Source organism: Pyrgilauda ruficollis, unplaced genomic scaffold (assembly GCF_017590135.1).
Source record: "Pyrgilauda ruficollis isolate IOZ18807 unplaced genomic scaffold, ASM1759013v1 scaffold29, whole genome shotgun sequence".
Taxonomy (NCBI): Eukaryota; Metazoa; Chordata; class Aves; order Passeriformes; family Passeridae; genus Pyrgilauda; species Pyrgilauda ruficollis.
In genome coordinates, this window is record NW_024524266.1 from 12,419,071 (window position 1) to 12,562,083 (window position 143,013).

The 143,013-nt window shown below is 41.2% G+C and overlaps 4 protein-coding genes and 1 long non-coding RNA gene across 7 annotated transcripts in view; 4 read left to right on the top strand and 1 right to left on the bottom strand.

Annotated features, from left to right (window-relative positions):
- LOC121356267 (organic solute transporter subunit alpha-like) overlaps positions 1-957 on the top strand; it is a 9,249-nt gene extending 8,292 nt beyond the window's left edge. The window contains exons 7-8 of the mRNA XM_041472497.1: positions 191-296; positions 770-957. Coding sequence (XP_041328431.1) covers positions 191-296; positions 770-957 — 294 coding nt within the window. The remainder of the gene's footprint in view (positions 1-190; positions 297-769) is intronic.
- A 26,706-nt stretch (positions 958-27,663) lies between these two features.
- On the top strand, positions 27,664-81,830 carry PDK3 (pyruvate dehydrogenase kinase 3). 2 transcript variants are annotated; one of them, XR_005955532.1, is made up of 12 exons: positions 27,664-27,843; positions 46,587-46,728; positions 53,388-53,459; positions 61,032-61,216; positions 63,320-63,409; positions 66,092-66,169; positions 68,296-68,372; positions 69,616-69,717; positions 70,324-70,434; positions 75,461-75,574; positions 76,626-76,951; positions 80,778-81,830. XR_005955532.1 is itself a non-coding variant. In XM_041472518.1 (11 exons), exons 1-11 carry the CDS (start codon positions 27,738-27,740, stop codon positions 76,767-76,769), a joined length of 1,221 nt encoding a protein of 406 aa, XP_041328452.1. In that variant the 5' UTR covers positions 27,664-27,737; the 3' UTR covers positions 76,770-78,351. The 2 variants fall into 2 exon arrangements, 1 of the variants encoding a protein (XP_041328452.1); XM_041472518.1 differs by lacking the exon at positions 80,778-81,830 and having other exon boundaries at positions 76,626-78,351.
- Positions 81,831-88,623: 6,793 nt separating this feature from the next.
- PCYT1B (phosphate cytidylyltransferase 1B, choline) lies at positions 88,624-118,683 on the bottom strand. 2 transcript variants are annotated; one of them, XM_041472472.1, is made up of 8 exons: positions 118,517-118,681; positions 106,164-106,263; positions 104,769-104,885; positions 101,435-101,586; positions 100,435-100,513; positions 97,225-97,367; positions 94,876-95,064; positions 88,624-89,771 (listed from the first exon to the last, which is right to left on the bottom strand). In XM_041472472.1, the coding sequence occupies exons 1-8, from the start codon at positions 118,616-118,618 to the stop codon at positions 89,565-89,567; spliced, it is 1,089 nt and encodes a 362-aa protein (XP_041328406.1). In that variant the 5' UTR covers positions 118,619-118,681; the 3' UTR covers positions 88,624-89,564. The 2 variants fall into 2 exon arrangements, with proteins under 2 accessions (XP_041328406.1, XP_041328407.1); XM_041472473.1 differs by lacking the exon at positions 88,624-89,771 and adding an exon at positions 90,337-90,648 and having other exon boundaries at positions 118,517-118,683.
- LOC121356247 lies at positions 97,340-108,416 on the top strand. The gene is made up of 3 exons (XR_005955529.1): positions 97,340-97,463; positions 105,395-105,662; positions 106,551-108,416. It is a non-coding gene; the product is annotated as an uncharacterized LOC121356247 (long non-coding RNA).
- Positions 118,684-130,507: 11,824 nt separating the features above from the next.
- POLA1 (DNA polymerase alpha 1, catalytic subunit) overlaps positions 130,508-143,013 on the top strand; it is a 184,476-nt gene continuing 171,970 nt past the window's right edge. Inside the window, 12 exon segments of the mRNA XM_041472471.1 lie at positions 130,508-130,564; positions 131,582-131,706; positions 132,678-132,774; positions 133,244-133,324; positions 134,086-134,201; positions 134,452-134,514; positions 135,918-136,016; positions 136,890-137,085; positions 137,293-137,470; positions 138,397-138,575; positions 141,960-142,072; positions 142,531-142,647. Coding sequence (XP_041328405.1) covers positions 130,534-130,564; positions 131,582-131,706; positions 132,678-132,774; positions 133,244-133,324; positions 134,086-134,201; positions 134,452-134,514; positions 135,918-136,016; positions 136,890-137,085; positions 137,293-137,470; positions 138,397-138,575; positions 141,960-142,072; positions 142,531-142,647 — 1,395 coding nt within the window. The 5' untranslated portion in view covers positions 130,508-130,533.

Below are 143,013 nucleotides of genomic sequence, written 5' to 3' on the forward strand. Positions count from 1 at the left end.
CTTAAGATGAATTCTGCAGAATGGCAGGCACCCTGCTGGTAGTGGGGGGGGGGAAAGGGAGGGCAAGCAAGGAGGAATGAGGCAAAAGAGGTTCTGTTATCAAAGCAGAATTGTGTGAACTATAAATTGTTGTGTGAACTGTAAACCCCTTTCTGGTAGCTAAGGCATTTGTTTTCCCTTTCTGGTGCAGTTTATTGTCATTCTGAACCACCTGCAGACCACTATTATCAACATATTCGCTACACAAAAAATCATTCCCTGTGCTCCACCACTCTCCTCTACAGCAAGAGGATCATGTAAGTTTTTTGAGGGAAGAATGTTCTTAATTTACTTATAAAAGTACCAGTTCATTGTTGGTAATGGCAATCTCTGGTATTTTCCCAAAATACAAATTTCATCTAGCTTTTGGAGAATCTCATTTTTTAGTTTAAAAAACAATAACAAAAGTTTCATAGCTCTCATGATTTTGGAGAGCAAATTGATAATGAGAAGAGCTGGAATCAGAAATGAGAGGAAAAGAAATCAACATGCATAATTACTGTTAAATCTCTTGTATTTTGGATGCAAAATTTATTGCATTCTTATTGATAGGCAATACTGGAATTCTGTAACTGATGTCATTGCTGAGTGTGAGAGATATAGGGACAGGATGATAGAGTTTGTTCCTTTTGCACAGGTGAAAATTAATAAGCCAATTATTCATTTTTTTGTCTGATAGTAATTTCCCCTTTGGGGGCTTTTCTTTGTCTCCCTTTTTCTTTTTTGGCAGACATAGCCCAGCAGCTGCTCATCATGGAAATGTTTCTGATAACTGTAATCTCCAGGGTGGTCTATCGGAGAAAATACCATGACCTGGAGCCTCCGGAGTGTGTGGCTGAAGAACCTGGGGACAAGAAGCAGGCTCCTAAGATTATCCTGAATGGTGCAGCTGTTGAAGATGCAGTGCCAAAGGTTTAGAAGCTTCCTGTGCTGCTGTTATGCAGGAGCTGTAAGATCACCTTCAGGAACTTGTATATTCTTGCACCAAAAATAGCCACTGTCCATGTCAGAACATGGCATGAGTGCCTGTGAGCTGCAGTACTGAAAGACCAGTAAAGATAATCCTGTTGATTCTCCAGCCATGTGTACATGGTGTGAGGGTTTTGACACCATGTAATTTACTAAGGTTTTATACCATTTTATACTGTTACTGAGCACTTGATGGTGCCAAACTGTCTTACATTATGATTTTTAAAAAATTATTTTTAGCTATTAGAATGGCTACAATTTAGAGTTAATTCAGAGTAATTATTTTTCATCTTTTTTGACTTTTAAAAAATCTTATTTCACCCTGGATTGCTGTCATATGTCCAACACAGCATTTTTCCATGCTTCCTCCATTACAATAGATTATCTCTCATCTAAACCATGAGATGTACTAATTCTGATCAGTAAATATAGTCTCATGTTTGTTCTGAAATCCCCAAACCCATGTGGATTCTCCACCTACAAAAAGAATGATCTCTCTAGGGCAAGATTTTTTACATTCCTGGTCAGTTCACCTCCTAAACTGGTAAATACACAAAGTTACTCTTTGTAAATATGTCCGGTGTTCTTCCTGTGGACAGCAGGTTCTCTGTCACTGGCCTGGAAAAGGAAAGTAGGAGATAGAGTCTGGGATATCTTCTGGTCTGTGATGTTACATGGTGCTTTGGTAAATGGGGATAATGACACTCAGGATCCCTGCACTAACAGTCTGTGAGCTTGGGAGTGATTTGAAGGACTGTTGGGGTGCTGGTCACCAGAGAGCTGAACATGAGCCAGGTGTGCCCAGGTGGCCAGGAAGGCCAGTGGCACCTGGCCTGGATCAGCAAGATGTGGCCAGCAGGACTGTCCCACTGGTGAGGCCACACCTCAAATCTTTTGTTCAGGTTTGGGCCCCTCGTGACAAAGAGGACACTGAGGTGCTGGAGTGTGTCCAGAGCAGGGCAAGAGAACAAAGCTAGGCAGATGGAGTCACAGGATACTTTGGGTTGGAAGAGACCTTTAAAGGACATCTAATCCAAGCCCCTGCAGTGAGCAGGACATTTTCACCTAGATCAGGTTGCTCAGAGCCCCATCCAATCTGACCTTGAATGTTTCTAGGGGCAGAGCACCTGCCACTTCTCTGGGCCACCCATTCCATTATTTTACACCTCTCACTGTAAAAAATATCTTCCCTATATCTAGTCTAAGTCTATGCTGTTGTAGTTTTTAACCTTTATCCCTTGTCCTGTTCAACAGGCCCTGCTAAAAAGGGTGTCCCCATCTTTCTTGTAGTCCCCTTTAGGTACTGGAAGGCCACAATAAGGTGCCCTCTTCCCAGAGCCTTCTGTTCTCTAGGCTGAACAGTCCCATCTCCCTCAGCCTGTCTTCATAGGCTGAAATGCTCCAGCCCTCTCATCATTTCTGTGGCCCTTCTCTGGACTCACAGACTCACAGGGTGGGGCTTTATTTATGGCTCACATTGAATTGAAACATTGCATTCAGTTTGGGAATTGGTGGGAAGTGAAATATACTGAAAATAACTAGTGAACCACCTGAAGTAGAAATTTGGGCTGACTTAAAATGTTTTTTTTTCTTTCTGATTGAGGTCAGAAACAATATTTTCTTTAACAACTGAAGGATTCCATTATAGTAGAAAACTTGAATTATTTTTGGTTTGAAGTGGTTGATGCAATTTTTATATTTAATTTTTTTTTTTTTTTTCTAAGTAGGCAGTCTTGGACTGCATTAATTTGAGAGAATCTGCACTTTTCCCTTGAAAAATAATTTATGTGAAAATTTTTACTCTGCATTAGAGTGAGTGCATTAGAATAAGTTAGCTGGGATCTGCTAACTTATTCTTAACGTGACAAATCTTCTTAATGTATTTTAACATTATGACTATTAGCATATTCCTAATGTTGCTTTCTATCAGTGCAGTCTAGGCCACAGGTACATACATAGGCTTGAAGAGCAATACTGAATTTCATAACAGCATTGGGGATGGTTGGCTGCGAGTACAATCAGCTTCAAAATTGGAAAATAAAATATTTTGAGTTGGTAAAGCATCTTTGTGTTTTCTGTAGTGGTTCAAGGGAATGTTTTGATGGGTGGGATCTGTGCCATGGAAAAGCAGATCCATGTGGCATGGAGAGTGCATTTGAAGACAGATGGAGTGAGTAAGAAGTGTGTCTGTAGGTCCAGAGGAGACTGCTGGGGCACAACAAAAGTCTTCACTCATTGCTGTTGGGCTGGTATCTGTCATGTCTGTTAAATGTATCTTGTAAATATCAGTGTGGGCCTGATTTAGCCACAGGTATTGCTAGCTATTATGCTTTTGGATAGTTATTTAATACTTGTTGTGACCTTCATCTGACATATTTCAGCAGTAAGATGTACTGTGGTGATTGTCAAGCAGACTTTGGATTTGGCAGCAAATCTGTTTACTGTGTACAGTCATGAAGATCTCATTCCAAACATCACCTACTTACAGAAGCCTTTTCAGAGCAAAATTAGACATACATTTTCTTAAATATATGCCTAAGAGCTTTCCTGAGTTACAGTTTATGTGACTGTAGCAGTATGTGTGGGTCTTATTGTTACAAATTTTGTTTTCCTTTTTTTGTTTTTAATTAAGACTCTCTTGCCCTCCTCTGGCTCAGACCAATAGCTGTGTCCTGCCTAATGGAGGAGCCTGGAAACAGGTGGACTCCACTGCAGGGCCTGCATTCAGGTACTCCTGAAATGAAAACATTTCAAGTCACCACCTCCAAGCTGGACCTTAATCAGTCTGGGGATGGAAAAACAAAACAGAGTGCCAGAAATTCCTTCAGTCTCAGTTCTGATAACCATCCCTTTCAGATCACTTTCAACTATGTGTTTGTGATTGAAGTATTTGAAAACAGTTGACAAGAGCTAGAAGATAAATTTCACAACTCGTTTTTATACAGCTGTAGTAAAGTAATAAATGTTAGGGTGAGTGCATAACCTTTATGCTTAGTTTGCCTGGGATTATTGTGTGAGGAAGGGTAAAGGTAATATTATCAGTGTTTTCTGTGATTAACGACATTAAACAGAGATAAGCATACACAGAGGTGTGTGGTTGAGGAGGCTTCAGAGGCTTCTCAGGCACGTGGAAGGAATTCATTAGAACATGGGAGAAGAAGAGTCATGTGCTTTGGGTGTCCATGTGCTGAAGATGCAGGCAGGAGGGTGAACACTGGCCATGAAATCTCCTGGAGTGTCATGCAGGGGAATGCAGCCCACACACAAGGGGGGGAATCTCTAACACCTTGCAATGCTGCAGCAGTGGGCTGGTAAACAGAAGCTGCTCCGTGCTCTTCTTTTCCGCCTGTCCTTCAAGCTATTAATATTAAAGCAACACTAGCTGAATCCCTCATGTTTCAGCAGACCATGGTGTGGGCTCCTGTTGGCTGCAGCATGGTCAGTGCTGGAACCTTGAAGATGTTCCCTCAGCAGACCTCCTTGAAAGGCAAGCTTTGCCATGCCTTTGTGTTTCTCATGTCTCAGGCCTCTCACCAACGGCCTCATGACTTAATACCCAAAGGATGTGGTTCAGGAGTTAAAAGGGTGCTCTGCTGGCTATAGATCTTTTTATCCCACCCTCCAATTGTCCTGTCTGCTCCTTCACCCTCACATTTGCCTCTGCCTTGTTCTCTTTTGCTTGAGAAAAAATCATGTGGGTACCCATCAGGGAGGATGTGCAAGGGGGTAGGCTCATGCCTGCACACCCAGAGCCTACTTTCTATGCAATGTCTGTTTCCCAAGAAAAGCCAAGAAAAAATACCCACAGCAACCATCGTGATCCCCGGGTTCCCAGAACGGGAGCAGGGGAAGGATTTGGGTAACAGTATTAAGCTCTTAGAGAGCATCCAAAGGAGGCCACGAGGATGGTGAAGGGCCTTGAGGGGAAGCCATGTGAGGAGCAGCTGAGGGCACTTGGCCTGTTCAGCCTGGAGGAGATGAGGGGAGAGCTCACTGCAGCTACAGCTTCCTTGTGAGGGGAAGAGGAAGGGCAGGCACTGATTTCTTTTTTGTTGTGACCAGTGACAGGGCCCAAGGGAATGGCCTGAAGCTGAGTCAGGGAAAGGTTCTTCACCCAGAGGGTGGTCGGGCACTGGAACAGGCTCCCCAGGGAAATGATCACAGCACCAAGCCTGACAGATTTGAAGACGTGTTTGGACAATGCCCTCAGGGACAGGGTGTGATTCTTGGGGATGTCCTGCCAGGGCCAGGAGCTGGACTTGATGATCCTGATGGGCCCCTTCCACCTCAGCATATTCTGTGATTCTGTTGGAATACAATCAGTGGTAAATTGGACAAGTTAGGGCATAGGTAGATTTAGTGTAAGCAGTAGAGAAGCCCTGAAGACTCAGGGATAGCAGAGAACACAGCAGTCATTTGCTACACACCTAATGCAAATGCTAGAATAGGTCTGTTGCAACAACTCTGTCTCCATCTATTCAATAATTGGAATAATTTGAGGCATTTGGCTTCCTTACCCTTTCAAAAACAGTCTGACTGGTGCTTTTGCTGACAGCCATTCACATGTTTCTTCAGGACAGCTCATGAATCTACTTGCACCTTCTTAGCTCCCAGGTAAAATGGATGACTATTTTTAAGACACAGTTTTTGGGGGAGGAGGGTTAGATAACACACTAACCTCTCGACTGCTTTAGATCCCTTACAGAGCATTAGCTAGGTGATTCTAACAGTTGTCTGAATCAGCACAATCATGTTTGCTTCAGCAAAAGGGAGCCAAAGCAGGGAAATCTAGAGGACTATGTCTCTACATTGCACTGGATTGCAAAATGAAGACAATCAAAGCAGTAGATTGAAAGAGCTCAAAACCTATTTTTGCAGAATATTCTTTTTCTTTCTCCCCACCCCATTTCTCTATTTGTTGCCATTTCTTTGCATGCAAAAGCAGTTTGTTACACCTATACTGATGCCTATTCCTGAGAAATAATTGAGCAGTTGGTGTTCTGCTTAAGTCTCAGAATAGCCTTTACTGTTCTTCAAACAAGGAAAAGGAATCCCTACTGTGGAAAGTGCACTGAAAAACATGAAGATTTTATTCAATAGCCTTTTCATTTTTGTGAGAGAAATCAGACAAATTTTGACAATATTTTGGACAAAGTTTTGGTCAATTCTGAGGAGAGAGGGTTGTCCAAAGGCAATTTCCTTTTCATTTGCAGGTGTCTTTTCCCTTCATAACCACTCCTAGACTCCATTCTCTAAGACCTAACTGCCCAACATCCCTGATGCAGGTAGGAACACAGCATATGTAGAGAATTAGTGGTAGGATAAAATTACTTTTGTTTCCTTTAATGTAATTTAGCAGCTGAAAAGTGTCAGTCTCCCCCTCTAGAGATTCAGGCATCAGATCACAGTTGTCATCTGGGAACTAGGGAACAGTTTCCACACAAGCTGAAACGGTGCAGACATTTTGGAGAACTGCTCAGCTCTGAGAAAGCGCTGCCAGGCATTCTGCAGAGCAGAGCTGCAGGGAGAAAGGGAATGTTGCTGCCAAGGGACAGAGTATTGACACAGAGACAATTAGCAGCTCAAGGGCTCTCAGTGAGGAAAAAAAAAAATCAACACAAAAGAAAAGCATTCAAAACTCTGTAGAAGCAACACCAAGTAGCCCAATAATAGCAGCTGAGCAGTGTCAAGGCTCAACCCTCTCCAAGAGCCACAGAAGCCAAGCCTCCCCCCTTGGCTGAAGCAGCCCAGGCTGCCCCGGTGCTTATCAAGGGTGGCGAGCACCTTCCCTTGTTAGCTCTGCCCACGGCTTGTGCATATTGACCGATAAATCAGAAGTTTAACTCTTTTAAGCTGTGAAATCCTTTTTGCTGAGGCTTGGTACCTAGCAAAAGGGAGAGCTGTTCAGTGTAGGCAGCACCTCCTCATCTATCACCCTTGGCAAATCCCTGGCTTAAAACCAAAGCAGGAACTAGAAGCAGCATGGCAACAATTTTTGAATTCATATTAATCCTCCATTGCCAATTGCTGAAAAAGGTGAGTTTTGAGTTTCAGTGCCTCCCTGTTGCCTTGTCATTCCCAGCCAGCAAAGGGTGTGAGCTAATAGTTAAATTCAGTTCAACAAGTTCCTCATTAGGGTGAAATTACCTGAGTTTGAAATCTGCTAATTTTCCAATCAAGGTGAGTGTTTGCACTTGTGATTTGGAAATAATTAACACATGGTATAACATCAAAACCTATGTAAAGGCTAATGGTAGAAGGACTAATTTCCTTGGAATGAAAGTGGTGTGTCTGGTTTCCCAAGAGTTCTATTACTCTTTTTCAGTATGGGTATCTGCTGTGTAAGGTGTTTTTTGTATTTATTTAGACTGCTTCTCCACAGAGTTATACTTTTTAATGATTATTTTGTAAAATTAAACTATTATCTTCCAGGATTGTGAGTATGTTTTTTAAATTTGAAATGTGCTGTATTTCTTTCTTCTTTTTCCTGTTAATGCAGACTTTCCTAGAATTACTTGTTTCTATTTTCCCTAAAGGGAGACAATAAACTGATTAGGGGTTTAGCCTGACTTCTGCAAACATTCAAATGCACCTTCTCAGGAAACCCACGTTCTGATTCTTCAGAACATTCCTGGAAATGTGAATGCCCTGTAGTACTTAGAAAGAAAGGATGTCCAGGCAGGACAATTAATTAGGAAAGCAGATGTGTACATGGGTGAAACACAAACAAATGTCTACCTTAGTTTCAGCAACCCTGAATTCTAACATCCTGACATAGCTCAGCTGGTCAGAGCATGGTGCTAATAATGCCAAGGTTGTGGCTTGGATCCCTGTATGGGCTGTCCACATAAGAGTTGGACTTGATCTTTGTGGGTCCCTTTCAACTCAATATATTCTGTGATTCTGTATTATTGGATAACAGTAGCTGGTATAAACCAGGTAGTTTTTCTGCTAAACGATGCTTGTAGCTTAGAGCATGGCACCAGGACAACTCAGTGCATTAGTGACCTGTCACCACAGGGCTCAAAAAGGAGAGACTTCAATCTCTGGTAGCCAACTCCACCCAAGTGTTAGTCCTGGTGTGAGTGTACTGTGGCTTTTGACAAGCAGGGTGTGACTTGACGGGTACTGACAAGGAGAAGAGCCCTCTCCATGTGAGCAGGCAGCCCAGCAGAGGTCCAGTTTCAGCCAGGGGGCAGAGGCACAGAGTGTGGTACCTAAGCTCTGCTTGCCTACGACTGGCACGTGGGGCTTTTCTTTGCTTTTTCTCACAGCATTGCCTTTAAACTCCTAAGACCTCCAAGCAGAGGCTTCCACAAAAAAGAAAACCATCAAAGGTAGGGAAGATTTAAAAGACATCTGATCTCCCAAAGCTTTGTGAAGCAGCATTCTTCAGCCAGAAAGACTGCCTCGAGAAGCCCAGGGATGGAAATGTGGTTCTTTCTGGGCAGCTCTGTCTTCTCACTGGTCCACAGATATCTATGGCAACTGTTTGCACTGAGATAGGAATTGTGTTCCAGGTAGTTGTGAGTCAGCTCTCAGGAATTCCCTTACTGGACTAGTATCTCTGGCATTTAGGTAACATGCTTTGATTGAACATTTCCAATACCACAATGGTTTGGAACTTTCTCTTCTCAATGAATTTCTGATGACTGTAAGTAGAGTTTGCTTTTCTTCTTTCACAGAGGAAGCATTTGTGATGTGTGTCCGTGCCCGTTCACACTGCTAGAACTGCTACACAGAGGTGGTAGGGATTTGCATTTTCATGCAAGCAGATGACTCCCTTTCTTGGTCAGTTTTGCTTTTTTATAACTCATTGCCTATGAACTACTATTGCTTGTAGGAAATTCTGGGCTGCAAGTCTCATATCCCTTCTTCTATTGCTCTGTTTCTGTTCACTGCCTACTTTTGTTCATGACATCAGCTGCTGTGGCTTCTGTACTTCACAAGAAATTGCTCACCTCTGATCTGGTTGCTTTGGTTATGGGCAATATCTCGTAAGTCAAACACCCAGAGCTGTGAGACCACCTTCTTTTCCTCCTCTTGTGTCGAGCATCCCCCACACTGCTCGTATTTAATGTGGTAAAGACAGCATGGCCAAGTGAGTGAGAAGGGCTAATACATTAACACTCATGATTTAGATTGGAGATGATTGTTTATTTTCCTGAAGCTATTTGTTCTCCCGAAGCTGTTTGTTTTCCCTATGTATACCTTACCTTCTACTTTTAAAAAAGATCAAATTTCAAGTTATCGCAAAGTAATGTTGCCTATTTCACTCTGGTTCTTACTGAGCAGATATTATGTTACAAAAGACACACCTGGCAACTTGGGTGCTGGCTTTTGGCTTCCTTTCCGCCTCTGTCAAGGTCAGGATTGAAGGGCTAGAGACAGTATTTTGTGTTCGGCTCAAATGTTTATTATTTCCTATCTATATTACAGTCTTACAAGTCATGAGTTCTACAGCATTCTACTAACAAGCTACAACATGGCTAACTATCCTTCTCTATGAGGTCTTTTAAGGCTAAACTATCCAATTAAGAAACGGTACCTAAATTATTTTCACTTTTAACCCAAAAACTGACCACTCATGTCCCGCAATGCAGACTTTTCTGTCCAATTACAAAATACCACCCAAATCCATGAAGAAGAAGGTGAAGGAAAACAAGCAGCCACTGTCCTAAAACCTCCATTTTGCTTTATATATACTGCTATATTCTAAAACCTTAAACTCCAAGTTTTCCACCCTGTGATATTACACACTCCTGTTCAAACTACACACCCGTAATCCCAGTGCCATCAATCAATTTTGGAAGCCTTCTCCACAGCCCCAGGTCAAATGCAGTGTTCTGTGGGTCTGTACACCCGTAATCCCAGTGCCATCAATCAATTTTGGAAGCCTTCTCCACAGCCCCATGTCAAATGCAGTGTTCTGTGGGTCTGTGCCTTTCAGCACATAAAGTTTAAAATTCTCAGCATCCAGGATTCCAGCACCTGGGGATCATTTTTCCTGCAGTGCCAGCTGCCTTGGGAGTTGCTGGAAAACCCACACTGTATAAGCAAAGGAAGATCAAAGCCTTTAGGTCATCTGGCAGACCAGTCCTGCCTGTTGTCTGCCTGGGAAATGATGTTAAGGAGATGAAGCTTAAGCAATAGTTTTCTTTGTCTCTTATCCTTTGAGTTATATGCTGCTTTCTACTAGGCAGACTTTTCTTTCATGCTCCTTGCTCCCTTTGAAATTCTCTTCTTGGAGGCCCAAAGATCGCAGTCACCTGCCCCAGACCACCCGGGGAAAATGGCCCTTAGTGAAATGGAGGATATCTGCCAAAATCCCCTTGTGAGATGCTAGCTTGATTGCTGCCTGCAGGGGGCCCAAGGCATCTCTGAGCCCCCAGGTAAGTAACTCAGTTTAAGGTGGTCTTTGCTGTCAGTATAATTGTGTCAGAAAACCAGATGGCTTCTGGAAGCTGATAGCTGTCTCAAGCCACCTTCTGCTTTTGATATAAATTGCCCTGTTGTTTAGTGCTGGCCCAGCAGACAGCATCCCTTGGAAGGCCACGGGGAGGTGTGTGTTTTGCTCAGATCCTGAACAGCCAAAGTGGCTCCTCACGTTGCGAGGCAGCAACCAGCAGCAGCCAGGTGCCACAGAACCAGCTCTCAGGTGAGCCTCGCTTCTGCCCTGCACTACAGCTTCTGCAGCAAAGCTGCATTCATGCATCCCTTACAAAGGAATGAATTAAAATTGTTCTTGTAATGATTTTAGTGGGATTTTGGATTGCTTTTGTAACACTAAAAAAGAGACAATGCTAGTCATTTGCCAGCAACCCATCATCAATTTTAGCCTGTCTCTCCCTGAAGGAAAAGAATGCTGATAAATGGAGAGAATTAAAAGGATTTCATTTGGATTTATCAGTCTTAATTTTCTAGACTTAAACCCTCTCTTTGGCTCTTTTTGAAGAAGTGATCTGAATCCTTTATTAGTTTAACAGAATTTGGCTAATATTACTGACCTTATCCCATCCTCAAGCAGGATTTCTGCCAACGGACTAAACAGATTTCCCTGACACTACAGCAAATCCTCTCTGTAAGCAGTTGTGGCTGAGATGAGATTTGCTATCAGTGCTCTTCTTCCACGTGAGTAAGGAATCCTGTTGAAACTCTCTCCTAAAGAGAGGTGAGACAAGTGTGACTAAGTGTTAGCTAGCTGTTTGCTTTTTCTTTAAAATCATGTGATTAATTATTTTGAAGTTATTTCTGTACTCTTCTGCTACTTGAAGGTGGATGAAGAAACCACTGCAATTGTGTTGCACTAGATAAATTTCAGTGAGAGATGTTTAGTATCATCAGCCTCTGAGGTTCCAGCACACTGTAACCAGGATAGCAAAAGAGGCTGAAGTTTGTTTGTGCCATGATGGAAAATACAGTTCGTCCCCATTTAATTTCTTTTTATTCCACAGTCTCTCCAGAGGTTTCAGTACCATACCATGACAAGAAACTTAATTCTGCTAATGAAGTCAAAATCACTGTATTTGAGATAATTCCTTGCCCCTGTTAGAAGAGAGAGAGAAAAAAAGAGGAAAATGATAAAATAATTGTGTCACACACACACACACACGCCTCCCTTGGTTTCCACATTTCTTCCCAGATGGGGAACTCACTGCAGCAGCCACAGGGTAAGTTATGTCACAGACTACAGAGCGAATCTCCCGGTGCAATGCTCAGGGACTCCACCTAAGGATAAGTGGTCTCTACAGGCTGAGCCCACTCCCTCCTACCTTCTCCAATAACCAGATTACCAGCAACCGCAGGCTGAAGCGTTCGGGCTAACATCTGGCTGGCCCAGATGTGCGAGCGGAGCGGCGAGGCTGCGGGGCCCGCAGTCACTAGGTGGCACACGGAGAACGCGCCCCGGCACCCAGCCAGCCCCACGGCACAGCGCGTCGGGCTTGTACTGCTGCTCCTGCCTTCTCTGGCAGGCTTGCTATTTATTATTAGCGCACAGATTGCTTTGCCTTCAGTTGTAGTTAAGTAATATTGCCGTCTTTGGTTTTGGAGGATGTGTTGTTTGGGCTGCTTTAGGGAATGTCGGCAAGCAGTGACAGGATCCTGGCTGCCACTCCAGCAGCAGTCACACATCTGGAAGGTTAGGGGGATCTGTGATTTATCAGAGGGAATAATGCATGGTGCAGCCCCTCCTGGGTACCGATTTGAAAGAACAATTTTTACAGAATATGTTTACCACTTCCATCTTTTCACTTGTAGTGCCCAATAGGATTTAAGATTGCTATCACCAATACTATAAACAGTAAGAATCAAGGTTTGTTTGCCTCTTAACCATCCCAGTAGACAAAAAATGGAAATCAAAGCAGATGATGGGTGCCATTCTTAGTTCTTGCTCAGATCCTACTCTATTAGTCCTGCCAGGTGAACACTCCATCTCCTTCAGCATACAGTGCTCCTGTGTGTTGCAATAATGACAATTTCAGTGAAATTACTGTTACTGTACCTTTTGCTTTGAATTTAATCCTTGTCAACACAAGTAAGTTAATGGCATGTGAGGCTATGTACACATGCAGCTCTTGAGCTCTGCCTTCCACGTGGAGACACTGTGCTGGGACCTTGGGCTGGTTCTCCAGCTTGTGTTGAAGTCCACTCCCCGCGTGGCACAAAGCAAACAGCTCCTCAGGGATGCAATTTTACAGCTCGTCAGTCTGATTGTGTCTAGAGTAACGGTTTAAATTGGATTACTGCGTGTGAAGCAAATCTCCTAATCGCGTTTCTAATGATGCCTTGAGCTGCCCAGGGGGGCTGACCTCCGAGCACTCCAGCAGGATGTCGACTGCGGGAAACTACAGGGGGAGATGTGGTTTAGGAGAACACCTGGAGCTCCCCCCAGCTGCCAGCAGGCTGCCCGTGCCCACGGGACTAGCCTAGAGCTAGCCCAAAACGTGAACAATTGGAAATACCAAAAAAACCCCTGCACTGCACAGACATAGTCCTGTGGTGCAACTCAAGTGGTCAAATGCATGTGGAGATACTGTTCCTGATAGTTAATGTGAAATTTCTCCCTGTCTTCATGTAGGAGCAGTTCTTGAATTTCTGTCAGTGATCTCTATACTGTATGTTGTTTCCTTTAAATTAAAACTTGTGGAGAATTTTCCCATCAAGCAGTAACAACATGCCTGCTGTGGGATACTTTTCTTCCCTCCTTTCTCCTTGGGTCTCTATGAAGTACCAGTCAGGAACGTCCCAGGATTCTGTTCTTCTGCAGTGTTGATGGACATGGTACCAGACACCAGAAAAATTCTATTTCATACAGAGAAGTAACATAACCCCCTGCCCTACCCCGTAGTCTGCGATGCCAAGAGGATGAAGCATTTTAAAGGCATGTTGCAATTTGGCTTTAGGAGAATTCAGTCACACAGGGTAGCTGTTTTTCAACCTTGCTGGTTTCTACCTTTCACCTTATCATTTTGATTTGAAACAGGATGTATAAAATCCAAGCTCAATGTGCCCTCTAGCGAGAGCCAATTCCTTCTTTCTTCTGACTAAAGAAGTCGTGTCAGAATTTAATGTCTTGGTTTAATCTCTCTTTAAATATGGAAAGAGGCCTGTTGATACCACTTAGTCATGGAAAACAGTCCTTCAAAGCAATCTTTTCTGTTAGACAGCAGCACTATCTCGAGATGCATGTTATCCAGCTCAGTTTTAGCTGGTGGTATCTGGTAACTTTAGGCCTTGCAGTGTGACTGTGTGGCAAGAAGTGGAGGAGGGGCAGAGTGAGAGGAGGGAGAGAGCCAGGACTAGAGCTCACACCTGCAACCTTTCCTCAATGGGTCATTTTCCATTGGGCATCTTCTCCTATGCTAAAAGATTGCAAGGTTTAGAAACACAGCAAGCCATACATACATTACTCAGGTACAATACATAAGACAGACATTAAACAGGTACAACTAAGAGGTTACTCAGCTAAGTAGTACTCAAGTATTAACTCTGACTTAAGTTCTTAAATACAGGCTACTTCAGCTAATTATTGCAAATATTACCAAGCAGGTAGGCAGCTGTTGGTTGGAGGGGAGTTTTCATTTCCATCACTCTTTGGAGAGGATCATGACCCCTTATCTGGCCAAGTTGCTGTTTGCTGAGTCTCTGTTTTCTTTCTGAGGATGTTGAAACTTTTGCCCCTCCTCAGTATTTCCCAGCTAACTGTTACTTCCTTTACAACTTCACTTCTGCCTGTGAACTTACTCTCACATGGTGTTAGCCCACACTCTTTCTTGCAGCTGGACAAGAATGTTCCAAGCAAGATGCAGCCAAGGCATCGCAGCTGTGCCACAGCAAAAGCAAGCCTTGGGTCACAGGCAGCTGAACATTCTGTGCTGGTGTTTAGCATCTGAAAGTTAGCTGCATGTTTGCACCAGAATCGAGGTAAAAGCATAATATTGCTCTTTGTTGTGACACCTAGACTGATGTTATATTGATCATTAACATTCGGGGGGTGGGGTGGGATGGACAAATTATCATTAGGGCAGATTAGAACACTGGCTCTGGATATTTTGGTACCATTATGAAGTTCAGGCTGGACAGCACATCATGACACAGCAGCAGAGTCCTTGAAGTAACTGCTGACTATATCACAGGTAGTCTATCAGATAAACACACTGGTTTTGATTGCTGAGAAAATCTAGTAATAGAAAATGTCCCACTGGCTCAGACATATTGTCCTGGGGTTGTGTTAATGCCTTAAGAAGGACCAGGTGCACCAGAATGCTTTCATCAGGATTGCTGGGTTTGAACAGATCTGAACAACAAATTTTGTTGTGGAGTCTTTTGAGGAGAACAAAGAGAATATTAGAATCTACCTTTTGAAAGTTCAGACAGAAAGGAAGAAGATCAAACTTTTTCAATAGCAGAGCAGAAAAGCCCTCAAATATCTGATAACTGAGAGGATCACTTACATACCAGAAGGTACACATGCAGACAATGAAGAGTGTGATCTGTGTGGAGTAGCTGGAAAAAAAAAAATCTTTGATTTGCTGGTTAATCAGAATGTACTGCAGAGAAATCAATTTAAGGATAATCTCATTTGCTATTTATTTCTGACTCATATTTCCACAGGCCTGGATATATGCATTTCATCAGCCATCTACTTTGGAGAGGAATGGCATAAATTTCAACATATCTGCTATTTTTGCCTGCAAAATATTCAAAATTGTTTCTGCAGAAGCTACAGGCAACAGTGGGGGACATTTATTTAAAGAAACTTGGAACAATGGATCACTAGTGATTAAAATAAAAATGGAAATTGCATTCTGGATGTAGGAGGCAAATGAGTATTGCATTTACAATACTCTGGCATTTAGCATGTATGAACCATAGTTGAATAGTTGCATTTTGGAAATTTTGAAACCTGGTTGTCTTTTGAAAAATGCAGATTCAGGCTTCTCATTTTATGCTAATGTGAAGAGGTAAAGAAGAATACCAGTTTGTTGAAACAAGTGAATTAGCATGTGAATGGGGTGTATTGGACTTCTCCCTCTTGAAATGGTGGCTTTCAAAGTACAGAGCAGGATTTAAATCTCACACTGTGATTTTTCTCTTCTCAGAGCCCCAAATCATGTTACTTGTAGTGCATTAATAGACTTTGAGCCTATACCCCATCAACTAGAGGTGCTGTCATTTTTACTAATAGCCATAATCTACAAATCTTGCAATCAATGAAACAACCTGTTTTCTCTCCCCCTTCCTAATTCTTTTGGATCTCACTTTCAGTTTTCAGGACTGATGGTTATGAAAACACTTGCAAAGTAAGAATGTGAATGGCAGACCAGCCAGCCTGGACTCTCTCCGTCCTCATCAAATATTTTTTTTTTTTTCTGAGGACTGCACTGTCAGCCTTGCCAGAGAGCTTTGCCTTCAGTGCTGATTTACTCCTTGCAAATAAGATGGGCTTGCAGCAGTATATTGCTGATGAAGCTAGACTGCAGTGACACAGGAGAATTAGTGCTGCTAAAGGGAAGAGACTTGGGGAAGTGATTTCAGGAATATTTCCAGCACCTGGGTGACTAAAATCTCACAGCTCATACAGTCTAATCCCATACTGCAAAAAGTCAAGCTACCTTCAGCAGAGACTATGACATCTTTTGCTCATGTGAAGTAAAAACTCAGGAATCTCTGCTGTGATTGAAATTCCCCAATGAAAGCAAATTTTTGCCTTCCAAGATCCTCTCCTTCCTCTTCCCCACCTCCATTCCCCCAAATTAGCCATGGTAACATGCCCTGCTTTTCAAATACCTGCTTGTATTTGTGTGATGGAGTGCATATTTAGTTTGCCTTCCTTCATTGCATTGTACTTGCCTCTGACTAATGATTAAAGCAAAGCAAAACCATTGTAGCTGGTTTTAACTGCCTCTGTTAGCAAAGAAGGGAGCTTGCAGTAAGTCAGGACACCAGAGCTGGACCACTCTGGGCTGCTCTCAAGCCAAGTCCTGCAAATATCACTTGGCAAGGTGTTCCCTACCTCACCCAGCCTGCTTTTACTTGCAATTATATTCACATTATTTTTAACATAACATTGTATTTGACAATAACATGGAGATGCTTTGGTTTTAGTTCTCTTATTTTTTGGGGGGTAATGGCTGTCTTCCTCTTATGAAGTAATACTAATCCAACCTCTGTAGCTACTGCATGTGCCTACTGAAATATCAGAGAGCATGTGCCTACTGCAATATCAGGTGGCTAGCATCCACTTGTGCTACACTGCCAGTTGGAAAGGTAGCAGGAGGTGCAGTTATATCATGCTGCTTTAAAGGCTGTAAGACTCTTCTTTTTCCTCCACAGAGGGAAGGTAAGTCACTCAGTAAAACAAGTGTTTACAGTCATAAGATTACAAAAGTTGTTTATTTTTGTTTGTTTCTAAAATGGATGTATACTTGTCTTCTTGTTCTACTGGGCAATAAAAGTTTCCTAAGCAGTTCAGTGAAAACCCTGATTCATAGAGGATTGGTGTTGGTGCTGCCTTGCATAGAGATGTAGTGTCTCCCAAAAGGAGTTATCATAAGACACTTGTAATCTTCTCAAGAGAAAGCAATTTAGGTGGTAGCTGGTGGAAAAGACCACGCCATTTTTCAGTTGAAGTCACCCTAACAGTCCTTTGATAGTAACAGGTGTCACATTCCTTAATCAGCTTTACTGTCTGCTGATTTCAATGAACTCAATGTCTGTAATGGAGAATCAGAGAGCTACTGCTGTATTTACAGTAGATGAGATCCTATAATATGGCTGAACAAGTCTCGTGCTGAAAGGAGTGGCTCTACAACCCCTCTGGTTCCTTTGCAGCTCTAGAGATGATCTATAACTTCTCTCCATTGTTTTGATAATGAGCAGGAAGTAGGACCACGTCTCTGTTTCTGCAGATTATCTCCCAAGCGTGGCACAGCCTGAGGCTGGGTTTGTGCCCTCAGCTGGGCAAGGAAACATACCTGGGAAAGGGATGGGGGGAGGCTGGGCTGCAGCTGAAGTGCTTGTGGCAAGGTGTGAGCCTGATACAGATATCAGCTGTACTTTCCACGTGCTAGACCTGAGGTTCAAAATTAGCTGGTACTGCAAAGCCCAGCTGTTGCAGGCAGCACACCATGACAACTCAGGACTGGCCTATCCAGAGCCATTAACTGCTGGGTGCCCTTAGATTCTTAAGCCTCAGCATTAGCAAGACAGCTGAGTGACTTTTGGCTGGGGTCAGCATGTAGAAACTTCCTCAGAGCTGTCTCAGCTTCTTAGCTTCCTTGAAATAGTTTCCCAAGAGATGTATTAATCCATTTTTACATATCATGAATGCTATTCTTAGGAGCTACCTTTGATTTGTTTAGTGTGGCAAGGCAGAATACAGAACTGTATTGAGCTGAATGTTTTAAGTGCACTATTCCCCCACACACTGCAAGCACACATCCTTACACAGACACGCCTCACCTTTGTCTCCATGTGAACCTACATCAAGTCATAAAGATTGAGTGGAATGTCTGTATTTTACTAAAAGAAAAAGAAGCCTCTGTGATATCATATATATGGCTAGTGAATTGGGTTTTCATGGTGGGGATTTTGTAGTGGGAGGGCTCCTGTGAGCTTCTGTGAAAGGCTAGAGAAGCTTCCCCCATGTCCAGCAGAGCCAAGGCCAGCTGGCTCCAGGATGGACTCGCCGCTGGCCAAGGCTGAGCCCATCAGCAGTGCTGATTGTGCCACTGAGGTAACATTTCTAACAACAGGGGGGAAAACCTGCTCTGGGAACAGCAGCAGTTGCAGATGGAGGAAGGAGAGAAACAGCCCTGCACACACACCAAGGTCAGTGAAGGAGGGAAAGGAAGTGCTCTAGGCAGAGATTCCCCGCAGACCATGGTAGGTCTGCTATCCCCCTTCAGCCCATGGAACACCATGGTGGAGCAGAGATCCACCTGCAGGATCCCTTGCTGGAGCAGGTGGATGCCCAAAGAAGTGGCACTGACCGTGTGAGAAGCTGGCCCTGGAGCAGCTCCTGGCAGGACCTGTGAAAAGCAAAACCTGCACTGGAGCAGGTTTGCTGGCAGGATTTGTGACCCCATGGGGGATCCACAATGGAGCAGCCTGTTCCTGATGCATGCTGTGGAAGGGACCCATGCTGGAGCAGTTGGTGAGGAACTGGAGCCCATGGGAAAGACTCACATTGGAGAAATTCATGGAGGATTGTTTCCTGTGGGAGTGACCCGAGATTGGAGAAGGTGAAAATTGTGAGGAGGAAGGCGTGACAGAGACAAGGTGTGATGAACTGACTGGAGCCCCCATTCCCTGACCCCCTGCACCTTGGGGAGGAGGGTAGAGAATTTGGGAATAAAGATGATATCAACAAGAGGGGAGTGTGTGTGAGGTGAAGGTGTTTCTGCAGAGGAGTGCAGCTCAAATTTGACAATTTATCTTATCTGGAAATGTGAGGCTCAACAGCTGTGCTCCAGCACAGGTAACAGCTGTAGCACACAAAAGATGGAGTCCCTTTGAGGTATAGATATCTGGGCTTGATTATGACACAGGTTCAGCTATGAGTGCACCTCAAGGGGAATCTCTGCACTCTTTTCCTTTCCTCTCACTTAGAAAAGTTACCTTGTATTTGATTGCCATTCATCATGCATGTGTGAGATCAAACTACCTTAAGTCAGTACTCATCAAATGGCTAACAGCTGGCAAACACCTGCTGAACACAACTGGAAATGGCTTCTAGAGGCAAGCATTCAGCAACCTTCAAAATAAGAATGCTCTGCGCTCTTCATTCTGCTTTTCAGTATGTCCATCACACGCCACTCCAAGCTGCAGCTGAGAAGAAAGGCACTGAACTACACAAATGTGGTAATGTTGTTGCTCATTCAAGTGTGACAACCTCTTATTTAGCATTCAGTTGCTTAATGAAGTGAAAAGATGACTTTGGATCATCAGTAGTTCCATTCTTATCCACATCCACGTCTATATCCTTATCTAATCTTTCAAAGCTAATCCATCCTACAACAAACTAGTGGGCCTCAGTGATGTTGCAACACGGAGAAAGTAAAACTTGCAGGTTGTCAGGAATCTGCATGGAATCCATTTTTCACCTAAGAAGGGCATTTTATTACTCCTGCTATCTCAAAGCACTCATCTGCAAGCAAACACCAGAGCAAAAGCTTTCTTCCCACCCGTGAAGCCGTTGTGCTATGCTTTCCCACAGATCATCAAAATAATTTGCATATGAATTTGCATAATAAGATGCATGTTATGTTTTGTAAGCAGAACAGTTGAAAAAACTATTTATTTGTTTATCTTGTTAATTACAGTTTTTTCCAATCATCACCTTTGAGAAGGCTGTGTACAGAGACACAGGATATTTTGCCACATGGTGCTCCTGGAGAAGTCACCGGCTGTTGGCAGCAGGCCTTCAAGGCTGCTTGAAGAAGCCTGAATGGAGGCTAACACATTTACCAGACTCAGGTGCATGGATATGCCACATGAACATGATGCATTTATTCTCCCTTGGACTGTGTATTTAAAGACAAATTAAAATAGATTCTTGTTTGGCATCAGCATTGAGCTCCACTATATGCATGGATTTGTGCAACTCCAATTGCAGACTGAGGAGACTCCACCTTGTTAAGAGGAACTGGAAATTAGGGTCATGATGCAAGAACTCCTGTACATTGTCTACCAAAAAAGCTTCTCTCTAACCCCAAACTAGTGCTATTATAACCCTGACAAGTTTTCTGTTTAGCTTAGGGCTCATTTGCTATGTCAGTGTACACAAACATAACACTGTGGTTGCCCTCATCTAGACCAGACCAGCCTACAAGCTACAGTGTGCACACCATTACAGAAAAACCAGCAAAATATGTATTGCTGTTTACAGGGAAGAGAAACCCCAGAATGCAGCAAAAAAGCAGTATCAGCAAGCAGTATTTGAAGTCCAGGATGTCACAAAAAAGGTTAAATATGATGTTAAACTTGCGCTATGTAAACTAGTTCAGTTTCCTTACTGTGCATTTTGAAATCAGTACCAAATAAAAGGAGTATATGAAAATGGGAATAAGAAAAGCTTATTGGTTGGACAAGTGCAGGAAAATGTTTTTAACAGAAAAATTGGAGAAACTACAGTAATTTGTTTAAACTTTACATGGTCTTAAATAAAGGCTATAATACTCACCAATTCATGTGTAAATCTATAGAGTCTATAGAAAAAGCCCAATGAACAGTAAGAACTGCAGGTTAATAAAACATATCAGGTCAGACAAACATGATACCCAAACTCACTGCAATTGCCTGTGTGTTATATAAAAGTATTCTAGTGCATGTAATGCTTATTGATTTCAGAAAAGCAAAGCACTTGATACGACACTGAATTATAAAACTAGCATTTGGTGCATGGGATACAAGGAAATATAATGGAGTGAAAAGTAGATCGATCAATGCAGAGGAGCAAAGTGATGCATCACTGTTCCCTAAGGGCAGAGCTTCTATTGGAACAGGGGCTCTTCTCAACCCATTTTCTACTGCCAAGATCTGGAAGAGGAGGCAATCAGAAAATGCACTTGTGCTTCCCTAATATTGTTTGGTTGGTTGGTTTTTGAGAGGAAAATGGCTGATGATTCATTACAAAATGGATATTTGGACGCAGATTTTTCTTTATTAACTTGTCTCTTGGCACACAGGTTCCTCTGGAAAGTGCAGCTCAGGAGCAGGAATTGCACTCTGAAAGATTTTTAACATTCAGAAAGCTCCACAATGACAACTATGACAGCTCTTCTTCCCAGCTGTCACAGGAGCTGAACTTTTGTGCTGTTTTATTTAAGGAATCCAATTAAATTGCTGGATTCTTAAAGGAGAATGTTTTGATGTTTCTATAAAAACTGTGGTGTTTCCTGGAAGCTTTAGTTCTCACCTCATGGGTTGCAGTGAAACCAAAAAAACCCAGGTTTCAGATCTGTATGGTAGAGCTGTGAAAGTCCTGGGAAACCTGCTCATCCAATCTTTCAGCCTGCTAGATAGGGTGTCAAGTACCAGCAGAGATGGGAACAACTTCCTGTGAGATCATGTGTTTTTCAAATAAGAAGAGCAGTTTCTTGTTGAAGATTTGAGTGCATGGAAAACAAATCTTTTATGCAAAATGAACAAAAAATGCATCTCTATCTCCTTGTGAAAATTTTCAGAGCCAAGATCTCTGAAACCTGCTCCCTTCAATGGCAGATCTTGTTCCATTTATCAAAGGATATGAGAACTTCTCGTGCTGCATAGTGAACTTCATGTAGCAAGGTCCACTCCTTTTCAGCTTTTTCCTTACAAGACCTCTGCAAATTTCAATTTTGCAAACAAAAAGGTGATCAGATTATATTCTCTGAAGATAAAGGTATGTCAGGGTGTAGTTATGGTTATTCAATCTAAAATAAAGTTTTGAATTTTGCCCTGAAAGGCTCCCTAGCAAGGGAAGAAAAAAAAATAAGAAGAGAAAAATAATTTCTTTCACAGATGCTCCTCTCCTACTAATGCCAAACTAGTTCTGTCCTTCTCCTCAAGGTATATTGTCAATCCCATTTTAAAGGACCTAGTACAAAACCCAAAGTTGTGTTTCTTATGTACCAGTGACTCTTCCTCAGCTGGTGTTCTTTCAAGCTCTTTCTGGAAAAAAAGATTTAATGTAAATCCTTGGTACAAGTGTACTGACTGCAGTACATTTTGCCCATTTCAGATGCAAGTTGGGACCTTGCTGTGGGTTTTTATGTATTTTTTAATAGTAAAGAAAGTACCAAGACAGTCTTATAGGGAAGGGGTTGTTCTAGTGTGGTTCTTTGCCACTCAGCCACAGCTCTGCCTCACTGGTTCCAGTGGTTCCCTTGTGGCAGAGGCAGGACAAAATATGGCAATAAGGACACTACTAAATTCTTTTGCTCTGCATTTACTCTCAGTTATCTCAGTGGCAAGAATTTTCTCTCCTGCATGCCTTAACAATTTTAAAAGAAAGTAATCTATTAGTTTTTCTTTAGACATGAAAAGTTTTTTGTCTATTGTGTCCATTAAAGCTGGACACGCAGATGGCATCTTCTGATAGAGAGCCAACATCAGCTCTATGGTGGCACCAGCTTTAATTTAAAGAAAACTACAGAGAACAACTCTGCAACTGAAGAAATTGTGGAGTGCATACTCTAATAAAAACTAAGACCTCTGAACCAGATAAACCATTTGACAAGTCATGGTACTTTTGGTTGCAAAGAGAGTAAAGACTTTCTTCAAATTGCCAGCTCTTAGATTTGCTGAGTGCAATCTTTGATAGTTTCAGATGGCTCCTTTAGAAAGCCTGCTGAACTCTGCTGGTCAACTAACTAGGATGAGAAATGCTAAATGCAGTGACTACAAGCTTTTGCTGGCAAAAAGCTTGGTAAAAAAACCTTTGTTTTCTTGGGTAATAGACAAGAATGGCTGGAAATGTAGACTATGGTAGCAACAAGAGATAATACTACATTGCACATTCCCAAATGCAAGAGCTATCAATCTTCTGAGCATTGTGGGTAACAGTCCTTCCAAAGTTACCCACCAGAGTGCACAAGTACTAGGAAGTGATAAATTATTAAAAATAAAACCAGATCCTTTTTGAAGTTCAGGAAAGCTTCAGTAAAGAACCCTTTCTCACTCCATGTGTTCCCAGTGTGGCTTTGATCCACTACTTGAATCTACCCTTGAGAGCATATAATGCCAGGTAGGAAAATACAGTGGGGTTATCTACAAATACTAGTACTGTGAAGAGCAGGAATTTGTATGAAACATCATCCTGTATTCTTTTTTTCCTGTTCTGTGCTGATTTTTCTGTCATCTTGTAAGAGGTACTTTGGGAGTATAATTTTCTGTGTAAATTTTCTCCAAATAACTGTTATTGGTTATTATTGTTCATGTTTCAATTGTATTATCCCCATTCTCAATGAGTGCTTCTGAACTTTAAGAGATAGGCATTATATTAACTTCAATATAGGTTTATATTTTTGGTAAAAAAAAAAAAAATTAAAAATACTATGAATTCCACAAAGTCAATGTGTCTAGAAAACACTAATAACCATGTTTTCTTGGTTTACAGTTTAGCATTACTTTTCCCCTCCTCTGACATCCATACAAAGAAGTTCATTATGCTGAATCCCCTGCAGCTAGTTTATAGACCTACTATGTATTCTGCAGTGAAATAAAACAAGCTTTGTTAAGAAGATTATGGCTCTGGTGTTTTAAAGGTCTGAAATTTTCACTGTGAATAAATGTTACTTGGGTGAAATACTACATACAAAAGCTTTGATCCCTGAAAACAAGCACATGTAATATAAATGTCCAGAAAGAACAAGATTTGAAAATGTAACAAAAATGCGTCTTTTAAAATCTCCATACCAAGTTTGGCTACAAATTTCTGTAGGAGTGAATTTCTAATTTCAACTCTTAAGCACTCTCTCTTTTAGCACTTTAAGGGCTAAGAAAACTCAAACTTAAGGAGCATTTTATTTTCTGGTAACTTAATTTTCTGGTTACTACTCATAGAAGTGTCTCTTATTTATCTCCCTGGCTCCACTGAATTAACATATAAAAACAAGTCACGTACAAGGAACAGCAAAGGCTCTGCCATGTACACTCTGTCATTAGGGTACACAGTCCACCCCTCCCATCATAGCTAAAACACAGACACAGGGGAGGCCAATTTTTAAGTACTGGCACTAAATCCAGTGGTCAACAGTCAGTGCTTGAAATTTCTGAGAGTAGGAAACACAAAAAAGCTTTGCTTTTGCAAATATTCTCTACATCAGTTCCTCTGTTTTAGGGAATCACTCTGCAGCAAAACCTGATATTGCTGCTTTTCTGTCTCAAAGTTTCTGTGGTTTGTGAGTTGTAAGTATTGATTTTATACCAACTCCAACACAGAAAACCAAGAAAAATTATTCAGGCAAGATTGTTTACTCAGGTTTAATTATCCATCTCCTTTGTCACAGTGATGGCCCAATAAAAACTGATTCCATGATGTGTCTGGAGCTCCCTGAGAGCAAGCCAGGGGCAGTGGGGCTGGGTGGTGCTCCCTAAGCCAGGACACCACAGGCATCCTGTCCTCGGTGCAGGGTTCTGGCAAGTGGCCATACCAAGACCCTAATTCCCTTACAGGTGCTGAGGTTTCCAGTTGCCTGTATGCTCACAGATTCTGACTGAACAAGTGACTAAGTTGTTCTGGCTACTAAATGGCCATGTAAATGTGAGTCATCTTTGACCCCTTGGTTAATTCTAGTTATTCCAGATTTGATCTAACTGGAAAATATGAAAATAATACTCTCAGTAAAAGAGAGATGATAAAAACACCAGAGAAATTCAGCAGTGTTAGGCGTTACCAACACTAAAATCAAATTTTCTTAAGGAGTAAATAAATTTTTCCTGTATGCTTGTAGAAGTTTTTTAACATTTAAACAAAGATGCAGGGGAGCTCTCACAGAATGAGTTCAGGAAGCTTTTCTGCACCAAATATGTTCTGAAATAAAGAAGGCAACTATGAGGTATGAGAAATCCAACTGGTCCAAAAAGCAAAACTCAGCTTATCATTTAATCCTATCGATCCCAGTGGCATTTTGTATTTTGCATGGTTTATGCCACTAACTTCTCTTCATTTAGGTAGATTGTTTAAGAACTAGGTTTATGTGTATGCTTGCTGCTGTCTTGCATTGGTAAAACCATAGCCCTTCCCATGTGCATTTTACGTTCTCTCAAGCAAGTCTTGCAGTCTTCTTAAGCACAAGGCCATGAAGAGCTGCTGGGTGGGTGTGGGATTTGATGTCTCTACAGCGTGTGCTTGAACAGTTTTTGAGAATTCCATCTGTTGGTTATGTCATCAACTTCTCCAGAGCTGAGAGAAGCTATTGGGAGTCTGTTTGATGAGAAGAGCACACCTCTGTTTTGCAGTGACTTTGTGCATGTCCTCATTGTGGTTTTAGTCTGCATCACCATTGACAAAAATAATTCAAATTTTTCACACGGGTTAGTTAATATAGGATTAAGAAATTTTAAAAAAGTGATGTCGTGATGCTTTATATTGTAAAAATGATTTTGTCTTTAGAAAGACAACTTAAAAGTTAACTGTTGTCTTGCTACTTTTGAAGCTTAAATCACATTAGAATTACTTTAAAATGTGAAAGACACATAAAATCAAGTGGCTTAAATGTTGATAATGAATCATCCTTTGAAGTTGCTAATTTCATCTTAATTTGGGAAATGTTGTTCAGTCTTTAACAAAAAAAGATATTGTTTTTTTGCCAGATAATTCCACAACTGATTTCAGAGTTATGCTCTAAATGAATCACAATCAAATCCAGATGAGTCTATAACAAAAGTTTTAAAACACTTTTTCGCACCTGCCAAAAAAGCTTCAGAATTACAGTAGATGATTCATCTTGTCAGTCTTGATTACATGATATGCCTCTTCAAGCCAGTCATTCCTATAAGCTGCAATTGAAGTGATTTTAAAATGCTTTCCAGTTATTTTGTACATTAGGTCAGGATTTCTCAGTCTCAAATTCTGTAAGAACAATCATGACAGAAAGGATGGAGAGAGACTTCCAGTAATTGAAGAGTACTGGTTTCTTTTGCAAATCAGCTATAAAATTAGAGCAATACTATCTTGTACCTTCTGAAGCTTACATTGAATTCACTGGAGAAAAATAAGGAATTGGTCACCAATTATTTTTCTTAAATGTACCTAAACCACATCATAGCAAAAACCAGTCAGTGACTGCATTCATTGATACATTTTGATTCTCCCAATACCTGTCTTAACTTTTGAGTCTAGTCATCAAAATTAATTCTAATTGTATTCATACTCTTTCTCAGATAAAAATGGGACTTTTTCAGAAAATTACAACTATTGTCACATGCAGTGAACTTTGTTCTGCCAGCCTCACAGCTGCTGTACAAGCCAGTGGATACCTGAGGGCTGTATTTTGGCTGGAAGCCAGCTGGGCAGGGATTGTCTGATGGACCAGCTGAGTCACATTAACTGGTCCATACCAAACCTGAACAGAGGCTGTAGCCGGTGGGGGCCGGGCTCTTCTCCCAGGCAACCAGCAACAGGACATGAGGACATAGTCTTAAACTGCCAGGGGAGGGTTAGCTTGGGCATCAGGAGGGATTTCTTCACAGAAGGGGTGATTAGATAATGGAGTGGACTGCCAAGGTGTTGCAAAATGTGGAATATGTAAAATTTGCTCAAGAAAGGATGTTCTTTGATGTTTGATTTTTGTATATGTTCAAGCTTAATCAAGAAGCAGGAGATTTAATATGTGAAACAGATAGCAGCTAGGAAGCAAGCTCTAAGTGATGTCCAGCTGTCAGAAAAACAACTTTAGAAAAACAATTGGTAGAATTGCCTTGTTAAGGTTTAGGGCTTGACACGCTGTGATGATCTGAGATGTAGCGGGAGGTTAACAAACCTTGGGGAGAAGGATGTCTACTGATAGTGGACACAAAGAATGCAGAATTTACAGGCCACAAGGACATCTGGCAGAACTCCCAACATTAAGAAGAAACTAATAAAGCTAAGTCAGCAATTGTGCTGAAGTCTTCCAGCTGGGTAAGAGGTAATTCTGGCAGGGGGAGATTGGGACCACTGACTCACTGCCCACCAACCCAGCAAACCCACTGCGCCAGAAGAGAATCGTAAACCAATAGAACACTGATTAATAAGAGAGCTATGTAACTTGTAGCCAATGACCACTAATTCTTTTGTTTGCTAAAATCTATAAGTAGTAAAAAGTTTTGGTAGTTGGTGTGCTTGAATCATAGAATACCACTAAGCACTCAAGCTTGCCCGACCCTGAAACAAAACAATATCTCTCTCGAGTATTATTACTAGCTTTTCACACAGCACGTCATGAATCCGATTTTTGTGGACGACATGGTGCTCGAGTCACCGTCCTTGGAGGCGTTTAAGGAAAGGCTGGACTTGCCGCTCAGCGCAATGGTGTGGCTGACACGGTGGTGCTCAGTTACAGGCTGGACTCGATGGTCCCAGAAGTCTTTTCCAACCTGACTGAGGGCAGGGATTGCGACTCCAAGGGCCATTTTGGGCTGAGGGCAGGGACTGCGACTCCAAAGGCGGCCTGACCCCCCAGCGCTACCCGCGCGGAGCGGCCGCGCCCGGGCAGGAGCCGCGGCCGGCGGGAGCGCAGCGGAGCCGGGCGGGCCGCGCCATGCGGCTGTGCGGGGCGCTGCTCAAGAACCCCATCCCCAAGCAGATCGAGTACTACTCGCGCTTCTCCCCCTCGCCCCTCTCCATCAAGCAGTTCCTCGACTTCGGTGAGTGCCGGGGCCGCGGGGTAAACCCCGCTCCCCTCACGCCCCCGCCCCGCCCCGTCCCCCGCGCGCCGACGTGCGCGTGCGCGGAGCGGGCTCGGCGCTCGCCCCTCCCGCCGGGGGGGTGAGGGGTCGCCGCGGCTCTCCCCGGGAGCGGCGGCCGGCGCGCAGGGCCCACTCCTCGGCCGCGGCTCCTCGGCCCGCATCGGGAGCGCGGCCGGGGCCCGGCCCCGCAGGCCCCGCGCTGACACCCCCGGGGCCCGGGCGCGGTGCCGGTGGCCGGCAGACAGCCGCTGCTCGCCTCGCCGAGGGGCCGGGAGAGGCGAGCTTGCTCCTCCGTCTTGCGTTGTCCCCAGACACGGGTGCCATTGGGATGGGGATCAAAATCGGGGTTCCTGAGCTGACGTTTTGTGGCTTAGCGAGTGAAGGAGTAAGTTAATGGTCTTGAGCGTGAAAATGGGAATCTGCCGTGCTGAGATCGGCTTACTTAAAGCTCGGGCATGAACTCTTAATCGCACTTGCATAGGAGACCTATTTGTGTAAAATTCAGGAGCACTTCAGGAGGTGTTGCTGATGATCAATAGCATTTTTCTTTTCAGAAGCCCTGGAATGAAATCCAGGAGTGGTTTGTGTTGTTGTTAAAAAACATGCTTCCATCTAGATAACGATAAGCCCATATCTGTATCGGAGGTTATTTGACTCTTGCTCTCTGACACGAAAGTCGTTGAGATTTTATTATCATATAAATATTGCTGGCAGAGTCACTGTAAAGGCCGTGTGTAGCATCGTGAAGCTTAACAGAGTGTTTCTTCATTCCACTCTTACAGTAAGGGTACAAAAGGACAAAAATAAGCTAGTGTTCAGCCAGAAAGTGATTAAAAGTGAATACAATTGCACAATTCTGGTAATAGTATTAGTGAAAGAATGCTGTAAGTACAGAAAGCCAGTAATGGGCTTGATATGTTGTCTCAGTGAAACAGGATTTTGTACCATTAAAAAAAAAAAACCAACCAAAACCCCTTGTCTCCACTTGAAGGAGAACCTGACTAGAAGCTGTGCTTTCTTTCTCTGGTCTCCACTCACCTGATTTGTTACCTCTTCCCCACCCCTTCCTGTGCTGCTGGGCTTCTTCCCTAGCATTGATGCTTCTTAGGCTGTGTTTTTCTGTACTGACAAGAACAGTGGCCTAAAGCTTAGAATATCTTTATTTTAGCCCTGGCACTAAACAAATTGTGTCACCTTAGCCTATTTGAAAGTTGGGTTTGTGAATTGTTGCTGGGGAAGTATTGGTGATTGTGAGCCTTTTCAGTTGTGACTAAAGAGGTGTAAAGATTTCAGGATTTGCTTTAATGCCTTGGATGTTCAGACTAAACTTTGCTTTTTGGTTAGGATTTCTACAGTTCTGTGTTGCCCTGCATTACTGTTTGCCTTTGGACATCTCTTCTGTGGCAGCCTTTTCATAATGCTGCATTTGTTTTGACATTGTGGTGCCTGTATTACTGTATGGTCTCGTGATTCTTCAGAAGAAGTAGTTTTATTTTGCAATTTTAAGCCTGGCTTCTGTTACTGGAAACGAACAGAATGAGAACAGGACGTTACAGCCAGCCTTATTCTTTAAACATGCTCCAGTTGTCACTGGATGTGTCATTGGAATCTTCTCTGTGTGTGGCTATGTATTTAAGGGTCTTCGTGTCTTAAGACTGATGGGAAACTATCTAGTCACTGACATTTAAAACCTCTGAAGAAAAAAAAGTCTATGGTTTAGTCTTGAAAGGTCATCAGGAGTTTCTAAAATTAGTGGGTTTATGTTGTATCAATCTTGCTAAACCTATCACCTTGATCTTAATAAGTTTTATGGGCCACTTAACATCTCCACTTACTTACTCTTTAATGCCTGTATTTATTTGAGAAAACTCAAGTAGGAAAATTACAGCAGTTTAAGCAAATAAATGGAACCCAATGTAGTTACTTAACTTACCTGATCCTAAATGTTTACAGCTTTGGGTAATTTCAAGTTCAGCTGGAGTCTTCATAGGCCTAGAGGAAAAATTGACATCAAAATGTAAGTGATAGTGCAAAAGTTTTCCCACTTGAGGTGTGGAAGGCCTGGACAATATGCACCATGTCAGGGAACTGTGTTATTTTTATCTGAGTTAGCCAAAAAAGAATTTGCTGGTGCTGCAGGACACAAGTATTCAAGAGAGAAAATATGCCAAATATAAGGAGCACAGTACTCAAGGTGCATTTCAGTTATGTTTGTTCATTTGTAAGAATGTTTGATGGGAAGAAGACACTGTTTTGTGGTTGGCTTATAGAGGCTGTTTAATGTTTCACTTCAAAAGAAATGGTCTTTTTAAGTGAGCTACGTGAATGTAGTGCTAGTTTTAAAAAAACGTGGCTGAATTTTCAACAAATGTTGAAGAAGAGTAAACCCAAAGGAAATGTGTGAATAACCCTCTCCTGGCTGTCTGATTTTGTTTTCTGATGCACATTTCTCATACGGAATTTAGACTTACTGTGATTTGTATTTGTGTGAAGAAAGTTTTTTGACTTAATTTCTGACAATAGTGAAACTACAATGTGTTCTTTGTCTTTTTTTATATTGGTTGCATTGGTTTAGACTAAGTTGACTTACAAATTTGTAAAATTCTGGTGAGCTGGGAAGGAGAAATTTTGTATTTCTTGTGAGCTGAAGGGTCTCTTCAAAGATAATTGGTGGCAATATATATTGAGGTACAGCTTGGGCTTCTTTAAATTACTGACTAGCAGTGTGGGTTGTATGGAGCACATTTGTGTGCATAGTGAGGCTGTAGAGTCTCTATTTCTTTCCAGTGATATAAATTAATGACATTTATTTTAAAACTCTCTCTGCTTAATTCAGTTGTTTAAACCACTATAAGAGACAGTTTGTTTAAAGTAGCTTGCTAGTACTAAAAGCCTGTGAAGCAAACCAGAAGGCAATAGTTAAAGCAGTGACACTTGCTTGGTTTTTGTAGCTGAGTCCTGTTTGTGCCCATGTTCTGTTGAGCTTGCAGCTGTCTTTGTAGCTGCTGTGAGTGTGTCAGAGGTTACTGTGCCGTGGGCTTGGGACCTCTGTGTCAGAAAGTCTGAGCGTTCACTCTGTGCAGCATTTTTCTTTCTTTCTGTGTGTACACTTTCTGTTTGCACACTCCTGAATTCTGCTCAGGCAGTTTGTTTTATGACAAAGTGCATTTCCCAAGGTTCTTGTACAATTTCATTCCTCTGCAAAAGAATGACCTTCTGTAAGTGTGTTTCAATATAAACAAATTTTGACCTTGTTTAATGCTAGCATGTCACTCCAGGTTTATCCAGGCCTCCATAATTATTCTGCTCTGGAAAAAAAATACAAAATCTACCAGTTGGATTCAGCTATGTACTTCCAAACTTCGGTAGTTCCTCTGGAAGTTGCTTTTTGGTAGATTTCCAAATGCAGGTGTACCTTAATGACCCAGACTAAATTAAGTCCTAAAATATCTTTTCTGAAAAGAAGTTGTGAGTAGAGATGTCATCTAACATTCAGGTCCGTGGATCTTTGTATATTTTGAGGGCTAGACTGTTTGAGGGGGGGAAAAAAAGAAAGAAAGCCCATTCTGGAGATTCATATTGATGAAGCATCTCAATTTAGCCTTGCTTCAGCATGTAAGGTAGGCCTTAGTGACAGGTTAATCCAAAATACCCAATGCTTAATCAGCAAACACACACATGGGTAACCAATTGGTCAGTCTCTTGCCTGGGGAAGTAAAATAACCTGTCTGAGTAAAGTAGAGTTGCTTTTCTAGGAGTGTCTCAGCATTTAAAAAAGCCACCCAGAGACGTGAGCTGCTGGTGCCTGCCCTGCAGCCTGTCCTTGGCGTGAGTCAGCCTGGGAGAGCTGCACGAGTGCTGAACCCTGCCCCAGCTGGCAGGAACCACACAGCTGCTTCTTCACATCAGGGTACCTCAGCTGTCAGTAAAGTTACTGACAAATGTTTTGTCAAATGAATGGTTGTACTGCAAAGGTTACATATAATTAAGCACAGACGAAGAGATGAGTGAAGTATAAATGGTGTAATCCTTTGATCATGCATGAAAGAGTCATTTGGAGCTGTGTTAGTGCTGTGTTGTGAATGTGTGCCAAGATACTGTACTCAGGTAATCCTGTCATTGCTGCTGCTCAGCTGACCAAGTGTCTGAGACCTGAGTCTGAAGTGTGTTTTGTCAGAAATATGAACCATCTGCTTTTGGGGCTTGTTTACTACTGAAGCTGTCTTGGCCAGTTGTACCTAGCTGTATTCTGTCCTTTTTTGTTTCGTGTTTCAAATGAAATGCATTGGATGAATTGTGTACCTAAGGGGTTAAACTTGCTATTTTGTTAGCTCTTTGAACATGTCATATATTAGTGTTCACATACCACAAATGAGTTTGGATAAAAAAGCTTGTGCTGAAGACAGAAGATAGTGAATCACAGTGAATTCTTGTTGTGGAATGTGACTTAGGAGATCCTGATTTTGTAGGTTATAATCAAAATATTTGTGGTGACTGTTGCAGTTAGTGGCATTGAAAAGTATCACAAAGGTTGTAATTTAGTAATTTTACTGTACTGAGAACAGCTGAGCATGCAGCAGATAATCATAATGAGTGCATGGAGCTGTTGTGCCCTGGGGCATATGTGGAGGAAAACATGATCAATAGATCCTTCTTATTTTTCAAATACAATTTTTGGTACGGAATTGTTTCGTTTATGTCATACCTATTAAACTTGTATGTCTTGGGGAAACATATAGGCCTCTTCCAAAATGACATAAAGAGCAAATCAGGTATCAGCGTTGCTATTGGCTGCTGCCATTTGTACAAGCAATATTAGATTGGGGTTTTGCAAGAGTGTTTATGCCTCATGTTGCCTTCTTTGTAGAGGCATGGATCTGAGCTGAAAGCCTGCCACTGGAAGGGTAACTGGCAGATACAGCTTGAACAACAAAACATGTGGGGGCAGGAAAGATCAAAACCTGCCTCATGTCTCCAAATAAGATTAATCTTATAGAAGATGGCTGTTGGAATATTTTTCTACACAAAAAGATATTGAAAGATTTCTATTTTTTTTTAATAGAACATTAGTGGAGAGACTGTGCATCTATAGCACTTGCAAAGTTTAGGGCTAAAAGATACTAAACCTGCTATTTATTGATTGCAGTTGTGCTTTTTCTGCTGCTCTCTGTGCCTTGTTCTTAAAACCTTAGACTTGATTTAAATGCATCTTCAAAGCAAAAATGTCCTCTTCGCATGAATGTTAACCATTGGTAGGCTGGCCACTGCGTGGCATCAGGAAGATGAATGCTAGTCAGACATTACTGTCTTTTATTTTCAGCTTCCATCCAGCAGTTTCATCAGAGCTTTTGTTGGTGAGTTGGGATCCTTTGATGCCTGGAATATTTGCCCTATGTGGTATATGTACATTCTGGTGGAGTTATCTTTCTTGATTTCGTAAAGATAAATAGATTAAATGTTGTATTTGCAGTCTTACAAAAAATACCATGGAATTAATCTGTTACTGGCTTTTCCAGAATTTTCAGTATTGTTCTTCAAATATGTCTTTTAGAACTTTAAATAGAATCCCTTTAGGAGTTTTGTGGAACACTGGAATCAAATTGTTTTACTGCTGTTTAGTTTTTACCTTGAAAGGCTACCAGTGACAGCTGGATGTGCAAGCTGGATTGTCTGCCTGCTTTTGTTCTTGAATTCTTCTGCAATTACCACTTTTCCATGTCCACTCCTTCATTCCCTAGATATGGGAGTGAATAAAGTTTACATTTCAGAACATTAAAAAGGGTTTCCTTTGAATGGGCTGTAGCACAGCAAGTAAGCTGGAAGCCTTTTTGATGCAACTGTTATTTATAACCTGTTCCTATTTACAACTGGCAGTTGCTGGCAGGCAGTGATGTTCCAATACTATATATAATATTGAAGGGTTTTATAAGGCCTAGTATTGACTGGATGGAAGGTCTGGAAGAGTCATTGTGGTTAGGTAACTTTGTTCAGCAGTCACTATTGAACTGTGGTACGATAGAGATATTGGAGTGTGGGAGCACTGTGTAATACTAGATTGTGATGCATTTCATTTACAGAATTATGTCTATCAGTCGCTTTTACAGGCTGTTTATTCAATAAAGGAATACTTAATTTCTGTGAGACTTAATTGAAACTTCATATATTCTGAATTCAGTATTTTAGTATAGTTATAGTACAAATTCCATAAATTGCTGTAGATGATCAAACTGGATCACCAAGATGATTTTTTTTCTTCCTCATAAGCATTGAAAATTCTGCCTTCAGTACCTGGTTTGGCTGGCCACTTTTGCCTGTAAGCACAGGCTAGTAGTCTACAAGTGAGCATCCTTCAGCTGTTGGAATTGCTTGAGTTTGTTTCCCAAAACAGCAGAAAATTTCTCAGTCTGTGTTGTGTTTGTCTATGGATTGATCAGAGGAGCTGTGCAATTCTCTGCCTTGGGATGCTGGGAAGGGAGTGATCTTTCCCTGCACATGGATGTGTCTGCATGCTTGAGCTTTTTTGTATTCCCTGAAGATGGTGCAGTGTGTAAGGACACAGCTGAATGCCTTGGGTGAAAAAGAGAGGACAAGAGCTCCCCATCTGCATGAAGCAACAAACAACGCCAGTGGGTTTGTTTATTTCTTTTTAGCAAGTAGCAGAAGCAGTGGAGAATGCTGCTTGACAGAAATTGAGGGCTTGGGAAGCTTCTTTCTAGCGGGACAAAAAGACAGGATTTGTAAGTCTTGAAGATCTAAGAATGTTTGGGACATGTTTTTCTTCTAGCAACTGGTAGAAATTGTTGAAATGCCTTCTTTAAAGTAGATGTAAACTAATAAGGAGGCAATTGAAAATCTGAAATTAAATTTTGATTAAAATGAACATGAATTTGGTAGCATTCTTTCTCTGGAATGGAAGAACTGACAGCCAGTGTTAAAAATAGCATAACTTCTGCAAGCCAAGAAAACAGGCTGATAGGGTCTCTCCTAAGACATAAGGAGGAGTATAAGATGATCTATCAGTTTGAGAAAGAGCAATTCTGATGCAGACAAAAGATAGGAAAGCAGCAGAACAGTGTTACGATTTCTAGAAATACTGTTGATTAAAAAACCTATGAAAGCTGGAAGCAAGGACATCCTGTCTTGGGTTGCAGTACAAATAACAGCCAAGGTGAAAAGTCATGGGATAGAAAAGCAGATAAAAAGATGTTGAGATAATTCATAGCAACTGGGGAGAATGCTGAAGTGAAACATTTACTTGATGGAAGTAAGTACATAGTGATAAAGACTGTTGAATTAATCTTTGCTTTGGTCTTCAGAAAAAGATGAATTGTGTCCAGAAACATAAAGGAAATCACAACTCTCCCCTGACCCAAATTTTAGATAAGCTGAAATATGTCTACATCCTGTTAGTGGGTTCCAGTGGAAGTAAATCAGTTCTATGTGTTGTGAGTAGTTGAGCACTTTCTTCTGCAAATGTGTGTGGCCTGGTGCAACTCAGCTCGTGTTTGTGGGCTCCATGGAAATAATGAATGGTGATGGCCCCAGGGCTTTGGAAGTGGGAAAATAAACTGCTTGTCTGTCAGAGAAAAGGAAGAGGAGGACATTAGAGTTAAATCAGCTTGTCTGAAGTAGGTGAAAAAGAGATGGAGCTAATAATGAAGGAATGCATAGATAAGCACCAAGAGATAGTGAGGTAGTAAAGAGACAACAGATTGTGTTGACCTGGTCTAATTTCCATGTTAATTTGCTGTGTGCTAAGGCAGTAGTAATAGGTGCTGTACCTGGCTTTTTATGAAGTTTGGCATAGCCCCGTGTGGCATTCTTCATTAAAAACAAACAAACAGAACTCAATGTACAAAACAATGGAATAACTGCAAGGTGAGGTTGTTATACCAGATGTTCAGTGTTATGGTGGGTTGACCCCATCCGGCAGCTGAGCACCGGAGTACTCAGGTACTTGCTCCCCTCCTTCCACCCCCACTGGCATGGGGAGAGAAAAGGGAGGGCAAAAATGAGAAAACTTATGGGTTGAGAACAAGACAGTTTAAGAAGTAAAGCAGAGAGGAAGAGAATCAAGTGATGCACAGGCGGTCACTCACCACCCCTCAGAAGGAGAGCTGTGCCCAGCCAGTCACTGTGTGATGGACATATTGGGGGACAAAGCCAACCAGTTGGTTATTGCTGGGCCTGGCATCATGTCATATAGAACATCCCTTTGTCCATCTCAGGTCGGCTCCCTGGCTCTGTCCCCCCTCCAGCCTGTTACCCACCCCCAAGCCCACTTGCTGGGGTAGGGAGTGAGTGCAGGAGAGTGAGAAACCCTTCAGAAGCTGTGCAGGTCGCGTTCAGCCATGGCACAAACAGCCCCTTCTGAGCACTGAGAGCAAAACTGGCTCCAGCAGCCAGCTCACACATGTTGGTGGAGAACATTTCATAAATACTCTATGTTGCACTAGCAGTCATAGATTCTCACAGGACTGTGTTGTGAAGAGTGAATGGTATGTCTGTCTCCAGTCCCCCTTAAATCAGCATAATCCATCATAAAATTAGGCATAGATTTAGGAATTGTTTTATCTAATTCCACAGTTACTGTATTAGAACAGCTTTTCTTTTTGCCAGTTATGCTTAATATAATGGGCTTTTTTAAAAAAACACCTTTCCTCAAAACTGCTGAAATATTTTACAAGCTGCTACTTATCCTTTTAAAAATATTTGGGGTTTTGTGTTTATCTGGAGTCAGTTAAATGTAATTTTTATTTTTGGAAATACTAGGTTGAAAGGATAAATTAGAGCAATGAACTGTAACTCTTAAGGTTAGTTCTCTTTTTTCTGATGCTTTGTGTGTTATAAGAGGCTATTTTATTGACTTTGTTTCCTTTAAACCTTTCTATGTAAATGTGACATTCTCTCACGTTTCTTTGTTCTGTTTTAATTATTTTCTGTTAGCTTGTAGTCAATGCAAAAAAAGTGACACAGTATTACAAATATTTTCACTGACTTAATTCATTAAAATAGTAGGCTTGTGCAAATTATAAGTAGCATTTTTCAGTATTAGGTTTAAGACTGTGAATAGAGAGAGAAGCAAATTTTTTTTGCTAAAAATAACTTACATTTCAACTGCTACTTGTTTGGTTTAGTCCTTGTTTGTGCTTTTCTGAATGATTTTTATAGATTGCAAAAATGCCTTCAAACTGATTACATAGAAGAATACTCTAACCTTTTTTATAATGTGTTTTGTTAATGATCAGAAGTGTTTTGAAACAAGATGTTTAACAGTCTAATACATTTCACCTCAGTGAGACTGAAGGGGAACTGGAGCATGTGGTATTGGCAGTATTTTTATGTAATTGGTTTTAACTGTGTGAGTCTTTTCTCATAAACATTAATTTTATTTATGCTGGGGATTTGGAATAGCTTTTTCTTTGGCAGGTTGTCAGGAACTAGAGGATAAAGCAGGGATTTGTATTTTTCTGCAATGGTTAGAGAGAATTATGGAAGTTTTTCATAAAGGTTAGGAAGGAAGTTGTCAAAGTTGTGAGAGCTTAGGGAGAGTGTTAAACATTTGGAACATCTAATTATAATCTTCAATGTGAAATACATTTTTACCTCTTATGGGAGGAAAAGGTGATTATACGACCCAAGAAGCACAACTCAGTCTTTTCTGGTCAGTTTTTTGTAATAGAAGCTGATCAGAGCATCAAAAGGGGAATAATGTTTCTTTGGTTTGGTGCTTTAAACCTCAATCTACATCTCAAAAAAAAACCCCAAGTTTAAAATTTGTTTTAAAATTTTGCATCTCACTAGAGCAAAACACAAGATCTGTTTCGTCCAGGGTGTCCTGTTTGAAAGCGCGGATCCCCTCGGCAGGGGAGGCCAGGGCTGCTGCGCGCCTCTGCGCTGCTCTGAGCCCTGTCCCTGCCTGGCTCTCCGGAGTGCAGCTGGAAGGGCAGCTCATGCAGCCTGCAGCACCTCCGTGTTTTGGTGCTGTTGGTCTGCTTTAGAAGCCCCCTCTTCCTTCCCAGGGGAGGAGTCTGAGTTGACAGGTCGTTCTAAGATCAAGAACCCCATCAGGGCCGTGGTTTCTCCTGAGAACATTTTGGCTCTTTGCCTGTCATTTTCTGTGGGGAGTGCCTGTGATAATGGCGAGACAGAGCTTTGCTCCTGAAATGATTCACCTGACTTTCAGCCTACTCCCAAATTGCTCGAACGGAATACAGCCTTGTATAAAAAGAGTACAGGCTGTACTATTTTTAGACATATTTAGACAATATGTCTAAAAATAGTACAGCCTGTGGGTAACTGGTTGAGTGCCTCTGCATTAAACTTTATAGGTGCTTTTGATTATTGTGTTGTCTCTTGGCAAATGCATTAAAATACTCAAAAAGTTGTTTTGTTAGAACCAAGTGGTAAGCAGCTAAACATTAGTTTTGCATCAGGGAAGCCTATTTTAAAAACTCACACTTTTATTTTTAATTTGGGTTGTTCTGTTTAACAGTACACAGAGCTGGTTTACAGCTTTGATAAGTAATTATCTGTTGATCCATTCCTCTTGAGAGGGACAGGTGTGCCTTCACTTGGGTCTTTTCTGTGACAGGAAGGCTGTGGCAATAGGAGATAAAATTAATGATTGCAGAGTATTGTGCATCTGTTAATTCCTCCTGTTGATCTGTTTCAGATCAGCAGTAAGTTAAGCTGCTTTCCAGCACAGTCAGTTTCATACAGAACACCATTTACTTGAAACAGGCTTACTGGAGTTGGCAAGTTATATATTGTTGTTATTATTATTTATTATTAAATTAGTGTGTAGCTAATATGATAGTAAATGTAATGATTCACTCTGTGTTGAGCTGTCCTGCTGTGCTAAGGACAGCTAGCTGGCATTTTTTCTTTACCCATGTTTATATGAAAACATGAACTGTCTTTTTCTCAATGCCAGTGGTAATCCTTAACATGGGCATAGGAATTAATACACATGAGACATAAACCAGCTCACTCTTAGGGGTTGTGGAAATAAGTGGAGATAAGTATTTTTTTCTGTATACAAATTCAAGAGTAGTTGCATTTATTTTCTAACTTCTTAAGTTCAAAAGTCTAGACCTTGATTATGAATGGGATTTGGTCATTCAGACAACAGGATATAGGCTAATGTATTCCCTGAGTGAATGCTGTACTGAAGTTTTCCTTTGGAGCAGAAAGTGAACATTGCAGTTGCCATGCCAGTTAAAATGTTCTTGAATGTGGTATTTGAATTGCATAAATTGGAAATGGTTTTTAAGCTCAACTGTTTCAGTAGTTCAGCCCTTGTTTTATCAGTACTCTGTGTCACATGACTTGGAAAATTTAACTGGAAATAACATGTGAGCCTCCTAGCTTGGATTGCACTTAGCAGTGAAATGGCACAGAGTGCAAATCAATGGCCATACAGTGGTAGTAAGTTGACTTCTCGTCTGTGAACATAAACTATGTGGATTGAGAAGACTCAAGCACCCCTCTTGGTGTGCCTTTTCCTCTAGGCTGAAAAGGCCCAACTAGTCATGGGAGTTGGGCTGAAAAGGAGAAAGAATTATTTGGGAAAGATTACTTGCAGACTTCAGTTCCTCTGGCTTTAGGCTGGTTTTCTGGCAGTAGTTGTTTGACAGAACTTAATTGACTTCATAAAAGTGATATGTTTATTATCGTTCGGTTAGATATAAAAATATTTTTTGTTTTTAATTCTTCAAGTTTCATTTTTGAAGCTTTGGAATTTCTCTGATTTCTGTACTGACATAGAACCAATCTCTTAATGTGCTAGGTGAAAGCCCTTAAAACAGGACACTTGAATGAAACAATTGCAAGGCTTGGTGGAAGTAGCCTTAGAGAGCAGTAATGGAACTTGGGCTAAAGCTTAATCCTGAGGTATCTAAAAAGAGTCTAAATACCTGAAGTAGCATAGTTTGGATCCTTAAATTTCAGATCCTTTGTCTGCAGGCTACCTGAGTGGGAACAGCTGTGCAGGCTGTGGTTGCTGTTCTGTAGCACAGTGTGGCAGGTCCAGTTTCAAAATACAGATCTTTTAGATGCAGTCTGTGGTAGGGAGTGAAGGTTAACAGGGGTCAACATCTGTTATTATATTCTGTGTGTTCCTTTTCCACTTGATTCATCATCTTCATTGGGTTTTACAAAGCCCTGTCTTGTAGCAAGCAAACAAACCCTGTATACTTTTTGTACTTTAGTGCTTGGTGAGATAAATATGAGAGTATGCTGAAAATACAATAATTTCCATTTGGGCATAGGAATTATTTTAAACTCAGACTTGTTTTGCTGGGCTTTGCTTTGTAGCCACATTTATTGGGACGTGCAAGCATAGCTTGTTTGTCTTTTAATAAATAGCTCATGTTCCTGAAATGGTTTGTAATCATTGAAATTCAACTATTCTTCTTAATTTCTGTTTTCCTAGCTTCAGCAGCAAGTTATTAGTTTTAGCTTTTGCTCAGTCTCCTCTGATGCACTGATCTTTTTGCATATTCTTTTGAAGATTTATTCATTCTTCTGCTTCACTTGGTTTTGTTTGCCTGTACAGGAACTATGAAATATTCTGGAAGCTCAAGAGAAGAGAGTAGATATGGCTGATCACTCTTGCTTTCCTGTCTTTCTTCCTTTACTTTGCCCTATCTAAAAGCAACTGTAGTAGTTTCTGATCTTGTTTTTATAGATTCTTGGTGGAGTCCCTTGTCTCTGGTATATAACAGGTGGGACGTTGCTTTAGAGTTTTAAAGTAGTACAGTGTCAGTCTCTGCTGTTCAGTACATAGTTAATGGAGAGAGCCAGACCTCTGCCTGCAGTGCTAAGACTGAAAAGAGCACTGTGTTTCTTCTTTCCCTGCCTCCTCTGACAGATGGGTTAATATTCAGAAACTATTGATGCTTTTATGATGTGACCTTGGCAGTCCAGTGACAGCCTGGGGATGTGGCAATTGTGTTAGGTTTTTGAACTAGGTGACTTTGACCATCATTGTGAAGGACTGTTGCTGGAGTCTGTTCTCAAATGGGTATTCACGAATGTGGGAATCTGGCAGCTGAACTGAGAGCGGTGGAACCAGAGTTCATGGTCTCGTTCTGCGTTTCTGCCCTCTTCTGCAGCAAAACGGAGATTTGTGTAGGGCCTTCTGTATGGAACTAATCCTTTTGTAATGTGAATCTTGGACAGTACAGTATTGCTCTGGCAGTTGGTAGAATTTGCCAGAATTGGATGAGGGCCTGCTGCATGTGTGTGAAAAGCCTCTGCATTGTTCATGTTTCTTGTTGCAGGAACCAGAGCAAAAGTTTTGTCTTAAGTGAAGCTTTGCAAGAGTGTCTAATTTGTTTTCCATTTCTCAGCACTGTGGAGTAAAAGGTAAAAGTGATAAACAGAAGAGATGAGTAAATGTTAGAGAAGAGTTTGAATCCAGAGAGGAGAAAAGAGTGTAGTAGGGAAAACAGAGTAGAACTCTGTTTCCTGAGTTTTCTTTGAATGGAAGGTCCGCCAGTGATAACATTGATGTGTAACCCCAAAACATTCCACTTTTCATCTTTTCCCTTCTGATGGCATTACATTCAGAAATTCTAATGCATTCAAGTCTGCTTTTGTGACCTGTGCTACCTCAAAGGTTCTGGGTCATGTTTTATTGCTATGTTTTTCTTAGGCTTTTTTCTCCTCTGATACCTGTCTCGTTGAATAAATGGCAGGATTCATTTTTGGTGGAGACATGTAACACTTTTTCATGTCCGGAAAAATTGATTTAATATTAAATGTCATTTTTTGGGTGAACTTATTTTTAAATTTTAATGTGTAAGTTTACTTATATTCTCAATTTAAACTTTTGCTGTGGCAGTCACATCATTCTTCAGGTGTATCATATTTCACTGCATAAGCAAATCCACCAACATTGACTCTCATGAACAGTGACCATTCCAGTGTTTGTACAGGTACCACTCCCACAGTATTTTTACAAACCCTGTGTCTGTTATGTGCAAGGTTGCTACACTGAAAAAATAGAAAATTAGAAAATTCTTCAGTGGCCTTAGTTTGATGTCAAGTCTGGGAGATTGCTGCTTAGATCTTTGTTTGACTGATATATTTTCTTATTTTCACGCTGTTGAAGGTTGTGTCTGTTGTCAGCCCATTACACTGACTTGTTTTTAAACAAAATAGTCTCAAGATTAGCATCACAGTTTCTCCTTGGTGCTAGTCTTGAGCTGAAGGTTTGAAAGTGGCACAGAGGAGGCCATGAGTATGTTTTTCTATGTGACTTTTATGTAGGGTAACTGATAAGCCCAGACAGGTAAGATTGTTCAGAAGATTGAAGGTGGTAGAACATTTATTAAACAGTTTCTTTTTTAAACCTGTGGTGATACTTGACATTTCTTTCAGTTTTTGTGCTAGCTATGCATGCAATAGTGATAACTTGAGGTTTAGTTCCTTCACAAATATCTTGCTTTTTATTGTCATTTTTCTGTCAAAGTAGCTATTACTGTATAACTTAATTTATGCAGCCTATGCTGTGTTTTTTCAAACTCTGACTTGCTTCAGAGTTTCTGCTTCTTGCTTGTTTCCCTGTGCAAATCTGCGCTGCTTTCTCTTTGCAAATGGTTAACAAAATATGAGGTGATCACTTCCTTCCTCTTGGGTCATGAGAGAATTAGAGCTACAAAGAGTGTTAGGCCATGTTCAATCTAATCTCATTTCAGAGACTGAATCAAATAGCTCAGTGTAATTTTGGGCAGATGTCTACCTTCACTAGTAAACGACATGCCTTAATCAGATCAGTTTGCTCTCTTCTACAGTGCTTATTGTCAGGAAGTTTCTACTAATTAAGAGTTGAATCTTCTGCAGTTTGAGTCTAATGCTTGTTTGGTTCTTGATGGACGAGGTTACTGCTGCCTTCTCTGCAGTGAACTGTGAGGCTTGGAGAGCATTGCTGTGTTCTTTATTTATTTCTTCTTAGGTAAATCCATCAGATTCACTCATTCCTGTGTCACACACTGTCTTATTGTTGTTATCTTGTTTTTTGCTGCATCCATCTATGCTTTTAGAAGACGCTCAAAAATTCGTGTAATTTACCAGTAGAGTGGAATATTTTATGTGTGCTTTTCCTTTATCCCCTTGGATCAAATTCTGGGTTAAGCTGCAGGTACTGTACGTATGATCTTAGAGTTTTTTAATCAGTTTGAAAGTGTAACTTCATTAAAAGTCTGAAGATAATCTAGCCTCTTGACCCTGAATTAACACCTAATCCCATAGAAAATGTAATTACTTTATAGGGTTGTTTTCTACCGGGAGGAATGGTATGGGATTGCTTTGTGCCCTGCAGTAGAGCAGACCTGTTACAAAGAGGTTGCATCCTGTCTGGTTTGTTCTTTTTGTTGCCTTAATGTGATTCTTGTTGAAAGAAACTTGTTTCAATGCCTGACTTTGGTCTGCACAATTATTTCACTTGAAGCCACAAAACTGAATTATTGTTCAATTGCAATCAAGTATTGCTGTCTTAGAGACAGTGGGAAACAAATGGTGGTGGTGTGTGCAAAATTCTGAACCCTATATATCATGAGATGCCTTACTTGACTTTCTTCTTGGCTTTGTGGATAGGAAGTGTTTCACTTTGAGTCTTCTAGTATTTTCATTTTCAGTTTCTTAAACGCATACTTTTAAAGAGTTTACATTTTTTTTTGAAATAAAGCTAAATACAGCCCTTGATGCCTAGTGCAGTGTAGTTTCCACTAGGGCATAGGATGACTTTTCTTTTTCCATTTAAATTCATACAAAGGTAAGCAGGTCATTGTTTCATATATTTGTGTTCTTGAGTAATTTATTGAGGTGTAGATCAAGGAGGGATTATTCACAAATGTAATTTGCACTTTAACCCTGAGAGAGTAATTTCAAATTCCTTTGAACTGAAACTGATAGATTTAGACTGGCTTTAGCCTATGCTGTTTCAGACAAAAGCCTGATGCTGGCGATATATATTGACCCAGCTAGAGTCAGAACAAAATCAAGAAAGATTGCTGTATATTTTGAAAAATAGATGTAATGACTAGATCAAAATTAAAGCCAGCCTTTGAAAAAAAATTAAACTGACTATGGCTAAACATGCAGAACTTTAATTGCGGCTTATTAGAATGCTGTTTCTGGAAATACCTTTAGAATTTAGACTGACTTTATCATAAGTGCAACTATAATATAATTTATAATAAATTATATTAGGAAAATACCTAACATACAGACTAAGGGATTTTATTACTTAGTCTGTTGTCCCTTCTTTTGATGGAAGTGGTTGTACAGGTGTTGCTGTGAGGAGCAGCAGCCAAGGAGCAATGTTAAGACACAGTTTGCTTTTGCTTTGGAAGCTGGAGGATATCTAATTACTGCTGCTCCTGGTGGGTAGCCATTCTCTCTTGCCGTGCATGTGCTGCCTGGCAGGCAGGTAACTGACCTGATGCTAAATGCTGAAGCAGCTCTGTGGAGGCTCTCAGGTAAACTGAGTGCAGCTAATGGGCTGATACAAGGACCATGTGCCCCAAACCAGATGAGCTGAACTTACGCTGAAGTAAGCTTGTAAGCAGGGAAGACTTAAAAACCAGAGCTTCCTTTCCTCTTCCTGCGCTGAACATGCAAAGGGACCCCAAAGGGCTCTGTACCTAAAATGCAGCTGTACTACAGGGCAAGGCAGCTCCTTAAAAAGAGATGGCTTGGGGCTGCTAGGGTGAGGCAGGTTGAATAGAGATGTGCCCTTGCATGTGGGACGAGAGGGTGTGGGTCTCTTCAGCCAGTCGTGCTTGCCTGTGGCAGCTTTTGTTTGCATTGCACAAACCCATGAGCAGTCGGTTCTTGTTCATAATTTTCAAATTTTCTGCATGGGCTGTCTTTCATTCATTTTGCTTTTTATCACCTAGAGAATCACTGTACTTGCTCTCAGTCACTCTTGGGAAGAAGCAGTTATTGTCTTTGTTCTGAGGATTTTTCCTGTTCAGAAGGTTTCAGCTGAGCTGAGTAAGAGCCTTTCCTGCTGTCCAGCCTCAGTCTTTAAAGACTGTCATATACGGCGACTTGTGAACAAACAAGTGTCTGTCCTTTGTTGTAGGTGAACTGGTGTCTAATTTACTTGAAAGATTGAACTCTGAAGTCATTACTGTGCTTCACAGAAAACAATGCAATGTCTTGTTTCCTTTGTCTAATTTTGGCAGGATGTGTATATTTGTAATTGAGATGTGAAAATGGGAGCAAGTAAAACAGGTGCAAATGTTTACTGGAAGAGTTATAATGAAATTGGTAGCACTATCAGAATTTAATGAGCCCCAGACTGATGATACCTAAATGAGCAAGGAAAAAAGGCAAATCCTAATCCTTCCTGCATATTCCCCAAGCTAATGTTAGGGTTTGGGAACTAATCCATCAATGCACGCTACCTATGCAAAGAAGGTGAAAACTCTGTGATTATAATGGGACTGTCTTAAAAAGTATCTCCTTGATTGTGCTAGTTGCATTGTACTTGAATCTTGGAAATTGTAAATCTCAGTGATTATGTGCCTAGCAGTGCTTTTAACACTTTCTGGTTTGCTTGAACATAATTTATAGCTCTTACATTATGCCTTCACTCAGAAATTTTGCAGATGGTTGAACTGGTTATCATCACAAAAGACCTTTGCTCTCTTTCTAGATGAAAGCAGAATCCTGGCTGTTCATTACAAGTAAAACATGGACTTCTAAAAAAAATTTCATTTACCTGTAATCTTTAGAGATTAGTTATGATAGGACTTTCTCCACTTGCTAAAGGATGCAAAACACAAAAAACTATGTTAAGTAAACTCTAATTTTCCATCTTGGGTAAATTTAATATCTTGTGCTTTTAAGTATTTGCAGTATCCTTAGTTAGATAAGACTTTAGCTTAAGATTGCTCTTAGTCATGTCAGTCTTTCAGTTTGTATAGGATGGCTTCAGAGAATGAATGAGGTTACCACTAGGTCTGCAGGAAGGTATTGTTATTTTGCTGGATCAATTTATTTGCTTTCTGGCTGTATGGTTGAGATTTTTTTGTATGTTTTATTTTCAAAGAACTAGCCTTGATAAAAACGTGTTTTAAAAGTGAAAGTTAATCTTAGCTGAGACCGTTCCAAATGAGAGTGTGGTGATAAGCACAGGACTTTCCTTCCAGGTGTCTAGTGATAATCTTGCAGGCCAGTCCTAGGAGGGATGATGTCCTGTGCTGGTCTCACCAGGTGCTGCTCAGATGTTCAAGTACTAAAAGTTGAAGAATTTGTGACATGAAACATCAGCAAACTGTTGTCATTGTTTTGTCCTTTTGTTTGCACTCCTTTCCCTCTCTTATGTGTGCAGCATTTACTTTTTAAAAGTTCACTCCAGTATAAAAGTTGTATCAATAAAAGCTAGTATTTTGGGGTCTTATTTCTGGGTAATATCAAGTATTTGATGTTCAATGAATTTTATTTCTATGATGAGAGGTTTTTCTTTATGGGAGAGAAAATTAGATGATGTGACATGTGGAAGAATGTCAGACAAAAAGGGTTAAACTCTAGGAAGGTAAAAGTTTAAAATATGTGAGTGAGAAGAAAGTAAAGGAGAGTACTGAAATGGCTTTAAAATTTTTATTTTCACAAGTGTTTTTTTTAAAGCTTCTAACATTAGGAAGTCAGAATTTGATCTGCTGCAATGTTTTTCCTTCCGACAGGTCGTGACAATGCCTGCGAGAAGACTTCCTACATGTTCCTGCGGAAGGAGCTTCCTGTGCGACTGGCGAACACCATGAGGGAAGTCAATTTGCTGCCTGATAATTTACTGAACAGGCCTTCAGTTGGGCTGGTACAGAGTTGGTAAGTTTTAAAAAAAAGTGGATTGGAAAGTTATTGTAAAACTAACACTGTATGTATTGTTCTGCTTGCAACAGAGAATCATTGAATTTTTCTGAATCAGTCAGTTTTCTGCCTTGAATTGTTTATACTGTGTCTTGTCAAATGGAGTTTCATTTTCTTCTAATGTTGGGTATATACCCTAATCTGGATCCTAGCTAAGAATTTGTAACTTAGTAAAAACATACTGTTGTCTCCCAAGTAATTAAAATGAGTCCATAACTTCCAAGAAGAAGCTTTTTAAATATTCCTTACTGTATTGCACTCATGGCTTCTTGAAACATCTGCTCTTTCTCCTTATTCTTCCTTTGTCAAAAATATTGAGAGAAAGTTAAAACCTCATCTGTTTGAGAAAAACAGATGAGAAACAGAAAAACTGGTAAATCTTTAAAAACAACTGTGTAGTCAGTGGAAGTTATAGTATGGGTAAAAAATCTGGTGTCATCCAGTAAACAGCATTCTCCGTTGTAATAACTAGCATGGATCTAAAGTGATTCAAAGTCCTGCCATCTTTTCCACAGTAATTAATTTCTAGCCTAATTGAGTGTTTGGTGAGATTTAGAGGCGGCTGCCTTGGTATATAAGCACAAAAAAAATCATTGTTCATGGGGTATTTATTGTTCATTTACCTGTTAATATTTTCCAAATACTTTTTGTAAAAATATTTTTGCAGTATACAACAGAAGTCCCTTTGTGAGTAGCAGCTTATTTAACAGTAAAAGCAGCTAATGTTGGCTTGTGTTAAATTCAGTCATAGTCCTTGAGCCAAGAGCTTCTGTGCTGACGGTGTGTTGACTGCTGGCTTGGGTCTCCTATTTATCAAGCTTCAGACTTAGAAAATATAAATTAGGATGTATGGTATTGTGTTTGTCTTTGCAAGGTAACAGTGGATGTCTTGATGACCACTTCAAGCACAGTGATGAGGTGCTTCAAGTGAGTGTAAATGCTGTGAAGCCACACAATCACTTTGTGGTTAGGTGGCAGCTTGCAAGGTTTGAAGGCTTGTCTGTCTGTCTGATGTCACAGGAAATTATGTTTGTAGAAAAGAGTGGCTAATATGCAGGCCTTCTAGGCTTTTCTAATCTGGTTGACTTCTGATCTGTCTTTAATTAAATGCGGACAAATAGGTGAATGAAGAAAAGGAAATAATTTTTCTGTAGTGACTGCAGCATAATACTTCTAGTCCAAATGTCTGTGCTGTGGCTTGTGCTTCTGCCCTGTCTATACAGAGCTAAGCAACTTTTGGATCCCTCTGGCAAAGGAGCTGAATGGGCATTCAGAGTGGAGGCCCCCTTCAGAATTTTTGTTGAAGAGGTTTGAGGACTCGTGGTGATTTCTATGGCCACAGTAGATACTACTGATTAAAAAAAAAGGAAAAAAACACCAAAACTCCAAATGAAAAAAAGCACTATCGTGTTATATGACAATGTGGTTTGCACTATCACAGCTGTAGACCACTAGTTGTCTGTTGGATGGGCTAAAATACCAGACTGTAATTTGCTGAAGAAGTTGGAATGGACATCAAGCCCAGAGATGAAAGTCTGAAATCAAAGTGTTTTCTGTAATTTTCTTCTAATTTTGATCCATAGTTAACTAAGAGTTTTTGTGGTAAAACATATCTTCATTGAGATCATGTAAGAATGTGTTTATCATCTTATGTCAAAAATAAGAAAAGTAATTCTAGCATTTTTCCCCCTGATTATAGGTATGGACTTTAAAGAGCTTAGTTCTTATTTTTCTGTTCGGAGGTTTTTAATTGCTTAATTAAATATTTACCTGTAGTTTGTAAGTCCTGATGATAAACCTTGGGCAAAATTTACTTTAAAATTTATCTTTTAAAAAGACCAAACCAAAGGTTTTATTAACTTCAGTGTGAATGACCTTGACTGTTATGCAGCTATGCTGATAGCAGGTTTTGAAACACGTTTATAGTTTCTTAACCTAAAGTTTAGAGATGCTATCAGTGAGATTCCTGAATTTTGTGTAGTAGAATAAATAAATGTAAATTTAGCTGTTCAGCTGTTTTGTGAGCTTGTAAAGTGAAAAAAACCCCTCTTCTTGGTGCCGTTCAAAACTACTACAAGAAAATCTTTTTTTGAGGGTCAGATCCTTTGTTTTTGCTATGCCATAGGTTGAGAAAGCTTGTCAGTTCATTAATAGGCAAGCAAAAATCTGTTGTATATTTGCCACAAGTTAGAAAGACATTTAATTCCTTGCTCACTTTAATATATTTATTTGCTAATATTCAGTAATTTATATAGTCACAAGTTTGTTTCATTTTTGCTATAATTTTACGCTAGAAAACATATGTTTTTATGTGCTTTTGGTGAGACTCCAGATTAGCTGGAGTTTTAACATTTGAGTTCCTAATCTATTCCTTAATGCCAGTATGCCAGAAATGAATACAAAAAGGTCCTAATCTTTAAGATGGGTTTTATTAGATTTTTAAGTTCAAGTGGCTCTGTAAATAGAGGAATAGGAGATCAGCCCTGCCTACAGTGCAGCATGGGTCCTTTCCCATCAATCCTCTCTGCTTCCAGCCATCAAACATTCTGGGTTGCATCAGTTTTCTTACCCTTGTGCTTCCCTTGGGAGGCAGCCTGGTTTTGCTGCTCCCTGCTGCAGGCAAGACCTGTTCTTTCCTTCTCCCATCCATCTCCATGGCCATGCTGGAGGCACTTTGCTTCCTGTGCTTCGCTGCCTATCCCATTTTACAACTGATTGCTTGATTGCTCTTGGGAAAAGTGCTCTGTTGGTTTTTTCTCCTTCCTTTCCGGGCTCCTCAGCCTGGTGTGTGCAGCCCTGAGAGGCAAGACCCCTCTTCTTCCTTTGTACTGCTCAGCTACGCTTTCCTGAATAAAGCTGGCATTACTGAGAGAATGAAATCTGAACAAACCTAAAATAAAAGTTTTGCATTTCAGTAAAGGTAAACCATCAGCTCTGTCCCAGTTTGAGTTCATAGTTTAATTTGTGTGTATCTTTTGCAAGGAGTAGGGAAGGAATAAAGTGACTCAAGACTGAAACACAGTTAATATGTTCTGGCTGTGAACTGCAATGATTCCAAACAGCAGACAGACCAACAGGTTTTCAAAATCAATGGGCAGCTTGCTTGATCTGAAGAACTGGGCTTTTTTTTTGGCCAGCTTTGAGAGGTAGTGCTATATAGCACTATAGCTAAAGTGCAGGTAGAATATTGAACATATAGCAGAATTGTTTAATAAAGGATATAGTCACTAATATGACGAGGGAAAACAGTTACAATAAAACCTTACAATGAAAATGGTTAGAGCTTATAAAATATCAAAAGTAAGCATGAGGTTTGCACGGTATGTTACTTGATTATATGTAAAATCCACATTTTATTTAGCCCTGGACAAATTTCTCTATTTTTCTTTAGTGCTTTTCCTTAGAAAATGCTATAAATTTCTAGTTCTCTCTTGGGAAAGACCCATTAGAGACATATGTACAGTTTGGGGATTAATAATTGGTTTTTTTCTATTTTCTACATTGAGACTATTCTGGCAAGATTGTGTTACCATGGAGATTTGTTTTATCATTTCAGTACTTTGGTATTAAAATGATTGTAAAGGAAAAGCTTGGTGAAATACACATCAGGAAAAAAGCAGAAGTATCTTGCATGATTTTTAAAGAAAACCCAGAGCTGACATTATGGGCTTTTGCAGTGCCTTCATGTATGAAGTGTGCCATTCTAAAATTATGGTGTTTGGCAGACTAACAAGAATTCAATCTATGTGGCAGTAATTAAGAGAAGAACAAGGCAAAAGGGTGCTTGAAACCAAAGAGCTTGCCCAATGAATTGTACTGTAATGTGATAAAAAATTAAACACCGGAAAGACAATATGTTTGAAGGGTATGGACTTTGATTTCTGCTTTTGATGACTCACCAAATACAGCAAAATATAACTGACATTCTCTTTTTCTCATATATGCTGGAATTTTTTTTTATTTGTATTCTGTGTAGTTGTATTGCTTTGTTAATGATACAGTAATTCATGCATTATTCTGGTACTTTTTTGTTCTTTCTGGCTGGTAATTGTGTGTGAATTATGTTTAAACATCACAAGGTCTTGCTTTTCATTGCTTGATAAATCCTGTAGTTACCATCTTCATTTATCCCTCTCTGCACCTACAATTCAAATTAAAAGAAAATGCAAGGAAGTAGATGGATTGTGTGAAAAGGGAATGACATTTTCACGCACACTTTTATGGGAATGGACTGTGTTGCTGGCTGCTCACCTGTCCTCAGAGTATAATGGTGGTGGTGGTCATTAAGACCAGAGTTACGAATTTCCTTTTAAACATATTTTTTCATAATTTCTAATTTTGAGCTGTTTGGGAGGGAGCAGAGCGGGGGGCTGAATTTGGTGTACAAACTGGAAATCACATCTGCATAAAAGAAAAAGGTGTAGAGCATTTGCACCTCTTGAGTTTCTTTTCCGAGACTTTAGACACAGGGTATTACAACACCCCAGACTGGGTGATGTACAGTGGCAGGCACTGAGCAGTGGGTTAGGGTTGTTTTACATGAAGTGACTTTTTTCTAGCTTGGTTTAGTCATGGGCTTGGAAGAAATTTGAGTAACTTTGGTATAAAGTTCACCTTTTCTCTGGTCTAGCTTGCTGGATACAGTGCTTTTGCTAATGAGCTTTAGAAAAGTATTTCCTTTACTTTAGAATCAGAAGGAGAGAACTCTAAAGGAAAAGCATTGCCTGTTTCCATAATTTCTCCAGTAATTGCAGGCAACCAGTCAAATCCACACAGCACAAAAATCAGGTGTCAGCTACCTTCAGTACCAGCAGCCTTCATTGCTGTTTTATCCTTGTGTCTGAACAGGATTGCTGTGGTTTGACATTTATGGTAGGAGGTCTATATTAAAAACAACCTTTGTGTTGCTTCTCAAGTGTGGTGGTGTCTTTCAGAAACAGGACTTTGATAATATAATACAATGACAGGTGGGGGTTGAAGAGCATGTACCTCTGTGAGTGAGCATGATTGTGATTTAATTGTTGCATGTGAATCAGCTGAGTTCAGAGTGTGAGGGTTGTGAACTGGTGCCATCTCTTAGCAGCATAAAAGAACATCTTTTAAAATAAGCACTACTAGAGGTATGAGCTACATGCCCTACTTGTAAGTGACAAATATTTGGGGGATTTCTGTAATGGATTCTGATGTTTGCAGGAGGGCACAAATGCACTGAGGGACAGGAGCTGGTGTTCCTGTGCTGACCATGTTGAAAATGTCAGTGTCCCTGAGGAATGTTGCAGTGACCTGTGGCTGAAGCTTGAAATGGGGGTGGACTAAGTGGCATGTGGTTCTGGAGGGAGTCACACAGACAACAGTGCTGTCCTAAGCTTCACTGTAGCTTGAAGATGCAGGGTGAAGTTTCAAAGCCTTATTAAGCTAGTCTTAACATAGACCTGCTACCAAAAGAGCTTATGCATAGGTCATTTTGTTGAGCTGACGTAATCTACTGGGTAGCTGCTACTGGAAAGGGAGAGGCTTGGTTACATGTTCTGCTTTTTCCTTGTGTAGGCTCTGTGGTTATCTTTTCTCTCTTGTGTTAGCTTTAGCTGTTTAGACCCTTCCGTTAGTTGTTTTCATGTGCAAGAAAGGTTTGTTTGGTTTTTCTTTTATTTCACCACTGCTGGGAGTTGGAGCTGTTGACACGTGCATGTGATTAACATCTGATGAGTGTTGATACTGTAGTTTGGCAGTGCTTAACCAGGAGTGAAGGGAGGGTAGTGTTGAAACCCTCCCTTTTATGTGTGTGATTGATTCCTTGTGTGATTTATCTCAGGAAATAGGTCCTGGTTCTGTGGTCCTTAAAGCCCCACCTGTCTGCTGAATGTATCTGCTCCAGGGGTGACAGCTGGTGCTGAGGCACAGCGCTGTGTGTGAGGCAGAATCTACTGGTGGTGGCCAGCGTCCTGCAGAACAGGCTGGCCATGCTCATGTTGAGGGCTTCTGGTTTGGGTCCTCTGTGGTACCTCTGGGGCTCTAAGCCTCTGTTAATCTCCTGTGAACCAAATGCCTGAGCAGGAGAGAGCTGTGTTGTGTAAGAGGGGTTTTTATGAAACCAAGGGTTGTGTCACACGGAGGAGCTGTGGGAGTGTGTGAATGGGTGTGCTCTCCTGGAGAACTTGGGTAGGACCAGCTTGGTGCAGTCCTGTTCTTGTGCCTTTTGGGGACTGTTCTCCTGAGCTTTATTTTGAAAGAAAAATTGGATTGCTCTCTGGGGAATATGGGAAAAAACTAACATCAGTACAGAGGAGATAAGCAGAAAAATCAAAATACAGGGACAAACTACCTGAAATTACAGATGTATCTGTGAGAGGTTTTGTTCCTGTTAACTTCAGTTTCGTTTATATAGCAGACTGAATTGCAGACTGTAAGGTCATAAGTAATACTTTTTAACTTAATGTATTATAGGTGCTTTTTTTCCCTTTGTTGCAGCATCTCACTTACTTTTAGTCTTCGAAGAGAACTGTGTACTGTGCACCTGTTACTTTTACGTGACCCTGTAGTCTTAAAACTAAAGAAATTCAAAAGTATTTTATGTTTAGGTATTTTAATTATCTTTTTATAATTTTTGCTTATTTCAGGTACATGCAGAGTTTCCTGGAGCTTTTAGAATATGAAAATAAAAGTCCTGAGGATCCTCATGTTCTGGATGAGTGAGTAATTTATTTTTTCTAACAGTCCATTTTAAAACAATCTGTCTCAAATACCAAGTGGTTTTGTACTATATGAAAACAGTGACCTTATTTGTAAGTTAGAATATGTATGGCAAAAGCTAAAATTGTAATCTGGAGTGGAATGTAGGTATCTTAAGTGCTTTTGAAGAGTATATTTTGTATTTATGCAGACTGGTAGTTGAAGAAATGGCATGAAATGCTTCCTTCAAGACTGTACTGAGAAGACAACATGGATGTGAGACTATACTTGCGTATCAGATACTTAAGACTAAAATGTCATTTTAATATACATTGAGCTTAGTGCTCTGTTGTGTGTAAAGTTATAAATGTTGTGTATAAACTATTAATGTTAATACATTAATAGTTTGGGGTTTTTTTCAGTTTGAAAGCATTCTAATGTGTCAGTCATTGTTTTTATCTAAAAGCTTTTTTAATGGACTTCAGTTAGTGGTGGTCACCTACCTCACTGAGTAACATTACTTGAAAAGAAAGGAAAACTTAGCCAGTTTTCTTTATCAACAAAATCACATTGAAATTGCCATTAGAATGTTTCCTTGAAATGTGTATGCATAAAGCAGAAGAACCCCACATGTGAGAACAGCAGGTGCAACATATGTATCAGAGACATGGAAACCAAACAACAAAAGCACACACACACCTGTCCAACACTAGGGTCTGTTCTTACCCTGTACCTACAGCAGTCAACTTTGTTTCAGGATATTACTTCTTGAAGGGTTTTTGTTCCATTAATTAGCTTTCTTTGGTTAGTTTGTCTTTGGGATTTCTTTTTAAGCTCTGAAATCCTGCATGATCAAGCAGTGCTTTAAAGAGAGTTTCATAAAATGTCTTGCTCTGTTTGTGCACCATACAGCCTGTGTTGTGCAAAAATTAGTTTTGCCTTCAGCAAACTTCATGTACATACATCATGTTGTTACATTAGGTTAAATAAGGGCTTTGGGAGGTGCTGCATTTCAAATGTTGTGCACTTTGGGTTGTGAGCTTGTTATCTGAGATCTTGACACTTTAGCTTTTGTGTTACAACTAATACATGTAGGAGAGGCTGAAGTGCAGGAGTATGAAGCTCCCTGTGTGGCAGAGCTGTAGCAGGAGCCATATGGATTGAAGACTGACTCAATTGTAGTGCTATTGAACAAGGGGAAAGTAACCATTTACTCAGAGTAAGTACTATGCTGGAGTGCTGCCTGCAGTTCTGGGTACTGCCTTTTAAGAAATTAAAACACTCATGGACAGTACTGATGTGAAAGGAACAAGATTTAGAGACTTGGATAGTTCCACCTCTGAATAATGCTGAAGGCATTTGTCTAGACTGGCAAAAAAAGATACTGGAGACACTGGAAGTCTGCATGTGCCAAAAAAATGTCACTGTAATAAAGGATAATTGGGTTGCTCTAACTGAAGAACCGGAGAATTAACAAAAGTCTGTCTTTTATTAAAGCTGAGAATGTGTGCAGGGAAAAAAGTAAAGATTGTAATATTAATGAGGATGGACCGAAGGCTGTAGAGCATCCATTTTAAAAGCTTTTATAAATAGATAGATTTAGTGGCATTCTAGGTGTGCTTATTTTGTAGAGGATAAATCAAATCAATTTTTCAACCACCTCTTGCTGTCACATTTTGTGATTCTGTATTTACTGTTTGCTGATGACACAGGAATATCTGTTTGTGACTAGTTTAGCAGCAGGCTTTCCTTTATGGGGTTAAGTTACCAAAACTTAGGTGCCTGTTGCCCTTTGAGGTGGCATGAGCTGTCCTAAACACCTGAGTGAGCTTGGCAAATGTAACACAGGTGCTTTTAAACCTGTAATGTCCTGGATGTGTGGGTTGAGGCAAGGTGGTTTTGTAACTTCTGAAACCATCTTTGGTGTTCTGTATTTAGTTAACTGAATTGCAGCTTTTTAAGAACTTCAGAGGTTCAAGGTAGATCACAGTATAATAAATAAAGGCTAATGAGTGGTTCTCTTGGAGATATAGTTTAGAGTCTCATAATTAACACATCAATTATCTGATGCTGCCATATGGAAATGGCATTCTTGATACTGTTTCACAGCAACTGCAAATACTGTTTGCAATGCTCTATATGAGTATGGTAGAACAAATATTTCATAATGAAGCAAATATCAATATAATTCAGGATAACTTTGTTGAAAGCTTTGAAATCTTGCACTTACTGTATTCTGTGTAATTAAGTACATAAAATAAGGATGCATGGAATTTATTGCTACCTGTTGTGGTGAAGTTCAGCTAGGGTCTTTGACAGTAAGAGCTGTCTTCTATACTGCATCTGACCTTTGAAAAGAGATTAAAACTGTTTTAAATAACAATCTGTTTAAAGAGCAGATTGTTCTTTTTGGCAGTATTGGATAGACTATCTAAGATTAGAAAGTCGGATTTACTTTCCTGCTCTGGGGTGTCATCTATTCCTAACTCACTGAAGGCTATGCCACTTAATTGCATATTGAGCTGTAATTAGATTTTTTTAAATATTCTTTACAAATTATGGCTTTCAAAAATACTCTTTTACTATGTCCATACTTATGTTATGATAATGCAGATAAATCTAACAAATTTCTCAACTCCTGTGTCAGTATTCCATGTTGCTGCTATCTAGCCCTATCCTACTTTCGTGTCTTGTGGTCAGAAGCCCATTAGTATGGTCAGAAAGTATCAGGAATGCTGCTTTTCACTGGGGAAAACCCCCACATTTCTGACTTAAGTTTGCATAAAGCTTTTTTGTTCTCTTCTGATTGTACATATCACTACATATGAAATTTGAGCCTTTATCTAGGACTTTAAGTACTAGAAGACACTTAGTTTTAAGTGTCTTTAGGGTTGCATAAATGGGAATAGTTCTTTTCTTTAACCAGATTGATTTGCTTAAAGAAAAACCTGGAAGATTATAAGCTACGTCTGGTCCTTTGGGCCAAAGCCCTTTCTGCAGGCAGTATCCGTGGGGTATCTCTGAGCCTATAATGAGGGGTTGGAGCAGCTTCGTCTCTTGGCTCCTTTCCACTGTCCTGTTCCTGTGTGGAACATGCTCTAGAACAGCACACTTTACATGTTAATGTTACAGGTATATGCCTGGTAGTACAGAAGACCCAGCCTTGCATCCTTTGGTCACTGAGTGCCCATCCTTGTCCAAGAATATCAGGTGATTTAGGCATTTCATGATGGCCCCCATCTCTTCTCCATTAACTAGTGTCACAGGATGTGAGTCTTGCCCGGGTGGAAGTGTTCCAGTACCATCCCAGCAGCTTCTGTTTGGAGCTGGACATGGTCCATGCCTGTCCACCTCAGACACTAAAAAAACATGAAGAATAACAGAACAGTTGATTTTTAGAAATTAAAGAGTGCCTTGTTGGACTTTCTGTCAGCTGAGATGGACTTCAGTTTCTGTTCTGGCTAATCAGGGTAATGGTAGCAGAGGAGAGGAGGGGAGCTAAACTGATCATTCAAGGAGGTTGGATATCCACAGATGTGCTCTATCAATGTTGGCAGTAGTTCTTCAATTACTGTTTTCTACAGTGGTGCAGTGCTTTTATCAATTGAACAGAAAACTGTCCCCTGACTATTTGTGGTTTTATCGCTGCTTGTCTGGGGAGCCTGCTGTGGTATTCTCAGAGTTTGGGCTCTCCTTCTGGGGAAACCATTTTCTGTATTAATGTTATGGTATTATATATATCATGCATGTACTGGCACAGCTGTGTGTGAGGCCACACAGTGAAGTGAATTGGGAAATGGATTTAGTGGAAGAATAGCTCACTTGGAGCTCTCTGGTCCCTAAAATGTTAGTGTGTGGCCTACAAAGGCAGCAGTGCTCCTGCAGTGGAGAGGGTGAGTGCTTATAGGAGTTGGTGCAGAGACGGAACTAAAGCTGATTTTCAGAGTGGCCCAACTTCTCTCTGCTCCTAGTGTATGAATTGGGCAGTTGGATGTTCATGAGTTTTACCTTTTTGTGAATGTTGGACAAAATCCTTTGAAGAGATTTTTTTTCCATTGGCATTGTTCTAATGAAGCATTTCAGAAGTGTTTCAGTTTCTCTGTTGCCTTCTGTTGGTTAGCAGACCTTATGAAGCCTCAGTTCAGCACTGCCACATTCCTGTCACTGTCAGTAGTATGGGCATTTGTCAAATGGTAGGCTACTTTTACCTTTTTGATAACACAAATGTCTTTTTTAGCTGTAGAGGGGTCAGCTGGAAGTTTTTCTGCGGTTCTGCCAAACAGTGTGATAACAGGAGCCCTAAGATAAGGTGTCCACGCTTGGTGAAGGGTGCAAGCAGAAGTGTTGGAAATTTCCCAATATGTCACTATCCAGTAAACACACAGAGGTTGAAGCTGTGTGTCAAAAATTGGATGATTTGTAAAAATGCTGTTCACATGTGCTCTCAAAGGACACTTAGTGCAGCCTCTACACCCCCGGGTTTCTTTGCTGGTTTTTCCCTTTGTGGCCCTCTCAAGGGAGGGTGCGGGGGAGTGTCCTGGAGCTGGCAGCCACTGAGGCCGTCAGCTGCCAGCATGTCTGAGATAACATGCACAAGGAACTTGGTAAACAAGAGCCTTCCTTTCTGCAGCGTTGCAGTTAAAATAATGGTTCTGTAAGCAGTTTGAGCTAAGTAAATATTGGAGTGCATCTGATTAAGAAGGTGCTGTTTTGTTACTTTTACATAAAGTGAAATGCTACTGTAACTAGTTTTGAACTTTGGAAGTAGATATACTTTCTAATAGAGAAATCTTTTCAGAGTGTGAACTTTTACCTCTCTTTCTTGTGATATTCAGCTGCCAGTGAGCACTGATTCAAAAAAGAGCAGCCATTGAGGAAAAACCTCAGACCATTGCATTTGTTACCTTTAAAAGGGTTTTTGCTCTACTCATCACTTTTGTGTTTTTCATCTTTCAGGTAATATTATCCATAAGAGACACTAAGAAAATTCCCTTTGTCTTTATATTTACTTTCTTATGCTTGATTTCTTGTACTGTAACGATAGATCAAAACAGAATAATATATACAGGTTATTAGGAAGTGACATTCATTAATTAATGAATGTCACAACACGTTATTTCTTGTACTTGCAGAATTTTTTAGCCTTCATTTATTTAACATCTGTGGTAATGCCTTAAGTATTCTTCTGTTAACGCAGAAACCACTGAAGCTCAGTTAACTAAAGTAGCTTCTTATTGGTAATTTCTCATTTGTCAAACCAACTGCATTATTTATTATTCGTGGTTTTGAAAATACACAGAATTGTGGACAAAGAATGTACTTGATAAAAAATTTTCAGAGCTGTTCTGGAGTATTCCTAGTTAATTCCATAAACAGTTTAAAAATTCCTTGCTACGGTCTCCCACAATTTGAGTACAGCAAAAGCTTTGTGGCTTTCAGGGGTTGTAGCAGGTAGAGGGACTGTAAGGAATGAGTGTTAAGATCAAGTAAGTGTTAAGATTAAGTAATTTGATTTCTGATTTCTGCTGTGCTACTTTGAAATTTGCCTGTATTCCTCTTGTGTTTGCTCCTTTAAAAGCATCTGCTTAATGGAAACGCGTGAGTGAACTCGGTTATCTTGGAAGATGGAACAGGAGGTTTGTCATATCAGTGCAATCATGAGGCATTCCTTTATTATATATTTAGTTTTATGCTGACTAAGCTTCAGTTATGATTTTGCTGGTCTGCAGCAGATAAACCTAAGCCCTTTGCCCTTTGGCATGCTCTGTGCATTTAAGCACTTTTGTAGTGGGCTATCAGTGAACAATTTGCCCTCTTGGCATCAGATATATATTTTGGATAGTGGAGGTATTTAAAAACAAATAGCAAAGCAAACAGCAGGTAGGAGAGAGTGTTGTCAGTTCTGTTTCAGATGTGACTGTAAACATTGCTTCCAGCCCTGCTCTTGGCTAGGGCCTTGTTGCTCAGAAACAGAGAAGCAGCACAAGTGCAGCCAGGCACCAGGCTCTGACATCACCTCTCAGAGGTACCATATCCTACAGAGTCAGGACTCAATCAACACATAAGGTCTATAAACCTTCTAAGCATTAAATGTTCTAAGCTGTCCAGTCAGCAAGACTGGTAAGTAAGAGAACAGTCATTCTGTACTGTGGTAGTATTTAGAATGGGGAATTAGACAGTTAAAACTTCCCCTTTTTTATGCAACAGAGTAGTGTTGAAAGACTGCTGAACTGTTTGTTAACACACAGGCAAAAACTGGTGGCTAGACTTGGGATCAGGAAAAAACTAGTAAAAAGGGATCCTACATTCCTTTGCAGCTGGCAGTGTAGAGTGGGAGAAATTATTTTAAACATGTATCACTTGCTAAGAATGGTATAAAAAAAATTACTGTCTTGACTAAGTGGTGCTGAAAAGGAAGAAAACATCTTATTTAAATGTGGTGACAATGGCTGGTCTTTTTTACTTTTTGTGGTCTTTGTTCTTTCCCTTGCTCATTTGCAGGGGGATTGGGCTAGATGACCTTTCAGTGGTTTCTGTGATTCTTTCATTAGCTGGTGTATATTCTACTTTTGATAAAAATAATGAATACATTTATTTTCAGATTTCATTATAAATCTACAAAGAATATTCTGTCCATGTTTTTTAGAAAAGGATCTGTAGAGTTGCAGATGCAGGCATAGTTGAACAAGTGTTCCAGCTCTGCTTTCTTTGGAAAGCTGCATTTCACGATTTGTACTTTCTATAACAGCATTATACAAACATTGTGGTGTTAACATTATTTAATATTTGAGAAGAATTAAGTAGCACTGATTTTCCATATTTCCTCTTTAGAAAGCTATTAATAATTGATATTTCAAGTATGTTTGGGTTTGTATATGGGGGAAAAAAGGATGAGCACATTGAAGATCATAGGTGTTGAGCAGCCTTGGCAGGAGAAACAGAAATCCTTCAAGCTGTTTCAAAGGAAATGCTTGTTAAAAGCAATGGGAGTGTTATCTAAAAGTTGCCGAGCTCCGGAGGAGAGAGCTCTGTTGTATTCGCTCTGCCATCCAGTGGTGTCAGAGGAAACTGAACACGAGTCACACAATTGCCTGTCCTGAGATTCTAACTTAGCCCAAGAGGTGCCAGGCAAAGAAAATGCATCCAAAATTCACTGCGTGGGTTGAGGTGTTGGGAAGAAAACACAGATTTTTCTAAGGAAATCATAAAGGGTGGTCAGGTTTTTTTTCCCCGAGTTTCCTTTCCAGTCTCTCAGCTACTGTTAGGAGTTGCAGGGGATGATAGTTATGGTAGTGCATATGATTGTGCTGAAAGAGAATCTTTTGCTATCCGTCAATGTTCAAGAGAGATTGATTTAATTTCAAGGAATATTTGTGGGAGGAATAACTTAATTTGGGGCTCTAAATGCTTCTCAGGTGAGAGGTTGATCAAATACTTCTTTTTAAATAGGCTTGTTTAGGTACTATATTTTTTTATTTTCCCTCTGATATTTTGTTATTGACTGGGAGGCATAGTAAACAGATAATATGGTTATACTGTTGTTGAGTTTAATTTTATTTCTAACAATCTGTTTCTAATTTTGTTTCCTCCAGCTTTTTAGATGTTTTAATTAAAGTCAGGAACAGACACAATGACGTGGTTCCAACCATGGCACAAGGGGTGATTGAATACAAGGAAAAATATGGCTTTGATCCATTTGTTAGCAGTAACATCCAGTATTTTCTAGATAGATTCTACACCAACCGCATCTCTTTCCGTATGCTTATTAACCAACACAGTAAGTAATTGCTTTTCTCTTCCTTGAAAACTCAGTTATTGCTTGTAAACCTGAAGATGAAGCTGTGTTTTGTATTTCTTTTCCTTACTCATGACTATTCTGTGCTAATCATGGCAAAAGAGATAGTGGCAACTGGTTAGTTTGGTACTTGGCAGTGATCAGAAATGAATCCAAAACAGCAGTGTGCTTTCTTTTAGAATTCTCAGTCTTTGTTAGTGTGGCTGTTGCTTTTTTAGTATTATTGGCTGAGATGGCTGGTGAAGTGATGTCTAAAGTATTTTTAGGTAGTAGTAGAGTAGCTGTATCTTCCTGCTCACAAAGCTTTCAACATAGTTTGTAGAGCTCATATTTATTTCATAATGAAATGCAAAGATGCCGTAAATTTTGAATTTAGGTTAGGTACTATACATACGTTTTTTTCCAGCAAGTTATCTAGACTTTCTTGCCTTCTGAAGAGGTTGAGTATTTCTAACTGAAGTTTTAAGTTACAGCTCTTGTCTTCCATTACTTCCTATTTCCCATTTATGGATAAATGCTGGAATTAGTCATCCTTTGTCATTAGGTTCTGTTTCATTTGTTGTTACTAATAAACTCACTTTTTTATATTCGTATTACAGAGTGAAGGGAGTTACTTGCACAGCTCCCATTAACCAGTATGTGCAACCATGCAGAAAGTGATCTGTGTAAAGTTAAGGACAGTCTTCTGATCTGTTTTAGTGTGTCTTGTGCCTTTTAGCTCTAGAGCTTCATTCTCTGCTCAGTGTTTTGCTTTTCTGAGCTCTCAGAAATGGTTGTATGCTACAGATAATGCAGATGCTGGAGTATGAGGTGTTTTACTACAAGTTGTGTGTCTTTCCAGTAACCTTTCATGTGACTAACTAATGCCTTGCTTTGTGTGTACAGATAACTTGAATGTGGCAAAGCATAGAAAATGAGATAAATGTACAGCTTTTTCTTTACTTGCACCTGGGCAGAGAAGTGACAGACATAAAACCAAGTTAAAAGACTTTCAGAGAAGAGTTCTAGCAATAGAGTACAAACATTGTCCTGATATAATTCTTGGGCTGAGTGCTACTGTAATTTGCAGTAATCCTAAAATATTCAACATGATTCATTGAACTGAACTAGCTTTTCCTATGGATCCTCCTCTTTAACTGGTTGTGGCTTAAAACTGCTTGTAGATGCTTAAAATTTAATTAACCTTGTATAATGTTTATGTCTTAGCAGTGTTAGTGGTCTGTCCGTGATGGCAAAAATTAATCTTGAAGCACTGATGAAAAAGATAATTGGGAAGCAGAATGCAAATCCAGGATTTTGCATGGTTTGAATTTCTGTTCCTACATTCCTGGCAGACTGTTTCCTACAGAGCTGTTCTGCAGGACACAGTGCCCAGTGTGTGAGCTTGCTGTGCCCAGGGTAGGAAAAGCTTTCAGATCTAGACTTTTGCTCACCTCATGCTGCACCTGCTTCCTGTCAGAGCTCACTAACTTGCTAAAGTGGCAGAAAATCACTCCTGAAATGAAGTACAAAACCTTTCTACTTCTTTGGGAGTCTCTTTAAACTCTTGGTGAAGGGTCTGGTGAGTACCAGACCCCTTGTACAAAGAGGGAGTGGGGATCATACTGCTGAGATCCAGGGAGAAAGTCGAGTGAGTGAGACCTCTGTGCCAGCTGTGAAATTGCAGCTTAGGTGAGTGTTAAAGGCTTCTCATGATGTCTTACAGTTCCACAGTCCTTTTTACTGTAATGTTTTCATTGTTGTGAGTGCTTCTGTTCTGACATAACAGTATGAATGAAGTGTTCTGCATTTTAATTTTATCTAGTTTTTTATAATCTGCTTTGAAATGTAGGTTTTCACCTTAACCCTCCCACATCACGAATTCTGTTTTAACTAGTCTTAACTGTAAAAACTGGGGGAAAAAAAAGGAGGGAAGATGAGCAGTTAGACAAGTAGTCTTCTTAAATGAGGATTCTGGCAATTTTCTGGAGTATCTTTTTACAGAATGATGCAGTATCCGGTAAATCTCAGATACCATCAGATTGAAACTTTCTGGCCTGCCTCAAGGGTGAGAAATAATTTACTACAATTTCTTTTTTATTTTAGCACTTCTGTTTGGTGGAGATATTAATCCTGCTCATCCCAAACATATTGGAAGTATTGATCCTAATTGTGATGTGGCAGAGGTAGTGAAAGGTAAGATGAAGTTAATATTTTTTGTTACTGAAATCCCTAACTTAAAATACTCAGAAATATTTTATTGAGATACAAGAAACTGAAGGCTATTTAAATCCATTTCTTCTTTTCTTATTTCATTAAATTCTGTTTTTCTGCTCACAATAAAACCCTGGGCTTCTTGATACTTTCTAATGTCTTCATTATTGAGAAGAGAGAAACTTTTGGTCTGTTAACAGAATTAAAAACACTATTTGATTTTTAATAGCTTTAATCTGTACTTTTAAATATCAGATGAAGTGTCTAAATGTTTTGTTAAAGTTTAGATGTTTTCTTCCTGAAATACTTAGAAGCAGGTTCTCATGTACTGCTTTTGTATCACATGCTGGTATTACAGAAAACTGAGAGTAAGTGAAATTTCCATTTTGTTTAGTTTTGTTTAGTTAGGCCTTTTAGTAAAATGTCCTCAGGCGTACAGATACCCCAGTGAAACTCCACATTGCTCTGTCATCTGATCATACCAGAGCCTGTTCTGTCTCCTGCGGAAGGCATGGATGTGATGGTTGTACCTGACTGATCTGGCACAGTCACACTCAAGTCCTGTTTGCTCTGTGTTGTGAATGTTAACATGCTTTCAGAATGTTAGCAAGGAGGCATGAGGCAATGCTGCCTGCTTCAAGAACATCTCCATGGAAGGTTCACGCTCTGGGTGTATCTATTTGCAAATGCAGGTCGTGCTGTAGGAGAGAATTCCAGGCTCTGTCCTTTGCTGCTGTTTGTGCAGCTACAAAGAGGGGTAGAATGTATTTCTCCCCTTCACTTTCTTTCAGCCTTGGGTGAAGTGAGAGGGAAACCTTTCTGATCTCAAAGTTTGACTTGCATGATAGCTCACTTTGTAATGCTTTTTACAGCTTTTTTCCCAGCTCTTCTTGGCTCCAAAGGTAGCCTTTTTCAGCAGCTTTTTTTTCTTTAGATTGACCTTATTCCACTTCGGCCTCAGCATTTTATAGGTTACAGCCATGGTGTTTCTTTAGCTTTGCCTTCTAATAGCAATATTTGAATCAGTTTTGATCATCAGATTCACAGCTGCTGCCTTCGACAGGGGAAGTGCATAGTGTCAGAAGGTGCTAAGCCCAGTTTTCAAACAAGTAGCTAAAATAGATCATACACAACACTGACCAAACAGTGTTCAGTGTTGCCTTTCAGAGAAACAAAATGGCCTTAAAGACAGGGGCTGTACAGTCCTGTCAAGGTGATTGAGGCCTTTTCCTTGTAGAATTGCTGGAAGGATTAATTTATGTTCTGTATGCTGTGCTAGCTCCCAAATGTTCTGGTTCACAGGCAGCATTCTTATCAGTTTATCAGTTAAAATGTTGAATTTGGTACTGTATGTGGCAACTATAAACCCTGTATGCCCTTCAAACGATGTAGAAATTATTTAAACAGCCACATCTTGCTTCAAGCAGCTACACCAAGTGTTGTGTCTGTGCTGCCTGAGGTGGCTCTCTGTGTCTCACCGACTGTCGTGCAATGAGACTTCTGAACTGACAGCGAATTCAGGTTTTTTCCTGAAGCCAGGATTTTATACTTACCAATAGATCCCTCACTGTTATTGCTGCTTAATCTCCATTCACACCATGAGGCATGCTTTCAACTTCACAGTCTCCTCCACAGTCTTAGGACTCTGCCAGAGTCCTAGAGGAAGATGAAATGTTAGACTGCACTCATGCTGTTTGACCCAGTGCTGTTCCTAATGCACCCCAGGATCCCCTTGGCCCTCCTGGCCCCAGGGCACTGCTGGCCCATGGACAGCTCATTGTCCACCAGGACCCCCAGGCCCTTCTCTGCAGAGCTGCTTTCCAGCAGGTCACCCCCAGCCTGGGCTGGTGCCTGGGCTTGTCCTTCCCCAGTGCAGGACCCTGCATTTGCCTTTTCTGAGTTTCAGACCATTCCTGTGCCCATCTCTCCAGCCTGTCCAGGCCCTTCTGAAGGGCTGCCCAGCTCTGGGGCTGTCGGCCACTCCTCCCAGCTCTGTGTTCAGTGAACTTGCTGAGGAGGCCTCTGCCCCTTCCCCCAAGTCATTCATGGATAAGTTAAACAATACTGGGCCCAGTATTGAACCTTAGGGGGCACCTCTAGTGACAAAGGGTAACTTACACTTTCTGCCTGTGTTTCAACAATACATAAAGCCTGATTTGGGCTACGGGGAGGTATTTTCAGGGGGAGTCATTTTTGGTTCAGGGGGAAGAAATGAAGCTTTTCTCCAGCTTTTCCCCCAAGAGACCTTGAAAATTAAGTATTGTAAATAGTATTTTGTTTGGAGAACCTGAATTTGTGGCTGCAATGTAATTCTTTTTTATTTTAGATGGAAACAACAAGTATTAAATTGTGATCAGGAAAGTAGATTTTATGGTCAGCCTAAGATTACATCCTCCTGGTTTTCAAGCCCTGAACAAAGAAGAAAAATAGCTTCCCTCCAGTACTGTGCTTTTCTTTGTAGAGCTGTAGGTAGAGTTTTCCCTTTCCTGACAACTGGGCTATGAATGTAGAGAGAAAAAGGAATTAGATTGGATACCAGCTTTATGCTTGTAAACTAGTGCTCAAAGTGAATGTTCTGTTTGTGGTCCTTCACAGGGAGGATGGACACTGCTGATCATCACTAGAAGATTTTGATAAATCAGTATTTGTTCTGTTGTTTTGTAGATGCTTATGAAACAGCTAAGATGTTATGTGAACAGTACTATACAGTGGCACCTGATCTGGAAGTTGAAGAATTCAATGGTAATTATTAAATTAATTTAACTGATGTGTATAAGAAAATGCATTTCTGCTATCTGTGATTCCTAGTTTTGTTATTTAATTGTAAGTTATAATTTGAAATACAGCTGTACAGTTACTTTTGTTCTAATGTGTCTATGTGGGCACCTGAACTATAGTTTATCATCATGATGTGTACTTCTTTATGCTGAATGCAGAGCTCTGTCTGCTAAATTCACTATCACTTCAAAGAAAATAAACCAAGACTCCTCATAACTGAGAAGGAAACATGCCTGCCTTCTCATCTTCTAACAGAACTGAAACTTGTTTCATTCCAAAGTATGCTTATAAACCCATGCATTCCATTGGCACTTAAAACACATTAGTGGGCCCTTCTGTGTAAGATGGCAAAATTGGAATTTTTATTAGGTAGTCTATGCTTTAAATCCTATCATAAACCTCTCACAAAGAAATCTGTTTCAAGTTTATTGCAGAGATAATAATTGGATGACACCAAACTGATGAGACAGGCTGTGTCAGCATATTGACTGCTTTTTGATCATTATTTTATTGACAAAAGGGAGCTTATTTTTTTGTATTTAAAAAAATTTTCCTGAGTGATCCTCTCCCAGATTTTGGACAGCTGCCAAACATAAGACTAAGATGGTTCCAAACTTCAGCAGAAGAATTGCAAAAGTCTCAGAAATAGGTAACACTCAATGGGAGAGTGTGATACTTGGAATATGTGTTGCTCAAAGTACTACTGAGTAGTGTAGAAATATTTCTCTACACAAGGTGGTGCTGTCAGCAATGATGCATTGCCACCCATCTCTCCCAAAACCAAAGGACCCAACCTTCCCCTTTTAAACTGAGTGATTCTAGAGATAAAAGTACTGAGTGTTGCAGCAGAGGAGTCGATCAATGCAAAATTCATCTGAAGGCATAAGTAAAAAGATCCAGCAGTAGAGAAAGCAAGTCGCTGGAGCTAAAAAAAAAAGAATGAAGAATTATGTGTTTCCTTTAAATCAGCTTATTATCAATGTGAGGAAAGCAGCTTTGCAAATTACCTTGCAAGAGCAACAATGACTCATTTTCTATCTCTGTGCCTCAAACAAGTGTGAGTCAGTTTGCCTTGGTTTCAGTGAAGCATAAGGGAATGGGAGTATGGACAGACAAAAATAACAGAATGAAATATCAAGTTGCCTTGCAGAGCATTGTTTTGGTCTTCTCCTTTTCCTAGGAGTTTTCACTACCATGTTTCTTAAAATAATGACTGGGATTATTACCAGCCCTCAGTGCCAGAAGGAATGAAGTTGACTCCAGTCATGTTCTTTGTGCATATTTATATCTTCCTGGAATTTGTGAAGCAGACAGTTTGAGACTTCCCTTCAGTCTGCACTGCTGCTCAGTCTGACTCTCTGTAATTGCATCATTTAATGCCAGTAGATACTTGAATGTTCAGGGATGACTTCATCTTCAGCCCCAGAGCTGTCCGGGAATGTATTAAATGCAGCTGTATTATTTCCTGCCCAATGAATCAATGGGCACTTTGGCACTGAGACCAATGCCAAGCCATACCCCTCTGCTGGAACATTCACAGTGGGACAGCAGTGGACAAACAATTCAGTGATGGTTTGGAATATGGAGGCTGGGATATTGTTTGAAGTATATTTGAAAATTTTTGTGAATACTTACATTTTGTGTGTTTTAATGAAGGGAAAATATGTAGTTGATTTTAGACTATTTAAACAGTGGGGTTTTCTTCAGTTTGAGAATCTTGTTGTGCAGCAAATATTATGCTTAAATAGTATATGAGCATGTGAAAGTTTCCCACTTAAGTAGGAATGTTTTCTTGGTTAGCATACACTGTTGTATGAAACCAACCACTGCTTAGTGAAGTTTCGTATCTAAACAAAGTCTGCTGACTGGATGGATTTGAAGATCATAATTATAATGTGTTCTTTCAGGTGATAGCAGTAACTAAAATTTATGTTTTTACTTCATGGAGCTAATTTTGCACTGGGAAAATCAGAACATGCTTACATACTTGTCTGTGCCTACATGGTCCTGTTACTCTGATAAACGGCAATGCTACAAAATACTGCTTTGAAGAAAAATGATTTGACATTTTTATTTCTCTTTTTTTTTAGCTAAAGCTCCAAACAAGCCTATTCAAGTAGTCTATGTACCTTCTCATTTGTTTCATATGTTATTTGAATTATTCAAGGTAGGTTGCACTAGTTAATATTTGGGAGGGTTTTGTGACCCTATTAGTATTAAAATTGTGATTCCTTTCAGTTACAGCTCTTAAATATTATTTAAGTTTTCCGTTCTTAAGCTTATTCTTAAGTTTCAAACACTCTTCACTTGTTTAAAAGCCAGACTTAAGCCCCTCTCTTATGACCTTGTGTACTTAAAAACTGCCTGGTTTCCCACTTCTTCTGTTACATTTTTGTAGCTTTTTTAGATTAACTTAGAACAGTCATGACAGCCTAAGTTTGTAGTGATGGAATATTCATAACCTTGCAGTTTTTATGAACTTGCTTCTTTATTGCATATTTGAGGACTAGGATCAGTGATCCTAACCTATTTGAGGTTAGGATCAGTGTCTTTATTCTGAAAACAGGCCCTGTATCTTTGAATAGTGTAGATGACGTGCTTTGTTTTGGTTTTGTGTTTTCTGAATAATTGGAACAAGAGTGCAAATGGAACATGTGAGAGCTGTTATATCATTTGAAAGAAGAGAGGAGGTCTCTAGGTGGTTCAGCTGAACACGAGAAATTGAGAGGAAAACTTGTATTTGGCCAGAGAGAAACTTTTTCAAAGTACTGGTTTTTGGGGTTTGCTTTCTGAAATTTGTCAACTTTGTTCATTTAAGTCTTCTCCCATTTTGCCATTTGTAACATTAGTTTTGCAGCAGAACAGATGAGAATTTGTATGGTATATGTGAGTATGTTTTTGGTCCAAGTCATGAAAAAGGCTGAAGCCAGTAAGCTGTAGCTGTAAAGAACTGAGACTGGCAGTGAAAACTCTTGTTAACATGAAGTCAGATTGGCAGATGATGACTCATATGTGACCCAGACTGAGAAGATCAAAGCTAGCTTTCTGTGAGGAATGTCACAGTTGGTGTGGTCCATCATGGAAGTCAAGGATATTCTCATCCTATGGATGTATTTACTTGATTTCACACAGGACAAAAAAAAAGTCTTGCTAGTCTTGCTTTCTTTTCTCTGACTGTATCAAATAAGTACAAGTTATGTATAACAAGTTGTAAAGTAAAAATTTAACCAAGCAATTAATTGACTTCATGGCACTTAAATTTGTGTTAAATACAGACTTTTCTACCTTGTACACAACTGTAGGACAGAGTGGAAGAGTAGGTGCTACAAAATAAATTCAAGTTCTAACTTGTCAGAAAAATCTTATGTTAAAGTTAGAATCAAAGGGACTGTGTTTCCTTTTATCTTCAGAATTCAATGAGAGCTACAGTGGAATTGCATGAAGGTAAGAAAGAAGCCTATCCATCGATCAAAACCTTAGTCACTTTGGGGAAAGAAGATCTATCTATTAAGGTAAATGCCTAAAAACAATACACATTGCAAACCTGCTAGTTTTAGAGTAGAAAGACTTTTAATTTGAAAAAGCAAATTAATTACTGTATCACCTGTTTCATATTCATTAGAACAGAATATTTTCGGTTGGGAGGGACCTACAAGGAGCATCTTGTCCAACTGCCTGACCACTTCAGGGCTGACCAGTGTCAAAGCACGTTTGTTAGGGGCAGTGTCCAAATGCATCTTGGTCTCTGACAGACTTGGGCCATTGTCATCTCTCCAGGAAACCTGTTCTGCTCTTTCAGTGCTCCTCCCATACAGAAATGCTTCCTGATGTCCACTCTAAACCTCCACTGATGTTGCAACTTTGAACTGTTCCCACATGTCCCATCACTGGATCCAGGGAGATGAGATCAGCACCTCCTCCCTTCCAGTTCCCCTCCTCAGGAAGCTGTAGACCATGGCAAGGTCACTCCCAGCCCACTTTTCTCCAAACCAGACAGCCCCAAAGTCCCTAACTGCTCCTTTAGTTAATTTTTAAAGTAATTTAGATAATGCTTCTTGATGTTTTGTGGTTTTTTTTCAGAACCTCATGTTTAAAACTCTTTAATTTTCATTCCTTAGATAAGTGACCAAGGTGGAGGTGTACCTCTAAGAAAAATAGACAGATTGTTTAACTACATGTACTCAACAGCACCCAGGCCCAGTCTGGAGCCCTCAAGGGCTGTGCCTTTGGTAAGCAATTGCAATATGTATTTAAATGTCCCTTTGCAATACTCTGATTTTGTATTTCCCTTCACTGCAATCTGCTGGATCAGGTTTTCCATTGAGGAAATGCTTTATCATTAGCAAATCTTTCCAGGTAGAACAGAAGAAAATTAATTCTGTTATCATCACTTAGTCTACAGAATAGAAAATTACTTTGCTTTGTCTTGACATTACATTCTTGGAAACAAGCATAAAAAATCTGCACAAGCACAGTATTTTCACAGGTTAATGGGCAGCATCATTAGTGCAGTATTACAGAGCAGGTGAATGACCTAATGAGCTCCTCTTTGATGTATAAATTACTCTTAATCTAAGTTTCCCATCATAAACAGATTAAAAACCTGGGCCATGCTGCTCAGCACTTGAGAAGCACCTTCTGGCAGTGCACAAGCTTATACTAAGTCTTGAATTGAAGATCATATTTTTGTCTAAGTTGTGGACTGTAAAAACACCTCAAAAACCATTCCTGATCCTGCATGCGGTATGAACATATTTGGTATATTCCTATTTAATTGGAAAAACCTTATGTGATACTCCTTTCTGAGATGCATCAGTGCCATATTTCATGTAAAAAATACTTACCCTTAGTTTCTTTTAGGCAGGCAAATTATTTCAGTGTTGAATGAGTAGATTCTTTTAGCAAGCATGATGTAAAAAAAATCTTAAAATACTATTTTTAAATTGTTTTATTAAATTGCATATTGGCTCGTGATAAAAATTGTATAGCTACTGTTCCACTTGACTGGTTTCAGTAAGTGGATTAATACGGATACTGTATTTTGCCTCTTCTCATCTCTGTTGCTTCTGATGCAGTCCTTTATCTCTAAGCCTGTCGAGAAGTTGATTCTCTAAGAAACTTTCTTTCCCTGCTTAGAAGCATTCTCATCTAGCAGGTTCCTATGTAGTTGGGTTTTTATCTCCCCTACTGATACTTTTGTGCTTCAAGTACCTTCAGATGAGTAATGGGGCAGGGAATGGAATCACAGGAGCATTAAGAATGGAAATGACCTCCCAGGATTCAGTCCAGCCTTTGACCAAGCACCACCGTGTGAATTAAACCACAGCACCAAGTGCCATGTCCAGTTGTTTCCTGAATGCTTCCAGAGATGGTGACTGACTCCAGTACTTCCCTGGCCAGCCAGTTTCAATGCTTGACAATCCTTTCAGTGAAGAAATTCTTCCTGATGTCCAACCTGAACATCCCTGGCATAGCTTGGGGCTGTTCCCTCTTGTCCACGTGACTATTTTGGATATAAAATATTTAACAGTAAACTGAGGGTAAAATCAGTTCAGAGTGACTCAGAGGTAATAAATTTCCTCTTAGCTTATGAGCTTTATGGTGCTGCCTTGGTCCACAGTGGGTACCATTGTGGCATGGCAGTGCATTGCACTGGGTTTTACCCTTTGCACTGTGGGAGGTGCTAAACCCAGTCCTGTGTCTGCACTGACTTGGTACTGATCCTTTACAGCTCCTACCTCTACAGCACATCTCAGTCTTATATTTCAGACTTCTGCTTTTTCATAGAAAATCATCTTGAATGTGGTGAGAGGCAACAGGCCTTAATTCAAATACAAGCTTTTTTCTGTCACAAATGGTAGACTCTCTCTTGATGCATAATCTGCCTTTGTTCTGTCTCACTTTTGATCAGCAATTTACCCTATCAGTCTACAAGGATTTCCTGAAACTCGTTCTCAAGATAAACTTACACCTTGATTACCAGTTGTATTCACTATTAAACTGTCTCTTCCTTTGTAGCTCTGATTGTAAAATGTGTTCATCTTAGGACTGACACTATTCTTTTTTCTTTTTTCAGTGCATCTTTAGCAATGAGTTGCTATATTTACTTCCTCATCTTCAAAACTGCTTACTTTGATTCTGTGGCATTTATCTTTGGTATTCTTCTGTATTCCATTTTCAGGCTTTATTTTCCTTTCCCAGTCTATGCCACTGTAGTCAAACCTACAAAGGAATTCCCCTCTCTTGTGAGTCTGGCAGCTTTTGCCCTGTGAGTCTGACCAATGCCTGCACAAGACTGAAAGTTGAGAAAAGCTGTTCAGCTCTGTTATTTATATGTGTGTGCAGAAAGAAAAAAGTCATAAACTGTGAGTCTGTGCCAAATTTTGCCACTAACAGGAACAAGGACTTAGCAGTGAAGTCTGACATGTTGTGTTATGGCCCAGATCCAGTTATAAAAACAATTATGCAGTGCTTTGTATGTCAGTCTGGAAATAAAAATCCTTCAGCAGAAAGGTTCTACGTAACTCCTCTTTGATGTCCATACAGAGGGAGTCTCTTTAGTGCCAAAGACCAAACCACTAAAAAATTTGAGTGCAGCAGAAGGTTGGTAGTGTGTCATCCTTGCCTTAGGTAATGTTTTAAGCTAAGCTGGTGTGAAGTGTAAACAGACATATTTTTCTGTTCCAGCATTTTTTCCCGTTGTTATATGATCCCCTGTCTAGTTTATGAAACATTTATGGAATTGGGCAGTGGAAGAGAGGTATCCTTCTGTTGATTGGGGAAAATTTTTGCTCCCTGTCATTGCAAATGTTGTTTAAATCCTGTTGAGAAACCTTGTTACCATGGCAGCATTCAGATTCTAGTGGGTTTTAGGTTCATCTGCACTGCACATAGAGTACAGATTAAAACACATGGTCATGTTTAATGATAGTAGGTTTTCTTAGGGAATTTAATGGTTCTCCTTCTGACAGCATTTGTTTATAGTAAGAGAAACATGGCTTAAATTAGTTTTAATTTAAATCTGTTGATGCTAGTAACACAGAAATGTAATAATTTCCTTTTTGTTTAATGCATACCATAACATTTAATGATAAATTTGCTCTAAGGAGTTTTCCTTTCTCAAGGCAGATGTGCCATCACGGACTGTTCTGTCCTCTAGGTCAAGCACAGATCTATGTAATGAACACCTCTTGTTAATTGTCTTTTGTAAAATAGACCCTTTGCAAGGCCAGGATTTAACAAGGTACTCATCTGGGGTCTGTTGCCTCTGTAGCTGTTGTAAGTTACCTGGTTTGGACAGCACCCTAAAGGCAGTGCACAGAGAGGCTGACAGGAGACGTGTGAAAGAGGGCTGTATGAAATAATGATGTGGGCTAGCACAGAGCATAAAGGAACAGGAGACAAACAGAAGTTGGCTTTTAAGGAGGGGTAGTTCTGGAGTGAGGAAAGTGTTTTCAGTATTGTTTGATACTGCCCTTTACTTGAGCTGGTCCTTGGGGTATGGACTGTCCACAAGTTGCCTTTTGGTCGCTGTGCTTTGTAATTTATGTAATGTATTTATTATCCAGTCTCCAGAGAAGGAAGTCAGCTTTTGACTTTTTTTTAGTTCTTTCTAAGACAGTCAAATCAATTTTTTAGAGGTTAAAAAAGAAATCTCTGAAGTTTCAAGGCCAGGTGTTTGAAAGTCATGCATATGTCTCTAGTGGGAGACGAAATTTCTCTTTAAGAAATTTAAAACATGATGTTGGGAAAAGTGCAGCTAAACAACTGTTTTAACTCTGTTAATAGACAGTAATAGCTATTACAGGCAGTGTGAAAAGAGCATATTTGGCATTTCTGTTTATCATTTTGCTCAGAAGAACTGAGTGAGCAACTGCAAACCAATTTAATACTAAATTTAGAATTCTGTAAAAACAAGATAAAAACAGCCAAAAGATGTTGTAGTAGATGACAGCAAGAGAATTCGTGATGGACACTTCAGTACAAGTTCTTTATTGTTCACTTTTCCCTCAAGGGATTTCCTATAAAGTGATACCACATATTAGCTGTACTAATGGTTGCAAATCCTTCTTCTTAGCATTCTCTTTTTTGTATAATTTCAGGCCTTGTTTATAAAATTTCAGGGCATGTTTATCACTTTGTCAGGTTGCTTTTGTAGAAATATTATTGTGGAATGAATTTATTGGTTTTCTGAAAGCGTCAAGTGTCTGTTTTTTCTCGTAGTCCACCCATACTACCTTGCCTTGTGTATGTTTGGGTTTTTTTCCCCAAATGCTTGTGTGTTTGGAATAGTTCCTTTATTGCACTGGATCGTCCAGAAAAATTCAGGTGGGATTTGGGTGCATAACCAACAACTGTGGTTCTCAGCACACAGCCAGTCGTCTGAAAGAGTCATGTGTTGAGCAAAATCTTACTCCCTGGCTCCAGTGAGAAAGACTTGGGGGGTTTTCTAACAGCTTTTCTGACAAGGGAGGGTTGGAAGAGGTGCCTTGTGATTGATCTTGCTGCAGGCATGGTTATGAATATTAGTTTTGTCAATTTAAAATCTAAACTTTGTACCCATCAAGTCCATTATGCTTTGAAAATTGTGTGGACTGTACTGCGTCTCAGTCCTCAGGAGATGATTCAGTGCTGTGGAATCCTGATCTTTTGTTAAACAGAGAGGATCATTTGCCTTGTGTTAGTCTGAGTGTTCCTCTGCAAGACTCCGCTGATCTCTGTGGCACTGTAGCATCAGCAGTCCCTTAATAGTGTGACCTAGGTGAAGTAGACAAGAGTTGTCTCTGGCTTTCTTCTGTAGTCTCCTAAGTGTGGATACATTTGAGAGAATGATTGCAAGCTTGGGGGAGTAAAAATATGCTGTCAAAACTCTTGATTTTTTCCAAAGAAAGAACACAGTGGTCAGCAATGGTCCTCACAGTGAGGAAGGTGTGTAGGGCATTGGTTTGCTTTGCTGGTGGCCAGCAGCATGTCTGGTATGCTGCATCTGCCTGCCTCTGAGAAAGTGCAAATGGACAAGGGATTTCTAGCAAAGGACTCAGCCCTTTTTGTACTAAAAACTAACACACGGGAGAAAAGGAGTTTGCTCAAAAGGCTGAATATGGATTTAGAGCATAAGCTGAGAAAGGAAAGCTTCAAAAAGGATTTGATACAAATCTAATATTTAGGTATCCTCTCTTTTCTAAATTAATGCAGAGATCTGTTGCATTTTTTTAACTTCATAATGTTTTTCCTTTTGTTCTTTTGTTTTTGCAGGCTGGGTTTGGCTATGGATTGCCAATTTCTCGTCTGTATGCAAGGTACTTTCAAGGTGACCTTAAACTCTACTCCATGGAAGGCGTGGGTTCAGATGCTGTTATTTATTTGAAGGTATGAATATCACCCTTTTATAAACTAGTAATGCAGTGCAGGTTGTTTGTAGCAGGTTCTTTTCACTCTTCAGCTTGTTTTCAAATTTCTTTTTGCCATCTTCGACACTTTGACCTAAATCAGTTGCATAAAATCCTAAACCCCAAATTATATATGTTAATCTGGCAGTAACACTAGTTAGTTTGCTTTGATTTTTTTTCAGTCCCTGTGTTGGATTGTTACATTTTGTTAATCTGTCATAAGTGGTGAATCTTCCAAGAACTGTGATAAGAGATAATTTTGGTTAATGCTTTTTGATTCTAAGTTTTGGCCACAGTAGAAATGACAAGGCTATTGGCCAACTCCTGACTAGTAAATATGGTCTTTTTTATCCAGTTCTTGAAGCAATAGACTGTATTGATCCTGTTGTCATTTTTTGGGACAGCCCAGGCTACTCAGGGGCTAAAGGTTGACACTGGTTGAATTCCATGAGGGAGTTTAAAAGCACAGAGTGTATAGCTTGTGTAGGTTGTTGGCTTTGCACTGTCACTGTGTCCTGCTGTATATAGCAAGTGACTTGTGGACTCCTCTGCTTCTGATGGATTTGATCCTCTGCAAGTGTGGAGGAAAAGGGTCTGGCCTTTCTCAGAGGAAAGGTGGCCCAGGGCACTGAGCTGGGTCAGCCCCCAGAGGTCAGTGTGCTGGCAGAGCCCCGGTGCACTGGGGAGGGGAGGTGTCGGAGTAGCTGTCTGCTTTATGTCAGTGACAAATCTCACTGAAATGTTTCTGACCAAAAATGTTTTTTCTTGCCATCTGTGTGGGCACCACTCCCTGGAAAGAAGGGGAAAGTATTTTTCAATGCTATTATTTTCTTTAAACTTTGACTGGGGTTTTGAGTATCACTAGAGCTACTAGTCACAGCTCAAGTATTTTCGGAGTAGTGCTGTGACATGTAACACGGGGATAACTGTGACACTTGTTGGGTGCAGAAGTTGTAACTGTAGAACTCCCAGAGTATCACCTTGCTCTGTACCTCCAGTGATAGCTAACCATTGCTTTTGTTTTCCCGTAGGCCCTTTCAAGTGAATCATTTGAAAGACTTCCTGTTTTTAATAAGTCAGCATGGCGGCACTACAAGACCACACCTGAAGCAGATGACTGGAGCAATCCTAGCAGTGAACCAAGGGATGCTTCTAAATACAAAGCTAATCGATAATTTGCCACCTTTTGTCTCTGTTGGAGATGACCTCTGCATTCAGTATAAAGTCTCTGCTTTGTTCCAAAATCCTTCAAACCACAGTAGCTAATTACTTCCAAACAAAGACCTAATCAGGGCATTGAAAAATACTAAGAACAAAGTGATGATTGGGACTTAAAGGAAGGCACTGAGCACGTTTGGTATGTGAATCCTGTGTACTTCACCAGAATATGCTTGGTTGCTTCAGTCATGCATTGGCAAAAGGGTTCGCACTGTGATGGCACTTAGGAACACAGTGTTGTAACAAAAAGATACTATTGGAAGTGGCCAGTTCTTATTGCAGTGTAAGGATTGGTAAGATGTGCAGAGCCCCATAAGTGGTGAATGGTATCTTGCACAGCAATATGGTGTAAGAGAAAAATTCTAACATAGTTAAATGTGTGCTTCATGCAGCATTTGTATTGCACAGTGTCACCCCCAAGAGAAAATCCTTTGAGCTCTTCAGATCTTATCTCTAGTGAGTTTATAGTATTCATAGTTATAAAAAGGGTTGTGCAGCTTTAAACTGATGCTTTCTCCAAATTCCCAAAGCCATTTGTCATGTGCATACAAAAGTTGTGTTGTTATAAGACAGTAGGACTTCCACTTCTTGGTATGCAACTTAATGATTTTCTTGACACTGAAATGCATTTCTGTGCATTTTTCCTTGTTTTCAGGAAAGCTCCTAAGTAGTTAGATCATCTCTTCATACAAGAAGTTCTGTCAATACAGGGGCAGGGGGTAATTCAAGTTCCTATTTGCTTGCCATTTTAGGGGAATTGGGGAGGGGAGAGAAATGCTGAGAGGCCAGACAGCCAGTCACACAAATGAATTTGCCTTAAGAGTGTTGGTTGCTGAAACCTGATTAGTTTAAAACCTGTAAATAGTTTGCAAAGTTATTTATACATTCAATGTCTGACTACAGTCTGGTAACCTGAATTTGTAGTGTATATAAAGATGTTGTACACCAGCTTTTGGAACATGTCATTGGTCTAAGTACATGAAACTGGAAATACAGTAGAAATGGGAGGGACAAAATGGGGCCAGTACCTGGTTTGAGTTAAAAAATATCAAAGATTATAAAAATGCAAGTATTTTCCCCTTAAATTTATCGTAAGGGTCATTGCTGACTATTAGAAAACTGTTCCTCACAAAGTCTTTGCCAAATGCTGTTTCTGATACTATGGCCTTTCATAAAAACCTGTGAAATTTAGAAGCTCTGGTGATACATTAGCTGTGGCAATAAAGGAGATGAGTTGTAAGCAGCTCTGATGCACCCTCAATTTCTCTTAGGTGTTTTGATATTTTTGGGAAGATAATAATAGAGATTTTAGCATGGAAAAATTAAACTTGTTTACTAAAATTGTGGGGGAACTGTCCCTTTTGTCCTCCCAGTATTTATTTTTATAAAAAACTGTTTTATTAGGGAAATGCTGAGAAATTCCTAGGTATTTTAAAAAAAAGAATCTTAGTTTGACTTTACAATAGTACTTTGCACTTCATAGCACATCTCATTGAAGGATTATAAAGTGCTTTGAGCAATAAACTCCATAGAGCCCCATTTCTGAGCAGTCGAAGTTCTTGCCTTGCCTGCGCAGTGATTCCTGAACGTGTGTGAGCAGTGGGTGAGCTCACAGGGCTCCAGCTCCCGTGGCTCTTCCGCACACAGGGACTGGGATCAGGCCCGTGGGAGCGCCGGCTCCTTGTCTCCACGGGCTGCCGCCCTTCCCTGCGATCAGGTGGCAGCAGGGCAGCTGCTGAAGGCTCTCCCCGCTGTCAGCTGGGCAGTGCTGCCCTCAGAGCCCCCTCTGCCCGAGGCAGGGAGAGGAGGGGCTGAGGGTTCCTTCCCGTTCCCAAATCCCAAACCAGACTTGTTTGGCCGGGCCAGAGGGTGTGGCACGTGTGGCCTCCAGAGCAGCAGCTTCCCAGCGCTGCTGCGGAGAAGGCAGGTTGTTATTCCAGCAATACAGCTGTGGTGAAACCAGGGGAATGGTTTGACTGAAACACTGGTTGCAAGTTACATCTACTAAAATTTACTCATTTATCTTCTGCCCCCACCTGTAACTTCGTACCATTTTTTAAATCATTTCAAGTTGCATATGTTTTATAGTAATTGCAGAGGAGATTTTGCTTCAAGGTAGAAACCTGTGATGAAACTAATGTTTCCTCGGTTGCATGTGGTCAGTTCTTTATCGAACATTGCCCAAAACATTCCAAGGAATAAGGTAGTCTGCATAAGAAACTAGAATTTTAGCTTTTGTTAGAAATTGCATTTTGTAGTAGTAAATCCTGGCCTGGTACTTGTTTTTGGCTGTCTCCTTATACGTGATGAGGAGAGGAAACAGAAAGCAAAGGAAGGACTTGTTTTCATTAAGTGCATGTAGGCCATGGGATGTAAACCATGGAAACTGTGAACAAAAGCTGAAGTTACTGTGGAGGACGTTGTGCTGTGTTAGTGATGTCACTTCTTGATCCACAAAAACAACTGGCTGCTTGCAGGACAGGAGTGCTCCAGTACTTAAAAACTGAACTCCCCTGAAATCACACTCACTTCCAAGAAGCCTGAGCTTGTACCAACACCTCAAAACAGCAGGCTGGAGCACAAGGAGTTAATTTTCTTTCCATTCCCCAAGGTCTTTATGGGGGCACTACAATGAACACGAGAGAGAACTTTTCTTCTCTCCAACCTTGTCCGGGCAGCCTGTGCTTTGGTGGCAATCCCAGGTGTGCCATCATTTGTTCCACACTCATTGTCCTTATGCCATGTTTCTGCATAGGGTATTAGTCTGAAAACTGTTCTAGGAAACAGCAACAGCAGACCTTCAATTAGGAGAGGGTTTTTCAATGGCTGTGCCTGAAAAATGAGCATGGGTGGGTTTTTAATATGGCTGGTTTAACTACAGATACTGATTTTTTTTCAGTTACTTCTACCTTTGATTGAAATCTCTATGTTTTAATATCTTAGGGCTGTTAATTCCAAACTTTCTGATGATACACAAGTATATTTCCTTTTTATGAATTTCAGAGTTATGGCCTGCTGATGTTATTGCAACCTGCTTGTCTTGACTTACAGGACACAGAAATACAAAAAAAATGTTTTCAGTGAAAATGTTCCTTACCTGTTCCGTTTATGATTAACAAATTGAACAAGAGATGTTTGCTCCTTCATTCTTCCTGAGAATTTACAAACAACTTCTGTATGTCATAGTGTAACAAATAGTTTACTTTTTGTCTGTTGTGCATTTTTCTGGTGTATGCGTCTTGAATGTAATTTTATTAATCCTCTGCCTAGTTTAATATTAATAGAAGTCTCTCCAAATCATGTACATAAGCTCCCTGCTTTTCTAGGCTTTGTTTCAAGGTAACAAGGAGCCTTTCAGAGTCCACATTTGATGAGAAAAATTCAGAAGATACCAAAATGCTTCTTTTGCAACTCAGGTGCAGACTTTGGCTGTGTAATTGGCTATGTTGACCTAGGAGAGCACAGAGAAAGTCTTTGTCCTGCTGCAGTCTGTGCTACCTCTTGGGCATTGTTTAAAGGAGGTCCATTGGCACATGCTTAAAGAGTATGGATATTAATTATAGTATTCTTGGAAAACTCAGGCTACGTTTTGGCCATGAAAAGCTACATTCACTGCTACAACCGGGTAGCATTCTTTTCTTTGTCCTCAGTAGCATTTGCTTTGAAACAGCTGTTCACTTTCTCCAAGAAGTGAGCAAGAGTGATCTTCAGTAGAATCTCCTGTTCACCTCCACCCAGACATAGTATTTAAGGTGATATCTTGACCTCATTGACATGGAAGAGGTTTCCTCCCTCCTCACCTTATTAATGGGTACCTCTAGATCCTTATGTGTGAGGTGCTGCAAAAGTGGTCAAGATTCATGAAAACAATTCTGTAGGAAACAGCCTCAGTTTCAGTGTTAGTGTTTACCTTGAGGATAACCATGCCCCATTGTACAGTATTCTCTTTCCTTGTTTGTTTCCAGGTTGCCGTGGTTTCTGGTAGCTCTTCCTTGCTTCTTCCTGGCATCCACACCTGTCTATGGATTCACATATGTAAATGTGTTTTTGCTGAAGTTAAGAGAATATGATGGCATGTGACAGAACAATGTGTTACTGACTTCAGAGGTTGAGTTTGTTCAGAAATGAGGAACATAGCTGTAAATTGTGTAGTGATTTCAGGGCTGAGTCTTGCACGTATTTGCACAAGTCAACAGTGTATGAGAGGAAGGCCACTTAAAATGAATGTTCTCAGGATCAGGACTCAGGCTGTTGATATTAATTTGAAACAATGAAAATTTGTGTAATTGAAGTGGCTTTCTAATTAAAAATAAATAAGAAAATTTAAAGTTCATGTGCTTTAATTGAAGCATTATGTTGCCTTAAAAGTCCTCAGAAATCAGCATAGTGAACTTGTTTGCTTCTGAAATCTGGAGGGGTTTTCATGTGGTACTAGAAGGATGGATGAGTGTATGATAATTCTGACATTGCCCTTCTGGTGTTAATTGCTTTATTGAATTTTTCCTTTGAATTGAATACTGCCAAGAGGTGTTGGACACAGTGCCCTGAAATCCATGCCCTCTGCAGCTCACATCAGGCAGAGGCAGGTTCCAGGCAGTGCCAGGGATTGTCCTCAGGGACCTGCAGGCCGGCTCACCTCACACAGAAGGTGTGCTGACCCTGCACTGGCAGGGCGTGATGACTTTGTCACGTGGGTGGAAATGAAGTCCCTTTGTCCCCGAGGTCAGGTACAGGACAGCTCTTCCTGGTGAGCTGCTCTGCCTTGCACCTGGCATCCACGAGGGAAGGTGGGCTTGTGGTGCCTTTCCTCTGAGGTGGCATCGTTTGAATCTACTACACCTGTAATGGAGGAGTGAGAAGGTATTTTTTCATGAGATTACTTGGTGATATTTTAAATTTATTTTTGAATCTTCTTATACTTTTCTTGTTTCTAGTCTTTACCTGTGTATTTGACTTGTGTATACTCTCATTTTCCTTATTTCTTTCCGTGGTTGACAAATAAAATTACATAAAAACTACATGTTGACATTTTTAAGGGACTGGTTTGGTTTCACACAGTATGGAGCTCCGTTTGTGATTTGGCAGTCCAAGGTCAGTTTCTCACATGCCTGCAGAGGAGCACCCTCAGACAGCTGCACTTGGGAGCTCAAGAGGAATTTTAACGCATGAACAGCTTTTGGGTTTGGGGTTTTTTCTGCTATATAAACCTCCCAAAAGCTAATTCTCATATTGTTCTTGACAGCCAAAATAACTGTTAGAAACAGATATATATCACCCAAGGCTTCTACCTTGAAATTTCTTCATGTTCTATGATGTTCATAAGTTATTCAAGAAAATAAAAAGCCCAGTTTGTTACCAAGCAGTTCTGGAGCAGGAAAATGCTTGGGGACCCGTCTTGCTTGGCTCATTAGCTTTCTTATTAAGTAATAAATGAGGCTCCAGATGGCCAGAATTTTGCTAGAACTGAGATAATTTTCTTTCAGATTAAGATTTTATTTTAAAACTTCAGCTGAGAAGAAATGTGTGTTGTACTCTCTCACTGCTTACCATTTGCCTTGACGGGGTATTCACAGGAGCTGAGTAGTTAATTAAGTAGCTCAAAATTGCAAAATGTGTCAGCATGTACTGCATATTTGACAGTTGCTGCCTGTAGAAGATAAAGCAAACAGTTGCAGCAGCAGTATAATGAAGATTTATGGCTTTAGGACACAGGCATATGTGGGAGAACAATTTGTAATAAGGGATCAGTTTCTTGTTATACAATTCATGCTTTTTTTAGATGGCTGTGGACTTAGTACTTCAATTTGTTGTTTTCAGTGGAAAGAAGCCTTGCAGTAGACAGTTTTTAAATGAAGTGAAACATATAAAACGTGTCAGTCATGCTTGATAGGAAAAAATAAACTTTTTTAAAATGCCGGATCAGTTTATATTAATAATCTAACTCAGAGGCTGTTTTTACTTGAAGCTTTTGTACTGTCTTCTCTGGGAGTTAGATGGAGTGTAGTAAATAATGCCTGCTGTGTGTTGTCTAAGAGCAGCAGCCATTTAGAAATGGTGCCACAGCAGTCCCAAAGTCCTTCTACATCCTAGAGACTTGCTTAATTTTTGTATTTCTTTGGCCCAAGCTATTCCCCTCATGTGTGTCCTAGTCCAAAGGCAGTAGGCACATCACTGCTTCTGTCAGTACGCAGCTGGAGCCAGCACTTGAACATTGTAAAACAATTTTCCATTTTGATCAGCCACTCTGGGTTCTTGTCCTGAAATTAAGAAATGTGCAGGTACCTGCAATACACTGATTTAAAGTACTATTTTCAGAAGAAAGCTTCAGTTCTTCCCATTTTCCAGGTCACATGTTGACTGTTTTGGTGTTTGGAAGCTTTCAGAGGAGTTTCATTGAAGTGCTTGTGGCTGTGGGAGCTGATGCTGCAGGTTGTGCCATGAGGGCTGTTCTGGCAGACTTGGGCCTGTGGGTGGGCATGGCTGCCCCTGAGCACCTCCCGTGCCTGATCCAGTTGGCTCTTCCCCCTTTGGTTGATAAATCTTTGTGGGCATGGAATGCTTGATATGGGGTGCTTGGGGTGGTGGAGGTCCAGCACTCGAGGCAGGGTCAGGTTTGCACTGAGGTAAAGGAAGGTGGCTCTCTGTGTGTGCCACGTGTGAGTCACAGCTGTGTGGTAGTTTATTGTTTTCCCCCCAGGGAAGCAAATCTTCCTTCCTGGTTTTCAGAGCTGGGTGTCCCTTCAGTGAATGGGTGCCTGTGGTCAGTGTGCTGCAGCACTTGAAAACTGCCTGTGTAAAACCGCTGGGTCCTGCATCTTGTAAAGGACAAGGCTGCCACTCAAACTATCTCACAAATAGCCATTTGTGATGGGAGAAGAGGCTGGAGTTATGCTTTGTTATGGTCTTTTGAAATGCATTTTGTCTTGCTGTTAGTGCTCAAATACATAATGCATCTCAACTTTGGGGTTCTTCTTTAAACAGTTGAGTAAAACATGCAAGGAGATATCTTGGGTAGTTCTCTGTGGGTGCAGTTTCATTCAGGTCAGAATGGCTGGAGTCAGTTCTGCTGATGGCATGGTACCACCACCACTCACTGCATAATGGCTGGGTTTTAATTAGCTCCTGTGTGGTTTAGCTCTGCATTCTTAATGACAAATTGATTTGACTTCCCAAAGTGGAAATCTAAAGGTGTCAGAATAGAGGTGTTTGACCTCATAGCATTATTTTTTTCCCTTTCTTTAAAAGATACAGACTGTGAGCTTGTGGGTTTTCTAACAGTTCTTCATGTTCTCTCTGTGGCTGTGGTACCAGGTTTGTGCTTTGGGGTCATCTGAAGAAAAGGTTCTCTTGAGGAGGAAAAAGGAAATTAAAACAAGCCACCCAAGATTTGTGATGCTGTGTGAATTATATTTAATTTGGAACCAGCTATTCTGGGGGCAGAATAACGCAAACGCGCTTTTGTTAATTCTTACACAGGATATGGCTTTATGCAGTTTTGTTTGCATGTGAACAATATGAATATTTAAAATGTCAGGTTTGTTCTTTTCTGGAATAAATGCACTCATTTGTGAGAGGCCTTTTAGATAACCAAGGTGGGGGGGATGAGTGGAACAAACGAAAATTTCCCCCAAGGGATGGTTTCCCATTTTGTTTTGGCATTTGGCTTTTAGTGACATACCATAGAAGTGCAAGCTCAGGACACTGGTAAAAATGAAGCTCACTAACTTTTAAACTGATGATGATATAAACTATCTTAAATATGGCCAAGTAGCAAAGTAACTGGATGCCTACTGGTTAATGTGTTAGTTTTGAAATAAAAAAGCTGGAGCCCAGTATGGTGTGTAGAACATTAAAATAACATCCCCTGTTGGTAATCAGAACTGGTCACTTGTAAAGAGCAGGTTAGAATTTATCTGCTCTTACTGCCCAGATGATGCCTTTGCAGTTCACAGTCACTTCATTTTACGGAAAACCAGTCCTTATAGAGAAATATGATTAGAGAATCACAGGAATATGGTTAAAAAAATACCACAAAATGTGATGCAGAGGACATAATTTATTCTATCAAAGCTGTTTCTAGAATTTGAGTATGTGTGAGATTTGATGTGCACATGCAGCCTGGTTGGTGCCACCAGGGAGGATTTTCCCTTTGAGTGTTCCTGCTGTCATGTGCTTAGGCACAGGAATAATTGAGATAATGGAACATTTTTGTATTGGTTAATCCTGTTAAGCATTTAAAAAATTAAATTGTGTTTTTGTGAAAGGCAGAACTGCCTCACCTGGCTCAGAACTTGCAGTTCCCCATTCCTTGTTGAAGCAGGGATTGATGCCATTGAAGAGTATATAAAAGGAGCTGGAGATACCAGGTGTGAAAGAACTGTTTGAACTGGCCGTGAGTGCTGGGGCAGGTGTCAGGTGTCATATTTGAGGAACTGTTGTAACATGGGAGCCTGCTGCATTCCGCTGGGAGCTCTGGCAAACGCGCTTGTCCTGGGAAGCACCTCAGTTTTTGCTGGAGTCTCAGTCCCACATTCCCCACTTAGCACAGTGAAAGTGCACATCCAAAGGCTTTCAGTTACTTTTATTTCAGTCTGTATCAGTCTCTTCTCCCCTCAGGAAGAGCCATGAGGCAGTGGCCTTGATTTCCATTTGGATTAGAAATGTTAATGCTGCCCTTCCTAACACTAGGAAAGGGCCTTCCCTTTGGAAAGAAAAGGGCAGAAAACACCTGTGTGTGTGTGTGTGTGTGTCTATGTGCTTGTGGAACACACGTTGGGTTTTGAGAGGAAAGGGAGCTCTTGTCAAAATCCAATCAAAAGAGGAGTTCTTAAGACGGTTTGGTACTTGAAAGGGTCTCCATGCAAGAGGCAAAGTCCTGGCTCCATTTTCTGCCTCACTTTCAGCTCTGTTTTATGAGAAGGTCAGGGAGTTATGTGCTATCACACAGGAGACTTTCCATGATGGTTTGGTACCCTTTGACAAGCAAATTCACTGTAGCATCAAACCTTCCTTCCTGCTGAGCTGACAGGTCTGGTGTTGGTTCAGGGACTGCCTTGTTCCTGAGGGATTTGCCACCAACCAAAACAAAGGTCCCCTCTGGGCTGGGCTGCACATCGTAAGCTCACTCCCAAGGATGTTCCTTATGCATCTCCCAAGTGGTACCAAGGCACTGCTGAAAACAGACCCCAATCCATCTCAGGTGATACAGGGGACCTTGTAGTATCTGGGAGCATTTTGGTGTGGACTTTGTGCCATTAAATAGTTTTTCTCCTATGCTCAATGACTTTGAAATTTGCTTATTCTGTAATTAAAAATGTCTTGGCTAGGAAGTCCTGAGCTTCCATTTGCTGTTTCAGCTTCTCCCCTGCCTGAGGCAGGACTGTTGAATAAATAATCTTTAGAGCTTCTGCAGGTACTGACTTCTTACAGAAGGAGCAAACAGGAAAGAGCAAAGCAGGAATATTTGGACACCAGACTGACTTGGTTCAGGGAAGAGTCAAGCCCAAAAGCCAGTGTCAGGATTTGTCCATGTGGCTCATGTTTGCTGCTGCTGTTTTCCATCAGGCACAGCCATACATCATCTTGGCACCCATGAGAGCAACTCAGTTGTTGCTGGGGATGGTTTTCAGCAGTGGAATCAGAATGGCTGCAAAAGCACCGTTTCTTTCTTCCACTTTGAAGTAAGAATTAAAATATTGCTTCCTGATTCCACTGTGCTGGGGCGGCAGGGTAAAGAAGGTATCAGACTGCTGATGTCTAATGCACCTTTCCAGCTGGGACAAGCACTTCCTCACCTTCACCCACACTTTTGTGGCTGCAAGGTAAAGGCAAGGAGAGGTGATCCTGTTAGTGCAGAGAGCAGCAGAACTCAAGCAGCAGCCTTTTGGGCATGTTGGCAGAGCTGCTCTCGTGGCTTTGTGGGGGTGTAAAGCCCCGGGCTACCAAGGATGGGGATGACAGGCACTGTGCCATCACTGGGGTTTCCTCTGCAGGTTGTGTTCACGTGTCCAAAGATGCTGTAAAATGAAGGGGAGAGGCAGCTGTGTCTGTCATACACTTTATTGTTCATGTGGAGCTTGGCTGATAGATAGGACTAAATTATAGCAATACTTGTGAAAAGGAAAACCCAACCATGACTCAGAAGTGCAAAATTGCCTTCCACATGTCCAGACACCATGAGCTCCTGGTTTGCAGAAGACAGCACGTGAATGTACCAGCAGGACAAAGGCTTCAGCTTACTGATATCCTAAATGCAAGCGAGACACCTGGTAGAGAATATGGCTTTTTTTGCTGGGTAGCCACCTGTGACCCTGAGAAACAGCTTCTGTTAAGAACAGGTCACTGGTGAGTTTTTCTCTAGTTCCCATGTACAAGTCATGGTGCTGTCTCCATTTAAACCACTGAGCAAGGGCTGCTGAACAGTAAGTGCTAGGAAAGTAAAATGAACAAAAAACAATGGTAAAAGCCAAGAACAACAAACCCTTGCATTTGGATATGGCTCATCTGTCAACAGCACCAGTAGAAGCAAACAGTTCCTGTGGTGGAGGAGTGGTTTGTGATGGGAAGACTTAAGACTTGCAAAGGATCAGAAAAACTTAACAAGTGCATCCCAGGTATGAAATTACAGTAACAGGTTGCCTAAGGCTGAGAAAGGTCTTAATTGCATCATCCCATCAGGCACACAGCTGGTGGCAGCTGAAATATCTGTGGCTGTCCCTTTGCACATTCCCTATTTCCTGCTCACCTGTTTTTGCAGCTCTGTGAAGGAACTAGCTTGACTCCAGAGGACAAAGTGCATGAGATGCTGTGTACTTGGTCTTGTGGTGGTCTGAGAAGTTTCTGGCAAAATGTTGCCAAAGAAAATCAGTTACCTGGTAGTGGAGGAAGGATGAAAGCTGTAGGAAGTGAGCAGAGTGTGGGGCTAATTTGGTGCCTCGTACCAAGGTCTGTAACTTACTTGCCCAGAAGAGTATCTGGAAAGGTGTCTACCTACCAACCAGGTCACCCAGGGAGGCAAGGACAGCAGCCAGGGGGAGCTGCTGCCAGCAAGCACAACCACCTCACATCCTCGGGCATCTCAGTCCCTCAGCTTTTTTCCAAGAGAGACGTGGAACCCTCCCTCCTCCAGCGTTTCCTGTGCTGCCTGTGCAGGGAACCAGCAAATGGTGACTGGTGCTGCCCACAGCAGCCAGCATGTCCTGCTGGGTTTGCAATTGCTGGCAGCGGTGGCACAGGCGTGCTGCTGTGGCTGCCTGAGGCCGTGCCAAGAAGGCTGCCTGTGACACAGGGACAGTGGCAGCCTTTACCTGCTGGCCTGGCACCAAAGCTGCTGCTGGGCTGGAGAGCTCAGACGTGCCTGTGCGCTGTGCAGCCGTGCCAGGCAAGCCTGGGAGCCAAACGGCATCAGCGGCACAGCCCCACCACAGTGCTGGGGGTTCCTGCAGCTGTGGGGCAGAGCAGCCCCAGGGCTCAGGAATCCTGCAGCCACCCCAGCAGGTGTCAGCTGAGGGACTGAACACGGAACCAGACGTCAGGCAGGACTGGCTTTGCTAACTAGGAAGATCAGCATTGAGGGGAGAGCTTCACCAGGGTTTCTGCTTGAGGCTGTATGTGTGTCATGGACAGAGAAAGAAAACAGTTGTGCCTAATCCTGTTCAAAAAGTTTCCTTTGTTTTTTTTTTAATTTTTTTTTCTCTGTATTAGTGTAGAGGAATAGCCTTGCGATGCTCTGCAGGGACTTTGTGTCTGTGAACATATCTTGTTTAGATATGAGAGTTTGATGAGAAGTTTGTACTGGCTGTACTGGCAGTACCATGTGACAACAGCACTGTTTGTCATTTGCTGATACATAGCAGGGAGCAGCAGGTTTTCCTAGGAGGCCACATCCAAAGGCCTTGGGATATTTTTATAATTCACCAGTAAAAACCATCAGCATCTTCAAACTGTGTTATTTCCTATACCACCACATTCCAGCTCTGGCTGTCTTTTCATTTACTTTCTTGCCTTCCAAGTGCAAAGCCAGGGAGCAAACCAGAAGTGATTAGGCAGCTGTTCAGGCACTAGGAACACAGAGTGATTTGATAAAGCAAAAAGCCTGACTCCTTACGTACACCCCACACAGAGGCTTGGTCAACAAGCAGCACTGAATGTGTTAAATGGATTTCCATCAACTTGTCTGGAGAGCTCTTCATTTCACTGCATGATCTGGGCTCTGGGGCAGATGTTATTCAAAAAGAAAAAAACCCCAACTTTATTCCCAGTTTCTCAACATATTTGCTGCAGCAATGCCATTCCTTCACGTGCCAGAAGAGCTCAAGGTCAGCAGGGTACAACTGTGTCTTCTCTCTCTGCAGGCTGCAGCCAGCACTTCCCTGTGTGCTGGGTCTGGATCAGGAGCCAGCTGGGCTCCTCCTGCCAGTCCCCTCGGTGCAGAGCTCCCGCGGGCCTGGCCTGGAGCAGCAGCTGGAAAGCAGCAAGGCAGGGGCAGGAACTTGCACAGGGGTGTGGTTTTCTGTCAGTCCCCGGAGCTGTGCCTGGCAAGTGCTGCTGGCTGGGCTCCAGCAGCGTGAGGGAGTGGGGATGGGATAAGCTCTTCCTGAGATCTCCCTTGCTGTGCTCCAGTTCATTTTTGACATCTCCCAGAGCACGATCCCTGCTGTCAGAGATACCCCTGGTGTTCCTCACGCTTCTCCCCATCCAGTGGTTGAGTTCATAGCTTGTTCTTCTGTCTCATGGTTAAAAAAATATATATTTTATTTTTCATCCTCATCTCCCTCGCTCATGCTGCTGAGGGAGGCAGAGGCAGCTTTTGGAGAAGAGGGAGGGGAGGTCTTATTGATGACCCAAGGTGGAGATGGAGAACGGGATGGAGAGCGGCCTCGTGTAGGACTGCTGTTTGGGCTCTGCCGGGGAGAAAAAGCCTGGAGCATTCGGCCACTTCGTTCCTGGAACATCTGCTTCTGCAAAAGCAAAGTGAAAAGATGCTCTTTGAGTACTGCACAGAGGGGAAGGCTGTGGGAAGGCAGGGGTTACACTGTGCCTCTCACCAGGGAGGGAGCAGGGAGCCAGAGCCCTGGAGCATGACTGGTTTGTCTCTGCTGTGCTCATGATAACCTGGTCCTTGCATGCAAGTTTTTACCTCAGCTGGGCCACCCCCAGTGTGAGGCCACTGTGTGTACTGGCCTGAGCCACACACGGGGGACTCCCTTTGTGGTTTTTGCATGTATTGGTCACACTCTTGTCTTCAGTGGTCACTTTTCTGCCTGAACACCCAATATTCCTAGTTCCCACAGCCTTTTCCTTTTAGAATGCTGGGAAGGACCACACCTCTCCTCCTGAGCTTCCTGGCTTTCCTAGCCTTTATTCCTCTGTCCCTTCATATGGGAGACAGCCGGGTGCCTGCCAAGTACTGGCAGCCGCTTCCCCAGCTGCCTGGAGCAGGCATGACCCAAACCCATAAACTGAGAGTGGGAATGTCAGAATTTGGGCGTCTATTGAAAAGAGAAAACACTTGCAGGCTCTGTGTTTTGCTTGGAACTTTATTGTCACTTTTGCTTTGTAAAGCTGAGTGGAGGCCTGCCAGAGCTGGTGGGGTGGAAGAGACACTTCTGCAGTCAAGCAATCTGCTACACTAAGGCAAGTGCCTCTACTCATTAGCAGCAATGTGGCCTTGCGTCACGCTGGGTTACGGAAGACATGGTGTGTGCTGTGCAGCTGCTGCAGGCTTCACATGGAAAATGCCAAATCCGAGTGCCCTGCTGCTCCTTCTGGGGATAGGGAGTAAGAAGCCTCAACCTTGGCTGCAGGACTGGCAGTTGAGTCACAGGCGATGCTCGGCTGAAAGGAAGATCCAGCCCCAACAAAGTTAAGTTACCACTCAGGTCTGAGAGGAAAATACTTGTGCAGAATGTAAGGGTTTGCCTGTTTTAGCTGAGATCCAGCTTGCAGTTGCCCACTTTTCATCCTGTTCCTATTTCCCTTCCCTCTGCAGTGACTCTGCCCTGTGCTGACACAGTATCTGGCTGCTCATCTTGCTCTTTCTCCTCCTCTTTGAAACTCAGTATTCCCTGCCAGTGGAGAGGCAGATGCTGGTTTCCCCCTCAGGTTTCTGGGTGTTTGCTAAATCCCAGGGCTTAAAAATCAAGCACAAATACTGAACTCAGCTGTTCCTCTGTGAGCTCCCTCTCCTAATTTACATCTTCATCACATTAGCCTTTAGTGATTTAGTTTTAGAGCCTGGATTTCACCGCAGCACAGAGTGGCAGAACAGGTTCCTGCCTGCAGCTACGCTTCTCAAAGCTCTTGAGCATAAAACCCACGGTGTGTAACCTACCCCTGCACTACTGCTAGGTTCAAATTAGTCAAGACTTCCTAAAATCTCAGTAGTTAGCAGATGGTGGTTGCTCCTGATAAATGTGCCAGGAAGCATTTGGATGGGGGAGGATTTCTGCAGCTGAGAGCTGCAAGGATGTCACCAGGGTTGGCAAAACCCCAGAGCCCGATTGCAATTCAGTGGCAGGGGTGCAAAATTTCTCTTTAGATCACAGAAATGTAAGGTTCTGTTGGCTTGTTTCACCCTCTTACTGAAGATAATCCCCAACAAAAAAACCCACGTTTGATATGAAATATATTTTTCCTGGCCAATCAAAATACTTTGACTTCCTCCTGTTGTCACTTCTAACAACTCAGTGGCACAGTGGTGCTTTGTGGTGGTGTGTGGTGGCAGTGCTGGAGGACATCCAAGTGCTCCAGCCTGTCTTGGCCTGCGCCATCCCATGTGGCAGGGAGTACTTGACTGTGCCTTAGTGACAGAGGCCAGGTTTGGAAAGGAGAATCTCACCTTCCTGCTAAGTCCCTCAGCCAGGCTGTAGGACACCTGCTTCCTAGACCTTCAGTGAAGTTTGTTGCTGGAACAAACTGATGCACTCACACCTTCAGCAGGGCAAGTGCCCAGCCCCTCCATGTTGCCTCCTGCACTAGAGCTGGAACCACCAGGCTGCTGGCTGAAACCACAGCGCTGCAGGAGGAGGAGGTGGTGTCACTCACCTGCCTCAGAACACCTTTCTCTCCAGCTGTGCCCTAGCAGGGTCAGTAAGCCATGCCCTTTGCAGGCAAGGAGCTCCTTGGGCCATTGGGTGCTGAAGAAGTAGAACAAGTGTTAATGGCTTCCTTGGGGTGTTGGAGGGTTAGACAAGGCTGGATGCACTGTGGTCCTTTACCAGAGGTAGGGAAATAATTTCAAAGTCTTCACTCAAGCAAGTTCAGGTACACTCAACCAGTTTAGGGTTTGATTTTGGCAAACTTGTTACTGGGAAAAAATATTTTCCCTGTTTCAGAATTTTACTGCCTGTATGTTGATACCCCTTTGCTTTACAAAGCAAGTGCCAGCTGGGTGTCTGCTTTTGAGCTGCTGATTGTTCCAAGGCCATTTTAGGTCCAGGCTGCAGATAGGTGCTGTGGCCTAAACACCATCCCCAGATTCCAGTTGCAACCTGTCTTACCCGAGCCCCTGATGACGTCTGAGGTGTGTCAGCTGTTTGGAAGGCAACCTTCCCCAAGTATCCCTGTGTGCTGAGCAGGGGGAAGCCAGTCCCTTGAAGGGACTCCTCATCTGAAGGGACATTTCTGAGAGAGACTGGCGCAGAAACTCTGCCCTGTGAGTGAGCTGTGCTTTCTCTCCACTGACCTCAGTTGCAGGTGCCTGCTTGTACATGTCTGAGAGGAACTGGAATGGACACCTGCACCCTGGAGTGGTGTCTCTCCCATTAGGCCCTGGGTGCCAGACTGTGTGGTGGTCCTGTCTCACACCACAGAGAAGTTTCATGCCACACTAATCATTGTTTCTGACCTCTCTGTGACTCTCTTGAGGAAAACATATGCACAGGGGATTGCACAGGTGGGCGAAACTGCCAATGAATTACAGACATCTGGACATTTGAAAACTGACATTTTGACCTCTTTCACAAACAGGCATTTTTCTGTGGGTTACACAGCCCTTACTTTTAGAAAATTGATGCTAGCATAAAGTATATTATAATAATTATTTGTGAAATAATAATAGCATATTAATGGCATGCAAATTACTGATCTAGGAATCCAGCATGCCCATAATGATTCCTGTACTTTTAATGTCAACATTAAAAGCAACTTCTAACTAACAGTGATAAGGCGAATTAGCATTAATAACAGTTTTGACACTAATAATAAGTTATCATTTTTTTAAAAGTCTTTCCTGTTGCCAAGGCTCAAACTGATTTTAAAAAAGCTACACCACCTCTCAGCTTGCTGTCACCGATGCTTTTCCTACAACACTGTGAAGAGATTTCACTCCTCTTGTTCTTAGCAAAGGTCCCTGTGATTGCACCAGACTTCCTACTCTGTGGTCAAACACTTACTCAGGAAACAAGAGTTTCTAATTTTAAAAGACATAGGCAGAGCACCTTTTCTTTAATTAAATTTGGTAAAATGTTTTATCAGCAAAGGTTTTTAAAAATGCCATTAGCATGCACTGTTGAGTGGGTAGAGCCAGGAAATAGGATCAATGCTTTTGAATTCTTTCCCTGTCTCTGCACAGCTAAACTCATCTCACCTCCTGTGAATTTCATGTACTCTGTTAGCATCAGCTTTAGTTATCCAGCACATATGGCCAAAGGACCATTCCATGGGGAACACACACCAAGCTCTATGGGCAACAACTCACAGAGGAAGCTTCGTGTGGATGTGGACAATGTAGGTAAGCCTGGGCATTGCATCAGAAGAGTTGCCTTCTTGCCCTTCCCCAGGAACAAGCCAGTGTCAATGAACAAACTGTTATAGAAGCTCACTGCTCATGTGGCTGGGGCTTGTATTGGTTAGTGATCACCACCTTTGCATGGACAGAAGTAACTGTATGATGACAGCCTCTGTTCTGAAGCCTTCACAGCCTAGTTTTAGGTTTTTCTCAACTGACTGGTAATCAACATGGCAAGTCAGTGCAAAGATGAGAACTCCAGTAAGAGGCAGGCACTGTATGACTTGGTAGCACTGAGTTGTGACACGGCACTGATGTGAGCTACTTAATTCACAAAAGCTTTGTGACTCTTCCTACATTATTTGTTTACAAAAAAAACCCAAAACCTGCTGAGTTCCTTCCAAAAGAAGATGCCTTTTTCACTCAGAGTTTGCACCCAGAGCAGTGTGTCTGAGATGGTGCATGCACTGGAGGGTCTGGGCTTTCATCCCAACACAGACAAACTCTACATTCAATTTAAGCTTTGTTACTCGTTTCAATGCAGCAAAGAAGAGTCATACAAGCACACAAAGCTTCTGGAGGTTTGGCAAGCTATCAGAACTGACAGATGCGGGCCAGGACTCTTTTGGGGCTCTGAAGCGTTATCAGCTCACCACTCAGTGCATGAGTTTGGTTTGAGCAGGTTTCTCTTCAGAAATATGCTGTTGCAAATTCTGAGCTGCCTTTCCAAGGCACTTGGGGACCTTTAGTAAATGGCTCTGTGAAGCCAGCACATACCAAGGAGAGCTTTGAAAATGCTACAGTCCCACCTGAACCTTCCCTGCTGTCAGTCAGATGAGCCTGAACTTGACAAGTAAAATAACTTCTTGGAATTTTTATCAGTAGTTTTTGAAGTTAGAAAATTATAATCTTCTACTGCTGCATACACACCAGGAAGAGAACTACTGAAAACCTTTGCAATGGTCCTGTTTTTCCTCACTACCTCCAGTGTACATCCCTGATGTAGGAGTGGTTGCATTTAATGCTAACAGGGCCAACAGACTGTATTGGCCTGTTTGCTTGTGTGGTGCTCTGATGCAGCTCTGCTGAATGCAGCATTATGTTCATCATCACACCTTCACAAAATACAGATATCCCAAACAAGCAACAGCCAGAAGCAGCAAATCCTTCTGTTGCAGTATTGGTATGCATTAATGGCTTCAGCAGCCAGGTTTGCCATTATCCTGCTGTGCTGGCTTTCGAGACAAAGACTGCAGGAAAAGTATCTGCTCTTCACCTGTGTTAGAGAGCAGAAATAAACACACTCAGACTTCCTGGGATGGCAGAATACCTACCCAAGCTCCATCAGGTCCAAACAGCTCTAAAAAGTTGCCAATAAATTCCCTGGACTTTTCTTCCCATTTCTGAATCAGGTCATGGCTCTTCTCTTCCACCTTGTAAACAAATTCTTTTGACTTTTCCTCCACATTCTTGACTTTTTCTTTCATTTTGTCCACTTGGTTTTGAAAGCGATATTTCTTCTCCTGTTTTAAAAGTGTGGTCAAAGATTAATAAAAAGACTTGGGAATAATTAGCCACAGACAACTGAGAAGAAGAAAAAAAATTGCATTAATGCATCCTAATACATATGGCCTTGGTTAGCTTTTCCCACATTATTTTTATAAATGCAAGTTTAATATTTGTGGAATGAAGTGCAGAAGGTACATATTGAAAAGATTTCCTGTGTGATTACTGTGTTTAATCCACTACATGAATCTTTCTGTATTTTCAAACTGAATGCACTTTGAAAGTGATGTGAATCTTGTGAAGGATATGAGTGGGAAATTAACAGCTCAAACTTAAGAGTAGGCAAAAGGGAAATCTCCCTGTTTCCTAGCAAATGCTGCTGACTTGCCAGCCTGGATGTTAACTTGGACTAAAATGTCTCTTTGGGTGGATTTCTGCAGAGCAGAAGGAAAACTCTCATAAATTCTGAGCCTGGCTAATACAGGAGCTTCTGGCTCCAACACAGATGTGTGTAGGCCAATGGTCTGTGGCCAGCAAACTACACAGAAAAGACAGCAGCTCCTAATTGCTAAGTCAAACAGAAAAGAAAGAAAGAGAGAGAGAAAATAATATTAGGGAGCTCCTGGAAAAAGCTTCTGAAATACTTCAGGAATAAAGAGCTTTTGTCTTGAAATGCTTGTGTGCTCCACAAGTTTTTGGTACAAGCAAATAAGCAAGGCTGTGCTCTTGAAGGTGTGGTGGTCTGTGTAGAAGCACAGCTCAATATTGGCTTTTAATTTTCTGTTAACTCCCTTTAATGGCCACTTGAATTTATTTTTAAAAAATAAGCACTGAAGCGGGGTTTATTCTAGCTCACTAAAAGAACTGTCTTTGCAAGCCACAAGCACAAACAAAATCCCCAAGGTCCAAAGAAACCAGACTTCCTCTGTGCCTAAACGGTGATCAGCCCTTTAGTGAGGAAACCAGTGCCCTTCTGCAAACAAGACCAGTGCTCTTGTGAAATCCTGGGGATTTAATTTTGAGACAAACAGTCTCCAGTGCAAATCAGTATTTCTGCGTTTAAATTACTGCAAGGTAAACAATCATGTCAGGAGGTTCTTCAGGAGACATCAGTGTCTAAGATGGGGGCAAGCATGACTTATGCAACAGTATCTTAACCTCACAGCTGCTCAAGGATAAATTTGAGAATCTCCAAGGCATCCAGCATGCTTTATTTTAATGGATATTTGCAATAGTGATCTTTCTGAGCAGAGTACTTACAAGCAAGATTTTTCAGAAGACTTTTAAAAAAGCACAGTGAAATAAATATTTATGCCCTGTAATATGGGGTTAGACTGCCAGACTTCAAAATAAGAAAGAGATAAACTCTAATGAAATGACACAATTCAGTCATTCACAAGGGGGTTTCTAAGCTCCAGGGAGGGAGGTGAGAAGTCCTGCTGTGAGCCATCTCAGTCACAACAGAGATTTCAGTTACGTGGGTTGTCTTGAGGTTTTAAGTCAAGACTTGAAACAGAAAATGAAGGAAGGTAAAATCTAATTTCCATAAAGTGTTTACTTCTCATTGGAGGGGCAGGTCTGTATATGGAAGATTAATAATCTGAGCCATTCTTTCACATAGCTCTCCTGCCATTGTGGTTTCTGAGCTCTACAGCAGCATTATTTATGTACCAGCTTCCTAGCATACCTCCTTGTCTTTTGAAAACCATTTTAGCTTTCCCTAGTAGTCTCACTGCTCTGTGATTGGCTTTGTTAGGGTGTTTTTGGTTTTCTGTTTTGTTGGTTTTTTAATCCTATCACGTTGTAGAGAAACTTTGGATCTCAAAATCCATGCTCTCTGGGCTGCCTTCTTGGAATAGGAATATAGAAAGAAACCATGTATTGGGTGAATGGTTGAGCAGCTTCTGGTGGAAGGGTGGGCTCCTTCCTAGTGTGTCATTGTCACCTACAGCTCAAGGAGGAAAGAGGAGCAGCAGCTTTGTTAATAGTGTAAGATGGAAAGGAAGCTGCTAATTAATAGGAGCAATTAAAACTACCCTCAGCTTACCAGTGTCTTTTAAATTAAGTTCTTTCCAGCTATTTTAGAAGCATCATGAGGAAGATATAATTTCTTAACCTTTACATTCAGGATGCTAGCAGAGAGTGTTTGAGGAGCAAGCATGGATCACTGTACTCACATTGATGAAGCTGACGTTCAGCTCCTTGGCGGTGTATCCTCGCTGGAGGTTGCGCCGCGCGTACACGTCGTAGTCCCGCACGATGCGAGTGATGATGTCCGATGTGGAGATACCTTCGGTTCTCTGCGTAGGCACAAACATTCCTGAGCAAAGTGGGAAAAGAAAGCCTGCTGATAAAGCTTGGCAAGACCAGGCACTGTGGCAGATAGCTGAGGATGAACTTAAAATGCCCGACAAAGGTAAGAGGCTTACAATTCTGCCTTATTCCTAGTTCTTTCCTGTTGTTTCTGTGTGAGTTTGGGGAAGGCAAGGTTGCTATACTACTCATTTTTCTCTCAGGTCTTTAGAAAGACTAAAAACGCCCTCTGTACAGCGTCAGCTGTGATGTGGAAGTTATTAGACTGGCAGGGGCTCCCGAGCCCGGAAGGCCAAGCTTCACAGCTGTGACCAATTCACTGAGCAGTTCTTTCCATAAGCACAGCCTTATTTAATACAAAGAAGGAGGGAGTTTACTGCTCTCCTTTATTTCCACTCCTGCGCTGCACCTGACAGTCTCTGTTCTGCTGAGTAGAACAGACCAGCCTCTGGCCTTGACAAAAGCCAGGAAAAAGATGCATTACAGTAACTGGAAAAAGCCCTGGAGGTGCCAGTGGTTTGTAACAGAAAAATGAAGTGTCATGTGTGTGAGGTGTAGTGTTTCATGTCCACCCAGCCATGCCAGTGGCTGCATAACCATCCTCCCTGCTCTGACAAATCAGCCCCCAAGAAAACTGGCCATTTATCAATACTGCTCATATTTTCCTCAACATAACTGAAATATATGCAGCTTTCTCATTGCTCCCCACTAAAGCAGGAGCATCTGAACTGTTAATGCAATTCACAAATGCAACAGTAGCAGAGTGCAGGCACACCTTGGTTTAGTAGTTATTTAGGGCTACAAAAAAAATTTCTACTCTCACTTACATGTAATTGCAACATGAAGCTGCTGATGAAAGAGAGAGAGAAGACTGGAGATGGTTTGGGAAAAGAAAATAGTGCTTTGTCTTAAAATGGTGTTATAGCTGGCAAATGAATCCCCACACGTTCACTTAAAGTAAGCAGGCATTGGTACCTAATTTTACAGGGATGGAAAAAGACTCAAAGAATCAAGAAGCTTAGCAGCCTCTTGTGACTAAATGTTATGTGATATTTTTTCTTTCTGATCTCTTAATTAATACTCTGCTAAAAAAATAGATTACTTTAATCATGAGCAGACATGTTTCCCTGACTGTTGCTTTTCAGGCTTCCACCAGTCACTCAGAAAACTATTTTTGGAAGCAGTGAAACCCACTTTGAGCCAGAAACCTTTACAGATAAAAGTTACAAGAATATATGGACAAAATCCAAACCCCACCTTTGTTAAGCTGAAAGTGGAACTGTAGGTGGACATTACCCTTAGTCACTGATTTTGCCTTCATATGCTTCATGTGTTGGAGTGATCCATGTTTTCCAAGCTAAGTGTTCACAGACGTGCACAGTTTCTGTCAGGGCCCTGTTACCCAGCTGACCATTGCCCATATGCCCTCCCACCCACTGAAGGTAGTGGGGAATTGGGAGCCCATGAAAATCTACCCAAGGCGCTCCCTGGTTCCCTTCCACTTTTCTGCTCTCCAACAACCTGATGTGAGAAAATGGGAGTACTGGAACTATGGAAAAAATGTGCAAATGCATCAACAGCCCCGGTCTATTTAAAACAAAACCCCTAGCAGAAAGGGGAAATTCATTATTGTAATAATGCTGCTCTGGAGCATTAGGGACTATTACAGCACTAGATCTCAAAACTCATCACAAATAAGTTAACATTATTCCCAGTTTATACATAGCAAAATCCAGCCATACAAGACCCAAGATGCTTCTCTGGTATCTCATGGTGACAGACACAACAGACCACAAGTCCCTGAAGCTGCAAGTCCATACTCTCTTCTGCAAAGTCTGAGTTTCTCATCGGGTCGTGTGTGCACCGTGCCTGTGCTCAGCGATAGCAGAGAAGGGTGTGCCAGGTTTGGGCACTCTCACACCAAGTCCAGCAATGATCCAGTAACACCAAGAGTTCCTGTTGTGTTGTCCTGTGCACTTGGCAACTTCAGAAGAAAAGTAAAATAGCTGCCTGTGCAGCATGTGTGCAGTATGACCCTTGGTGACCCATTCTTACCAGAGGGGCCTTTTTTTCACTGCCTACTGAAGGAAGCTGGCTCTGAAACTATAGAACAGTCATTCCCAAAGGAAGGTTGTGAGTCTGATACCACAGGGAGGTTCACAAGTGAAAAACTATCAAGAGCTGCCGCTATAAAAAGCTTATTCCTTCAGCTCAGGTCAATAGCTGGTCTATAGCTATCATTGTATAGTTTGAGGTCACTTTGCATGGCATATTATCATCAGGCAGATTGCTCTGGAATTTTTTCAAGCTTCCAATATACATGTCTGTGCAGAACAGAGAGGCTGGATTTGCCAGGGTTCAAAGCAGCATCTCCAGGGAGCAGCAGCAGAAGGATGTGATTTGTTCCTCCTCCTTCCACTGTTCACTCTGTTAGGATAGCTACTACTGGCAAGCATTGGCTTAACGTTATGTCCTCAAATTTAATTCATCTTCCTTGAACTGAAGAGACACAAATTCCTAATGAGTTCAGCATCTTCGTGTTCAATGTAATATGGTAGTCAACCAAACTGCTGAACGATCATGGGAAATGAATTACTCTGATACTGATTTAAACCCTCTGCTAGTGTAATGAAAAGAACCCTCAGTGCAAGTGGATCCTAATGGCTCCTGAAGGTTGCCTGTGCTTGCCCATATTAAGGACTGGGATGTGTCAAGGAGGTGTCAGTTTGTGGTTATCAAAAACTGACTAAAGTTGGCTGGGCTGCTGTGGGAACTGAACTCATTTTCATCCATTCAAAATTCTTAATCAAGCACTATAAAATGGTTTTAAAAATGCAGATGGGTCTATTTTGTGCCAGATCTGAATGGTTTCCTTGAGGTTATGGCAGGAATTCAGCCAAGGATGTCCTTTGAGGTTTTCTTTCTGCTCAACTCAGCAGTACCTACCATTAGGGTATACGACAATATGATATTACCTCTACTGCTTCTCTCCCAGCAGTTCTGGTTAAAAGGCAGTAGAAGAATTTCAGCTGAGGCTGAAAAGGAAGGTGCTAAAAATATAAAGTTGCTCTTACCTGCCTCCTTTATGTGTTTGTATACGTCATCCGATCCAGCGGAAGAGTACGGGATGTCATCATGTGCTACGAAGTCAATCTGCCAGTGAACAGAAGAATGACATCACCATCACCAGATTTTGGTTCACTGGGGGATTGTTATGGAGAGTTCTTTCTTTTCTTGACTTCAGCTAACTTGCTTTTGATATTCTCATCCTAAAGCTATCACCTAGTGTATTGTACTAGATTTGGGCCTGCAACTGCTGTGTTGTATGATCAATTATGAAAAAACAGAAATCTTCTCTCCAAAAGCACTGCCACTACCACATCACTCTGACTGGCTCAGTGTGATATGCAAAACCCAAGACACAGGTTCCTGCTTTTATTTCTACTGCAAAAGCAAGTGGTGAAGCCTTGGCTTTCAAAACCATGGAGGCAGGATAATTGATTTTGGGTCCTTAGGGCAGTGCATACTCACGTGTATACCTAGTACTATCATGCTGTCCTTTTGTCACCTAGTGATGCAGACACTAAAATACATCCTACTTAATTATGCTTTTGTCAAGATTCATATGTGTTGCAAGACAATCAACAGCATCTAAAACACTCTATCCTGCCTTTTAGAGGGCACATGGTGTTTTTAGATATTGCACCTGTTGCCATTAATAGGAAGCACACCTTTAATTCAAGACTTCAGTCACTAGGTCACTGATGGTAAACCAGGAAACTTTCCTGGTTTACCATCTCCTTTTCTGAAAGTCAGTTTATCAGTAATTTTTTCAGTGTTATTTTATCCTTCAAAAATCCCAGCAGAGAAATCATCTCAGCATACTGAGAAAAAAAGGCAAAAGAAATATAATGTTTTCTGAAAGAGATGGAGGCAAGGAATGCTAGGTACCTAATTTCAGTGACTGGAATTAACTGAATACAATAATTTGCTCCACCTAGTAGGATTTCAGACTTGCTCATTCTCAACTGTCAGTCTGCAAAGGGGAAGGGAGAGATAAGGGGAGAAATGTACCTTATGTTTTTCAAGGAACTCAGGTGTCAGTGTCCAGGGTGCATCTCTGATGACCTCATCCACATAACGACAGTGTCTGAGGGCTTCATATCGCTCAGTTTCATTCATCACAGTGAAGCCTTTGAATTTATGAGTTAAATCATCACTGCAAACTAAAACATAGAAGTATGAGCAAAATGGCTCCACATTCAGTAAAATTAGCATGACCAGGAGTTGATTATACTAGGTAAATCACTTAGTTATTAGCTTAGCAATTTTTGAGGTGTCCTAGGACATCTAAGAGTTCTGCTTGGAGTTGGCAGATACAACTGTGTAATAATGAGACAACCTTCTCTTTCTGGAGCTGCAGTCAGAGGCCAAGTATGGTATTTTAAGGCACTTCAGGTGGTATCCTTTACATGCTAAGGTAAACCAATCCCACTCTTAAGTGGGGATTTCATGGGCTGTGATATTTCAGGGGTGATGGCTTTCAGGGGTGATGCTTTGAAACCAATCAAAGAACACAGCATGGACAATCAAAGAGTGCTCACTAACTTCAGGTATCACAAAATGGTCAAGGCAGGAAAACCACTTGACATCGCCTAATCCAAACCCCCTCCTCCCAACAGAGTCAACTGCAGGTTGCTCAGGGCCACGTCCAGTTGGGTTTCAAAGATGGAGACCCCTCAGACTCTCTAGGCCTCCACTTCCTGCTTTTAATTTTTATGTAAACAACACTCTAAAAGAGAAATTTGTCAACGAAGCTCAAAATCACAGTGAGACAGTTTCTCATTAAATAAACCCTGATGGAAAAAAGTCGCAGAAAACTTTACATGAATCTGTCTCCAAGCTTAGCTTTGAGTTCAGCAGGTTTCACAGAAAGAAGAGTAAGGCTTGTGCCATGTTCAAATGGAAAGCTGCTGAAGGAAGCCCCAGGGAAAGGACTGGGAGAAGCCACATGCTCTAGTGAAATGAGCAGAGTTAAAGGGCCAGAAATCCTGCATCTTTAACTCTGGATGCACCAATACTTTGTCACATTGCTTTTAAAATGAGGGCCAGCAACACCCACATTCCCAGAGGACTGTAAGAGTTAGGTATTATCTTTCTACCCACATAATATTGTGTAAAAAACAGTGACCTTCTCCTGAACCACCTCTGTCCAACATTACAGCTGCAACAGTCATTTGACACCCCACACGGAATAATGTGATACCCATTTATAGCTGGGTTTCCAGTTGTTGTCCTTCATCACAGGTCAAACTTGTGCCTTTGGATCTTTGTCTGTAAATGTACTTGACAAATGATAAATGCAACATTATCAGTGAAGTGTAAGAGCCCTACAGCTGCTGCTTCTTTCTAATTTGAAAACATCAACCTATTAGGCAAGGTGCTGGCAAAGATGCAGTCTTTTCTGAGATCTGAAATGGATGCTCTTGCTGTGATGGTCATTAAGGACTTTCAAAGTAGGAAAAATGTAGAAAAGCTTAGATATCCATGAAGCTTGCGCAAAATTCAAAGCCAGATAATAACATATGTATGAATTTCAGCAAGCAAAATGCTACTCTGTCCTGTTATGTCAGTTTTGATGCCTGCTGACAAGAAATTTAATGGTGATCAAAGCATTTTCAGGAGAACAATCCCTTCAGAGACTGTATTTGTATTTATTTACAGCCTTTATGACATCTTTAGGCTACTCTCTCCTGGAAGAAAAGGTCTACCAAAATTACTGGAAAATAGTAATTTTTGCTTGAATTCTGAAGAAAGGTTTGATTTTATTTTCTGATTACTATTTGTTCATGCACAGTGGAGACAGACACAATATCTTTCTTTGTACTTCTTTTGAATCTGTCATCCTGCTCTAATGACTGATTTAGGAAGGTATAGATGTCCATTTTAAAAAGAAAAGTGATCTTAGGTCCAAATAATCGTCTTCACAAGAAGAAATAGAAGAGGTTGGTTGTGATGCCCACAAAGACATATGACACCGGTGCTTTTGCAGCACAAATTGTATGTGGGTGTGGGAAGGTGTCCATTTTTTAAACATGCTAACACACAGTGCCTTGCTGGGAGAAGGTGCTGATGAGTGCTGGCTGCTTTGTCCTTCATACCAAAAATAAAGGCAAAGTGAAGCTATGCCATGAATTTCAAAGGAGCCAGGCTTTTGCCCCAAAGCTCCTTCCCTTATCTGGGGCAACCCCATATCCTTTGAAAACAACAACATAATGTACATAACTTGCATTTTTTTTAAACCTCACAGTCTTGCGCTTCCACTTGCTTCTTCTGCAAGTTGTCTGGCTCAGCAGAAAACCAGAGAATCCTTAATGTTTCCTTCATAACAAAGGGACTTGTCCTTTACCTCACAGGAAGCTCCATGGGAATTGCCACATTTCATAAACTTGAGTAAAACTAAAGTATGTGTTTATAAAGAGATTTTGTTTTTCCTGTGTGTTGGGTCTTTCCCCCCCCGCCCCACTCCCACAACTGTTCAGGACAAATATGCAAAATAATGCACCTTGTAGTACCTGAAGGTTGCACTCATGTTCACTGTAAAGCATTTGAGCAGCTGAATGAAGGTTGCTGTGAAATGTTTCTGCGAGGAATATCTCAACCCTGGAGGTGCAAGGAAAATGGAACCAAACTGCACATTTATGAGGCTTCATGAGAGCAGGGCTTGCACAGCCTACTAGGTAGGAAAGAGCCACCCTCCAGTGACTCCTCTGGCACAGGCCAACTGCTGAACAGCTGTTAGCCAGGTACACACCAAGAAAAGAAGATATTCTTAGCAAAAAAAAAACCAAAAAACCAAAAAACAACTGAATTAAGAAAGTAATCTGCCTGGGGACACCTGAGTACTGAAATTGCATTCCACTCATGACCTATATTTGGGTCTTCAATGACAATGGCCAGATGTAGCTTCTGTGATGATGCTGAAAGCTGGGTCTGGACCTGGCAGGCAGAGGTCATGGTCTGTGCCTGGCTGGCAAAGGGACCAATGAGCCAGATATAAATAATGGTTGCTCTCATTCACTCATCTCCGTCTTTGAACAATTTTGAGCAAATAACTGAAAAAGGTAAATTATTCATAGGGAGCTATTTTAAGCTCAGAGCCATGCAGGCACCTGCTTTAACTAGAATGGGAATTGTGCCTGTGCTGCTGAGGGCAGAATTTGACTTTTACTTTAATTGATGCAATTGTAAGATGTAATTCAAGGCAAATCACCTACAGAAAGCCCCTGAGTGAAAGCAGCATTCAAGTCATAGTGTATAAACAGCTGGGGGTGGGAGCACAGCAATAACTTTCTGATAGTGAAGCACAGAAGCAAAAATCCAGTGCAATAAATAACTCTGATCTTACCTCCTACTAATAAGTAGCTATTTGGGAATAGAGTTTTGGCTTGCATAAGAGCTCTAGCATGGCCAGCGTGGAAGAGGTCAAATATTCCATCTGCATACACTCTGACAGGTCTGTCAACTGTGGAGAAAGAAACACAACAGTGATTTTTCAGATCCCAAACAAGTTGCACTTAATTCTCCTGGATGGCATTTTATTCCCAGATCAGATGATTGCAGAGATTTACCCCAGTTCTGATATTCAAAAGCCCCACAGGTGAACCTGCAGTTTTTGATACTGCACATTACTTGTTTTTTGTACTCTCTGTTGTTTTCTCTCACACTTACCCTATTTATTATCATCCATCATCCCCATATTCTAATTTAGCAAAAATGTCATCTTCCTGCCTCATTCAGAGTTCAACCATATGTCTTGTTCTTTTCTCTCTGCCTTTCTAATCAGATATGCCTTATGGATTTTTCCCATCATTTCCCTTTCCTCCCCTCTTGCCTTGACTTTTTCCACAGCTTACTACTGTAAAAATCAATTGCTTACCTCTTCTATGCAAACCTTATACTTCACTTTTCCCAGACTTTCCCCAAGTTCTTCTCTTTCTCATGTTATCAACCCTTATAACTCTTTCTGTATAGCACCTCCAGCAGCAGCCTCCAGATTGAAAAAGGACTTGCTTTCTCAAATTACATGCTTCGCCACCTCCAAGCAAAAGCACAGTGGAGATGAAAGCAACAGAGCTCAAACCCCCATGGACTGTGTTTCAGTGACAGCAGAGAGATGTCTCTGCAGTCAGGACATCCAAGGGTCCACGGGAGAACACTGTTCCTTGCACAGCTGACTGGAAAGCTGAAGCTTGCTCCTGTAATGTGTTCGTACTTTAAAAGTGTATTTTAGATAAGCAGAGTAAGTAAACAGAGCCTTTTAAAAAATAACCTCTTGAAATGTGGGGGGGCGGGATGAAGGATGCGTTTGGGACTACATGTGAAATCATCCTGCTTCCCCAATCCAATCATATATGCCCAGATAAAGAAACTGGCAAGTAACCTTTAAGGCCACTGATGTGATCATTAGGAACACCAGTAAAAGAAGAGTTTTCCAGAGATGAGAATCCAGAAGATAGCTACTACATAACACAATTTTCAGGATGGCTGGAGTGGGCTGGCAAGCCTTCCTTCCAACCAACATCCACAAACACATCAAACCCTAACTTGAAATGTTTTCTCTTGTTGTTTCTCTAAGAGAACATAATGGCTCTGAAGTTGCTGGTTTCTTCTCCATTACCTGACAGCACTAGACATTAGGCTTTTGCTTTTGAGTAGAAGGCACAAATAAGCATTAATTGATGTTTGCATGGAAGAAGCAGGCTTTGGGAGTGCCCGTGATCCTGTGGATCTCTCCACATACCTGGTGTTCCCCGGCGGGCTTGTGCAATGGTTAACTTCTCATGGGGTGCTTGGCACTGACAGCTTGTTTCATCTGCGAATGGAGCAGGTGCAGTCAGAGTCTGGAAGGAGGAAAAAGCACAAAAAAAGTAAATTTATTTTCACCACCAAGTAGTTATAAAAGAACCATTTAATGGTGGCAGAATGCTGTAACCAGACTTCAGGCTGGTTTGTTCTCTGGGGATTTTTGCTTTTTGGTCACCCCTGAGCACACACAATTCACACAAGGCAGGATGGTGAGGAAAATAAAGCTTTTAAAATATGTCATATGACTGAATTCTTTGTCTTTGTTAGACAATCTTTGCCTGGTCATCTTTGAGGTGAAAGCACATTATTTTTTTGTTTGCAGAACAATGTAAGGTTGGATAGTGTGAGCAGCTTAACACTTCCCAGTGACTCTGAAGGTCCAAGGAAAAATGTATTCTATTACCTGTAAGTAACAGCTGGAAAAACTACTTGGGACTTAGAAAACTGCAAATGAGCCACCTCTTAACAAGCACCCTTTCCTGCCACTAGCATCAGTACAAATAATTCGGAGTGGAGGTTGTTTTGTTGTGGTTTTAGTTAGAATCTCCTGTAATTTTGAGGAGCCATTCAAAATAAAGGCAAGGATGCAACCTTAAGTCCCATTTAACAAGAGCTGACTGAACTGCAACTCCTCTCTTGTCTGACACATTCTGTAATAGTACTAAAACACTCTAACTGTGATCAGAGCACCACAAGGGTACTTGCTCTGAGGAGCTTATAACCTAAAGATATATGAGACAGTATGAGGATGTGTGAAGACTGACGTGGCATTATCTGTCAGGAAACCTGATTACTGAATTTGTATTTTCTGCCCATGTCTATGTAGGAAGTTATCAGCCATTCGACCCTCGAGTATTTATCTGCCATATAGTCTGATAGGAAAAACAGCTTCTACAGCTTTTGGCTTGAAACCTTTACAAAAACATAACTGAGTTTTGGTTTGCTTTGGTTTTGAGATGAAGTGGTGGTTGAGAAAAGCTGAAGGAAATCTGTCACTTTGCCTCCCCCATGATTTAACTGGGAGTTCATGGCTGTGCAGCTGTGGCTTGGTTGGGTTTTGACAGTGACCTGATGTACAGTTGTCACACCAGTTTGAGTACCCATGGATGATCATAACAGCATCCCTTTTTGCCTTTCCATGGTTTTTCAGATTTTTGATGCTGAATGATTAATCACTGAGCATTTACCATTCTTTATCATCCCTGAGACACTTTAGAGCATGTCATACCTAATTGCTGGCTGATCTCTGGGCTCACTGGTTTGTTGCATGGAAAGCTCAGAGGACAGTAGTAAAACAACAACAAAGACTTAAAGATTCAGACCCAGTTCTTTCTGCAGATTTGCTATTCCTTTCATTTACTACAAGTAATGCAAAAGAAGGTTTCCCTCTTTTCCTTTCCATTTTTCTTTCCTTTTTTTCCCCACACTCTCAAATGTTAAAGGAAACCATCATCATTAGCATCTTCATGATGAAAATCACAGCATCTCTGCACAGACAAGGTTAAAAATGGAGAAACTATTACCAAGCCCAAGTTTCTGTCTGGGTTTCATGGAGGGGAACTGTTCATCAGGCCACCCACGCTGCACAGTGTAGAACATTACACATAATCATACAGTGCCAGCTCTTTCCTTTATTTTCTAAATACTGTCTTTTTGCTTCTGGCTTTGCTATTGCTGGGTGCTAATCTGTCTTTTTATCTCCAAGGAAGGTCAAGTTACACGGCAGCCCATATAGCCTGGTTCCTGCTGAGATAAAGAGGAAGGCAGAAATGTTAAAACAATAATGGCTATGGTCTGAGGCCTGCAACTGGTAATCAGCTCCTATCTTGGCAGAGGTTGTTTCCTTGAAGGTTATTTGAAGAAAATAGGCTTGGTTTGCAGGAAGATACCTCTTTTTCCCCCCAGGCAAACACAGTGGTGCTTTTCATCCATGTAGCCACCTTTGCAACACTGAGATTTTTCTTTCAGTCTCTGCTCAATGAAGAACAACCTCTATCAGCTTCCCACTGGTCCAGCTTTTATAAATGTTCGTCATTAAAGCTCACTTTACAGATCAGGGCTTAGAACCAGACCTGTCAATATTCCCTTTACTCTCTGATCTCACAGTTACTAGATAGGAAAACACATCAAATGCAATACATTAAAGTCAGCCATATTCTGTCAAAACCAAACAGAGAAAAGCACAAACACCAAGTGCTGACAGATGAAAGCTACAGCAGTAGCTTCCAAATGACTACTCACTACTATTTTATTTTATCTGTCCTAGAAAAATTATTGCTAAGCTTAACAAAAACATCTTATGAGTAAAATGAGACCATTTGGTTTGTATAAAAGCCCATAAGAGAATATATTTCAAGAAATTATAAAACCCTTAAATAATTTATCAAACCTTTTCAGTTGGTATACATAATTACTCATATTCTTTCCAGTTTCTTGATGGTAATAATTAGAATTGTGAGAAAACAGCAAGTAATTTATATAGCACCTTTTTCATTTCGGTTAATCCATTAAAGTTCTTTTGGAAGTTTGCTATAGTTTTGCCAATAATCATATGGTTAGACAAAGACTTTGTACTTCTGTCTTGCTCTGATAGATTTTTTCCCTTCATCTCTGCCTTCCTTATATTCTAGGCATTTACATTTTGCAATTACTCAAGCAAGTGAAATTAGCCTTATATTTTGGACCAAGGTAAGCTCCTGAGACCTGCACCATCCTACAGTAATATGTGAGAGAAAGCTTATCCCATGTCACAAATGGAGAGGTCATTGTAACACTAGGACTTATTAATGAAGATGATAAAAAGTTCTTGCAATAAGAGTCCTGTTTCTGGTAATTAAGGCACAGCATTCAGCAAAATGAGGGTACAGGAAATCATCACATTTAGTAAACCCTTGCATATTAGAAGCTTCTAATTCTATGAGAAGTTTAAATAATGTCTTACTTTCTAGGAAATTTGCAAAAGAGCTGAATGATGTTCAATAAACTTCAGGACATTAAAAGATGGAAGGTGGCTAATGGGAGCTTTCCCAGCAAGCACCTCACAGCTCCATATGCAGCAGCAATGTCTTTGTAACCCACGGCTCTATTTGGTGAGACAGTAGCCCAGAGCGGAGCACAGTGTGGTTGGCATCCCTGAGCTGGTTCTGGGGCCAGGACACTTCATGAAGAAACCCTACATGACAGCTAGAAGCATCTTATTTCCAGGTGTATCTTGATGCTCCTTTTTATTATCTCTCTTCACAGTCTCTTAGGCTACTGTATCCATTTAACTTAGCTCCTAGACATAAGATAAACACTCATGCTTATGTTTGTAATGATTAAAAGGAAAGTTGTTGGTGATTTGTAGAAGGAAGAGGAGTCCTACCACTGAAATAATAGGTCATGAAACAAGCACCTCCATCTCCTCTGATTACAGCCTGTTGAGTTACTGCTTGCTTGCTTCTGGATGTTTGGTAGTTGGACTGGGTTTTTTACACAGAAGCAAGGAAGACAGAAACATTCTTTTAAGTAGGCAAATGTAGACCCATCCAAGCCGTAGTGCACCTGCCTTTATACCTCTGTCTGCAGGGTGACTGTAGGAAACACAGCTAATGGAAGGAGCTACTGCTTTTTTTTTTAATTCATGCAACTACAATACCTTCTCTCCTCCTCTTGGTAAAACTGTGTTGTCACCTAAGATTTTGCCACAAACAAAGATCAATGAAATTTCAGATCATGTACAGCTACAGAGGCAACACCTGATAAAGCAGGCTGGGCCTGCGCTTATGAAAGAATTAAACTGGCAGGGAAATTCTATGGGAGGTCTGATGCTGTAACCACCTTTTGTCTCAGAGGCAGTATTTAAAACAGATAAGTGATTTCACTGGAACAAATCACATGGAAGAAGTCTACTCATATGAGGAATGATTATTTTGGGAACCTGTCCCTGATGCTGAGAAACAATAATTACAGAGCAGGAAACACTGGCATCAGTTTCAAGAAATATTTAAGAAAAAGCCCTATTAAAGAAAAAGCCCTATGAAAACTATTGAAAAGTGCCAAGTTTCTGAGGTATGAACACTTTCTGTAAGTGCAAAGGCCATGCTAAGGACTACCAAGGTCTTCTCTTAGAGGTTCAGGAAGCAAACATTGTCAAAATGGAAAACCATGTTGTCTCCCACCTGTTTGGGTCAGTAACCTAAATTTATGAACATTTAAGTTGTAATTGAATGTTACTGGTAGTTGTCTCCTGGTAAACTTTTTACAAACTGCTCCAATATTAATGCCAGTATAGAAAAAAGTCTGTCCTGTTCTCTCACAGTTCTGCTGACTCAGGAAGGTGGATGTAAACTAAAATATGGCAAACTAACCTCGTAAGAACAGTAACTTTAGCATTCTGTTTGCAAGCATTTAAAATTAACTTTGTTGCTCTTTCTGGGCTTTATCTTCAATCAAATATACTTTGCTCATCATTAGTATTAAGTAATTTTTAAGTGCAAGATGTAATTACAAATTGAAGATACTGCAGAAGAAAAGCAGCTTCCATTGCTTTTTCAAGAAGCATAATGATGTATATATGTAGAGATTAATAGATTATGAAACTAGAACAACTATTATGTAATCCAGTGTAATATTTGCAAAAGGCCAAAGAATTTTGTGACAAGATTCCTGCATGACAGCCATGACTTCTGACTGAACTGGAACACATTATTTAGAAAACAAAATCATCCCTAGAAGTAGGATGGGCCCCAAGCCAAGCAGAGTTCAAGTAAAAGAGTTGCCAATGAAGCACCTCAGCCTCCATGAACGCCAGCTAGAAGTGAAATGTGACCCTTGGGAAGTCATCCACCTGAGCCCGCTCCCCTGGCACGGCCAGAAGGAGACGGGAGGAGCTCTGCATGCCAGTGATCCAGGCAGGACTCACGGAAAGAGCAAACTGCAGCAAGGGCACTGTGCAGCCCGTGAGCCTGGATGTTCTCCTGATGGCTACAGACAGGAAAGCTGCCAGGTATCCCAGCGCTAAGGAGGGATACACAGCATTCCAGGATAAAGAAGCTTGTGGCTCCTTCAAAGGAGCACCAGTTGCCAATCATCAGCCTGCAGACACCATCACCAAAAACCAAACCAGCTGTGGGGCATGTGCAGCTCAATGCCCAGTGGCCACTGCTTGCTGGCCCAGGAGTAATGCTGAAGGTTGGCCATGGCCAACAGACCAAAACCATGTAACCACTGCTCTAATGCCACTCTGTGTTTTACTGATCTGTTCAGTGGAGATAATATCAGCTCCTGTGTTTTGAATGTCTATTACACATTTCTTTTTACTTGTACATTACTGTATAGAATCACAGAATCATGAAGGTTGGAAAAGAGCTTTAAGCTCATCCACTCCAACTATCAACCCAGCACTACCACTGTAACCCCTAAAGCACCAAAACACATTACCCAGTGCCAGATCCAGATACCTCTTGAGCACCTCCAGGGATGGTGACTCTGCACATTCCTGGGCAACCTATTCCAGTGTCTGATCACCCTAACACTGAAAAAAAATTTCTAGTATCTAATCTGAATCTCCTCTGCCTTAGCTTAAGGCCATTTCCTCTGGTCCACTCACTGCAGGATACCAGAAGAGACCAGCTCTCATCTCACTACAGCCTCCTTTCAGGCAGCTGTAGAGAGCAATGAAGCAATTAGCTTCCCTCTCAGCCTCCTCAAGAGCACACAAACCCAGCTTCCTCAGCCATTCCTCACAGGACACGTTACAGACCCTTCACAACTCTCATTGCCCTTCTCTGGACACACTCCAGCACCTCAGTATCTTTTTTGAAGTGAGGGGCCCAGAACTGGACACAGTACTCGAGGTGTGGCTTCACCATTGTTGAGTAATGGTGACAATCAGTGCCCTGGTCCTGCTGGCCACACTCTTGCTGATACAGGCCAGGTGCCATTGGCCTTCTTGGCCACCTAGGCACACGCTGGCTCACTGTCAGCTGGCTGGTGACCAGCAACCCCAGGTTCCTTTCTCCTGGGCAGCTCTCAAGCCACTCCTCCCTCAGCCCGTAATGCTGCATGGTTTGTTGTGACCCAAGTGCAGGACAGGGCACTTTCCCTTATTGAGCTCCTGCAACTGTCCTCAGCCCATTAACGAGTCTGTCCAGGTCGCTCTGTAGATCCTTTCTATCCTCAAGCAGACCAACACTCATACCCCATGTAGTGTCATCAGCAAATTCACCTGATATATGGCTAAAAGAACCCAATTCTGCTTTAACACAGGCAAGGGTTAATATTCTGAAAGCAACTCGGTTATATAGCTAAACTATTGGGTGAATTTGGTCAAATAAGCAATCTCTACTTGTGCTTCTTTACAGAGTTACTTTACATTTATCAATTATTTAATGTCAGATGTAGAACAGCATTTTGTATAAACCATTACTCAGAAACAGAGCTATGAAGAAGCAAAAAACCTCCAAACCTTTTTTTTCCTCCTGCACAGGAGACACATACTCTGCAGTTCCTCAGCTGTCAGCAGAAAAACTCTTAGAAGATCTATTTTCCCATAGGGAGGGTGATGGGCTTCTTTACAAGATTCATCCAGTGCCTTTCAAGAGATTTTCACCCTATACCATCTGTTTGTATGTGTGTAAAACAGGAAAGCAGATTATATGGAAACAAAGGACACACTAGGATAGACAGTTATGGCTGCACTGAATGTCTGTGCATGATTGTGGATGTGTGAGTATACACTACACATATTCTTGTCTGTGTAGTCAGTATCTGCCTCCTAATTCTGTATTTCTTCTGCTCCATATCCACGCATGTGCTGAGTTCTTTTTACATTTTATGCATATGTTATATTATAATGCTGTCTATGCCCCTGAGGAGGGAGCACAATCTATCTACAATGTTTTTCCACTCCTTTCTAAAAGTATGATACAAACCTTTGTCATAATGGCAACAGCACAGTTTAAGAAGTTGGCAATATTCTCCTAATAAAACCTGTTTCTAAAATATCATTGCATTTGCAAGGACAGAATGCAAAATATAGAATGTAGTGTGTTCTTAATGTGTTTATGGATCATTTCTGATTCCTGAAAAGGTATCTGCAGTTCTGTGTACCTGACAAATAGGTACTGCAACATTTTTTTGCAGACCCTGTAGCATTTCAGAAGGTATATAAACTGCATGTCCTCTGATGTAATAAGGGGAAATCTAAGCAGATTTTTCATGTCTATGGGCAATTTAGGTTTTTTTAAGTGCAGCAAAAATTGCTACATGTCCTCAAGCACAAACTTCACTTGGCACGTTTTTATGGGTTTGTGGTTTTATATACTAGCCAACATTTATGAAAATGAAAATTAATCCAGAGCAAAACCCAAACTTATTAAGGACAAAACAAATATTTAGTCAAATAAAGCAATTCTGGGTTCCTTAAATGTAAAGCTATTTAGATATTTATTTATGCTTATTCCACATTGAAGTAAACAGATGGCAGACCCCCTGTCATAATATCACGTGAGAGAGAGACAGATGCACGGGACACTTTTTAACCACAATAAACTTCCCCTACATTAATCATTGGCTCCTCTGATTAAAATTGCCTTCCAGTGATATAGGAAAGATGAACATGAAGATCTATGAAAATTCATGGAAATAAAACACTGATATGATTCTAGGGATTGCATGAGAACCTCTTAAAATATTCTTTGTAAATATGAAGGGATGAAAATATAGGAATCCAAGGCATGCACACTTTCCTTGCAATTATTTCACATTTTGTGTTTGAGTTCATTGCTTAACAGCAGCAACAAGAAATTGTCTAAAGAGGAAGAGTGACTCCTTGGACCATTATACAGCTCCACTGTGTGCAAACACTAAAATGTTCTCCTCTTCTCTTCAATAAAATAAAAAAAAAAAATGTGTTTTCCAAATGTACTTGAATAATTGGAAAAAAATTGAATTTATGTATTCTCATTTTTCTAAAAAATCAAGAAAATAAACAAAATGGCTGAAGCAGCTAATACCTAAAATTATGTGAGATCTAATTCAGTTGTACTTAGAGTCTCATTCTCTAAGTACTGTAGATTCAGTGGCCCCAAGATACTTAATACCTAATTCCTATTGACCTGTAAAAAGCCTGTAGCCTCTGATCTCACAACACGACAGAAGTAAATGTGGGCTTTGGAGCAGTGCTGGGACTGCAAGGGTGAACCTCAAGTGGCCGTGACACTTGCAGTGCCTTGGCAGAACACGTTTCATCTGCCATATGGATAGATTAAGTATCCAGCGAGTCTGTCCTTGCAATGATGATGGAAAAAAGCCCCCAATAAACTATTTGGGTACTTCCACACAGGGCCCCAGTGCCACTTCCTGTACAAGAAATGACACCTGAGAACAGACATCCAAGGGTAGTATGGATGTCTCATACCCTTGAACAGCCCAGTATTTCAGGGATAGCACTGCCTAGGGCAGAGCAGACAGCATAAAAAGCACTAACCTGCTTCTTTACATCACCTTAAAGATAGATTCACTTTAAATTAATGAAAACTGCTGCTTAATTCCTCCTGCCTTGCCCTCTACCTACTGATGTGCCTGGGAGCACAGACCAAACCAACCACACACCTATCTGCTCCCTCTCCTCCCCTGTAATTCACCCCAGCAAATTCAGGTGGGTCTCTGCTTAACTGGTTTCTTAAATTAAGCACTGTGATGGAAATGTATGTTGCATTGCCCTGCATTCCCTCACCTTACCTAACCCTCAGTTAGGCTCTGACAGTTTTGAAAATAAGACATGGGTTCCAATGTCCTAAGAGTACTTTATCACATGTTTCCACTGATGCCTGTGTTGGAAGAAGAGACATTAAATACAAGCAAAAGAAGCTCTCAGTGTGTTCAAGGGAAAGATGAGACCAAGCAGTACATTCTGACATTTGTTTTCAAGTAAGTTTCAATGTGTATTTGGGTTTGCTGTATCTGCATCACTGTCCTTATAAATTGCCATCGTTTTCTTTTATGAAAGATGTCGCATGGAACTGTCTTCCTGAACAAAGTGTGTTGAAATGCCTGTTTGTTTCTTTCACGTGAGGATTGGTAATTTTCAAAGGACGCACCAATCCTTCAAGGAGCTACACACACGGGACCAAAGTGAAACTCTTGATCCCAAGTGACATAAATATTTGCTTATTTGTTATAATTTAATCTCACAAGGTTTTGTATTTCCTCTTTGGTATTTCCTGCTATGGTATCTCTTAGCTAAACTAAGAGCTTTCGTTTTTTGTACTGATGCACGCGGGCAAACCCTAAGGGCAGGATTCCCAGGCTGAGATCCACAGCCCAGCTGCACTCTGCAGCTTACTGAAAGTTATCCAGGGACAACTGCCATGCCATGAATCTGTGGCATGATATGACCAGGGGTCATGTTTATCCCACTGAAAACAGTGAAGGCCCCCATGACCAGGGATATTCTGAGAATTAAGAATATCAGTGGGACTGCAGCAGATGAGAACGTGGCCTAACATAGCAGTTTGGTCCAGATGAGAAAAGGGATAAATGCAAAAGGATGCAAACCAGGATTGGAGAAATGCTATTTGTGAGGGGTTTTTTCTTGACCACAAAACTCCTAAAATCACCACTATGGATAAAACCTGTGACTCTGATGGGTTTATTTCTCTGCTGTGCATTGAGACCAGGACCTGTGGGTCACTCAGAGAGACATTTTCCTGGCATTAAGATACACAGAAGCTGACAACATAAAGAAGGCAAAGATTAAGTCAGAGATGGAGCAGAGGAATTGACTGAAACAACACAAATGCTCATTAATGCTCCAACTGGTTAAGAAAATGCACAGAGTGTCTTGGGAAAAAATTAATGGCAATTTATAATGACAACAGTACCAGGCACTGGAAAACATCAGGTTTCAATGCACATTGAAACTTACCCTAGAACTGCCTTCAATGTCCCCTGATTTCCTGATCTTTGAACGACACAGGTTCTTTAGTGCTAATATGACAGCTCCTGACAAGCTAGCAGGCTTCACAGCCTAAAATCAGAGGTCTAATGGCAGATATCCATAAAAAATATTCACAGTTTTACAGCTTTAAAGAAATAATTCCTGTTTCAAATGGAAAGGATGACAACAGTTTCAGAAAAGAACCAACCCCTTTTCACCTTCTAAAATCTTAGGTGATTTCTCAAGAAAAACTTCTTCCTACAACTTAGCCCATATATAACCTGAAAGCCCAGATAATTAATTTTAGAGATGTGTGAGAACCAATGAACAGCATTACGAAGTCATCTGTAAGTATCACAGACTTGCCACCAGTTATATAATTCTGAAGTACCAGAGCCATCCTGAGGGTCCAAGCAATATTAAAGTGTTACCTGAGACACCCTTTTTCCTTTACACTAATAATCTAGGTGACAAGGTTACTGGCCCACCACTGCACATGCTGCCTTCAAAGGATGAGACCAGATCAAGTACTGAAGATCTTAAAAAAGATCTCACAGGAACTCGATGCCCATGTTATTAGACTGTCTGTCCAGGGGTGATTCACTTAAACTCTTCAGAACACCCACCCTTAATTTTTCTCACTTCACACACTGCTTGACTACACTTGTTGGCCCCACTCCCTACGCTCTGAGTTCAGTGTATTGCATTATATTTCACCAGGCAACCTTTTTTTTAGCCTGAAGATAACACAGATCTGATGACTGATGAGGTATCACTTCATAAGGGCATACTTTCCACAAAAATTTATTTAAAAGGTCTCTATTGTCCATTATTGGTACTCAGAAAGATCCAAAACATCATAATCAATTCCTGTTTCATGCATGTACTCTGTCACCATAATTTCCTTCTACAGAAATTATACAAGAATGCATGATACTGTAAATACTGGTATCATATTGTCACTCTTTTCTTTAAAATCTTTTAAAATGTCAGACTACACAGAGTAATATATTCAAACAGGTTGTTATAGGTGAGCTTTTGACAGAGAAATCTTAAACAGCCTCTACGAACACACGGCAGTAACTACATCTGAGCTAACTTTCCCTATTAAAACTGCTCCAAAAGCTTTCTATGAACAAATTAACAGTCTTCTTTAAAGCTGAATCAAATTATAACATGAGCAAGAAGAAAACATTAATTTAGGTCAGCTCCAATGACTGCTGCTATTTCTTGTCATATCAGAACAATGTCTCAACTATAGTGTTAAATTTAATTACTGAAGTTTGATGTTTAAATATGTTTTAATTAGCATCGGGACTGAATTCTGGTGTTAAGTGATCTAATTTCCAGTACTAAACTGTTGCATACATCATGCATTCTCACATCTTGATACTGCCTCCACAATTCTGTGATTGCATTTATGTAGAGCTGCTATTAACTTTCTACCACCTTGCCAATGATGCATACCATGCTGAGGTAAGGAGAGATCTTTCCTGCTGGGAATAATAACAGATTTAAATAAGAAGCAAGGAAACACTCGAAATTTTAAATGAGCACATGAAAAGAAGGACAGCTCCAGAACCTGAACTCTTGGGGTACAGCAGCCTTGTAAAGTTGCCTACACGGTCTAAGGGAGTCTTTAAGCAACGAACATCAGAGGAGTTATTTTAAGTATCACTCTCCCGGCCATCCCTCATTCTCCTGTCCCCGCAAAAACCGCAGCTCTTCGAGACTCTCTTCTTCCTTACACATCCTGAATCGAACCGGCAACTCCTCACCGGACTCTTAAAGTTGAGAAAAGCGGGATTTGCCGTTCCTAAGCGCAGTAACCCGTCCGAGGCCAGGCCCTCAGGGCAGCGTGGGGCCGAGCGGTCACTGAGGAGCCCGCCGGGGGCTGCCATTCCCGGCGGGAGCGGCACCGGAGAGGCTGGGACCGGCCATCGCTCCGCGCCGCCGGCTCCTTGGAGCGCGGGCCGCTCCTCTGCATTCACTACTGGGAACAGACAGCTTTTGGGACCGCAACACGGCTTGGCCATCGCACGCCTCCCACCGCCGCTCCCGCCACCCGCACACATGTGGCAGCCGCGCCGGTGCCCGGGCGCGCCCGGACCTGTCGGGAGCGCGGGGGATCCGGGTTTTTAACGGGCGGACCAGGGATCCCGCCTGGCTGTCACCGCACTGCCCCGGGTACTTGCAGGGCACGGCACGGCACAGCCCGCCTCGGACAGCCTTCGCTCGCCCTTTCCCTGACGCTGCACAAAGGGACCCGCCGTGAGGCGGCACCGGCCGCCCGCGGGCTCCTTCCATCGCCCCCGGCCCAGCGGCCCCGCAGCACCCGGGGCGGGCCGCGGCCGGGCCCGACTCACCAGGCGCGGCTGTGGGCAGGTGTGTTCCAGCTCCTCCATGGTCTCGGAGGGGGATTTGGGGATGCCTCTTCCTGACTCAGCACCGGCCGCACGCACTGGCATGGCCGCCGCCCGGGCCCGCCCGGCGCGGGGGGTCTCCCCGGGAGCCGCCCGGGGGCTCGGCCGCTCGCGTCGCCACGGCAACCGGCGGGCCCCGCCCCGCTCTGCGCGCGCGGGGGCGGGGCCGGCTTATTTGCATGCGGGCTCCTGGTTGGCTGCTGCCCCGCCGCGCCACCGCGCGCTGCCCACGGCGGCTCCTCGGGCGGGCCCCGCCCCCGCGAGTCTCGGGGGGCCGGAATGTGCCCGGCTGGAGGGGACCGGGGACGCCGGGGAGCACCGGCTGGGACCTACCGGCTCCAGCAGGGCCGTCCCACAGCACATGGCACAGCACTGCGTCCAGAAGGTTCTTGAGCATCTCCAGTGAGGGAGACTGCACAACTTCTCTGGGCAATCTGTTCCACTGAGCGGTCACCTGCACGGTGAAGAAGTTCTTCCTCATGTTCAGGTGGAACTTCCTGTGCATCAGTTTCTGCCTGCTGCCTCTTGTCCTGAGCTTGGCAACCCCGAGAGGAGCCTCCAAAAGGCTCCGTCCTCTTGACGTCCCCCCTTTATATATTAATGTGTATTTTTATACACATAAATAAGGTTCCCTCTCAGTCATCTCTTGTAGACGCTGAACAGGCCCAACTTCCAAATCTTTTCTTTGTTAGAGAGGTGCCGCAGTCCCTTAATCATATTTGTTGCCATTCACTGACCCACTCCAGGATCTCCAGGTCTCTCTTTTCCTGAGGAGCCCAGAACTGGACGCAGCACTCCAGAGACACTCATCCCACTGGGGCTGGGTGGAGGGGCAGGATCACCTCCCTGACCCTGGCAGTGCTGTTCCTAATGCACCCCAGGATCCCACTGGCCCTGTTGGCCCCAGGGCGCTGCTGGCCCGAGCCCCGAACCGCGGGGCAGCAGGCGCGCTCGCTGCCGGAGCGGTGCGGGCCTTCGGGAGGCAGCATCGGCGGCTGCACAGCCGGGCCGGGCGGCCTCGGTAACCCTGCAGAGCGAGCCGCGGTGAGGTTTGGCTGGTCGAGGAGCAGCCCGAGGTGCTGACCGGACAGCTCCCGCCTGCCGCGCCGCGCCCCGCCGGGCTGCCCGAGAGCGCCTGCCCGCCCCACTCCCCGCGGAGGAGCACCGGGCTGGGAGTACCAAATTCTTGGTGCTGAAAAAATTAATTGCCTTTTAGTGAAAGCTATTATAACAGTTTGGGCAAAAGCGTGGTTCTGTTCTTCCGAGAGATGGATAAAGAACATGGCTGTAATGGTAGCCGCTCTCTCTAAACGCAGCAAAATGCTTCTAATCATAAGCAAATTCAGAGTTCCCAGGCCCTTCACATGGAACCTGGCTGACACCTGCCCAGGAGCCACGACTACATCTTTGGTTGTGCTGTACAGCTGCTTCAACACACACAACTGTAGCTCCTACACTGCTGCAGTGAAATCACCAGCCTTCTTACTCTTAAATAGAATGAGAATATGACCAAGATAATAGAAAGCCAAAAATTTTTAGAACAGAGAGGCTCCATTGGCTATTGCTAACCTTGATAGAATAAAAAAAAAGTAGATTTCAGTTATACTTAGCTTCAGTGGGCACTGTCAGTATTGCTTTTAAAAATTAGACTTCATCAGAGGACACAAGCATCTAAGGCCATCCAGACCATGAGGAGTTACAAGATGATTGTGCCTCAGGGTCTTTACCCTTGAGAGCCGAATTTCAAATGTGTTTATCTTCTGCACATCTTCAAAGAAAACAAGTGTAATACAAAAATGTATGAACTATGTGAAAGGGAAAGGAGTAGATAAGTAAATAAGAGGAGATGAGAAAGAAAGTAGAAAGAAAAGAGAATGTCAAAAGAAAGAATGAGACAGCTGTCAAGAAAAAAAGGAAAATACATGTCAAAAGAGGTGGCTTAGCAAGAAAAACAGGTAGCCAGACTAAGTGAATCTCACAGCTGAATCTTTTCCTTATTAACTAAGTTCCTTTATCAGTGATTCTGCAAGAACTACTCACACATTATGGAAAGCATACTCAAGGGAAATGATTAAACCATGATTAATGCAGCACTCGGCCTGAAATTTGTAGCTCATTTTCTTAGGAGAAATATTTGCAGGAGTGTTACGCTGTTAGAAGAATATTTGGACAGCACAGATGAGCAGTGCTAGGACTGGAGCAGCCAGAGGTAGCAGGCAGCCCTTTTATAAACCCAACCATGTATGCCAGCTCTTCAGGGATTTGTGCTGGTGTCCTGAAGGTGTAGCACCAGGTATGGACATATCCAGGGTGAGTGCCCAGCCCTCCCTGATCAGGCAGGTGCATGGGAATAGAGATGAAAGGAAAGCAGACTTTCTTGAAGTTGGATGATTGCCAATATACTGGAAATGTAAATTCCCTTGCCTTCTATTTCTTTTGAGTATGAAAGGACAAATTTCATCTTTGCTTTCATGCTGAGAGTGTGCTATTGACTCCAGATGCATTTTGATTCATCTTCTCTACAGACAGTTTTTTCCATATACATGTAACATTACAGAATGATGGGGTTTTCCATATACATGTAACATTACAGAATGATGTCTCTCTTGCAGTAGTGTTATTACCTATCTAAGCTGGGCCAGAATTTCAAAGTGGAAGTGGAATACTTTTCATGCTGCTTATTTAATTTCTATCTGGTAAATACTTTATGTATTCTGTCCTTCTGTTTGAAGAGCATGAAAAGAAATATTGTGTATCTCATTACAAGAGAGAGAGGAAGTTGAAATAATGGCGGAGAGAAGGATGTAGGGTCTGTCGTGTCTGTCCAAATGGAATTTATCTAAAAATCTTAGTCAACATATTGGATATCTTGAATAATGTATCCTAAACTGCATCTTCTAGCTGTTGGTGCTAAATGAGCTTTCAAAAGGCTGGAGCGTGTTTTTACTCTCTAAAATAAATAAATACAAATTAGGTTTGATTGGGAAAGCTCAACAGATGGTCTTCTGTGAATCCTTACAAGTCAGCCAGCTTTTAAAAGAACAGTGGAGCAAGAGGCATGGGTGGGGAGGTTCACGCATCTAATTTCTTTTCTGTAACCAATATCCTGTGCCAGGCTGATAATGGTCTCCTGGGCAGCCTCCTGCCACTTCTTCACAAGTTACAGGGACATATCACCATAGGCTTGAATGACTGAGCCCTTTGCAACAGCTGCTTGGGTTGAATAGACATCTGATGCATAAAAATCTTGTCCCAGGGTGTACAAATTACAGGCAAACAAGCCAGGAAACCGTGATCCCAATCCTCCTACCACTAACTCCAAGGTCTGAATTGAGTAGGCACCAAACAGGGAAAAACTTCAGCTGTTAGGAGGGTTCCACTTGATACACAGTGGTTTGGGGTTTTTTTTAATACAGAACTTCAGTTCTCAAACTGCAACAATTAATTATAAAAGATTTTTAAAAAACCCATTTAGATATTACATTTCAATCCTCTCATTTCTCAAACTGAAAGTATGATCCCTCTCTGAGCTTCATGGCTCTCAAGCACCAGTTAGCACAGCAGAAGTTGCATTTAAAATGGTCTTTGCCTGAGAGAGGCTGCAAAATTCTTCTACCTTTTAATTGAGTCAAAATGAAGACAAGCATACCTTCACACAATTTCTGTTCAAAACTCATCAGGAAACTAAAAAATACAGTGTGGTTAAATACTGTTTGACTTCAAAGACAAGCATCTACAAGAAAACAGAATAAATTACTGAATATTTAACTGATGAGCTTTAATAAATTTTGCTTCAATTGACATATTTTGGATACTGAAGGTTTTAACTGAAAGACTTCATAAGGTCAACTGCAAGACTTTGTAAGACAAAGGAGTGGTTTATGTCTGGAGCAGATTTATTAAAATACTGTTTCTATGCATGTATATGTGTATGCATAAATCCCTGCATTTATGTATCTATCAATGTCATGCTAATTCTAGACATGCTAGAATTAATAGTCAAAAATAGTAGAAGAAGATACCTTATTGCTGAGATGATCAATTAGTTAAAACATATATTTTTAGACTGAGATTAAAACCCCACAATGGTTGATATTTTTTTCCCTCCTGTGTAGGTGGTAAAAAAAGGTAGAGAATGAAAGGTATGAATTAAACTACACCCTATAGGTTTTCATCACCTCCAACACCAATCACTTGGCTGCTTCCATATAATTTTGGCTGACACTGTAGCTTTAATTAATTTTTAAGAGCAGTTCATCATTCCAATGGAATGGACAATGCTTAAAACTATACTCTTTTTGTCAGAATAAATAAAAAATATTTACTATTTATGAAATAGTCTTATAAAATGCATGCAGATTAAATCCACAAAAGTTTTTTATGTGCAATGACAGTCCATAAATGATGAAAAGTAAAAACATAGCATTTGGTACAGTGTGATTTTAGACCTGTTTTTTTCCTCAATTCTTTAGTGAAGATGTGGTGTTTAATAAAATCTATGTTCTCAGGATACTTGTATAGAATCAAATTAGTCAGTCTTTATATAAGAGTTTAACTAAAAATGTCATGTTAATTCTGATATAGTTTACATGTAAATCATCTGGAATACACAAATTCTTGAGAATAGTGGCCTTTGGTGGTGCCATTCATCTGTGCTTTGTAGCACTGCTTTGAATAAGTGGGGTTACCCACTTTGGGAGAGGTTCTTTGTGTTCTTACTCTTTCATGAACTACTTTTATAAGCACTTCTGAAGAAAATGGTGAGAAATGATGGTTGGGTTTTGACCAAGAGGGTGTCCGACTTCATTTCATTCTTCCCAAGTCAGAGAGATGGGCACTTAGTGTGGGAAATGTCCTGTTATTAGATTGTCCTTGCTAATTTCAATAATCAAGTTTTTACTTATTGAATAAATGATGTTAGGGGAGGTTGAGGGATTCTCAGCAGTGACACTTTGCTGATGGATGCTCAGAGGTTAGAAAGCAATTAGATTAGCTAACCTCTGTTGGTCCTTCCCTTCCCAGAATCCAAATTGTCTATTTAATCCACTCAACACTGTTCACTCTTACCAGAAAGTTTTTCTGAATGTTTAATCTGAACCTCCATTGCTGCAAACTACTGCCACTGCTTGCTTTTGCTACTGGACACAGAGAACAGATTTACTCTCCTTGGCTTTTGTATGACTACTGTGGTTAAGATTTTGAAACAATAGTAGATTTACTCTCCTTGGCTTTTGTATGACTACTGTGATTAAGATTTTGAAACAACAGTTTGAGGATATGGGGTAGAGAGCTGATATTCAGCAGGCAGGCTGCTACTTTTGTTATATGTCTCTTGACTTTTCTAGACTAAACTGTCCCAGCTGCAGTAATTCCTTATAGGTCATATTATAATCTTTCCATTATCCTCCCTGCTCTCTTTTGGGTTCTCTGTAGATTTCTTTCTTACAGAGTGGTGCAAGCACAGGACTACAGCTGCAACTTTACTGCTAGAAATACAAGAAATACAATGCTGAATGCTGCAGATCTCTCTACTTTATATATTTCAGTATAAACTTTGTCTGAATGATTCATATTCTCTGCCCTCCTTCTTATTGTTACAGATAAAATATAATTTAAGAAAAAGTCTCTTTACTATTTGCATTTAAACTGTGTCATTATCCCTTCCATCCCTTTTTCTCTTCTTCTGGCTCTCCAGATAAGCACTCCAATCTCCTTAAATCCACACAAAGCTAAGACTACCTTTCTTGAACATATTTGTATTGCACTCACTTCTATCCATTTTCAATCTCTCCGGTGCCTTCCTTTACCACCAGCTCAATTTCAAACTTCTTGGCTGATCATCAGTATTCTATCATGCTATCTTTTCCAGGATTGCAAGTCTCCAATACTTTTTTTTCTCTCCACTGTTCCTGTCAACCTTTATCTTTCCATTTGTCAATATTTCACGCAAGGGCCTTCACAGCTTTTTTCCCATACTATTCCAAATGCAAATCTGCCAAGTGAAACATAAAAAATCATACTGTAAACTGCCTTTGAGTGATTGTTAGAGATTCACATTAATATTTTGGGTACCAAAAACTTAATAACTGGAGAGTTTCATAATCTGGGTAAAGACACACACTTTATTTAAAGCAAAACACCTACTTTATGCACTGTAAAATGGAAATCTGGGAGCTAGTATAGCTTTTACTAGTTATTATCTGAATGCCTCTTCCTGTAACCGCTTTTTCCATTTTGCCTGAACTAAGGTAGATGAAGTACCAAACCTAACTGGACAGACCTTTTCTCTCAGGTTCACAGTTACTTTCCTGCTAGTGTCCACAGTAAGAATCAAAAGCTGAACTTGAAAGGAATTAAAAATTTGTGACTTGCTAGTATTGGAAAGCAAGATCAGATGCACTGGAACAGTGACACAAAGGGAGACATCACTACTAGGCCTGACCTAACTTCTGTTTCTACCTTGCCTGAGGTGATGAGGCAGGTCCAAAATCTTTTATGATGATCTGCCTCAGCCTGTCTGTCTGTCAAGTCCCTCACACCCACCAGCCCTATCGTGTCATTGTCTCCTTGTCCTCATGCAGCAGCTGCCCCTTGCAGCTAGATCAGGCCTTCCTGAGTCGAGCACAGTGGGGCCTGGCCCACGGCTGTGTGGGATCTTCTGCAATTCCTCATGTGCCATCAGCCTGACTGTCTTTGGTGTCCTCCTTGTACTGGCCCCTGTCCAGCCCCAGTTCCTGACTGAACCTCCTCTCAGAGCCACCTGGCCCACCCTTGGGGCTGGTCTGGAGGGCTTCTGCCACCCTCTAGTTCTATCTGCTGTGGCCCCTTTCCAGGCCATTGTCCCTGCCCTGGTTGAGTGTCCATAAAGTTATCCACTGACATCCTGCAGCAGCTAAATCTCTCCCCCCATTCTGAGCTCTCAGGTGTGAGGACACACCTTGTTTGTGGGGAATGGGAGCTGCTGTCAAGGCTGTGAGGGCACTGAGAGTCCTGACCAAGCCTCACTTGGGTCCCCTGCCCTCTGCTCATGGGCTCTGAGTTCCTGGCCCTCGCTGGAGCTGAGCTGTAGGAGTGCTGGTCTCCATCCAGCTCAGCCACAGCCATGCCCCTAGCCTGACCTGGAACCTGCTTTGTTTGATTGACTTGTTTGGTGGTTCCCCAGTGGAAGTGTTCAAGGCCAGACTGAATCAGGCTTTGAGCAGTCTGGTTCAGTGAAGGTGTCCCTGCCTGTGACACAAGGGTGGGAACTAGATCATCTTTAAGGTTCCTTCAAACCCAGATCATTCTACAACTTTCCTGGTGATCACTGGGCTGCAACTGACCTAGGCTACCATCACTGGACCTGACCCTGAGTTGTGTTTCTGGTTTGTTTTGAGACCAGTCTCACCACCGTGGACTTGTCCCAGCTGATCCTGACTCCCATCCCCAGGCTGCCCTGCTCACAGTCCTCAGGCTGGGGGAAAGGGCCCAGCTTCCTGCCAGGCTCTCCTGCTGCAGGGAGCACTTGGCCCTTGCTGCTTCCCCACAGCGTGAGCACAGCCTTCCCCAGCACCAGAGCTGTCAGGATTACAAGAGTTTACAGCATCTCTTGAGGCTGTCCTCCCTTCTGCCAAAGGGATCTGAAATAGTGAATGCTGAGAGTATTCACCATGGAAGCACATTTGATCTTCAGCCAGGTCTTGAAATGTAACAGCCTCTCTGCAATAATGTTCTGCTTATACATTAATTGTTCATTTCTGTGCAATTGTAAAGAGAGAGTGCTGAAAGTAGTTAAAACAGAGACTTTCATGCTGTGGCAATAACTGTATGCTCTTGAATACCATTGGTATCAGACTTAATTCTTAGACATTATAATTATGTGAGGGCTCATTTTCTGTGAGTTTGCTCTCACTTGTCTTCCCTATTTAATGTACATTATAATATTTTGTACTTTTCTTCTAGGCTTGAATAGGAATATTGTATTAGGCAAGCAGGTGATGAGATTCTGTTCTCTGCTCCAGTTAGCATAATTTCACCAATTCTGGTCCAGTTACTAGGATTTGCAGTAATTTAACTGCAATCAGAATTGAATTGTGTTTGTTTAAGAAAGAAAAAAAGTGTCTCTGAATGTTCATTCCATAGACTTATTCTGTTGTAATGGAGATTAGTCTGTGTTCTTTTTCTATTTCACATTTTTATTTCATAGCCTTAACATCCTAATAACAATTTTATTCTCGTCATCCTGTTGTTAGCAAGTAACTCAGGTAGGAAATTAAAAAGAGCTGTGCAGTGAACAAAAGACATGTAGAGGCCTGTTAAGCAAGGAATTTACCCTTTTAACATAAATGTCTGCATTATCATTACTGATAAACAAAAGGAGAAGCATCTATTCTTTCATACTTCTGTCAATTAACTATATGTGAAGAGTTTTGAAAGCAAAGATGTCTTGTAAGGTAATAATTTGAGATTTCTTTTCATTTTAATTTATAAAACTAGTTTTAATAACTTCTTTAGGAGTTTAGTACCCCAAACAGTTAAATAATTCTTTTTGAAATGACACATGCACAGCACAAGTTTAGTAAGCAGCTGCAGAAGTGGTCAGAGCTGGATGAAATTAGAAGGAAAAACTTTAATGTAATTTAGTGATAATGTGCATTAATTCAGACCAATGTAAATATTAAAAGTAAGATAATGAAATACTCCATGTTTGTAGGAAACATACACATAGAACATATACTCTCATATCTTGAGTAGCATGCACATACAATTCTCCACTGAGATAATCTGTACTTAACAGCAATACAATAATGTTTAAGCATTTTGAGGTAGACATAGTATAGGTGAATTTGCTATTTTGCTGCCATTCATGATTTACTGGCATTGTTTTTATACCACCACTCTTAGTTTTAACAGATTTTTTTTTCATCATCAAAAGCATTGCCTACCATAAGCTTTATTTGTAACATCTGAATGTGAGAGTTTTAACTTTTTGTCCAACTGTTTTTGCAGCAGATCAGCACACTCTAGTCATTAAAAGGAAGAAAAAAATAATCTTCAATACAGTAATTACTCTGTCCACTTAACTTAGTTTTGATAATACATTTGTACTTTCCTATGCTAATGTAAACTGCTGTTTATATTATTCTGGAACGCTTGCAATAAGTTTACAGAATTTACTATTAATAACTTACATATTTAAATTACAGCTCTGAGAAAACAAAAAAATACATCTTTGTCACCTTTTGTTGAAATCTTGGAGTTTCCTGAGCTTCTTCTTCTGTACTGGGTTTTTTGCTGCCCACCATCTTCGTTATGCTTGTCTTGCACTTTTCTCTGCAGCTATCACTTGCCTTGAGGGAATCTTGTTGGCTCTGGACCACCAGAATTCCCACTTCTTGTTCTTAAAAAACAGCTGAGCAAAGGTCATGCCAAGTTGTTCTTGAATGTATGGTTGTCCAAAGGGAGGTTAAAGATCAGCTCAAAGCAGTCTGCTGTGATAAAGCCTTTAGCAGAGGAAGTCCCAAATCTTGCTGGTTTATTTTTTCCTTCCCAAAGCAAAGCCCATCCCTTGCTCCCCCCACCTTTTTTTTTTTTTTTTTCTCCCTGCAGTATTTAAATATGCTTGTTATGCTGTGCTGTGGGAAACAGATGCATTCTTGTTATGGCCAGAGATGAATGTCAGGACTGAAGGAGCATCCATGAAAAAGTCTTTTGTTTGATCTGCACTGTCCCACAGTGGAGCTATGGCACAACTTCCGTTTGGGAAATTAACTGTATCACTGTGTTCAAAGCACGGCATTACCTGAATGACAAACATGCCACTGTTCACATGACAGCTGACAAAGAGTATTGTTTAATTTTAATCAAAAGCAATAAAATCCAGCCAATTCAAAAATCCAAAGCATGTGAAGGCTAGGTGTATGTGAAATGCACTGGCATTCTATTTTTATTCAGGCTGAAGAATTTAGAGATGTTATTTTATAAATGTTTATGTATTGTAGTTTTAAAATGGAGTAACTTCTGATTTTGAACCCCACACCACTCTTGGTGATTGTGCACTTGTTTAAAAAAAGAAGTAAAGCAAATAGTGCCACACTCCTGTGAAGGAGAGGCTGTGTGTAGGTGTTGTTGGTTTAACCTGGCAGGCAGCTAAGCCACAGCCACTCACTCACTCACTCACTCTCCCACCCACCCCCTGAGTGGGACGTGGGAGAGAATTGGGAGAAAAAACCCAAAGTAAAGAACTGGGGTTGAGACAAAAACAGTTTAATAGGAGGAAAAAAAGGAAGATAAAAGAAGAACAACAATAATTTGAATTTACAAAGCGATGCACAGTGCAATTGCTCACCACTCACTCATTGGTGCTCAGACAGTTCCTGAGCAGTGGCCTCTGGCCAGTTTCCCCCCCACCCCAATTTATATACTGGGCACAACATCTTATGGTATGGAATATCAGCTGGGGTCAGCTGTCCCGGCTGTGCCCCCTCCCAGCTCCTTGTGCCCTGCAGCCTCCCTGCTGGCAGGGTGGGGTGAGAAGCTGAAAAGCCCTTGACTTTGTGTAAACACTGCCCAGCAACAACCAAAACATCAGTGTGTTACCAGCATTATTATTCCCAGAATCCAAAACACAGCCCTGTACCAGTTACTAGGAAGAAAATTAACTCCATGGCAGTAGAAACCAGGACAGCAGATCAGAGAGGCATTCTTCCTGTGGCTGTCAGTGTTTCCAAGGATGCACATTTGCTGCAGCTAAGCTGGCCTATTAACGAGGTACAGCTCAGAGGGGTCTCACTATCCCTGGCAATGGGCACTCTGGCTGTCAGAGTGTTCAGCCTCTTCTGGCACCAGGGAACTGCCACATGTGGCTGGGGTCATTCTTCTGCTTCCACCTAGAACAGGTCCAGCAGTGGGATAATGTTGTACTAGCACCTGCAAGTTTGGAGGATTGGGAGGATTTTTATTTCTCTTACTAATGCAAAGGAGTCCTGGCGGAGAAGGAAGGAAAATAATTTTCACTTTCAGAACCATATCAATTATCTTCAGATAGTTGCAAACAATCAGTATATTCAGACCAAATAATATTAGTTCACATTTCTGCAACAGCGTATCAGCCCTAAGGAGAGGGCCCTGTGGTGCGACCTGCCTTTGCAAGAAGCTGGAGTCACTGCCTGCATATTTTCATGAGCAGTAAATGCTTCTCCACAAAATTCTACAAATAATGGTGGTAGGTTTTTTGAGTAATAACTGGCCAGCACTGGTGTTTTGAGACAAAATATCTAGGTTAATCTGTGGTGAAACAGCACAAACCCCATCAGTTTCCCTGGGTTTCTGAACCCACACACAGACAGATGTGAATACTTTTAGAAGAGAGGACTTGTAATGCTTCAGTTGTCTTAATTGAAGCTTTTAAAACCTTCTCCCATCTTTGCTTGAAATATATATATATATTTATATATTTATATCATTAATTATAATTATAATATAAATATAATTAATATTATAATTAATTCATATATTTTCTGGACACAGTCCTTGCTCCTCAGCTGAAGGCTGTTGTGTAAGTACTCTTGACACATTTGAGTGAAGGTATCTCTGTAGCATCAAAAGGAAAAGAATATACCCCACCTTCCCACGCTGACCAAGTCAGGGGCCGCCCCCGCGCTGCCCCAGCGATGCCCCTGCGGCGGGACCCGCTCCGGGCGGGCGCGGAACGGGGGGATCCGCCCGGCGACGGGCTCGGGCCGCACGGCCCCGCGCCGGTGGTGGAGCCCCGCGGGCTGGGGCGGCTCTCCCCGGTCGCGTCTCCGGTGGGAGCACTCTCAGCCCAAGGGGCTGGAAACACGCTTGTCCCAGAGGAGCGCGTTGCCTGAGGCGCTGGCGTGCAGTAAAGGCGGAGGATTGATAGAAGATAAACGCGCCCAGAGCCGTCCGCCTTCGCAGTTCTCCCCCATGGACTTTCGGGAGCCTTTGGCGCGAGCGCCATGGCCGAGAGCGGCGCTCAGGGCCAGGACGGTGAGACCCAGGGGCGGCGGGGCGGCCGGGGCCCCTGTCCTCGTCCTCCCGCCTGTCCCCGTCCCTCGCAGGCGCCGGCGTTTCGCTGTCAGGCGGGGGGCGACCGGGCAGCGGCGCTGGCGGCGGAGAGGGCGAGCGCGCGCGCACCGGGCTCGGGAGCGCGCGTGCGCGGCGGTCTTTACCCCGGCCCTTAGCAACACAAATCCGGCCTGCTCTCAGCCGCGCTGCCGGGTGCAGCTCTGTTCACAAGTTGATGTCCTGCTGCCACCAGGAGGGACTGCCCTGCTCCTCTGGCCGCCTGGCCAGCCGTGGGTCTCCTCTGCCGGCACGGGGTGTGCAGCTCCTCACACTGAGCCCGCAGCCTTGTCCCTGCTCTGTTTGTTTGCTTCTAGAACTTGGATGGGGTCCGTTTGTTCCCTCTGGTCAGATAAGTGTTCCTCCCCCAAATTAAGAGAAAGAAATAAAAGATCTGGAGAAGTAGAAAGCATCTTGTTGGGGAGAGCATTTGGGAGGGAAGGAAGTGGAAGAGGAAATGGGGTGTCAGCTGCCAGCAGATTTCTAGTTTGTCTCAATCTGGTCACACTCAAACGTTGTGGAAACCGCCTAAAAACATCGCTGCTTTGTAGCAGTGTAGGCCTTCTCTAAGTCTGGTATTCCTGAGTTGTCATGGTGACATGCAAAATAAAAGGAGCTGGAAATTCCCAAGGAAAAGGTGGTGGGGGATCTCTTACAGGGAAAGGCTGATGAGATTGGAGAGGTGCTTTGGAAATCTAGGTGGTAGCTTCACGCTGAATGTGAGCTGGCATGAGAGGGCTCTTTGAGCTCCCTGTCAGGCCATGCCCGCAGTATCATTCCAGAACTGGCTTAGGAAGAGCCATCTGTGGCTGTGCTTTTAGCCAAGTAGGTTTTGGTTTTAAGCAAAACTGCAGTCATCTATTAATGCATCGCTGAACACTTAAGTACCAAAGCTAACAGCTCGTTGTTAAACTAATTTCTGTTGTTTTTAATTAATTACAGCTATGAGTGAGTCTGGAAGTTTTGCAGCATCACGTTCTAGACGTGAGAGGAAGAATAGAAGAGGTCAGCAAGAAGCACTTGAACGTCTGAAAAAAGCTAAAGCTGGGGAAAAATTCAAATATGAGGTGAAAATTCCTCATTTTTTCTTCTTAATTAAAAGTGAATGTGAGCTGAGAAGCTTAATCACCATTGATAGATATGTAAAAGTTATGGGAAACAAAATAAACCTTTCAGATCAGCTTTTGTGTTTTTAATAGTGTATGTTTTTCTGAGTGTAGCTGTAGTTTTCTGCTTTCTAATATAATTTACTTCTTCTTTTCTGTTTTAAAAACTAACCCAGTTTTGTTAACTGCAAGCAGAATATGCTTGCCGTTGCTTGAGAGCTATGTTCTAGGAAAGGACCAATTTTTAAAACAGTATAAGTAATGTTATGATAGGAAATACTTTTTGTTAAAATCTCAAATTATATTAAACTTTAATTTCAGAACTTTACATGACTGAAATCCATTAATATTGATATGCTGTGTTTCCACAAAGAGACCACAATTTAAGTGGTGGAACTGAAATCTGGCAGTGTAACATTGATACTGTAACATTGTCCAATCGTGGTGCCAACAGGAAATGACTTCCTCATTGAGGTGAATAAATGTAAAGAAACCAGAAGTCCTTAGATCATTAACATGCAAATTTTCTCTGAACACTCTGCTTGGGTACATGAAATCCCTTTCCTTTTCATTGAGCTCAGATTGGTGTTTGAGACTGGAGCCAAGGCCACAAGTCTTCACTGCTAGGTTTTTTTTCTTTAATTTTTTTTTTTTAATGAATTGAGCAATAAAGCAAGTAGCTTTCAAATGAAACCTCTGCCAGTGCTTCAGTAGATTTTGAGTTTCAGTATACTGTGATAATTTTAAGAATTGATAACTTGTCTTTTATCACTGCCAAAAAAGAAACTTAATGAATAACAGTGCTTACTAGTTGTGAACAGTGTAGCAATGTAGGAACCCTACATGCATTCTGGGGAACTTTACATTCTGCCTGATGATCTGCGGTATTGATGGCATGGAAACTGTTAATCCTCAGTGTACCTTAACTGCAGGTTGAGGAGTTCACGGGTGTTTATGATGAAATAGATGAGGATGAATATTCCAAGATGGTCAGAGACCGTCAGGATGATGACTGGATTGTTGATGATGGTAAGTTAAGATTAATTTGGAGAGTTACTTTGGTTCTAGTGTTATAACTCAATTAGGCTTCATAACGTTCATGCTTTGAGGTAAGTTATTGTTAGTACATTCTTAAAATTTCTTTTAGGAGATAAGAGAAAGGCATTATTTTAATGGAAATGAATCTTGGATTGTTCTCATAATAGTCTGTTAGGATGATAATGAAAATATTTTTCCATGAAGACCTGTTGATGCAATTTTATTTCCAGTTATCAGTGTTACAGTTAAAAAAAAAAGTACTGTTATGGATAATTTCTAATTAAACATCTAAGAATATGTTTAGTCTAACAGAAGATACAGCTGAGAATGCTGTAGTTTTTAATACTTGCTTTTGTAACTTTTGCTCTATATTAAAGGGGGAAAATGTTTAAATATGTGAAAAGTTCAGGAATATCAGAAGACAGAATTTAAACTGCAATTTTTTAATAATTTTCTACAGATGGGATAGGTTATATAGAAGATGGAAGGGAAATCTTTGATGAAGATCTGGATGATGATGCTCTTATTTCCGATAAGAAAGGTAACTTGCATGTGACCACTGAAGACTGTCTGCCAGGGTCTTCTTTTAAAAGGTACACATAATGGGTAACTTCCTGTCATCAGTAAATGTGGTAAATATGGCCAAATGACAGACTACTTGAAGCTCTGTCATTTGGTGCCTGTGGATTTTATTCAGCCCCAGTGATGAAGAGGATGGAGGCTCACAAATGGAGGTCACATCACTGTTAACTGCCTCAGCACGACTGGGGCACTGCTGCTCAGTCTTCTGTGGAATGGGGCTTCACTTCTAGGAAAAAGGCATCTGGGAGTAGTCTTGGTTTTCAAAGCCAGTGCCGAAAAGATGTGTCATTTCTCTTCACCACTAAAATACTTACATGCTTATAAGAATCTTGGATCATATGGTTTTCCCAATTTTTTTATGGAATCTGGTGGCAAACTGAGAAACTGAGTCTGATGTTGAGAATCCAAGCCTAGTGCCAGGCTCCTGGACACTCATATTTTATTCCCTGGAAATGCTTCCATGTAAAGTATCTTTGTCCTTTTTCTGGAGTATGCAAAATGCATCTCTAACATGACTAGGAAAGAAAGGGTGATGAGAGGGTTTTCCATTTTTTGTGTGTGCATGACAAAGCTGAAAGATGACTAGGCTTCATTTCAGCCAAAAGTGTAAAGGTAGAAGAAGCAGACTACCTTGGCTATCTATCCATGCTAATAACTGGACCTGTAAACATTGGTTTTTTTTACATGAAATTCACATTTTAAAATTTTTTGTTTTGGTAGGAAAAGGTGGCAGAAGATCTACAATTGATAAAAAGAATGTGAAAAAATCTGTGGTGTCAAAGCCAAACACAATTAAGTCTATGTTTATGGCCAGTGCTGGGAAGAAAAACACAGATGTAAGTTTTTACATTTTTGAATTTAAATACTTCTGACTTGTTCACAGTTTTAGCGGGAGTGGAGTAAACCAAAGGCTCATTTTAGTTTTTTTTGTCTAGTGAGACAAACTTCTATTATGATCCCTTGTGTCTGGAGCATTTCTGAAAACATTGTGTATGTTTTGTGAAAATCCTCTAGTCATTTACAGCTGTTCTCCTGATTGGGTTTGCACATGTAACTGAGAACTGTTTGGCTAATCTTACCTTACAGAAAACTGTGGACCTGTCCAAGGATGATTTACTTGGGGATATTCTTCAAGATATTAGTGCTGAAGTAAGTATGTTAATAAAATCTGTTGGAAGCAACCTTACTCCATTAATTTATCATGGAACACACCAAGAAAACACATTTTTTTTGTGAAACTAGACAATCTAAGACTGATTTCATCCAGAGCACATCTCACTGACATATTCCACACGTGTGTGCTGTCTGCCTGTTGTCCCCACCGTGCAGATGTTGTATGACTGCATTGCTTCATAAGGCAATCTATCACCTGATTACAGATGGTTTATATCAAGATGATGTGGAGCCTGTGCTAATGCAGCCTTCAAGGTTTTAGTCACTGTGGAATGATAAAGGACTTGGCTGCCTCTGAATTGTGTGCTATATATCTGTCACCACACCTCAGCCAGGGAGTTGTAGGACATGTCCATCTGCCCTGTATGGGAGGAGCTGAGGGAGCAGTGTTTCAGCAGTAACCTGAACCTCTGTCTGCCTCCTGCTTCCCATGATTTACTGCAGGGAGCCAGGTTAACACTCCCTTGGAGGCAGGAGTGCAGGATGGCTGCTGTGACAGGGTTAGACTGTCGCAAATATGTAATGCCCTTTTAACAAGATTTCTTAAAACCAAAAGGATTGCTCGCATATGAATGTCAGAGCTGCTCTAGTGGTGAGATGCTGAAGTGGAATATGTTGAACCATAATAAGCTTAACATGTTCATAGGATATCCCAATGTAAGATTCTTTTAGTTTTGTGCTCTTATTATTTTACTCCTCCTTATGACATCTGATTGAGGCTATAAAACCCTCCATGACTATAACTGTCCCTGCCCCCTGTTATCATTAAAGAAATGCAATTTAATGCTGTCAAATTGGTGGAACATTGATTAGGGAAAATAATTACACTATGGCTTCTATTTACTTAAATACTAGTTAGCTGCTGATTTTTTTGTTTTGTTGTTTGTTTTGTAAAATTTCTGTTGTTATTAGCTGCTTATAAGATTAAGCAGAAAATATCTGTACATGTAAATATGTTAAAATGTGTTTTCCTCTAGTGGAACAATGCTGAAAGAGCACCAGCCTTTCATGAGGCATGTATCTTCAACACTACTGCTTCAGCAGACATGAATAAAAGCACAAGTTATTCTGATACTTGTGCCATAAAGGCACAGTTAGCTATTGAAATTCCCACTGTTTGAAAACTGTTTTGTTTACTGATGGCAATTTTTCTCAGATTGTTTCCTCTCCCAAAAAGATCTAGTGTGTGTCTTCCTGGGCTGATTGCTCAGGTAACATTATTTTATGGGGCTGGGTTTCGTATCAGGGTGCGTTTTCTTCATCAGCCAAAAATATTGGTGTCCCTTTTTCTCGACAATGGAAAATGCTACTAACCGAGGCAAAAGGAAACACTAAACAACTCTTCCTTTTGTCACTTTCTCTGTTCTTTCAATATTCAGACAGTTCAGCTAAGTCCACCACCAGTTATAATGCTGAAAAGGAAAAGATCTGCTGGAGTACCACTCAATCCTTTCTCTGTGCAGTCCCAAACTTCTAAGGTAAAGAGGAAAAGAAAACTGTTCTCATAATTAATAAGTGCTAATCTGTGTTTTTTGTTGATTTGAACACTGTTGACTTTTGTTTCTCCTCCTGGAAATTAACTTTCTCCTAAGCTTCCATAGCAGTTTTACAGTGTAACTTCGTGCCTTTTTCTGCATTGTCTTTCATGTGAGCACATAAACAATACAATTAGTTTTGTGTCTGTAGTATAGGAGGAGTTTGTAGCTGTTACATTTGACAGGTGAAACTGTTGTTACAGTGTTCAGTGCATCACCTGAAGGTGAGTTTCTGCTCTGTCTCTTTTCCAAAGAGTAGAAAAGACCCTTGTAGCAAGGAGAGGAGGATGGGAGGTGAAATAAGCAGCAGTGTGGAAAAGGGTAAGAAACCAATCATTTGCAGAAATAGAAAACAAATGGAAAATTGAAGCTATGGATAGGAGTTTGCCCTAGTGGAAGATGTTGGAATGGGAGAAGAATAGGCTGCTGAGGATGGAAGGCTAGCTTTTTGTTAGCATTTCTGGTAAATGGAAAGGACTTCATAGCTAGAAATACAAAGATATAGTTGGTAGTGGTCTGTAGAACGAAAATGGAGTAGCGTAGATACATATGATTTGTGAAACCTTCTGTGACATCAACTCTTATGTTGAAAATAATCACCAGTGCTACTCATCTTAACAGTTATGTTCAAAACTAGAAGCAATTGGAAAAATGGGGGGATGTAGTAAGAGAGGATCATGGTTTAAAATATGTGGAACTTTTCCTCTACCCCTGGTTACTAGATCTGCAAATAGCAAGTAAAAGGTTTTGTTGTTTATTTTTTTCTTCTTTGCTCTTACAAGATTATTTTTAACTCATGGTGGAAATGTTTTTCAGGTAATCACCCCAATATCAAAGAAAGCTCCTGCTCATGTCAGAAAGGAAACTCTTCCTCCAGCTTCATTTCATTCTAAACACCCCAATAATACAGCAAAATCTGTCAGAGTCTCTGAAAATGAGGACACCAAGCATGTGCAGAAACCTATAGAAAATGAGGGAATAGTGAAGGCTGTAGGAGAGAAACCTACTAAAGGTATCAAAAGTAAATGAAAACCCAATTCTGGAAACTCTTTAAATATGGTATAGTAGTTTTAAAACATTTGTTAAATTATAGTAGCTTGAATAGAGCAAAGTATCATATTTAAGCTATCTTAATACTGTATATTATGGTCATGCTTATAGTGTGCTATAGTGTGCATTGTGTCATTTTGATGATTCAAGCCTTTAGTTCTACCTGCAGCACTTCCAGATGATGATGAGGGAATGATGGATTTTGATGAGGAGGACTTTGATGAACCTATGGAAGCAGAGCATGTGGAAACTGTACCTGAGACAGCTGAAAGCTTGAAAAGACACAATGAAATTGAGAAGAAAGAGACAGAGGAGCTAGAATCAGGGAAGAAAGAGACATCTGTCTTGTAAGAATCTCTTTTGCTTCTTTTTTTCCTTTCACTAAGAAGGCTCTCGGTTTCCATTAACTGAGATTAGATTTAGCTTCATGTTTGTCTTTGCCAAAGGGATAATTGTGATAGAGACAGAATGATAATAATGCTATGAAATGCTTTTTTCTTCATAGTTACATTAAGAATAGTAAGATGCTGATAGCTACTTAATTGAAAAATATTTGATGTTTTTGGGATCTAGCATGTGACAACATGTATTTCAGCACACTGAGGTGACTCAATGTAAGTGTCGAATTGCGAACTTTGATGTCAGTAAGCAAAACCAAGGAATTTCTAACAATACTTTAAGTGAATCTGAAAGTATTTTGTAATAGATGTAGGTAAAAGTTTTGTTGCTAAAAGTAATGTTGAACAGCTATGTCTTTGAAAATAGGAAGAAGGTGGCCTTTTCCCTGTTTTTGGGTTTTTTTTTTTAATTGTTTGGAAAATCTTGAATCATATGTTTCCATAACAAAATACTTCAAACTGTAAAATAATTGAATGATGAAAAAGACCTAAACATCTAATGACTGAAAAGGTAGTTTTGTTGAAATAATCCTTTGTTCCCACTAAGCAGCTTGTATAGATGGATGGATATATTTGATATGTAGAGACTTGAATTGACCAAGGCTGAAATACCAGGTGACTGATTTTCAAAGCCTGTGTGTAGTGTATCAAGGCCCATACTTAAATGTGGATTTCTGTCTTTGTCACTCCATCCCTCTTTTCAGAAGAAACCTGTGGAAACCCAGCTGTTGGGAATGTTGCTTTGCTTGGTAGTGGAAAGAAAAACAAAAGGCGTCGGCATATAGGCCTGGAGAAGAGCAAAATGGTGATTTTGCCTTTTTTTTTTTTAAAGGCACAGTTTTAATTGGTTTTTTATTCTTCTGCAAAACCTGCAGAAGTTGTTCTCTCCCAGGTCTCTCATGTTGGGACAGAATTGATGAGGATGAAGCTGATCTAGTAGCAGCAGAAGTTCAACTGGACCCCAATCTCCTTCCACTTGTGAACGGGGAAAGTGATGATCAAGTCTTCAGATTTTATTGGCTGGATGCTTACGAAGATCAGTTCAATCAGCCAGGTAATTGTTCAGTTAAAGGCAGAAAATGCTAATCTGATTCTTTTTGTTGAGATTTTCTTTTTTGAAAATTGGGGTTTTCAGACTTGACTGAATTACATCCAGTTGCCTTGTGTCTTTGTGCTCTAAGATGTTCATCTCTTGTTCTTTTGTACCTCTGTACAGAAGAGGCAGAGCAGGGCACTGTGACTATGAGAAGAGTGTAATCTCTTGGCCTATATAGGTAGGGAAGTAAAAGGGACTTATTAGCACTGTTTAGTGTTGGTGACCCATTCGCTTTCTTAAAATTTTATACACTCCAGGAGCAAGCTGAAGTTGTTAATTTTTTGCTCAGTGATGCAACAACTGAACATGCTTTCTTGTTTTTGGAAAAGTAGCTCAAAATTCACATGGATGAATAAAAAGCCTGTACCATAGCAGTTGCATGATTTTATGCAAAAAAGAGGGAGGAAGGTGGTCTGATAAATATGAGTTCTGTCTTGTATTTCTTATCCCCTAATTCAAACTATCTAAATTTTGAAGATTGTCTTAGAATTAAGATTGCTAACTCTCATAGTCTTCAAATTGCATCATTCTGATCTCAGCTCTGACAAAACAATTTGTGTTTACATCTGTTCTGAGCACTTCCCATCCATCCCCTCATTTCATCAGCAGCTGTAGGATATTGGGTTTCTAGTTTGTGCTTCATGTGTGTTTACCAGAAGGTTCTTTCACGTGTTGTTGGAGGGTTTTTTTAGTTGAAGCTGTAAGCATTGAGTCAGATACATTTCTTTGTTAACACCTTTTGTTGTGAGTTGGGATGCCAAACTTAAATATGAGACTCTGCTGGGCTGAACGGCTTGGTGATGGGAGTGGTAATAATCATAGATATCTTGATGAAATCAATGGCTCTAATATAAAATTGCTACTTGTAAAGAACCCGCTATTGTTATTTTTCCTTTTTTTTGTCTTTTAAGTCAGTGATTGCTGAATGGAACATAATTATGAAAGGATTTCTGTTCCTTGCATGCAAGGAGTGTTCTTTTCTCATTATGACTTTTTCAGGATTGAATAATAAGGACTGCACCTGTTTTCAATTAGTAATGTAGAAGGGAAAATTTTAATATTGCTTTTTGTTTAACATGTTCATGATCTTTGTTTGTGCCTCATTTGCTGTGATGTCAAATGCATTGCCTGAAGAGTAAATACTATAGCATAATCATAAGACTCTTTCAAACTTAATGATTTTTTGGAGGCTTACTTTTCATAATTCCCTTTATGATCTTAGGCAGAGAACTCGAGAATTGTGATCCTATTAACATTTTAAAGAAATAACGAATAAAACCTGCCCTTATTTTTTTCCCCTCTGCAAGACATTTTCCCTGTGTCTTGACTTTGCTTACCTTTTGGTTCATTTAGTAGCATAATCTTTTCACAGGCTTTGATTTACAAGCTTTATTAGTATTTTTTCTTTCTTTATTCTTTCTAAAGTCTTGCTCTTGCAGGGGATAGGGCTTGTTATCTCTCAGATGATTTTTTTTTTTTTTTGGTTTTACATGAAATGTCGCTGAAAACTCTTGGAAGTTAGTCTGCTTTTACTGTCTGTGGGAGTGATAGTGTGTGCCAGTGTTCAACTGGATGATCTCAAAAGGTTCCTTCCATTCTAAATTAGTCTAATTCAGTGAAGTCTAGTTATTAAGACCACTTATTTGTCCGTGCTAGAGTTGATAGAAATTTGTCTTTGCAACCCAGGCTGCTTTTTACCCTATCTTTGACTGGCTCATGTATCCTTCTTTCTACTTCCCTGCTTATATGTACTCCACTGACAGATTAACTACTCCATGCTCTTAATATTTCCAGCTGTTCAAGCAGTCATTTACTGTTTTGTGGTCTTTCACAGTTTCATTCTGTATGATACAAACCTATCTCAGGTGGGTTTTTTTTATCCCTTAACAAAAAAGTAAAAGATTGCTGGGGACAAGAACTTCATCTTCCCTGTCACTTAGATCTGCAATTGGAGCTCTTTCTCGATACTTCTATTCAAACTGTCTAAATCTTCAAGATTGCCTCTGTATTAAAATTTCTTAAGATACTTTGTGCAGCTGAAACTTGTATCCTTGCTCTCATCATCTTCAAAACCACAGCATTCTCTGTCCATGACAAAAGTAGTTTTGTTCACATCTATTCCAAGCACTCAGAAAATGATTTTTCATATTCTGTCACTTTGACTCTGTCATCCATCTTAGTGCATCTTCACTGATTTATCTTTGGTTTAATGGAGTAAGAAAGGTGCCTGTATGTCTGATAGATCTGCTGGCGAAGATAAGTTATAACTCTTAACCAAGGGGACTTGTTTGTGCATTGCCAGGCAAAGGAGAAATGCAGATTCTATGCATGAAACCCTGTTTCTGAGACAGTCTCAGGATGGATATTTCTGTTTTCATCAATAGTAGTATGCTGTAGGAATAGTGTCATCCATATAATCAAAGTCCAAATTATTTGGAGCTTGAAGGGAACCTGGTAAAGCCGGGTTTCTGAGTTGTACTTGGAATTTTTTTGTACTTGTAATTTGCAAACTGTTTGTGACAGTTGGGTGGCTTGATACTTTGTTATTTTTAAGTTTGACATAATTTGACTAGCAGTTTGCAGCATTTTGTTCTATTGCCAAGATCTCTGGGCTCAAAGATGTGCATGTACTGTAATGACATTGTCCGCAGTGAAGTCAGTTGCCACTAGTCCTGCTCTGTATAATCTTTCTGAGTGTCTCCCTTAGTTACAACTACTGTCGTGGCACCCAGGATTCCTAGGAATGCCATGCATCTCTTGGTGTCCTCATTTGTTAAAAATAGTCACTTGAAAGCTGATCAGCTTCTAGTTGTTGTCTTCAGAATGTTTTCCTGAAGGTTTTATTGGTAACTGAGTCTTGATCTTGGGGTACTGAAGGGAAAAGGAGTCAATTGTACTGGTCTAGCTGAAGAGTGGAAAACTGGAGATAACACATATTAGAGGATTGATTGACAGCATAGGCACTCTCATAATCTTCAGCTTTCACTGACATCTCTCTCCTTCCTCCCTCTCTCCAGGGATTATCAAACTAATATAGGCAGCAATGGAATATCAGAAAAGAATTTTGAGACTGGCTGTGTAATGCCATTTTGGATTTTACATACCAGGTGTTACTATAGCAATGGAGGTAGAGACATGAAGAAAGATACAGGTGTCTGTTTGTAAAGCTGGTGTTTAAAACAATTTAGAATGTGCTGATACATTGGAAAGATTTGTTGTTCAAGGACCTGACACATCAATGGTTGTGTTTCAATGCAAGAACACATTATAAGCTGCTTCAGGCAAGTTTAGAAATGATTAATTTTAAAATTGCATAGTGAATTCTTTGCCTTCCTTCCTTAGGTGTGGTATTTTTGTTTGGCAAAGTTTGGATTGAATCTGCAACCACCTATGTCAGCTGTTGTGTGACAGTGAAAAATATTGAGAGAACTGTTTATCTGCTGCCTCGTGAAACAGTAAGTGTGACTTTCAAGCACGTCAAACATAAGTACCTTTCATTCTGCTTATGGCAGGTTAGGAGTTTAGCAATGTGTTTATGGAAGCTGTTGGAAGCCAGTGTTGTCTGATGTAGGTGATAAAGTTAAAAACAATGTGTACACTGTATCACATGTGAGCTGCAGAGTGGAGCCCTGTGACTTCCCCTGACCCTAACTAACAAAGGCAGACAATTTTTTACCCTTCGTCTTGCTGCTTTGCAGATAAAGTGGTCTTGAAGTATTACTAGAGAACTTAGTGCTTTTTAAGCATTCTTTTTCAAGTAATTTTTTCTAAATTTGGGATTTCTTGGCTGATTGCATTTTAGTTCTTCCTAAAAAAAGAGATACATGATTCATAATAGCAAAGTAAAAGTCAACTTATTGTCATGTCTGCTGACATTTTTGTTAATTTGTAAAACCTCACTTCTGTTTTTGAGGAAATCGACCTATCTACTGGTAAAGAGACTGAGACTCCAGTAACTATAATGAGTGTTTTCAAGGAATTTAATGACACCATTTCACCAAAGTACAAGATCATGAAGTTCAAATCCAAGGTTTGTTTGCAAGCATCCTATTTGGTCATTTTCTGTTCTGGTTTGTAAGGTGGGAAGGCTATTGAAACATTTTCCAGGGAGGGAGGTTGTGCCAAAACTCAAATATTTAACTCCTGACGTGTGTAAATTTACCTGCATGTAAAAACTATCCAAAATACCTATATTCCTTTAAGAATGGTAAATCTGCAACATGTTTAAACAATGCTTTTGTAAATACTCACTCGCTCATTAGCTTCTTTAAAACGGGGTTGACAGACTGGCTTGCTGAGCTGTTTTTGAGACTGCAGAACAGATAGAGGTTCTGATACCCAAAGCCTTAGTAACAGCTTGTGTTGTCAGAGTTTAAAATGAAAGATTATGTTGTCC

Excerpts from the sequence above, each read along its gene's own strand:
- PDK3 (XM_041472518.1), top strand. The coding sequence starts at position 27,738 with ATGCGGCTGTGCGGGGCGCTGCTCAAGAACCCCATCCCCAAGCAGATC. Across the intron at positions 63,410-66,091 it reads TGTGGCAGAGGTAGTGAAAG|ATGCTTATGAAACAGCTAAG; the intron begins GTAAGATGAAGT and ends GTTGTTTTGTAG. Across the intron at positions 69,718-70,323 it reads AAGAAGATCTATCTATTAAG|ATAAGTGACCAAGGTGGAGG; the intron begins GTAAATGCCTAA and ends TTCATTCCTTAG.
- PCYT1B (XM_041472472.1), bottom strand. The coding sequence starts at position 118,618 with ATGCCAGTGCGTGCGGCCGGTGCTGAGTCAGGAAGAGGCATCCCCAAA. Across the intron at positions 97,368-100,434 it reads CAAACACATAAAGGAGGCAG|GAATGTTTGTGCCTACGCAG; the intron begins GTAAGAGCAACT and ends CACTTTGCTCAG. Across the intron at positions 89,772-94,875 it reads TTGGACCTGATGGAGCTTGG|AAGCAGATGTTCCAGGAACG; the intron begins GTAGGTATTCTG and ends TTGCTTTTGCAG.